The sequence below is a fragment of the Mustelus asterias genome, chromosome 21 (genome assembly GCF_964213995.1).
Source record: "Mustelus asterias chromosome 21, sMusAst1.hap1.1, whole genome shotgun sequence".
NCBI lineage: Eukaryota > Metazoa > Chordata > Chondrichthyes > Carcharhiniformes > Triakidae > Mustelus > Mustelus asterias.
Genome location: NC_135821.1, coordinates 4,830,256 through 4,969,872, shown reverse-complemented (window position 1 = coordinate 4,969,872; position 139,617 = coordinate 4,830,256). Strand labels below are relative to the sequence as shown.

At 45.6% G+C, this 139,617-nt stretch overlaps 13 protein-coding genes and 2 pseudogenes across 13 annotated transcripts; 1 reads left to right on the top strand and 14 right to left on the bottom strand.

Moving 5' to 3' along the window:
* Window positions 1–5,141: 5,141 nt before the first annotated feature.
* Window positions 5,142–14,626, top strand: LOC144508888 (ferritin heavy chain-like). Its single transcript, XM_078237103.1, has 4 exons — window positions 5,142–5,382; window positions 8,404–8,550; window positions 12,640–12,765; window positions 14,474–14,626. The coding sequence occupies exons 1-4, from the start codon at window positions 5,281–5,283 to the stop codon at window positions 14,624–14,626; spliced, it is 528 nt and encodes a 175-aa protein (XP_078093229.1). The 5' UTR covers window positions 5,142–5,280.
* A 10,042-nt stretch (window positions 14,627–24,668) lies between these two features.
* Window positions 24,669–30,032, bottom strand: LOC144509024 (ferritin heavy chain B-like). Its single transcript, XM_078237281.1, has 4 exons — window positions 29,796–30,032; window positions 28,400–28,546; window positions 25,689–25,814; window positions 24,669–24,824 (listed from the first exon to the last, which is right to left on the bottom strand). The coding sequence occupies exons 1-4, from the start codon at window positions 29,895–29,897 to the stop codon at window positions 24,669–24,671; spliced, it is 531 nt and encodes a 176-aa protein (XP_078093407.1). The 5' UTR covers window positions 29,898–30,032.
* A 6,627-nt stretch (window positions 30,033–36,659) lies between these two features.
* On the bottom strand, window positions 36,660–40,524 carry LOC144508887 (ferritin heavy chain A-like). The gene is made up of 4 exons (XM_078237102.1): window positions 40,423–40,524; window positions 39,055–39,201; window positions 38,440–38,565; window positions 36,660–36,815 (listed from the first exon to the last, which is right to left on the bottom strand). The coding sequence occupies exons 1-4, from the start codon at window positions 40,522–40,524 to the stop codon at window positions 36,660–36,662; spliced, it is 531 nt and encodes a 176-aa protein (XP_078093228.1).
* A 5,640-nt stretch (window positions 40,525–46,164) lies between these two features.
* Window positions 46,165–48,885, bottom strand: LOC144509073 (ferritin, heavy subunit-like). Its single transcript, XM_078237383.1, has 4 exons — window positions 48,781–48,885; window positions 47,192–47,338; window positions 46,636–46,761; window positions 46,165–46,311 (listed from the first exon to the last, which is right to left on the bottom strand). Exons 1-4 carry the CDS (start codon window positions 48,880–48,882, stop codon window positions 46,165–46,167), a joined length of 522 nt encoding a protein of 173 aa, XP_078093509.1. The 5' UTR covers window positions 48,883–48,885.
* A 5,360-nt stretch (window positions 48,886–54,245) lies between these two features.
* LOC144509503 (ferritin heavy chain B-like) lies at window positions 54,246–58,674 on the bottom strand. The gene is made up of 4 exons (XM_078238409.1): window positions 58,567–58,674; window positions 57,628–57,774; window positions 56,087–56,212; window positions 54,246–54,392 (listed from the first exon to the last, which is right to left on the bottom strand). The coding sequence occupies exons 1-4, from the start codon at window positions 58,666–58,668 to the stop codon at window positions 54,246–54,248; spliced, it is 522 nt and encodes a 173-aa protein (XP_078094535.1). The 5' UTR covers window positions 58,669–58,674.
* A 4,449-nt stretch (window positions 58,675–63,123) lies between these two features.
* On the bottom strand, window positions 63,124–66,670 carry LOC144509502 (ferritin heavy chain, oocyte isoform-like; annotated as a pseudogene).
* A 3,342-nt stretch (window positions 66,671–70,012) lies between these two features.
* Window positions 70,013–72,232, bottom strand: LOC144508886 (ferritin, heavy subunit-like). The gene is made up of 4 exons (XM_078237101.1): window positions 72,131–72,232; window positions 70,990–71,136; window positions 70,464–70,589; window positions 70,013–70,159 (listed from the first exon to the last, which is right to left on the bottom strand). The coding sequence occupies exons 1-4, from the start codon at window positions 72,230–72,232 to the stop codon at window positions 70,013–70,015; spliced, it is 522 nt and encodes a 173-aa protein (XP_078093227.1).
* Window positions 72,233–80,251: 8,019 nt separating this feature from the next.
* LOC144509501 (ferritin, heavy subunit-like) lies at window positions 80,252–82,425 on the bottom strand. The gene is made up of 4 exons (XM_078238407.1): window positions 82,324–82,425; window positions 81,561–81,707; window positions 80,701–80,826; window positions 80,252–80,398 (listed from the first exon to the last, which is right to left on the bottom strand). The coding sequence occupies exons 1-4, from the start codon at window positions 82,423–82,425 to the stop codon at window positions 80,252–80,254; spliced, it is 522 nt and encodes a 173-aa protein (XP_078094533.1).
* A 7,573-nt stretch (window positions 82,426–89,998) lies between these two features.
* Window positions 89,999–91,920, bottom strand: LOC144508885 (ferritin heavy chain B-like). Its single transcript, XM_078237100.1, has 4 exons — window positions 91,819–91,920; window positions 90,987–91,133; window positions 90,456–90,581; window positions 89,999–90,145 (listed from the first exon to the last, which is right to left on the bottom strand). The coding sequence occupies exons 1-4, from the start codon at window positions 91,918–91,920 to the stop codon at window positions 89,999–90,001; spliced, it is 522 nt and encodes a 173-aa protein (XP_078093226.1).
* A 2,152-nt stretch (window positions 91,921–94,072) lies between these two features.
* Window positions 94,073–96,208, bottom strand: LOC144508884 (ferritin heavy chain B-like). Its single transcript, XM_078237099.1, has 4 exons — window positions 96,098–96,208; window positions 95,240–95,386; window positions 94,539–94,664; window positions 94,073–94,219 (listed from the first exon to the last, which is right to left on the bottom strand). The coding sequence occupies exons 1-4, from the start codon at window positions 96,206–96,208 to the stop codon at window positions 94,073–94,075; spliced, it is 531 nt and encodes a 176-aa protein (XP_078093225.1).
* An 11,452-nt stretch (window positions 96,209–107,660) lies between these two features.
* Window positions 107,661–110,144, bottom strand: LOC144508883 (ferritin heavy chain B-like). Its single transcript, XM_078237098.1, has 4 exons — window positions 110,037–110,144; window positions 108,326–108,472; window positions 108,058–108,183; window positions 107,661–107,807 (listed from the first exon to the last, which is right to left on the bottom strand). The coding sequence occupies exons 1-4, from the start codon at window positions 110,136–110,138 to the stop codon at window positions 107,661–107,663; spliced, it is 522 nt and encodes a 173-aa protein (XP_078093224.1). The 5' UTR covers window positions 110,139–110,144.
* Window positions 110,145–113,970: 3,826 nt separating this feature from the next.
* Window positions 113,971–118,537, bottom strand: LOC144509500 (ferritin heavy chain A-like; annotated as a pseudogene).
* A 2,664-nt stretch (window positions 118,538–121,201) lies between these two features.
* LOC144508882 (ferritin heavy chain, oocyte isoform-like) lies at window positions 121,202–123,823 on the bottom strand. Its single transcript, XM_078237097.1, has 4 exons — window positions 123,716–123,823; window positions 122,197–122,343; window positions 121,670–121,795; window positions 121,202–121,348 (listed from the first exon to the last, which is right to left on the bottom strand). The coding sequence occupies exons 1-4, from the start codon at window positions 123,815–123,817 to the stop codon at window positions 121,202–121,204; spliced, it is 522 nt and encodes a 173-aa protein (XP_078093223.1). The 5' UTR covers window positions 123,818–123,823.
* A 3,427-nt stretch (window positions 123,824–127,250) lies between these two features.
* Window positions 127,251–130,174, bottom strand: LOC144508881 (ferritin, higher subunit-like). Its single transcript, XM_078237095.1, has 4 exons — window positions 130,067–130,174; window positions 128,367–128,513; window positions 127,829–127,954; window positions 127,251–127,397 (listed from the first exon to the last, which is right to left on the bottom strand). Exons 1-4 carry the CDS (start codon window positions 130,166–130,168, stop codon window positions 127,251–127,253), a joined length of 522 nt encoding a protein of 173 aa, XP_078093221.1. The 5' UTR covers window positions 130,169–130,174.
* A 3,675-nt stretch (window positions 130,175–133,849) lies between these two features.
* Window positions 133,850–136,872, bottom strand: LOC144508880 (ferritin, heavy subunit-like). The gene is made up of 4 exons (XM_078237094.1): window positions 136,771–136,872; window positions 134,956–135,102; window positions 134,419–134,544; window positions 133,850–133,996 (listed from the first exon to the last, which is right to left on the bottom strand). The coding sequence occupies exons 1-4, from the start codon at window positions 136,870–136,872 to the stop codon at window positions 133,850–133,852; spliced, it is 522 nt and encodes a 173-aa protein (XP_078093220.1).
* Between the last annotated feature and the right edge of the window lie 2,745 nt (window positions 136,873–139,617).

The window sequence follows — 139,617 nt, the reverse complement described above, 5'->3', positions numbered from 1 at the left end:
ATACACTCTCTTCCGCCTTCTTCCGTCGGGAAAAATGTACAAAAGGCTGAGGTCACGTACCAACCGACTCAAGAACAGCTTCTTCCCTGCTGCTGTCAGATTTTTGAATGGACCTACCCGGCATTCAGTTGATCTTTCTCTATATCCTAGCTATGACTGTAACACTACATTCTGCACTCTCTCCTTTCCTTCTCTATGAACGGTATGCTTTGTCTGTATAGCGCGCAAGAAACAATACTTTTCACTGTATGTTAATACAGGTGACAATAATAAATCAAATCAAAAATCAAAAGATTTCCTTCAGAGAAGGTCGAGAGGAGATTGGATAGAAGTATGAACCATCAGGGATCTGGACAGAGTAGACAGGAAGGAACTCTTCCCATTGGGAGAAGGATCGAGAGCTAGACAGCACAGGTTTAAAGTGACTGGCAAAAGAAGCAACAGAGACACAAGGTAAAATCCACCCGCACAGTGAGTGGTTAGGATTCGGAGTGCATTGCCTGAGAGTGTGGCGGAGGCAGGTTCATAGAATCCCTACAGTGCAGAAGGAGGCCATTTGGCCCATCGAGTTTGCACTGACCACAATCCCACCCAGACCCTATTCCCGTAATCTCAGTTATTTACCCTGCTAATCCCCTGACACTAAGGGGCAATTTAGCATGGCCAATCAACCTAACCTGCACATCTTTGGAGTGTGGGAGGAAACCGGAATACCTGGAGGAAACCCACGCAGACACGGGGAGAACGTGCAAACTCCACACAGACAGTGACCCAAGGCTGGAATTGAACCAGGGTCCCTGGCGCTGTGAGGCAGCAGTGCTAACCATTGTGTCACCGCGCCGCCCAAGGCTTTCCATGAGGAATTTGATCATTACCTGAGAAGGAAAGATTTGCAGGGTTACAGGGGAAAGGTAGGGGAGTAGCAAGAGATGACTGATGTGGAGTGTTTGAGGACACTGGATCTGTACTCGATGGACTTTAGTCGGATATGGGGGGATCTCGTGGAAACTTACAGAACCCTGAAAGGCCTGGATAGAGTGGATGTGGGGAAGATGTTTCCATTAGTCAGAGAGACTCGGATCCGAGGGCACAGCCTCAGAGTAAAGGGGCAATCCTTTGGAGGAATTTCTTCAGCCGGAGGGTGGTGAATCTGTGGAATCTATTGCCACAGAGGAGGCCGGGTCATTGAGTGTCTTTAAGACAGAGATGGATAGGCTCTTGATTGGTAAGAGAATCAAAGATTATGGGGAAAAGGCGGGAGAATGAGGTTGAGAAACTTATCAACTATGATTGAATGGCGGAGCTGACTCGATGGGTCGAATGGCCTAACTTTGCTGCTAAACCTTATGGTCTTATGGTCTAATTGAGACCAATGGGCCAAATGGCCTTCCCCCATACCATGGTGTAACAAAAAACCTGTTCGAGTTAATAGAGGATCTTGATTAGTCTTTGAGTAATGTATTAAAAATTTGAACTCAATTTCAAAAAAAGAATTTACTCAAAATGCATTGTGTTCTGTAGGGTTTTTTTTCTGAGCTTTCCCCTTGCTGTTGCTCTGGTCTCTCCCTAACTCTGCACTGTTCCTGCACCCGTGCTAATAGAATCCTGAGTAATATAGCCAAAACAGAAAGTGGTGATCAAAGTCTACTGGTTGACCACACTTGTGCACCGACCATGCTACCCGACTGAACTAAAACCTCCTACCCTTCCTGGGACCATATCCCTCCATTCCCATCCTAATCATGTATTTTTCAAGACGCCCCTTAAAAGTCACTAACATATCTGCTTCCACTCCCTCCCCCGGCAGCAAGTTCCAGGCACCCACCACCCTCTGTGTAAAAAACCTGCCTCATACATATCCTTTAAACCTTGCCCCTCGTACCTTAAACCTGTGCCCCCTAGTAATTGACTCTTCCACCCTGGGGAAAAAGCTTCTGACTATCCATTCTATCCATGCCCCTCATAATCTTGTAGACTTCTATCGGGTCGCCCCTCAATCTCCGTTGTTCCAGTGAGAACAAACCAAGTTTCTCCAACCTCTCCTCATAGCTAATGCCCTCCACAGCAGGCAACATCTTGGTAAATCTTTTCTGTACCCTCTCCAAAGCTTCCACATCCTTCTGGTAGTGTGGCGACCAGAATTGAACACTATATTCCAAGTGTGGCCTAACTAAGGTTCTATATATAAGGTTCAATGCTACTGGCCAATATTCAAGATGCAGAGAGGTGCCATGAGGCTGATTCTAACCCCTGGAGAGAATCATACAGCGCAGAAGAGGCCCTTCGGCCCATCGAGTCTGGACCGACATTTGAGAAACACCTGATCTCTCACCTAATCCCATTTACCAACACTTGGCCCATAGCCCTGAATGTTATGACATGCCAAGTGCTCATCCAGGTACTTTTTAAAGGATGTGAGGCAACCCACCTCTCCCTCGCGCTAACCTTGATATCCTTCAGGATGATGCGGCTGATTCTGAAACCTCATCAGCTTGGCAGCATGTTCCTGCTCCTCATGTTAGAATGTAACCGGTGACAACTTTGTATTGGATGTAATGTGACCAATGGTAACAAGCTGTAAGGGTCAGCTGACCCTCTAAACCATGGAATCAATGGTGTGATGGTCAGCTGACTCTCTATATATAAGAACCTGTTGGGAATTGTGGGGAGCTTGGAGTGGCCCAGGGCGAGGCCCCAAGTTTGGAGTAATGAAGTTTCTTTATTAAACCCTTTCTTTGATTTATAAGTTGGAGTAAGTTTTGTTATATTTTTATTGTCTGCATTTGAAGAGTTCCTTCCGAGGAAACACCTCAAACGACTGCTCCAGATAAAACCTGGCAAAGTTCCTCAAAGCAACATCATCCCGATCGAAGTAGTAAGATGGAAAACGAGAAGAAGAGCGAGTGGCGGCAGGATACAGAGCACCCTCACTACCCAAGGTGTGCGCCACCCCCACACAGACATACCCCACCCTTCTGTCACCATCGCTGTCGCCTACCGTTCACTACCTAACACGACTGAGAACACCACGGGGACCTCGGCCCATCAATATGCCAGCCCACAACATCTTCCCAGGGCAAATAAAAATGGCAAAGTGTCAGCTGTGCCCTCTTCCTTGAGTCAGAAGGTTATAGGTTATAGGTTAACACACCAACACAGCGGTTAGCACTGCTGCCTCACAGCGCCAGGGACCCGGGTTCGATTCTGACCTCGGGCCATTGTCTGTGTGGAGTTTGCACAATCTCCCCATATCTGCGTGAGTTTCCTCCGGGTGCTCCGGTTTCCTCCCACACTCCAAAGATGTGCAGGTTAGGGTGGATTGGCCGTGCTAAATTGTCCCTTGGTGTCCAAAGATATGTAGGTTAAGAGGGGTAAATATGCGGGGTTACAGGGTAAGCCTGGGTAGGAGATGGTGCATACACGATGGACCAAATGGCCTCCTTCTGCACTGTAGGGATTCTATGATTCCCCTAACTGCAGAAAATTACCTGGCATTAATGTAAAATGCTAGATTAGATCCAGGGGACACAATTTTCAACTGGTAAAAGGAAAATGTTGGACATTTTCATCCACGGAATCAATCTCTTGGAGGAGTCAGAGGGACAAAAACCCCCAAACACCTTTAATTGATGTGGGACAATGGTGGGGAGAGTGGAGTTTCAGATCTTCCTGATCAGTAAAGCAAAGATCTTTGCTATCTGGGATTATCTTCATATGCCAGTGGATGAACATTGGTCAGGTTAGCATATTTCTGTGTCCACTCCTTCGGTGATGGCATTAACTCAGCTGATATAAACTGCTCACTATAGAAACTAGAAGCAGGAATAGGTCATTTGGCCCTTCCAACCTGCTCCGCCATTCATTATGATCATAGCATAGCATCAAATTCAATATCCTGATCACCCCCTTCCCCCACCCATCCCTCGATCCCTTTAGCCCCAAGAGCTATTTCTAATTTCTTCTTGAAATCACACAATGTTTTGGCCCCCGCTGCTTTCTGTGGGAGTGAATTCCACACATTCACCACCCTCTGGGTGAAGAAATTTCTCCTCACCTCAGTCCTAAAAGGTTGACCCCTTATCCTCAAACTGTGACCCCTAGTTCTGGACTCCCCCACCATCAGGAACATTCTTTCTGAATTTTAGAGTCATGCAGGGCAGAAGGAGGCCATTCGGTCCATCAGGTCTACACCGACCATAATCCCATCCAGACCTTATCCCCGTAACCCCATGCATTTACCCTAGCTAGTCCCCCTAACAATAAGGAGCAATTTAGCACGGCCAATCCACCTAACCCGCACATCTTTGCACTGTGGGAGGAAATCGGAGCACCTGGAGGAAACCCACGCAGACACGGGGAGAATGTGCAAACTCCACACAGACAGTGACCCGAGGCTGGAAATTGAACCCGGGTCCATAGTGCTGTGAGGCAGCAGTGCTGTGCCACCGTGGCACCCAATGTCTAATCTACCCTGTCTAAACAAAGAACAAAGAAAATTACAGCACAGGAACAGGCCTTTTGGCCCTCCAAGCCTGCACCGACCATGCTGCTTGTCTGAACTTAAACCCCCTACCCCTTGCAGAGACCATATCGCTCTATTCTCATCCTATTCATGTATTTGTCAAGACGACCCTTAAAAGTCACGATCGTATCTGCTTCCACAACTTCCCCCGGCAGCGAGTTCCAGGCTTCCTCTGTGTAAAAAAAAAACTTGTGGAAAATCCTGTTAGAATTTTATAAATTTCCCCTTTCACTCTTCTAAACTCCAGCGAATATAATCCGAACCGACTTAGTATAACAACATACTTGTTAAGATGACTAACAGAAGATTGCCACACCCAGCATGTTGCTGAGTTCACCAGAATTCATTGTTAGTTGAATAGCTTAAAATAGGAAGAGAAAACTTTGATGCCAAGATGTCCCAGGCAATTAAACATCGGGAGGAGAGCTGGTGGGCAGCCAGGCAGAAGTGTCAATCTTTGCAAAGCCTCACGCCATTCCCCCCCTCCACCCCATCCCACCGCCCCCCCCCCACCGATTCCGCCCTCCTGACGACACCTGAGCCAAAGCAGCTGTCCCATTGGTTGAAAGAGCAGCCACTCACAGTGCTCGCAGTTCGAAGTTCAAGAGAGACGGTAGCTAAGTTGTATAAATTCAGGTGCCCCCTGAGACAGGTTTGCACACTGCTGCCTCTGCAAGGCCTCTCCACAGCAGCTACTCCTTGTCTCCTGTCAGCTCCGAAGACTGCCAAACGCCGATTATTTTTACCCCGCGTTGAGCATGGACCATAACATGCGTCTGAACTACCACAAGGACTGTGAGGGTGCGGTGAATCGCATGATTAACATGGAGCTCTACTCTTCCTACGTCTACCTCTCCATGGTGAGTCCTGCACTCAGAGCAAACCTTCTTAAGCTTGAAACTTGGGATGGCACGGTGGCACAGTGGTTAGCACTGCTGCCTCAAGGACTCAGGTTCGATTCCCAGCCTCAGGTCACTGTCTGTGTGGAGTTTGCACGTTCTCCCGGTGTCTGCGTGGGTTTCCTCCGCTTTCCTCCCACAGTTTAGTTTAGCTTATTTATTTATTGGTGTCACAAGTAGGCTTGCATTAACACTGCAATGAAGTTACTGCGAAAATCCCCCAGTCGCCACACTCCAACGCCGCTGGCTACACTGAGGGAGAATTTAGCACGGCCAATGCATCTAACCAGCACGTCTTTCAGACTGTGGGAGGAACCTGGAACACCCGGAGGAAACCCATGCAGACACGGGGAGAATGTGCAGACTCTGCACCCCACAGTGACCCAAGCTGGGAATCGAACCCGGGTCCCTGGCGCTGTGAGGCAGCAGTGCTAACCACTGTGCCACCATGCTGTGCAAATCTGAAAGACGTGCTGGTTAGGGTGCATTGGCCGTGCTAAATTCTCCCTCAGTGTACCTGAAAAGATGTTGGTGTGTGGCGACTAGGGGATTTTCACAGTAACTTCATTGCAGTGTTAATGTAAGCCTACTTGTGACACTAATAAATAAACTTTAACTTGAATGATGCTCCGTTTCCTCCCACAGTCCGAAAGACGTGCTGGTTAGGGTGCACTGGCCGTGCTAAAATTCTCCCTCAGTGTTACCCGAACAGGCGTCGGAGTGTGGCGACTAGGGGGTTTTGTCAGCTTTGACAAAGGGTCATCTGGACTTGAAACGTCAGCTCTTTTCTTTCCTGACTGATGCTGCAAGACCTGCTGAGATTTTCCAGTATTTAGTCTTTTGGTTTCAGATTCCAGCATCCGCAGTAATTTGCTTTTATTGATCCAGAAACTCAGCTAATGTGTTTATTTATGAATCCGAAAGACGTGCTGGTTAGTTGCATTGGCCGTGCTAAATTCTACCTCAGTGTATCCAAACAGGTGCCGGAGTGTGGCGACTAGAGGATTTTCACAGTAACTTCATTGCAGTGTTAAGTTAAAGTTTATTTATTAGTCACAAGTCAGGCTTACATTAACCCTGCAATGAAGTTACTGCGAAATTCCCCTAGTCGCCACGATCTGGTGCCTTTTCAGGACATTGCACCCTAACCAGCACGTCTTTCAGACTATGGGAGGAAACCGGAGCACCCGGAGGAAACCCACGCAGACACGGGGAGAACGTGCAGACTCCGCACAGACAGTGACCCGAGCCGGGAATCGAACCCAGCTCCCTGGCGCTGTGAAGCAGCAGTGCTAACCACTGTGCCACCCACTTTAGCACTGCTGCCCCTAATGTACTGCTTAATGTACTGTAATGTAATCCACTGCTGACACTTAATGTAAGCCCACTAATAAATGAATTTTAAACTTAATTCATGTGGGTATTTTGAAAAGCTATCTTTTCCCTTAACAGAGTCGGTGATGGCTTGTAGGAAACTTTTGTAATTTTGTCGAGATTAAAGTTTGAGAAATAATTTTTTCCCTCTCCTGTACCTGTGGCGTCTCCAGATACCCGTCATTCAGTGGGTTGAGAAAATCTGGGATTGGTTAAATCTGGGAAGCCGACATCCGAATCATCTTAGATGTTTTTAATGAGCGTAGGCTACATTCTTGGGTATGCCCTTTCACCTTGTGGTAAATGTCTGGGTGCTCCTGTTTAAATTAGCATTTAACGAATGTTATGAGTGTGCTTAATGGTCAAACCTCAATTTTGCAGATCTGAAGTTCTACATCCAAAGAAGTGCACGTTAGGTGGATTGGCCATACTAAATTGCCCCTTAGTGTCCAAAGATGAGCAAGTTAGGGGGATACTAATGGTTAATTTAGCATGGCCAATCCACCTAACCTGCACATCTTGGGACACTAAAGGGCAATTTAGCATGGCCAATCCACCTGTGCTGGTTAGGTGGCTGTGGCCCTGGAGTCACATGTAGGCCAGGCAGGGTAAGGACAGCAGATTTCCTTCCCTAAAGGGGACATTAGTGAACCAGTTGGGGTTTTCCAACAATCGACATTGGATTCAGGGTCATCAGTAGATTTTTAATTCCAGATTGGAATTGGCGGGATTCGAACCCGGGTCCCCAGAACATGAGCTGAGTTTCTGGATTAATAGTCTCCTGATAATACCACTGTACCATTGTGTCCCCATAAACTCAAGTGCAATTAGTGATGAATGGGGGCCTTTTAACTGACACTCATATACCATGATAAAAGATGGATGTTTTACAGCCCCCTGTGTATCTTATTCTGGGAAGCAAATTGTGGTGCCTGGCCCCTTTAAGGGACGATCATCTGAAAGGCTCACATGACCCAGGCTGACCAATCGGGAGCCAAGCTGGGGGCTTCACTCCAACTTGTCTGGACTTGCCCCGGCAGTTAGATCCTAGAGTCATGCCTGGAAGCATTGAATCTACAACGTTATCTTGGGAGGCGATGGCCTAGTGGTATTATCGCTAGACTATTAATCCAGAAACTCAGCTAATGTTCTGGGGACCCAGGTTCGAATCCCGCCACGGCAGATGGTGGAATTTGAATTCAGTGAAAAAAATAATCTGGAATTAAGAATCTACTGATGACCATGAAACCATTGTCGGAAAAAAACCCATCTGGTTCACTAATGTCCCTTTCGGGAAGGAAATCGGCCGTCTTCACCCAGTCTGGCCTCAGTGTGACTTCAGAGTCACAGCAATGTGGTTGACTCTCAACTGTCCTCCAAGGGCAACTAGGGATGGGCAATAAATGGTGGGCCCAGCCAGCGACGCCCATGTCCCACAAATGAATATTTAAAAAACCCTGTAATTATTTGGTATTCGTTGCTAAACGTCCAAGGTTGTTCTCAGCTGGTGTTGTCAAGTTACCTCACAGATCATCTCATTTTGGTAACCCATTGGATTCATTTTCCGGTTAATTATCCCCCCCTCCAACCCTGTCCACTATTCTGCAGTCATATTACTTTGACCGAGGTGATGTTGCCCTGGACAACTTTATGAAGTTCTTCAAGAAGCTGTCAGAAAAGGAACATGAACAAGCGGAGAAGCTGATGAGATTTCAGAACCAACGTGGTGGCCAGATCAACCTGCAAGACATCAAGGTTAGTGCGTAGAAAACAACCGTTTGGAGCATGCTTTCGTTATACGACGAATGTTGTGAACAGAGTCAGCTTGCCGGAAAAAGAGACATGTGGTCGAAGTTTTTCACCTTGCACTCATCAAGACATACCAAATTTCAAAGGGAACAACCACACAAGGAAAGGGTGCTAATTGGTTGGTGATTAGACTCTGGTTAGCCGAGGTGTTGACATGGAGAATGCACCAGGGAACAGTTAAACCCCAGTTGCATTTAAATTTAAAAAGGGCACGTCGACTCCAATTAGTCGAGACGTTGCCATGAAGAATTCACCATTGTCTCCAACCTCGCCAGTGTTTCATCAAAAACGGCACAATGCCTGGACGTATTCTTTCCGTTTGCAGAGGACAGTGCTCTGAATTTAAATATTGCATTTGCTACTGTTGCATCTGTCCTGTTGAGTCCTCGGTGAAAAGCTTTGACAGCACGTCTCTTTTTTCAGCAAATGGCCAAATTCCGCACTACAAAGTGACTCGGAGTCTACTTACTTGTTTTGGTAGAGTTTTCCATTCCGTCCTCTCCCTCCCCCCACAGCAGTTACTTCGGTGATGGGGGCAGATCACTACTGACTGCTGGTGGGAACTTCTGGCCACGCTGAAGTTAGTGGCCATTTGCGTTGCTCACCAGCAGAGCCATAGCAACATAGAAACTAGAAGCAGGAGTAGGCCATTCAGCCCTTCGAGCCTGCTCCGCCATCCATTTTGATCATGGCTGATCATCAAATTCAATATCCTGATTCCCCCCTTCCCCCATATCCCTTGATCCCTTTAGCCCCAAGAGCAATATCTAATTTCTTCTTGAAATCACACAACATTTTGGCCTCAACTACTTTCTGTGATAATGAATTCCACACATTCCCCACCCTCTGGGTGAAGAAACTTCTCCTCACCTCAGTTCTAAAAGGTTTACCCCTTATCCTCAAACTATGACCCCAATTCTGGACTCCCCCACAATTGGGAACATTCTTTCTGAATCTACCCTGGTTAGAATTTTATAAGTTTCTTTGAGATCGCCACACTCTGGCGCCTGTTCAGGTACACTGAGGGAGAATTTAGCAAGGCTAATGCACCTAACCAGGACACCTTTCAGACTGTGGGAGGTAACTGGAGCACCCGGAGGAAACCCACGCAGACACGTGTAGAATGTGCAGACTCCGCACAGGCAGTAACCTGAGCCTGGGATCGAACCCGAGTCCCTGGCATTGTGAGGCAGAATTTCAAGAAGTGTGAATGTAATCCTAACCGACTTAATCTCTCCTCATACGACAGACCTGCCATCCCAGGAATCAGCCTGGTAAACCTTTGCGGCACTCCCTCTATAGCAAGGACATCCTTCCTCAGATAAGCTGCCTAGAAATCAACCGCAGTGGTAGCGGGATGGGGGAGGGGGTGGTGGGGGGGGGAGGTGGGGGGATGTTGCCTTCAGCGGGACTGGAAGATCCCACCAGTGGGGAAGGGCTGGAAAATCCTACCCAAAAGCAAACTGCTTATTAACGCAGCCAGACTCCGGGAGAATTCTTGAACCAACCTGCTCGCTATTCACTACTTAATATCGAATCCAATTGAACAATGATAAGGAATATACCAGAGCAAGATGAAATGCTCTTCTGGGATTAGAATATAAACGTGTTGATACAACAGAAGTCTGCACTGTTTCTGTTTTCCTTTGCCTTACCCTCTGACATGTTTCATCACTGAATTTCCATGTTCCCTCAACTTTCCATTAGACGGGAATTTTGTGGTTTTTGAAATTTTCATTGAATCATAGAATTCCTGCAGTGCAGAAGGAGGACATTCTAATATATCTGGAATTTAGAATCTACTGATGATCAACCATTGCCGATTGTTGGAAAAACCCATCTGGTTCACTAATGTCCTTTAGGGGAGGAAATCTGCCGTCCTTTCCCGGTCTGGCCTACATGTGACTCCAGAGCCACAGCAATGTGGTTGACTCTCAATTGCCCTCCAAGGGCAACTAGGGATGGGCAATAAATGCTGGCCCAGCCAGCGACGCCCATGTGTCATGAATGAATGGAAAAAAATTCAGCCCATCGAGTCTACACCAACCACAATTGCACCCAGGCCCTAAACCTGTAACCCCACACATTTGCCCTGCTAATCCCCCTGACACTAGGATCAATTTAGCATGGCCAATCCACCTAACCCGAACATCTTTGGACTGTGGGAGGAAACCGGAGCACCCGGAGGAAACCCACGCAGACACGGGGAGAATGTGCAAACTCCACGCAGACAGTGACCCAAGCCAGGAATTGAACCTGGGTCTCTGGCACTGTGAGGCAGAAGTGCTAACCACTGTGCCACCGTACTGCCCTCAGTCAATGGATTCAAGAAAGAGATAGATAAATATTGGATCGAAAGTGGGATAAAGGGCTATGGGAAAAAGGCAGGGAAGTGGAGTTAGGATGAGATGGAGATCAGCCATGATCATATAGGATTGAGGATATAGGATTGGAGGATAGCTAATGTTGTCCCGTTATTTAAGAAGGGTTGGAAGGATAACCCGGGTAATTATAGGCCGGTGAGCTTGACGTCCGTGGTAGGGAAGTTGTTGGAGAGGATTCTTAGAGACAGGATGTATGCGCATTTAGAAAGGAATAAACTCATTAACGATAGTCAGCATGGTTTTGTGAGAGGGAGGTCCTGCCTCACTAACCTGGTGGAGTTTTTTGAAGAAGTGACTAGAATGGTTGACGAGGGAAGGGCCGTGGATGTCGTCTATATGGACTTTAGTAAAGCGTTTGACAAAGTCCCTCATGGTAGGTTGGTGCAAAAGGTTGGATCTCATGGGAGAAAGGGGGAGGTGGCTAGATGGGTGGAGAACTGGCTTGGTCACAGAAGACAGAGGGTGGTAGTGGAAGGGTCTTTTTCCGGCTGGATGCCTGTGACTCGTGGTGTTCCACACGGCTCTGTATTGGGACCTCTGCTGTTTGTGATTTATATAAACGATCTGGAAGAAGGTGTAACTGGGGTGATCAGTAAGTTTGCAGACGACACAAAAATGGCTGGACTTGCAGATAGTGAGGAACATTGTCAGAAGCTACAGAAGGATATAGATAGGCTGGAAATTTGGGCAAAGAAATGGCAGATGGAGTTCAACCCAGATAAATGCGAAGTGATGCATTTTGGTAGAACTAACGTCGGGGGGAGCTATACGATAAATGGCAGAACCATAAAGGGTGTAGATACGCAGAGGGACCTGGGTGTGCAAGTCCACAGATCCTTGAAGGTGGCGTCACAGGTGGAGAAGGTAGTGAATAAGGCATATGGCATGCTTGCCTTTATAGGACGGGGCATAGAGTATAAAAGTTGGGGTCTGATGTTGCAGTTGTATAGGACGTTGGTTTGGCCGCATTTGGAATACTGCGCCCAGTTCTGGTCGCCACACTACCAGAAGGATGTGGAGGCTTTAGAGAGAGTGCAGAGGAGGTTTACCAGGATGTTGCCTGGTATGGAAGGGCTTAGTTATAAGGAGAGATTGGGTAAACTGGGGTTGTTCTCACTGGAAAGACGGAGGATGAGGGGTGACCTAATAGAGGTGTATAAAATTATGAAAGGCATAGATAGGGTGAACGGTGGGAAGCTTTTTCCCAGGTCGGTGGTGACGTTCACGAGGGGTCATAGGTTCAAGGTGAAGGGGGGGAAGTTTAACACGGATATCAGAAGGATGTATTTTACACAGAGGGTGGTGGGGGCCTGGAATGCGCTGCCGGGCAAGGTGGTGGAGGCAGACACACTGGGAACGTTTAAGACTTATCTAGACAGCCACATGAACGGAGTGGGAATGGAGGGATACAAAAGAATGGTCGAGTTGGGACCAGGGAGCGGCGCGGGCTTGGAGGGCCGAAGGGCCTGTTCCTGTGCTGTATTGTTCTTTGTCCTTTGTTCTTTGTATAGAATGGGGCTCACCAAGGCCCTGTGTAATTGCAGCAAAACATCCCTGCTTCTGTACTCGAATCCTCTTGATATGAAGGCCATTTGTGCTTCCTTGTACGTATGTCTGACTATCACTAACTGGGCTATACTTCACACTGCAGAGACCAGAGCAAGATGACTGGGACAATGGGCTGCAGGCAATGCAATGTGCTCTACAACTTGAGAAGAACATTAATCAAAGCCTGTTGGAGTTATACAAAGTGTCCAAGGATAGATCTGACCCTCATGTAAGTATTCAGAGAAAAATAAATCTAGGAATGTAGGGTTTTGGGAATTCAACATGCACCATGAGATACATTGGTCGAAAGAGATTTAGATTTATACCTTAAACTGATTTTGATTTGATTTATTATTGTCACATGTATAAGTGTACAGTGAAAAGTATTGTTTCCTGCACGCTGCACAGACGAAGAGAAGGAAACGAGAGAGTGCAGAATGTAGTGTTACAGTCACAGCTAAGGTGTAGAGAAAGATCAACCTAATGCAAGGTAGGTCCATTCAACAATCTGACGGCAGCAGGGAAGAAGCTGTTCTTGAGTTGGTTGGTACGTGACCTCAGACTTTTGTATCTTTTTCCCGACGGAAGCCAGTGGAAAGTGAAGACAGAGTCAATGGATGGGAGGCTGGTTTGAGTGACGGACTGGGCTACATTCACAACTTTTTGTAGTTTCTTGCAGCCTTGGGCGGAGCAGGAGCCATACCAAGCTGTGATACAACCAGAAAGAATGCTTTCTATGGTGCATCTGTAAAAGTTGGTGTGAGTCGTAGCTGAGATGCCAGATTTCCTTAGTCTTTTGAGAAAGTAGAGGCGTTGGTGAGCTTTATAGAGTCATAGAGGTTTACAGCATGGAAACAGGCCCTTCGGCCCAACTTGTCCATGCCGCCCCTTTTTTAACCCCTAAGCTAGTCCCAATTGCCCACGTTTGGCCCATATCCCTCTATACCCATATTATCCATGTAACTGTCTAAATGCTTTTTAAAAGACAAAATTGTACCCGTCTCTAATACTACCTCCGGCAGCTCATTCCAGACACTCACCAGGTTAGGTGGATTGACCATGCTAAATTGCCTCTTAGTGTCCAAAGATGTGTAATTTTAAAGTTTATTTATTCGTGTCACAAGTAGGCCTTCTTGAATCGCTGCAGTCCATGTTCTGTGGGTTGACCCACAATGCCATTAGGGAGGGAATTCCAGGATTTTGACCCAGTGACTGTGAAGGAACAGCCGATATATTTCCAAGTCAGGATGGTGAGTGGCTTGGAGGGGAACTTGCAGGTGGTGGTGTTCCCATTTATCTGCTGCCCTTGTCCTTTTAGATGGACTCAATAGAGTCCTACAGTGCAGAAGGAGGCCATTTGGTCCATCGAGACTGCACTGATGACAATCCCACCCAGACCATATCCCCATAAGCCCATGTATTTACCCTAGCTAGTGCCCCTGACATGAAGAGACAATTTAGCATGGCCAATCCACCTAACAAATAACTACAAAAGGTCGTGAATGCAGCCCAATCCATCACGCAAACCAGCCTTCTATCCATTGACTCTGTTTACACTTCTCGCTGCCTCAGCAAACAGCCAGCATAATTAAGGACCCCACACACTCCGGACATTCTCTCTTCCACCTTCTTCCTTCGGGAAAAAGATACAAAAGCCTGAGGTCGCGTACCAACCGACTCAAGAACAGCTTCTTCCCTGCTGCCATCAGACTTTTGAATGGACCTACCTCGCATTAAGTTGATCTTTCTCTACACTTTGGCTATGACTGTAACACTACATTCTGCACTCTCTCGTTTCCTTCTCTATGAACGGTATGCTTTGTCTGTATAGCGGGCAAAAAACAAGACTTTTCACTGCATGTTAATACATGTGACAATAATAAATCAAATCAAATCAAATCAAATATGTTCTGACCGATGCTTTTGTTTACTTCCAGTTGTGTGAATTCCTGGAGGTGCACTACTTGGAAAAACAAGTCAAGACTATCAAGAAACTTGGGGACCACGTAACCAACTTGCTTCGCCTGGGTTCCCCCCAGAGTGGCACGGCTGAATACCTGTTCAACAAGCACACCTTGGGGGCAGAGTAGAGAATGCAACAGCAATCCTTCACCTCTCACCCTGAACGCAGAGATATCTATTTCTCAACAAGCATTCTCCCATCTCCCCCACCGACCCACCCCCGAATAAATATTGATCAGTTCTAGAATTCTCTATCATTTGATGTCTGTTAGAAAACTTCTCCGTGTTTCCCATAGTTTGTTTTTGCAATTGATGTTGCAGGGTTGTGGAAACGCTCTCATTGGCTAATTTGGCAGCAAGGTCAAAACAAGTCCCGGAATCTGATGGAATGATTAATTGTCACCTATAACACATTAGAAGACGTTTGGCCAACATTTACTGACTGAAAAGAAGTATGAGCAGAAGTAGGTCATAGGGATTCTTGAGCCTGATTCCCATTCATAGAATCCCGACAGTGCAGGAGGAGGCCATTCGGCCCATCGAGTCTGCACCAACTCTCCGATAGAGCATCCAACTCAGGCCCACCTCCTTGCCCTATCCCTGCAACCCCACACATTTACCCTGCTAATCCCCCTACTCTACACACCTTGGGATGCTAAGGGGCAATTTAGCATGGCCAATCCACCTAACCTGCACATCTTTGCACACTAAGGGGAAATTTAGCATGGCCAATCCACCTAACCTGCACATCTTTGCACACTAAGGGGCAATTTAGCATGGCCAATCCACCTAACCCACACATCTTTGGAGTGTGGGAGGAAACTGGAGCACTCGGAGGAAACCCACGCAGACACGGGGAGAATGTGCAAACTCCACACAGACAGTGACCCAAGCCGGGAATCGAACCCGGGTCCCTGGTGTTGTGAGGCAGCAGTGCTAACCACTGTGCCACCGTGCCGCCGGGGGGCAAGTGGGACCTGAAAATCCCACCCTTAGGGCGGAATGGTACCGGCATGTCCGCCCAAGGATCATTTGATCCCACCCGAGGCCAATGGAGAATGCCGTTCTCCGAGCCTCGCCCGCCCCCGGAATCGGGGCAGGCGTGCCAGTAAAATTCCACCCTTAGTGTTCAAGAATGTTGACCTCAGTCTTGAATATACTCAATGATTGAGTTTTGATAGCCTGCAGTTCTGGATAAAATTGGAAGATGTGTACTTGAGATTCCTCACCCACAATGTGACGTGCCGTCCAGGGCATGACTGAGAGCTTCCTTCTCCCAGGTGACTCCCCACCCCGCTTCTGGCCTTCTCTGTCCATATGTGGAACTGCAACATGGAAACAGACCATAAAGTCCTTGTTGGTGTTCACTCCCCCTCCTGCCTTTGCCCAGATGTAGCAAGATATATACGTCTTAAAATCCAGATGTTGAGAACAGCGTAACATTGGGATGTCTTGCCAAGAGAGATCACTCGCCCTGTAACCAGTAATGAGCACTCACTGCCATCAAATGTAATTCAAAGGATTTATCAATAAAACAGACCATGGAAACTTTAGTTGTTGCGTGTTTTATTTTTTGTAAATAAGATCTGTCGCTGTAAACGCTCTGGGCCGAACCTTACCAGCGTCCAGGTCGGCAGGATTTTCCCAACCTGCCGCAGTGAATGCTGGCCACCAAATTCTCCGGCCCCGCCGCAGTGGGAGCGTGGCGTGAACGGCTGGTAAGATCGCGCCCCTTCACTCCATCAGTGACTGGATGGGGTAGAATTTATCCACCTATTTATTTAGCTACATTTATTTATCTGGCTAGGGGCGGCACGGTGGCACAGTGGTTGGCACTGCTGCCTCACAGCGCCAGGGATCTGGGTTCAATTCCAACCTCGGGTCACTGTCTGTGTGGAGTTTGCACGTTCTCCCCATGTCTGCGTGGGTTTCCTCCGGGTGCTCCGGTTTCCTCCCATAGTCCAAAAGATGTGCGGGTTAGGTGGATTGGCCGTGCTAAATTGCCTCTTAATGTCCAAAGATGTGTAGGTTAGGTGGATTGGCCATGGCTAAATTGCCTCTTAATGTCCAAAGATGTGTAGGTTAGGTGGATTGGCCATGCTAAATTGCCTCTTAATGTCCAAAGATGTGTAGGTTAGGTGGATTGGCCATGGCTAAATTGCCTCTTAATGTCCAAAGATGTGTAGGTTAGGTGGATTGGCCATGGCTAAATTGCCTCTTAATGTCCAAAGATGTGCAGGTTAGGTGGATTGGCCATGGCTAAATTGCCTCTTAATGTCCAAAGATGTGTAGGTTAGGTGGATTGGCCATGGCTAAATTGCCTCTTAATGTCCAAAGATGTGTAGGTTAGGTGGATTGGCCATGCTAAATTGCCTCTTAGTGTCCAAAGGTGTGTAATTTTAAAGTTTATTTATTAGTGTCACAAGTAGGCTTACATTAACACTGCAATGAAGTTACTGCGAAAATCCACTAGTCGCCACACTCCGGCGCCTGTTCGGGTACACTGAGGGAGAATTTAGCATGCACCTAACCAGCACGTCTTTCAGAATGTGGGAGGAAACCGGAGCACCTGGAGGAAACCAATGCAGACACGGGGGGGGGTGGAGGGAGAACATGCAGACTCCCCGTGGGGAGTGACCCAAGCCGGGTATCAAACTCGGGGTCCCTGGCATTATGAGGCAGCAGTGCTAACGACTGTGCCATCCCGTTAGAGGGGATGGCCATGATGAATTAGCCCTTAGTGTCAGGAGGATTAGCAGGGTAAATAGGTAGGATTACGGGGATAGGGCTTGGGTGGGATTGTTGTTGGTGCAGGCTCGATGGGCCAAATGGCCATCTTCTGAACTGTAGGGATTCTATGATTATCCGGTCTTGTCTGTGACAGGACCCGAGAACAGAAACTTTGGTTTTCCAGCCAAAATTCCATTCACTTTCAGTTACTCCGGAAAATTCCATGTGCAAACGAGGATGGAAGATTTTGACATTAATTCCACACCAGCCATCTACCTTGGTCACTTATTTTACTTCATTCATCTCTTCTTAAGATGCAACAAATTTGCCCAACGAGAACAGAGAATTGGTCTCACTGACATTTAGAATTACACGCTTAGAGGAGCCAATGGCCTAGTGGTATTATCGCTCGACAATTAATCTGGAAACTCAGCTAATGTTCCCGGGGACCTGGGTTCAAACCCCGCCATGGCTAGATGGTGGAATTGGAATTCAATAAAAAATATCTGGTATTAGGGATCTACTGATGACAATTGTTGGGGAAAAACCCTTCATTTGATTTATTATCGTCATATGTATTAGTATACAGTGAGAAGTATTGTATCTTGCGCGCTATACAGCCAAAGCATACTGTTCATAGAGAAGGAAATGAGAGAGTACAGAATGTAGTGTTACAGTCATAGCTAGGGTGTAGAGGAAGATCAACTTAATGCAAGGTAAATCCATTCAAAAGTCTGACAGCAGTAGGGAAGAAGCTGTTCTTGAGTCGGTTGGTAAACCCATCTGGTTCACTAATGTCCTTTAGAGAAGGAAATCTGCCGTCCTTACCTGGTCTGGCCTACATGTGACTCCAGAGCCACAGCAATGTGGTTGACTCTCAACTGCCCTCTGAAAAGTCCTAGCAAGCCACTCAGTTGACTCAAGTAAGTGGCTCACCACCACCTTCTCAAGGGCAACTAGGGTTGGGCAATAAATGCTCGCCCTGCCCGTGTCCAACGAATAAAAAAAAGCCCTGAAAGTACTCTGAAAAAGGGTCATCCAGACTCGAAACATTGGCTCTGTTTCTCTCTCCACAGGTGCCAGGGTTCGATTCCGGCCTTGGGTCACTATTTGTGTGGAGTCTGCACGTTCTCCCCCTGCCTGCGTGGGTTTCTTCCGGCTGCTCCGGTTTCCACCCACAGTCCAAAGATGTGTAGGTTAGATGGATTGGCCATGCTAAATTGACCCTTAGTGTCAAAGGGTTTAGCAGTGTAAATATGCTGGTCATGGGGGATAGGGTCGGATGCAGGCTCGATGGGCTGAAAGGCCTCTTTCTGCATTGTAGGGATACGGTTATAGAAAAAAGGGGGATGTTCAACTCTGTACATACAATAATGTTGACCATGAAACTGTAGGATTGTCATCAAAACTCACCTGGTTCACAAACGGGTAGGAAATCTGAAATTCTTACCAGGTCTGGCCTACATGTCACTCCAGAGCTATGGCACGGTGGCACAGTGGTTAGCTCACAGCACCCGGGACCGATTCCAGCCTCGGGACACTGTATGTGCAGAGTCTGCACGTTCTCCCTGTATCTATGTGGGTTTCCTTGGGTGCTCCGCTTTCCTCCCACACTCCAAAGGTGTGCGGGTTAGGTGGATTGGCCATGCTAACTTGTCCCTCAGTGTTCCAAGGTGTGTAGGTTGGATGGATTAACCATGGTAAATATGTGAAGGAACGGGGATAGGGCCTGGGTGGGATTGTTGTCAGTGCAGGCTCAATGGGCCAAGTGGCCTCCTTCTGCACTGTTGGGATCCTATGATCACTGTCCTGTGTCAGCTACCCCTGATATTCCTCCAACGCTGCAGGAAATTCACTTTGGCAATGCTAAATTGCCATTAATGACCCAAGATGTGTAGATTCGACGAATCAGCAGGGTACATACATAGGGTTACAGGGATAGGGCGGAGGAGAGGGCCTGGGTAAGATACTCTGTCAGACTTGATGGGCCGAATGGCCTCATTCTGCACTGTGGAGATTCTATGATAACTATCATGAATTGTCGTAAAAACCCATCTGGTTCATAAATACCCTTTATAGGAAGGATATCTGCCACTCTTACTTGATTTTCAGACACACAGCAATCTTTTTTTATTAATTCGTGGGACATGGGCGTCGCTGGTTGGCCAGCATTTATTGCCCATCCCTAGTTGCCCTTGGACGGTAGTTGAGAGTCAACCACATTGCTGTGGCTCTGGAGTCACATGTAGGCCAGACCGCCAGACCGGGTAAGGACAGCAGATTTCCTTCCCTAAAGGACATTCGTGAACCAGATGGGTTTTTCGGACAATTGACAATGGTTTTATGGTCATCAGTAGATTCTTAATTTCAGATATATTTTATTGAATTCAAATTCCACCATCTGCCGTGGCGGGATTCGAACCTGGGTCCCCAGAATATTAGCTGAGTTTCTGGATTAATAGTCTAGCAATAATACCAGTAGGCCATCGCCTCCCCAATTTGGTGACTGTAGTCTTGGGGGGGATAATGTTCAAGATGAATAAAGATCAAACTGTCATGTTGGAAATACCAATGTTAGTTCCAATGCAATGCGTTCCAAATATCCGGCACATTAAGATACCTTAGAACAGAACTGGCTACACCCTCCAATCATCAAGCCTTAAGGGTAGATTAAGAACAAAAAACTCTTGGTGAAAACTCAACCATCAGAGGCGCAGAGATAATTGATTTAACATCCACTGGGCCACGGCTGTGACAGCTCCTTACAGGTGGGGAGCAATCAACCATCTGAATTCGTAAGAGCTTTGGAAAATTGACTCCGCTAAGATAAATGAAAATGGATCTCAGCAGAAACCAACCGTTAATAAATAAAACTAACAAGAATTTCAGCAATTAGGCCTCAGTTGAATTACTGTATCTGAGCCTGGACTCCAGGAAGGATGTCAAGGCCTTGGCGAGGGAACAGGAGGAGGTTTATCAGGATGGAAGCAGAAGTGAGGGGCTTCAGTTACGTGGACAGACTGGAGATGATGTTCTCCTTGAAGAAAAGAAGGTTGAAGGCAGATTTAATCGAGACATTCAAAGTTACAAAGGATTTTGAACGAGTAACAATTTGCATTGACAGGCGTTGGTAATTAGAATTGATCAGATTTAAGAGAATTGCTGTTAGAACTCATGGTGAGGAGATTTCTTTACACGGTGAGTTGTTGTGATCATAGCATCCCGACAGTTCAGAAGGAGGCCATTCGGCACAACGAGTCTGCACCGACTCTCCGCAAGAGCATTCCACCCAGGCTCATCCACTTCCCTATCCTCGTAACCCCACACATATATCCCACTAATCTCCCTAACCTACATATCTTTGGACACTAAAGGGCAATTTAGCATGGCCAATCCACCTAACCTACACATCCTTGGCCACTAAGGGGCAATTGAGCTTGGCCAATCCATCTAACCTGCACATCTGTGGACACTAAGGGGCAATTTAGCATGGCCAATCCGCCTAACCCGCACATCCTTGGACTGTGGGAGGAAACCGGAGCCCCGGAGGAAACCTACCCAGACACAGGGAGAACGTGCAGACTCCACACAGTGACCCAAACCGGGAATCGAACCCAGGTCTCTGACGCTGTGAGGCAGTAGTGCTCACCTCTGTGCCGTCCCCTGCCACAGCAGATGGTGGAATTTGAATTCAATAAAAGAAATATCTGGAATTAAGAATCTACTGATGACCATGAAACCATTGTCGATTGTCGTAAAAACCCATCTGGTTCACTCATGTTCTTTAGGGAAGGAAATCTGCCGTTCTTACCCAGTCTGGCCTACATGTGACTCCAGAGCCACAGCAATGTGGTTGACTCTCAACTGCCCTCGGGCAACTAGGAATGGGCAATAAATTTTGGCCAGCCAGCGGCGCCCATGTCCCACAGATGAAGAAGAAGAAAGTCTATCCCAAATGCTTATTTCCCTCTGCAAAACAATCAGAAAATGAAGAAACAAATGGAGAGAGGAAAATATGTCAAGAAAAAAAAGGGAGAGAGGCGTGGGGCAGTGTATTAATGGACAAACTACTTACGCAGAATTCGTAAACTAACTCCTGTATCACCTGGCATTCCGCCCCCTCCTCCCCACAGATAGCCTTTCACATTCCTGAAGTAAATGGAGTTGCCATCTGCTTGTCAAATCAATCACCCTTCAACCGTGGTGAAGAGCCCTTTTGTGAATTAAGTTTACGATTTGTAGGTCGGGTATTGGAGGGTGTAACCAGTTTTTGATCCAAGCTTGAAAACATCAGACAAGTTTTTGCGGACCCACTCATTGTAACACCAGCCTTAGGCAACAGGTTATGTGGTACACGAAGGTGCACTTCCAAGCGCAAATAAGTCGGAGAAGATTGCTCATTTTGGCAAAGGCACGGTTGCTGAGGTATCTCGATATTAGTTCTGGTCAAGTCTCAGACAGAAGCTGGAGCATGTATACTTGGATGACCCCACAGACTACTGGCACATTTGTACAGTGTCTTTTCTTTGGCCAATGCCACCAATGGCTGGCCAAAGTCAAAGTGTTGTCCAGTGCAACATGGTCAAAGCAAATTTAGCAAAATGGATAATACAAGGGCAGATCATTTATCTGAAACACTGGATGAGTCTCATTGCTAACAAAAAGTCCCCAGGATCATTAGACAACACAGTGGTTAGCACTGCTGCCTCTTAGCACCAGGGACCCGGGTTCAATTCTGGCCTTGGGTAACCATCTGTGCAGACTCTTCTCCCCCGTGTCTGCGTCGGTTTCCTCCCACAGCCCAAAGATTATGCAGGTTAGGTGGATTGGTCCCTTAGCATCAAGGGGATTAGCAGGGGTTACAGGGATAGGGCCTGGGTGGGATTGTTGCCACTGCAGGCTTGATGGGCCGAATGACCTCCTTCTGCACTGCAAGGATTCGATCACTCCCCTGTGTCAGTTATGCCTGATATACCTCCATCGCTGCAGGAAATTCACTTTAAGCACCCGTGTCAAATAAACGGCCATGTATAAATCTACAAGATTATGAGGGACATGGACAGAGTGGCTAGTCAGAAGCTTTTTCCCCAGGGTGGGAGAGTGAGTTACTAAGGGACATAAGTTTATGGTGTGAGGGGCAAGGTTTAAAGGAGATGTACAAGGCAAGTTTTATTATACAGAGGGTGGTGGGTGCCTGGAACTCACTGCCAGGGGAGGTAGTGGAAGCAGATACGATAATGACTTTTAAGGGACATCTTGACAAGTACATGAATAGGATGGGAATAGAGGGATATGGTCCCCGGAAGGGTAGGGAGTTTTAGTTCAGTCGGGCAGCATGGTCGGTGCAGGCTTGGAGGGCCAGTTCCTGTGCTGTAATTTTTGTATGTACAGCCTGAGTGATGTAACCCAAGGTAGGCCTCATGACCTTGGAACTTTGAGCTCAAGTGGCTATTCCAGAGATAATTGAGTGCACAATGATAGGTGTTTGAGTAAATGGCTGCTGCAACAAAGTACAAATTTCATAGTTGCAATAATGTCAAAGTTGCATAATTTCAAAGCACAAACTTTCTTTACAGCCAAGCTGTTTAAGATTACATTGACTGGTAAATGTCCTCCATCCATTCTAGTTTATTATACATTAATAAAAACTTAATCTTAAGAGCTTAACAATTCAGCCTGTCACTGTAGGAGTGGCCAGCAATTGCACAGAGGTCAAATCAAATCCATTATTTGTCAAAAGCTTAAAAAAATTCTAATTAGGCAGCAGCTGTAGAAATCTTGATAAATGGAATGGAAAGGTTACTCAGAGCTAAAACAAGATATGTTCAAGATTAAACTTCCTTAACTGGTTAAAGGGAACCACCACTTTGGAGTTGCCCCCAAGTTAAATTTGTTTATTTAGTTGGACACGAAAAGATGTCCTTAACTAGTTAACAAAGATTCCCATTGCAGACAAGTTAAATACCAGATATGATTTTTTTTTAAATGTAGTAAAATCTATTTAGAATGGATTTAACTAAACCAACTGGAGTTCCCAAAAGAATCTCTAACCCTTGAAGCTTTACTTGAAGGGTACAGACCAAATGGACATGGGGATGTCAATTTGATCTGTACCCATAGACCTTTGTGCCTTCATTCTGCTTGAGCTGCACTTGGTTGAAGATAGTTGATCTGGCTCTGTAGCCCTATATCTCTGGTGTTCTTGGTCTTAAGACATGGGTGTCACCAGCAAGGCCACTCCAAAGATTGTGTGGGTTAGGTTGATTAGCCATACTAAATTGCCAGGGGGATAGGGCCTGGGTGGGATTGTGGTCAGTGGAGACACGATGGGCCAAATGGCCTCCTTCTGCACTGTTGGGATTCTATGACAGGGGCCTTAAATTAAAATAGAATCCTATGGTGCAGAAGGAGGCCATTTGGCCCATTGAGTCTCCACCAACCACAATCCCACCCAGGCCTTACCCCCATGTATTTACCCTAGCTGGTACCCCTGACACCAAGAGCAATTTAGCATGGCCAATCAACCGATAGACCTTAGGACATGTATAGCCACAGAAGAATGGACCAAGACATTTGATGGGGAGTGTGGGGGGGGGGGGGGGGGGGGGGCTTCAAATTCAACCATTTCATGAAAATCTAGTCTCAGCAATGGGAAATATGAAAGTGATTGGTCTAAAATCCAACTGGTTCAATAATGCCCTTTAGGAATCTGGTGTCCAATCCAATCTTGACCTTTTGTTAGAGGAAAATGTGGGCATCTGGAATTGAAATGTCAGCTTCTCTCCTTAGATGCTGCCAGACCTGCTGAGATATTCCAGCATTTTCTCTTTTGGTTTGCCTTGTCCACATGTGACTCTAGATCCACAGCAATGTGGTTGACTCTTGACATTGTCCCAGTAAGCCACTCATTTAACAGCTTCCTCCCTACTGCCAGACTTTTAAATGGCCCTACATTGCACTGTGATCTTTCTCTACATCCTAGCTATGTAACACCACATTCTGCACTCTTCCCCTTCTCCATGTACAGTATGTGTTGTCTGTATAGCATGCAAGAAACAATACTTTTAACTATACCAATAATAAATCAAAACCAAAGCAATTAGGGATGGCCAAATCATGGAATCCTATAGTATGGAGGCCATTCAGCCCATTGAGTTAGTACCAACCACAATCCCATCCAGGCCATATTCTTGTAGCCCCACACATTTACCCTGCTAATCCTACAGAAGTTAGAAGACTTCTTCAAAGTGGTTGGAATGTGGAACCCACTAGCACATGGAGACCAAGTCATGTAATGCCCAAGTGTTATAAACTTGACTAAATTGATTGAAATCATGTTCAATTGCTTTTATTTTGCATCTAGTGGCAGTTACAAGCATCTCCAGCAACATGTTAGCTCGGAGCCATTTTGTTTTACAAGACAAAATTAGAGTGGCATATTCAGTCACTCTCCCCCAGGGTGAGCCTGTCAAACAGGTACTCTCCCATGCCATTCTCAGGGGCTCCCAGTCCCTTCAGGTTGGCGATGTGATCTCCAAGCTTCTTGATCATCTTCACTTGTTCATCCAAGTAGTGAGTCTCCAGGAAGTCACAAAGCTGGGAAAACAAAGAACTATGAGCCTTGGAAATAGGGTTGCAAATGACGAGATAACATCCAAAAGTGGGAGGGTTGCTTCTTGCTACATTGGTGTCTTTTATTCAGTCAACAACTTCACAAAGTAATATTGAATAAATTTTCCACAGAGGTTTGCCAATGCTTGGCACACCATTATACTCATGGTCAGTAGTATTTAATGGCCCATCAAGTAGTGACAGCACTCAAAGTGAACTGATGAGAGCTATTGATGGTTTGACATTTTCTGGTTGTATCACAGCTTGGTATGGCTCCTGCTCCAACCCAGACGGCAAGAAACTACAAAGGGTTGTGAAAGTAGCCCAGTCCACCATGCAAACTAGCCTCCCATCCATCGACTCCATCTACACTTCCCGCTGCCTTGGAAAAGCAGCCAGCATAAATCACTTTCTATGCCTTTTAGCTTTGACAAAGGGTCATCGGGATTTGAAATGTCAGCTCTTCTCTCCTTAGACCTGCTAAGATTTTCCAGCATTTTCTCTTTTGGTAGCATCAAGGACCCCACACTTCCACCAGAAAAAAGACAAGTCTGAGGTCATGTACCAACCGATTCAAGAATAGCTTCTTCCCTGCTGCCAGACTTTTGAATGGACCTACCTCACATCAAGTTGATCTTTCTCTGCACCCTAGCTATAACTAACACTACATTCTGCACTCTTTCCCGTATGTTCTGAGCAGAATGCTTTGTGTAGTGCACGAGAAACAATACTTTACTGTATCCCAAAACATGTGACAACCATCATTTTGATGAAGGTTGTAAGGGTATATTAGTCACCTTGCTGCAATCAGGAAATTGCATCATGCCAGTCAAAGAATCAAACACTTACATGAGGGTCAGTGTTCCCAGAGGAGAGTTTGTGCAGATCCAGCAGACTCTGGTTCACATTCTTCTCCATCTGCAGAGCTCTCTGCATGACCTCCAGACCATTGCTCCACTCATCCTGCTCTGGCTTCTGAAAGAGAAAAGCGTTGTGGAAAGAAATTCTACCTCAAAACCATAGGAAGTGAAGTCTGCAACAGCTTCCAGTGTTCTGGCCCAGAGCAATGATGTCAATACAAGGAAGAGATTATTCCATATTAATGATTACATTAGGGGCAACTTCACAAACACCATCTCAAAACGAATCTCACCTCCCACCATCTCCAAGTGTGTGGGTCAAACGTGACAATGAGAAGATGGGATGTCAAAACACTTATTCACTCATTGGACATGGGTGTTACTGGCTAAGGCACTAATTGCCCACAAGATGGTGGCAGTGAGGGAGCTTCTTGAACTGCAGTCTACATAGTGAAGGTACATTGTGCTGTTAGGGATGGAATTTGACCCAGTAATTGTAAAGGAACAGCAATACATTTCCATCAAACCCTACAGTGCAGAAAGAAACCAGCCTCCCATCCATTGACTCCATCTACACTACCTGTTGCCTCAGGAAAGCAACCAGCACAATTATGGACCCCACGCACCCTGGGCACTCTTCCACTGGAGAAAAAGATACAGAAGTCTGAGGTCACATACCAACTGACTCAAGAACAGCTTCTTCCCTGCTGCCATTAGACTTTTGAATGGACTTGCCTTGCATCAAGTTGATCTTTCTCTACACCCTCACTATGACTAACACTACATTCTGCACCCTCTCCTTCTCTATGAAGAGTATGCTTTGTCTGTATAGTGCGCAAGAAACAATACTTTTCACCATGTTAAATACAGGTGGTAATAAATCAAAAGAAAGAGGCCATTCAGCCCATCAAGTGTGCACCATCCCCGATCCCTTTCCATTATCCCTCTAACCCCATGCATTTCTCCCTAACCTACACAGCTTGGGACATGAAGGGGCAATTTGTTATGACCAATCCACATCTAGTGTGGGAGGAAACCCACATGGACAATCACTGAGCCAGAAGCAAACCTGGCCCCTGGCACGGAGGTAGCTGCACTAACCACTGTGCTGCCAAGTCAGGATGGCGAGTGGTTTGGAACGGAAGTTCCAGCTGCTTGTTTTTCCTAAATGGATATGCTGGGGAGTTTGGAAAGCTGCTCTCCAAGGAGCTGGTGAGTTCTTAGTGCTAGTTTTTTTAAAAAAACTCATTTGTCAGACATTGGTGTCACTGGCTGGCCAGCATTTATTGCCCATCCCTAGTTGCCCTTGAACTGAGTGGCTTGCTAGGCCATTTCAAGAGGGCAGCTGAGTGTACCACATTGCTGTGGCTTTGGATTCACATGTAGGCCAGACCAGGCAAGGACAGCAGATTTCCTTCCCTAAAAGGACATTAGTGAACCAGATAGGATCAGTTTGCAGTCGGGAATGGGTTAATGAACTTTGTCACACTTAAGCATTAAGACCCGAACTCTGATTTTGTTGAGAACACTGCAGAGTCCATGTTTTTGTCAGAGTTCGGTGTTTTTCATGTCTGTGCCAGATAAAAGGAACAGCTATTCCTCTGTCTCCATTTGTTATCAAGAAATGCGATTAACCCAGCTCAAAATAAGCTAAACAGTCTCCATTTTTATGTACCTTTGTTTAACACGATGGAGTTGACATGTATGCCTTCTGTCTTTGTATAACCATAGATTCATATATATATATACTCATCATACGTTATTCATCTTATCCTGATATAAAGTATTATACAAACCTGTATGTAGATTAGTTAACTTGTTTGTGCAAAACCGGTGATGTTGTTTCAAGGATATAAATGACGAACAATCGTGGCCTTGGAGATCGAACAAACTACGCAGAGGAAGATACTGCTAATACATCAAGAATCTCACCATGAACAATGACAGACATCTTAGAGAATTGCAATGTAATGAGGGCAGGGCCCGGGACATATATAAACTCTGTTCTTACTGGTGTTCGATGAGAAGGCCTGGGTCCACTGTTAGGAACCTCACTTCTCCCACAATTGTGAAAATAAACACTGCATTTTGAACCACTAATAGTGTCAGAGGTTTTTTACCTACAACAAGTTGATATATACTGCTGCCAACCAATCAAGGAGGCTATTTTCTCCTGGATATGGAGAAGCTTCTTGTGTTATTAGAGCAGCACTCCAGGAAGGTTGGGCGTTTCTCCTTGATGTTCCTTTTAGATGGTGGACAGCCTTTTGGGAGTCAGGAGGTGTTAGGAATCCTAGCCTCTGACCTGCTCTTGTAGGTTTTGGTCAGTTCCTGATCAATGGTCATCCTCAATATTGACAATAGGATATTCTGTAATGTTATACCATTGGATATCAAGGGATGATGGTAAGATTCTCTCTCGCTGCAGATGATCATTTCCTGGCATGAATGTGCCTTGCCACAAGTCTGGGTGTTGTTCAGGTCTTGCTGCATTTGGGTCTGGACTGCTCGAGTACCTGAGGAGTCACAAATAGGAAATATCCCACTCATGACATTAATGATTGAAGGGTGGTCATTGATGGAGCAGTTAAAGAACTCCTGATGGACTCTTTTGCAGAGAGATTGGAAAAGTACAAGCTTTCTCCCAATCCCAAATCACCAACACTAAGCAGTACAAGTCAAGGGAGGTTAAGAGCATACCTTGACATCCTCCAGGATGACTCTGCCTCCACGCTTATTCTGTAATTCCATCAGTTTCTCAGCGTGTTCCCATTCCTCATGTGACTGCTCCTTGAAGAACTCAGCAAAGTGACTCAGGGCAACATCATCCCGGTCAAAGTAACAGAACTGAGGAGAGAATAGAAGTTAGCCCAGGATAAAAATCATCCACAACGCCAAATAATCCCCATGGCAAAGTAGATACAGAGTAAAAAGTCTCACAAGACCAGGTTAAAGTCCAACAGGTTTATTTGGTAGCCAATAACATAAGCTTTCGGAGCGCTGCTCCTTCGTTAGATAGAGTGGAAATGTGCTCTCAAACAGGGCACAGGACAAAATCAAGTTACAGAATACAGATTAGAATGAGAATCCCTAAAGCCAGCCAGGTCTTAAAGGTACAGACATTGTGGGTGGAGGGAGCATTAAACACAGGTTAAAGAGATGTGTATTGTCTCCAGACAGAACAGCTGGTGAGATTCTGCAAGCCCAGGAGGCAAGCTGTGGGGGTTACTGATAATGTGACATAAATCCAACATCCCGGTTGAGGCCGTCCTCATGTGTGGGAACTTGGCTATCAGTTTCTGCTCAGCGACTCTGCGCTGTCGTGTGTCGTGGAGGCCGCCTTGGAGAACGCTTACCTGAAGATCAGAGGCTGAATGCCAGTGACTGCTGAAGTGCTCCCCCACAGGAAGAGTGTACCTGACAAATCTTCTAAAAATGACTATTCCTTTCATAGTAGAAACATTATGTTGCATATGCAACAGCTAACATGACCAATTTAGTCAATTGGCAACTGAACCAGACAGTTAAGGTTTCCTCTTAATGGAAAGCAAAATGACTACTGACTCCAGATTCAAGTTTGATGAATAGTGTCATAGTATGCTTACATTAACACTGCAATGAAGTTACTGTGAAATTCCCCTAATCACCACACTAGCACCTGTTCAGGTACACCGAGGGAAGAATTTAGCACAGCCTAACCATCACATCTTTCAGATTGAGGAAACTAGAGCACCCGGAGGAAACCCACAGTCACAGGGAGAATGTGCAAACTCCACACAGACAGTGACCCAAGCCAGGAATCAAACCAGATCCCTGGGGCGTGAGGCAGCAGTGCTAATCACTGTGCCACCCTATCCTAAACTAATTCTCTAGTTAAGCTATCCAGTATTATTAATTGTAATCACAAGGCAGTTCTAAAAGTGACAAGAATTTGAATAAACCTCCATTCAAACCCATACCCTTACAAGCAGCAAGAGGCAGCACAAGAACTCATTGGAGGTACAAATACACAAGGCAACTAGGAAGTATCTACACTTCCAAAGTTATGGGTAGCTCATGAGATAAAAGGCACTCAGACAAAGTGAAAACTACATACCATGGAGAGATAAACATAGGAGGAATAGAGCTCCAGGTTGATCTGCTTGTTAACAGCATCCTCACAGTCCTTGTGGTCGTTCTGACACACTTGGGAAGCCATTTTACTGTCTATTGGGTGTTTGAATAATCAAGACAGTCGCCCAGGTAGACCTAATCACTCTAACTATTTATTGTGATAGTGAGAACCGACACATTTATACACGTGGACCAGTGAGCATTTGCATAACAGATAAGAGTGATAGTTATTGGTAGCCAATCAAATAACTAACAGCCAAACTTCTTGGCCAACCAAATAAACGAGCTCAAATGAACAAGGGGACAAATTAAAAGGGGCTGCTTCCAAAAGGAGGGGAAATCTTTTCTTCCCCAACCAAATAAACAAAATCAAATAAACCCAGGGACAACTCAAAAGAAACAGCTCCCTAAAAGGAGGGAACCACCAATCTTTTAGGCAAACCAAGTGAACTGTCTCAAATTAACTCAGGGATAAATTAAAAGGGGCAGCTCCCAAAAAGGAGGGGACATCTTTTCGTGTTCCAGCCAAATAAACAAAATAAATTAACTTAGGGACAACTCAAAAGGGGCAGCTCCCTAAAAGGAGGGGAACCGCCCAAAACAAAAGACAAAACGGAAAGGAAACTTAAAACATCAAATTAAAATGTGATTAAAGGGGTCAATAATGCACCCCAGTCCCTGTGGTGCCCAGTGGGCACGGCAGGCGTTGACAGTGCCCTCGGACACCCCATGCTCCCTCTCCAGTCACACCCGGCCACGAATATAGCCGTGGTAGATGGGCAGACAGTCAGGTTGGACGACCCCCTCAGCCAACCGCTGCCTGGACCCTGTAGGTGGCAAGCTTTGCCAGGCCCAGGCGCAGGTTCACGAGGAGGTCCTCGTCCTTCCCCCCTCTCCCCTCCGCACCGGGTGTCCGTAGGTCAGGAACGTGCGGCTGAAGAGCAAACAAAACATCAACAGTAGGTTTTTGAGGAAACTAAAAAGGGAATGTAGCCTATAACATTGAACATAGACATGGCTACTGACACACCTCGAGCAAACAATCCACAAATGTGTGAGTTAATGAATTGAGCAGGTGGGTGAGCCAATCTGAACTTTGAAAGTTACTTTATCTGATTACTGATTAACAAGCTCTCTTCAAAAATGTTTTGTTTAAATTCTCTTAAACTTAATAGTTACATATTTTTGCTTGCAAAGCAGTGACTGGAGGAATCACAGAATGCTACGGTGCAGAAGAGGCCCTTCGGTCCATCGAGTCTGCACCGACGCATGAACTGCCCTGATCTGCCCACCTAATCCCATCTGCCAGCACTTGGCCCATAGCCCTGAATGTTATGACGTGCCAAGTACTCATCCAGGTACATTTTAAAGGATGTGAGTCATCCCGCCTCCACCACCCTCCCAGGCAGCGCATTCCAGACCCTCACCACCCTCTGGGTAAAAAGCCTTTTCCTCAAATCCCCTCTGAACCTCCCACCCCTCACTTTTAACTTGTGTCTCCTGTTAACTGACCCTTCAACTAAAGGGAACAGCTGCTCCCTATCCAACTTGGCTGAATTTGTGAGAAAACTAGAGATTTGTTTTCTTATTTGAGGTGATTGAGGCTTCAGCAATTTCCAGAGATTAGGAGCTCCGGGGCTTGTCTTCATTTTCAGGGAAGGGGGAATTCTATTTTGAATTTGACTCTAAGATAGTGTTGAGAGGATGAAGGTGGTCGAGTATACTTTTCATTCAAGGTACATTTAAGCGGTGTTAATCCAGTATCTGTTTGTCATTGGGTTGGATCTACAGTATGTGAATGGGTGGAGATGGTGGTCTAGTGGGAACATCACTGTGGTTCAGGGTGATGTTCTGGGGTCAGAGGTTGAAAGGCCACCATAACACCTGGTGTGATTTACTTACTAACATTTGGAATGGTTAAGAAATAAAAAAATAGATAGAATTAAGAAAGTCCACCAAGGCCTCCATCTCCTCAGAAGACAAAGGAAATTCAGCATGTCCACTACGACTCTCACCAATGTCTACAGATGCGACATAGAAAGTATCCTTTCCGGATATATCACAGCTTAGAATCATAGAATCGAATCCCTACAGTGCAGAAGGAGGACATTCGGCCCATCGAGTCAGCACCGATCACAATCCCACATAGGCCCTATTCCCATAACTCCACGTATTTACCCTGCTAGTCCCCCTGACACTAAGGGGCAATTTAGCATGGCCAATAAACCTAACCCACAAATCTTTGGACTACGGGAGGAAACCGAGCACCCGGAGAAAACCCACGCAGACACGGGGCCAATGTACAAACTCCACACAGACAGTGACCCGAGGCCGGAATTGAACCCGGGTCCCTGGTGCTGTGAGGCAGCAATGCTAACCACTGTGCCACCATGCCGCCCGAGTTTGGTATGGCTCCTGCTCTGACCAAGACCGCAAGAAGCTACAAAAGGTTCTGAACGAAGCCCAGTCCATCATGCAAACAAGCCTCCCATCTGTTGACTCTGTCTACACTTCCCACTGCCTCGGAAAAGCAGCCAGCATAATTAAGGACCCCTCGCACCCCGTCAGGAAAAAGGTACAAAAGTCTGAGATCATGTACTAACCAACTCAAGAACAGCTTCTTCCCTGCTGCCATCAGACTTTTGAAGGGACCTACCTCTCATTAAGTTGATCTGTCTCTACACCCTAGCTATGACTGTTACACTACATTCTGCACTCTCTTCTTTCCTTCTCTTTGAATGGTATGCTTTGTCTGTATAGCGCGCAAGAAACAATACTTTTCACTGTATCCCAATACATGTGACAATAATAAATCAAATCAAAATTCTAAAGTTAGTGTTGTGTTAGTGTTTCTAAATCTATGGTTGTGTGTTTATTCACCTAATTAGCCCCCCTATATGAGGCCCATCAAATCTGCACTGACAATAACTACACTAAAGTCGTGCTAATCCCACTTTCCTGCCCTTGTCCCATATCCTTGAATGTTATGATATTTCAAGTGCTCATCCAAATGTTTTTTAGAGTTTGTAAGGTTTCCGACCTCCATTACCTTCCCAAGCAGCGCATTGCAGATTCCCACCATGGCTGCCATGGTGTGTCGGTGATGGTGTGGAAGTTATAATGTTCAGATTGAAGTTTCATAGTTTGGAAGTTAAATTGTGCGGAAGTTAAAGTGTTCAAATTAAATAATCTCTGTACAGTAGTGAAAAATGTTTACTGACCTTCAAAGGGAGTCAGTCTCTGCTATTTCTTCACAGGCCCCCTTAACATTTTCCTTTTTCGGCCTTCACCAGAGGGTGAACAAGACCAGATTTTTTCCATAACAAATACCAAAGGCGAGATATGGGGATATGCTATGCAAATGAAGGATTAGCAGAAGTCAATTTTTTATCGAATGAAAAAGGGCGAAAGGCTGGAATTTAATTGGCAAATATGTATGTCAGTGAAAGATGTGAAAAATCTCTTGTTCCTGATTTGCTATAATTGACTATAACTGCTGAGCTGTTTCTCTGTAACCTCAGAACCGCTCCGGTCATTCCGTGTTGGCCGTGGAGAGTTCTCCTTGTGCACAAGTAATTAAAGACCTTGCATTGGATGCACGGTGGCCAGCGCTGTTTGTGAAAGGAGTTGACTGAGTGCCTTTAGATTGCTGTTACCCAAGAGAACTCTAACAATGGAGGGAGTGAATGTTTGTAGATGTGGTGCCAATCAAACATCCTGCTTTGTCCTGGATGGTGTCGAGCTTCTTGAGTGTTGTTGGAGCCGCACCCATCCAGGCAAGTGGGGAGTATTCCATCACACTCCTGACTTGTGCCTCGGGGATTGTGGACAAGATTTGGGGAGTCAGGAGGTGAGTTCCGCGTTGCAGAATTCCCAGCCTCTGACCTGGGATTATGATTGAACGCATCTAAATCAGATTCCTGCCTAAAAATGTCCTGAGAAAGTAGAGGCGTTGGTGGGCTTTCTTAACTTTAGCGTTGGCGTGGAGGGACCAGGACAGGTTGTTGGTGATCTGGACACTTAGAAACTTGAAGCTCTCGTCCATTTCCACTTCATCACCATTGATTTAGACAGGGGCATATCCTCCATTATATAATTATTCTGTGATAAGAGCATCATTAGCAAGGCCACCATCTGTTGGCCTCTCCTACTTTGGCCTTGAAGATGCTGGTGAGCCATATTCATGCCCTGCTGGACTACATGTAGAGAAGGTCCGTGCTCTTGCAGCCACAGTAGTTACCTGACTGATGCAGTTCAGTTTCGGGTTAACAGTAGCCTCCAGGGTGTTAATAGTGGGGGACTCAGCGATAGTAATGCCTTTGAATGTCAAGGGGGGGATGGTTAGATATTCTCTTGTTGGGTAATTGATGGGAATTTATGGTAAACCTGAATCATCTGCTCATGGCCTTATAGCAGGAGGTATGGCGAAAGGAGTGAGATAAATGTGAAAGCAAGAATGTTCATTTATATAGCGCCTTTCACAATCTCCTAGCTTGGCAAAGTGGGATATAAGCCGGAATTTTAATGGCATGCCCTCCCTGATTCCGGGGGCGGGCGAGGCTCGGAGAACGGCATTCTCCATTGGCCCCGGGCACGATCGTATGAACCTCAGGTGGACGTGCCGGTAAAATTCCACCCAGTGTCTCCCATTCCAAATCCTTGATTTATCTTTTTTATGGAAAACTGGCTGCGGTTCTAATCTCTGTCATTTTATTGCCTAAAACCCCAAGAGCAACTCTCTACCCACTTTGTGTTCTAAATAATTGATTTGAATTGATTTATTGTCACATCTATTGGAATGCAGTGAAAAATATTGTTTCTTGCGCTCAATACAGACAAAGCATACCGTTCAGAGATTACACAGGGGAGAAGGAAAGGAGAGAATGCAGAATGTAGTGTTACAGTCATAGCTAGGGTGTAGAGAAAGATCAACATAATGTGAGTTAGGTCCATTCAAAAGTCTGACAGCAGCAGGGAAGAAGCTGTTCTTGAGCTGGTTGGTGCATGGCCTCAGATTTTTGTATGTTTTTCCCAACGGAAAAAGATGGAAGAGAGAATGTCCAGGGTGCCTAGGGTCCTTGATTATGCTGGCTGCTTTTCTGAGGCAGCAGGAAGTGTAGACGGTGTCAATGGATGGGAGGCTGGTTTGCATGATGGACTGGGCTACATTCACAACCCTTTATAGTTCCTTGCAGTCTTGGTCAGAGCAGGAGCCAAGCTGTGATGTAACTGGAAAGGATGCTTTACATGGGCAGCATGGGTGGCACAGTGGTTAACACTGCTGCCTCACAGCGCCAGGGACCTGGGTTCAATTTCCGGCTTGGGTCACTTTGTGTGGAGTTTGCATGTTCTCCCCATGTCTGTGTGGGTTTCCTCCGGGTGCTCCAGCTTCCTCCCACAGTCCAAATATTTGTGGGTTAGGTGCATTGGCTATGCTAAATTGCTCCTTAGTGTCCTGGAATGTGTAGATCAGAGGTGTAAATATGTGGGGTTATGGGGATAGGGCCTGGGTGGGATTGTGGTTGGTGCAGACTTGATGGGCCGAATGGCCTCCTTCTGCACTGTAGGGATTGTGTGTGGTGTTAATGTAAGCCTACTTGGGACAGTACCTCGATTTGAGTTTAAACTCACACAAGCCATCATAGGATTGGAACCCATGACTCCAAAGCATTAACAAGAGTAGGGATTGCTTGATCAGTGAAATTATATATAGAGAAATACAATGCCATCTTATCCGTTGATGTGCGTACTGGTGACAATATCTCATGCTCCACTGACCACATTGTAATAAGCCTCTCGGTCAGATAGATTCAGACTATTGAACACTTTGGACCCAGACATTTGGTACACAGAAGGAATGTATCTTGCTGATAAAAATGGGTAAGGGAGGCAACACAAGGAGTCTATGATGGCAATAGATAGGTTCAGAGTGTGGGGAAATATGTATACAAACATAGAATGAATTAAGAGCAGGACATGTATATTGTGGACTTGTGGCAGAAATAGGAAAGCAGCTTACTGTTTAGATGGCAAGAGATTGCCAAACTCTGGTGCAGGTGATGTGGGTGTCTATGAATCTTGAAGTTAGCATCTTGCTGTTTACTGGAAAGGGAATAGAATAAGTGCGCAGTTTGGGTCTATCAAGGTTGGAAATTTGAGTCCATGGGATATTTCACTTGGCTTGTTCCTTTGATGAAGGGGCTGGTTTCAGAGTGGAACCCAAGACCTGTGGGAGTTTAGAAGAGGCAGTCTTAGTGAGACACAAGATCCCTGAAAAATCAGGATTGGATCCGGGGAAGATCCACTTTGTGAAGACTAGAAGGAATGGTTTTAGAATCTGGTGGATATGAAGCCCAGACAAGCTGCTGGAGCAAATGTATATATCCACCCAGGAAAACAATAGTATTGTACATTATTCACAAGGTAGCACTTTATGAGCCCAGGTTTATTCCAGCCAGAAGCAGGGACAATCCAACAGCCATAAGGTATCACAACCTCAGATTCAGGAGTAGTCCATTTGTTGTGCTAATCAGTTTAGAAAAAGGCTGCACTGAAATGTTAAAAAAGGTCTTTCCACTTTCATAACAGGAGCAATGTTAAATATTGCAAAAAGAGAATGAATGTCTTCACTGGAATAATAACCATGTTGGATGGTTAGCTAGCACAACTGAGTCACTGTCACACGAGCACAGACCCAAATAAGTTAGAACATTAGAGGTTCAATTCAATATTTTATTTTACACAGCTGTGATGACAATTGCTGCAATTGGTTACCATTAAAGTGAAAAAAAAAATCAAAGCACTCGAGATGACTTGATAGATACAGGCTGTAGGATCTGCAGTAAATTCAGTCACTCTCTCCCAGGGTGAGCCTGTCAAACAGGTACTCTCCCATGCCATTCTCAGGGGCTCCCAGTCTCTTCAGGTTGGTGATGTGATCTCCAAGCTTCTTGATCATCTTCACTTGTTCATCCAAGTAGTGAGTCTCCAGGACGTCACACAGCTGCAAGTAGGATAGTAAAAAATTTACCTCTGGAGATAAATTGAATCAGCCTCCTTGCAACTCGTCCAAGATCCTGAGGCAGCTAGTATCAGCACCCCAAAAAGATTTGATTTGAGGGTGTTGATCCCTGGGGGTAATGCTAGAATTGATAAATTAGACCCTTCAGTTTAAAAATCATAACTTTGGTACCCCAATTTCAATTTGCTTTATGCACTGGCATCAAATATCACAATTAGGTCACATCAAATTCTCACTTGCCCAAAATAGGTCTTTGGCTTACTGATACCCCTGCCAGAGGGCCCTATATGCTCCAATACTTCAGGGGATGTGTAATCCAGGTCAATTTCAATCACTGCAACACTGAGGGAGAGCAGCATTGTCAGGGGATCTCTTCTGTTTAGTCACATCTCCCACAGGTGCATGGTACAACTTCAGATAGGAGTATTCCAGCTAAATTATCTAGAGCCAACTGATTAGAACAAGTTATGATTTACCAACCATCTTTACAGAGAATCAGAATGTTATAGCACAGGAGGCCATTCAGCCCATCATGCCTGCACCAACTGAGCAATGTCTTCCCCTTGTATTGGTTTCTATCATCAGGCCTCAATTGAACTGGTCTTCACCACACTGCCAAACCATTTGATAAATAGAAAGGTTCACCACATTTGCTCTTGTGAATCTCTGTACCCAGGCAGAAAATGCTGGAAAATCTCAGCAGGTCTGGCAGCATCTGCAAGGAGAGAAAAGAGCTGATGTTGCGAGTCCAGGTGACCCTTTGTCAAAGCCAATGCTTTGACAAAGGGTTATCAGGACTCGAAACATCAGCTCTTCTCTCCTTACAGATGCTGCCAGACCTGCTGAGATTTTCCAGCATTCTCTCTTTTGGTTTCAGATTCCAGCATCTGCAATAATTTGCTTTTTAAGAAACCATCCACACCCTTTTGTTCTGGATCCTTTCACAAGTTGGAACAGTTTATTTTTCCCCCTGCAACCACCACCACCCCCCCCCCCCCCGCCCCCGCCCCCCACCCCCAAAATCTACTGTCCAGCACCCCACCTTCCCATGATTTTGAACATCTCCATCAAGTCTTCTCCTAGCCTTCTCAAGGAAAGCAGTCCCATCTCAACAGTTTCCCATTCCTGCAACCAACCAATCTTGTTATCCTCTTCTGCACTTGCATCCTTCCTTAGGATGTGGGTTTCACTGGCTGGGCCATCCTCAATTGCCCTTGAACCTGGTGACTTGCTAGGCCATTTCAAAGGGCGGTTAAGAGTCAACCACATTGCTGTGGGTCTGGAGTCACATGTAGGCCAGACCAGCAGATTTCCTTCCCCAAAAAGGACATTAGTGAACCAGATGGGTTTTTGCAACATGTCATTAGACAATTAATTCCAGAAGTTTAACTGAATTCAAAATTTTACCCTCAGCCATAAAGGGTCAGTGTCAAATCCAGGATCTCACCACCTTCTCCACATACACTATTTCTGCTGAGGTCTAACTGATGTCTTGTATGACTCCAACTGGATTAAATATTGAATTGGCTGGAGTCACAACTTTACATGTCAGGCTCTGGGACATCAGGGTCAAGAAAGCTCCTTCAAATGGAATTGCGAAACTTACATGAGGCTCAGTGTTCCCAGAGGAGAGTTTGTGCAGATCCAGCAGACTCTGGTTCACATTCTTCTCCATCTGCAGAGCTCTCTGCATGGCCTCCAGACCATTGCCCCACTCATCCTGCTCTGGCTTCTGGGGCAGGAAAGAAATCCCATCAGTAAATAGGGTTAGTGGATTAACAAGAATTAGTTACTCCAGTTTACTAACACACCCAAATGGATGATATTTGGATTTTATTCACAACACAGCTTTAGGGTGGAGAATTCAAAAGTGCTCCTGATAATTTTGCCAAGGACAGTAACACTTCTTGTCTTAGGTGCACCCCCCCTCTACAAGCTGACTTTGTAGTGATAGCTCCAATTGCTGGATTAATCCATCCCTGTATCACCTACCAGCTATGGCTCTTCAAGAGCTCATTAGAGTCTAGTTTTAGCATTGCAACCATCCCCATTACTACATTTGATCTGTTGGTGGCCCCAATTTTGCTGGTTTAAACACAATGACTAATTCCATGCACTAAATTAACCAGAACTTTCCGATGTTTCATTCATGCAATGTTTATTAATCCTCAAGACAAAGGTCAGGCCAAACAAGGCCTGCTGATTAAAAAACTAATCCAACCTTGACATCCTCCAGGATGAGTCTGCCTCCACGTTTATTCTGGAATTCTATCAGTTTCTCAGCGTGTTCCCGTTCCTCATGTGACTGCTCCTTGAAGAACTCAGCAAAGTGACTCAGGGCAACATCATCCCGGTCAAAGTAACAGAACTGTGGGTAGAGAAAAGGAAAAAAATAAAGTCTGGTAGATCAGAATCCCAATGCAGGAGATCATTCAGCCCATCAAGTCTGCACTGACCACAATCCCACCCAGGCCCTATCTCCATAACCCCATGCATTCACCCTACCCATCCACTGATAATTGAAAAAGTACCAAAATATTGATAAATTATTCAATACCTTGCTTTAGAGCAATGGCACAGAAGAGGGTTATTTGACCCATCCGGACTGCACCAGCTCTCCCTAAACAGGCATCGACTTGAGCACCACTCCCCTGTACAGGGGTTTCCACTCAAGTAATCTAATGCCCTCTTGAATGGCTCAATTGAACCTTCCAGGCAGAACATTCTGGAGCCAAACCACTCAATACATCACATTTTCTTCTTCACTTCAAACCTGTGCCCTCTAATTCAATCTTTTTTACAAACAGGAATATTTTCTCCCCGTCTACTCTGTCCAGCTCCCTTATGATTTGGGAGCATCTCCATCAAAGCTTCTTCTCTTTTCAAGAAAAGCAGTCCCAATCCACTCTTGCAACTGAAGATTCTCATCCCCAAAACTATTCTTGTAAACCTTTTTCACACTCTGATGATTATGTTCACAAGGGAATTGGGGCTCAAGGAAAGTTCTTACAAATCAATTTGCCTCACTGGATTATACTGAAACACTAAGAGTTAAACAAGGGCACATCACTATTAGAAGATATGCATGAACGAGGAGCAATATTTCTATCAAACTGCACTGGAGTTTTCAGATGGAAGTGTTAGAAGATAACTGTTCCCTTTCAGACATTTAACATTTGTCCCTGTTCAGGGATCCAGCCTCAAATTGGAGGAAGACTCAGACAAGATTAGGCATTTCATTCAACTAGAATTGAGAAAATTGGTTAGAACTAATGCTTGACTAATTTACTGAATTAGACTTAACTGTTTTTTGTCTCCAATTAGACAGCACTAACCAGGTTTATGAATCTTTAGTTACAAGCTTACAAAAGCCAAGAGCTGGTTTCTGGGTGAACACCTCAGATTAACTACAACAGAAGGAATAATCCATTGAATGAGGTCTACCAAAAGTGAGTGATCACAGGATGAAGTCCAGGGAGAGATAGAGACAGACTGAAGCCAATTCGTTCATCTGGATAAAAAATTAGCTGAGAGTATAATGATATTTTGAATTTCAATTTTGAAATAGGATCACAAAAAAAAACCTCACCATGGAGAGGTAAACATAGGAGGAATAGAGTTCCAGGTTGATCTGCTTGTTAACAGCATCCTCACAGTCCTTGTGGTAGTTCTGACACACTTGGGACATCATCTTCACTATTACTGCCAACTACAAAGTTCTAGAACTGACCCTTTCTAACACAAGCTCTTGTATTTATACCACTGGGACATCCTGCATTCAAACTAGGAATGACATCACCAATGATGATTGACAATCCCTGATAGCCAATCAGGAATTTGCCATGAATCCAGGCACCAATGAGGCAGAGAGGGTGGGGTGTAATACCCAGAGCCAATCAAAGCTCTGGAATGCAGTAGGACTTGGATTGTATGATTGGAATGTAGGAACAGGAGGAGGCCATTCAGCCCCTCAAGCCAATTATATCACAGCTGCTCTGAATGTTAATGCCATTTGTCCACCTTGGTTCCAGATGTCTTCATCCCCTTACCGAACAAAACCCAACAAGCTCAGCTTTGAAATGTTTCTTTCCCCCCAATGTTTTAGGGAGAGAGTGTCTAGATTTCCACTTTGCTTTTTGTGAGGAAATTATTCCTAGCATCATCCTTAAAATGGCCACGGTCTAGTCTTAAAATTAAGGCCCTGTTCCAGAGGATATCGTTTCCGTCTATCGAATCAAACCCATTTATCATCTTCCATTTCTCTACGATAATCATCCCTTATTCTTCTTCACACAAGGGAATGCAAGACAACTCTGTTCAAACTCTCCCCATGATTGAACCCTTTTAGACCTGGCAACATTGTTCAATCTGTGCTACATTCACTCTGAGGCCAACAGATAAGAACTAAACACTGTACTCCCACTACGATTTATCCTGTACTTTACAACTGCAGCAGCACATCCTCCCCTTTATATTCCCGCTCTCATGGGATGAAGACTAAAATTCTATTTGCCTTTTCAATTCTTTTTTGTTGCTGTCCACTAGATTTTAGTAGTTTCTGTAGATGAATCCTTAATCCCGCTGCTCCTCATTCCTACATGGACCCCAACTCCCTTTCTTCCCCATAATTCCGAGCTCAACATTTAGCAAACGTGATCTTTTTGGGATGAAAGTGGGTGACCTCACACTGAACTCTGTCTCGCACTGTTATTCCCAATTACTTTAACAATGTCCCCTCCACCTCCTCCTCCCAGCTATGGGATTTGCTGTGTCACCCTACCTAATGCCATCAACAGATTGGAATTGTTGGCCCTCTATTCCTTTCAGAGAACACACCCATTAGCCGTCCTCTCTGTCTCCTACATCCTATCCAAATTCCAACGATGTCTAAAGGCTGAATCCAATTCTCCAAATATTCTCTAGAACCTGATGTAATTATGATCAAAAAGCAGGACAGCAAAGGAACAGGCCCTTCGGCCCACCAAGTCTGCGCCGACACAGGCAAAGGTCTAAATACCTTTTGCCGCTATGCAGTCCCTATCTCTCTATTCCCTGCCTATACCTGTACCTGATAAGATGCCTTTAGAACCATAGAAAATTACAGCTCAGAAACAGGCCTTTTGGCCCTTCTTGTCTGTGCCGAACCATTTTATGCCTAGTCCCACTGACCTGCACTTGGACCATGTCCCTCCACACCCCTCTCATCCATGAACCTGTCCAAGTTTTTCTTAAATGTTAAAAGTGACCCCGCATTTGCCATTTTATCCGGCAGCTCATTCCACACTCCCACCACTCTCTGCGTGAAGAAGCCCCCCCTAATATTCCCTTTAAACTTTTCTCCTTTCACCCTTAACCCATGCCCTCTGGTTTTTTTCTCCCCTAGCCTCAGTGGAAAAAGCCTGCTTGCATTCACTCTATCTATACCCATCAAAATCTTATACACCTCTATCAAATCTCCCCTCAATCTTCTACGCTCCAGGGAATAAAGTCCCAACCTATTCAATCTCTCTCTGTAACTCAGCTTCTCAAGTCCCGGCAACATCCTTGTGAACCTTCTCTGCACTCTTTCAACCTTATTTACATCCTTCCTGTAACTAGGTGACCAAAACTGTACACAATACTCTAAATTCGGCCTCACTAATGCCTTATATAACCTTACCATAACACTCCAATTTTTATACTCAATACTCCAACTTATAAAGGCCAATGTACCAAAGGCACTCTTTACGACCCTATCCTTTTATTCTATCTGTTTCAACCACCTCTTCAGGCCACTCATTCCAGGCATTTACCATTCTGTGTAAAAAACTTGTCTCACATCACCTTTAAACTTGTCTCACATCACCTTTAAACTTTTCCCTCTCCTATTTATTGACTACAGGTCAGCCTTCGTTATTCCCACTAAAACTCATCTCCAAACTCCCTGGCCTGGAGCTTTGCTTCTCACTCTGACTGGATACTTGGCTTCCGAACTCTCAGACCACAGTCAGTAAGGATAGGCAACAACACCTCCTCCACGATCATCCTCAACACCGGTGCCCCACAAGGCTGTGTTCTCAGCTCCCTACTATACTCCTTATACACCTATGACTGTGCGGGCAAATTCCCCTCCAACTTGATTTTCAAGTTTGCTGATGTCGCCACCATAGTGGGTCAGAGCTCAAACAACGACAAGACGGAGAACAGGAATGAGATAGAGAATCTGGTGAAGTGAACTCAAACGGGGAGTTTGAGCCCTCAAAAGGGCAAAAAGAGGTCACGAGATGTTCTTGGCAGGCAGGATTAAGGAGAATCCTAAGGCATTCTATTCATACGTTAGGAACAAAAGAGTTGTCAGGGAGAAAATCGGACCTCTCAGGGACAAAGGAGGGGAATTATGCTTAGAACCCAAGGGAATAGGGGAGATCCTAAATGAATACTTTGCATCGGTATTCACGAAGGAGAGGGGCGTGTTAACCGGGAGTGTCTCGGAGGGAGGTGTTGACCCGTTAGAGAAAATCTCCATTACAAGAGAGGAAGTGTTAGGTTTTTTAGGGAACATTAAAACTGACAAAGCCCCAGGGCCTGATGGCATCTATCCTCGACTGCTCAGGGAGATGAGAGATGAAATTGCTGGGCCTCTGACGGAAATCTTTGTCGCTTCTTTGGACACGGGTGAGGTCCCTGAGGATTGGAGGATAGCGAATGTGGTCCCGTTGTTTAAGAAGGGTAGCAGGGATAACCAGACAGCATGGTTTTGTAAGAGGGCGGCCGTGCCTTACAAATTTGGTGGAGTTTTTTGAGGAAGTGACAAAAACGGTTGATGAAGGAAGGGCCGTGGATGTCGTCTATATGGATTTCAGTAAGGCATTTGACAAAGTCCCACATGGCAGGTTGGTTAAGAAGGTTAAGGCTCATGGGATACAAGGAGAAGTGGCTAGATGGGTGGAGAACTGGCTTGGCCATAGGAGACAGAGGGTAGTGGTCGAAGGGTCTTTTTCCGGCTGGAGGTCTGTGACCAGTGGTGTTCCGCAGGGCTCTGTACTGGGACCTCTGCTATTTGTGATATATATAAATGATTTGGAAGGTGTAACTGGTGTAATCAGCAAGTTTGCGGATGACACGAAGATGGCTGGACTTGCGGATAGCGAAGAGCATTGTCGGGCAATACAGCAGGATATAGATAGGCTGGAAAATTGGGCGGAGAGGTGGTAGATGGAGTTTAATCCGGATAAATGCGAAGTGATGCATTTTGGAAGAAATAATGTAGGGAGGAGTTATACAATAAATGGCAGAGTCATCAGGAGTATAGAAACACAGAGGGACCTAGGTGTGCAAGTCCACAAATCCTTGAAGGTGGCAACACAGGTGGAGAAGGTGGTGAAGGCATATGGTATGCTTGCCTTTATAGGACAGGGTATAGAGTATAAAAGCTGGAGTCTGATGATGCAGCTGTATAGAACGCTGGTTAGGCCACATTTGGAGTACTGCGTCCAGTTCTGGTCGCCGCACTACCAGAAGGACGTGGAGGCGTTAGAGAGAGTGCAGAGAAGGTTTACCAGGATGTTGCCTGGTATGGAGGGTCTTAGCTATGAGGAGAGATTGGGTAGACTGGGGTTGTTCTCCTTGGAAAGACGGAGAATGAGGGGAGATCTAATAGAGGTGTACAAGATTATGAAGGGTATAGATAGGGTGAACAGTGGGAAGCTTTTTCCCAGGTCGGAGGTGACGATCACGAGGGGTCACGGGCTCAAGGTGAGAGGGGCGAAGTATAACTCCGATATCAGAGGGATGTTTTTTGTTTTTTTTTTTTTTTTACACAGAGGGTGGTGGGGGCCTGGAATGCGCTGCCAAGTAGGGTGGTGGAGGCAGGCACGCTGACATCGTTTAAGACTTACCTGGATAGTCACATGAGCAGCCTGGGAATGGAGGGATACAAACGATTGGTCTAGTTGGACCAAGGAGCGGCACAGGCTTGGAGGGCCGAAGGGCCTGTTTCCTGTGCTGTACTGTTCTTTGTTCTTTGTCTTTGTCGATGCGACAACAATAATCTCTTTCTCAATGTCAATAGAACAATGGAAATAGTTATTGACTTCAGGAAGTATAATGGAGAACATGCCCCTGTCTACATCAACAGGGATAAGTGGAAATGGTCAAGAACTTCAAGTTACACCCAGGTCACCAACAACCTGCCCCTCCATGCCAACACTATAGTTAAGAAAGCCCACCAACACACTACTTTCTCAGGAGGCTATGGAAATTTGGCATGTCTGTTACGACACAGATGCACCAGAGAAAGCATCCTTTCTGGTTGTGTCACAGCTTGGCATAGCTCCTGCCCTGTTCAAGGCTGCAAAAAAACTACAAAGGGTTATGAACGAAGCCCAGTCCATCACACAAACCAGCCTCCCATCCACTGACTCAGTCTACACTTCCCACTGCCTCAGAACAGCAGCCAGCATAATCAAGGACTCCATACACACTTTTCCACCAGGAAAAGCAAAAGTCGGAGGTCACATACCAACTGACGCAAGAACAGTGTCTTTCCTGCCACCATCAGACTTTTGGATGGCAGAATCTCATTAAGCTTATCTTTCACTATATCCTAGCTATGATTAACACTACATTCTGCATCTTCTTGTCCTTGTAGACCTTCCCTCCTGACAGATCCCAGTCTGGGAGTAGTAGTTCAATGCCATTCCCACTCCTTCTTAACATCGTACCTGGAGTTGCTGGAACCCCCTCCCCCAGGGAAGGAAACTACTGACCAACCTCTAAAGATGTGAGATGCCAGTAACTTGACCTAGATTTGCTTCAGGATAAGGAATTTACAAGAAATGTCAAGTTCTAAACAAAAATTAGATTGAAAGCTAAGAATATTTTGCGAACATGGGCTCATAGTAACCTCACAGGACAAGTAATCCATGGGCTAAGATAATGGTTTGGCAATGTGGTTCAAATCCCGAGAGTAGCTAGTGGAATTTAAACTTAATGAATCTAGAATTGAAAATCTGGGCTTAGTATTGGTGACAATGTTGTTAAAAATGCACTCATTCAGGGAAGGAAATCGACCATCCTGACCCAGTCTGGCCTACACGTGATTCCAACCCACAGCAATGTGATTGACACTTAACTATCCTCTAAAAAAAATGGCCAAGCAGCTAAAGGCCACTTAAGGATGGTGACCAAATCCTGGCCTTGCCAGTGGCATCACAAGAATAAAGAATTAAAGTTAGCGAGTGAGTTATGCAGAGAGAACAGTTCCATAATAAATACTGTTCTTTATTTCCATAGAAAGCAGAACAGGATTTTATTTCTATAAACAATTGAAACAAGGATTCCAGAATCCCAGTCAGTTGAGGGTGAGCCTGTCAAACAGGTACTCTCCCATGCCATTCTCAGGGGCTCCCAGTCTCTTCAGGTTGGTGATGTGATCCCCAAGCTTCTTGATCATCTTCACTTGTTCATCCAAGTAGTGAGTCTCCAGGAAGTCACAAAGCTGGAAGGGAAAGACAGAGAGAAAGTAATGTTATTGGCAATGATCTTTCCTGGATGAGAATCTTGGGCACTGGGGAGGGTGACAAAGTTCTGCATCTGGGTGAAGAGGGCAATTCTGGCTCAATATGCCCAGAGAGCAAGTCAATTCCATTAAACTGGGAGTGAACAAGTGCCTCAGGGAACAGAGGTCTCAATATCCAGATGCTCTGGGAACCGTTCAGTAATTCAGATCTACAGTGTTTCTATTTACAGCAGAACCCATCTACAGTCCACATGTGTGAAACCCCAAGTGAAGGACAGATTCCAATATCAACATCCAACTTACATGAGGGTCGGTGTTCCCAGAGGAGAGTTTGTGCAGATCCAGCAGACTCTGGTTCACATTCTTCTCCATCTGCAGAGCGCTCTGCATGGCCTCCAGACCATTGCTCCACTCATCCTGCCCTGGCTTCTGGAAGAGGGGAAGATGTCTAGTTAGTGCTATTGCAGAGTGCAAAGCCAAAGCAGTTATGCTTAGAGAACTAGGTTAGGACCAACAGTATGTTAACTTACACATCTGGAGGGAGCATGGGGTTAAATTATTAAGAAATGACATTGAAGATCATTACTGGACACATCAGTCAGTGCATTGGCTAAAAGTAGCAGAGATATAGAAACTCCATTAACCATGCTCCTCAAATTGAGAAGTGATTTCCTCTCCACATTTCTCTAGTCCAGGGTGATCAAAGCCACACTGACTAATCCCTTTCTATTCTCAATTCAACACTAGCAATTTTAGTCACTTCAGATACTCTGAACCCAAAGGTTCAGTAGCAAGTCATTTAAAAATCCACGAAGGAACTTCCTTAAGCAAAATACATTGCGTCAAAGACAAATCCAACCTTGACATCCTCCAGGATGACTCTGCCTCCACGTTTATTCTGGAATTCCATCAGTTTCTCAGCGTGTTCCCGTTCCTCATGTGACTGCTCCTTGAAGAACTCAGCAAAGTGACTCAGGGCAACATCATCCCGGTCAAAGTAAGTGGACTGCAGGGAGAGAAATGGAAAGGGAGAGTCAGAAGTAGACTCCGATCTCAGCCATTGGCAGCTCAAATCAAATAGCAGCAACAGCGACCATTTTACCCATTGACTTCACAATGAAACGCCTTTCAATTAAAGGGATTTAAATTTTGTTTCTACACAAATTCAATAGCAAGACATCCATTTCTATCCTCTCCTACTACAGGGAAGCCCAATAAACAACCTTACACTTCAGATCACTGGACTATGAAAAGGACCCAGTCTTATAATATCCCTAAGGTGAAGAGGCCATTCAGCCCATCTGGGGTGGCACAGTGGTTAGCACTGCTGCCTCACAGCACCAGGGCATTTATTTTTCATCCCAGGTGTTTTCCTAGACCTTTTCAGTATCAATCTCATTGCCCTGGGGTCACAAGGTTGGCACATTTCCTTCCTTAACAGGCATTAGTGAACTAGATGGTTTTTTTTTTTTACAGCTATCATTTTCTGTTGTTACCATTGGACCTTTTAATGCCATATTTTTTGTGGAATTCAAATTTCACCATTTGCCGTGGTGGGATTCGAACCTGGGGTCCTCAGAGATTACCCTGGGTCTACTGAATTACCAGCTCAGTGACAATACCACTATGCCGCCACCTCTCCATCCAGGTTCAATTCCCAGCTTGGGAATTGCATGGAGTTTGCACGGTCAAAGATATGCTAGTTAGCTGCATTAGCCATGCTAAATTCTCCCTCAGTGTGTGCCCAAAGAGGCACTGGAGCATGGCAAATATGGAATTTTCACAGTAACTGCAGTGTTAATGCAAGCCAACTTATGACACTGAAACAAACAAAAACTTAAAGTCTGCACAAACTCAGAACATCTTACCCAGGCCCCTCCCAATAACCCCACATTTACCATGGCTAACCCATCTAATCTACACATCCCAGGACAATTTACCATGTCCAATCCAACTAATCTGCACATCCATTGGAGTGTGGGAGGAAGCAGGAATATCCAGATGAAACCAACATAGACACAGGGATAACATATCAACTCCACACAGAGTCACCCAAGGCAAGAGTCAAACTTGGGTCTCTGGCATTGAGAGACCACCAGAATCCATCACAACCAGGGTTACTCATTTAGAAAAACAGGAGGGATTGGACTCTCAATCCCCCAATTGAGTATAATTGCTGCCATTGCAATTGGGATAATTTGACCAGATTCAGGCACTAAGATAAATCCTCTATCAGAAGCTTCATGGAGACCTGGCATTAGTTTCTGGTCTGAACACTGCAGAATGGGCTCAGGTTATTCTAGAGCACAGAGCAGTCTGTGAAGTCCATCAACAAAAGCCCATCTGGGGCATTCACTGGGAGGAACTACACTAAAACCAACTCACTGACCCAGAGAAATTCTACCTGCCCACAACACAACCAAATCACTAACCCCACACAAAACTCACCATGGAGAGGTAAACATAGGAGGAATAGAGCTCCAGGTTGATCTGCTTGTTAACAGCATCCTCACAGTCCTTGTAGTAGTTCTGACACACTTGGGAAGCCATCTTCACTATTACTACAACCTAGAAAGTTCTAGAACTGACCCTTTCTAACACAAGCTCTTGTATTTATACCACTGGGACATCCTGCATTCAAACTGGGAATGACATCACCAATGATGATTGACAATCCCTGACAACCAATCAGGAATCTGCCATCGATCCGGGCACCAATAAAGGTGAGGAGGTGGAGTGTGATCCCCAGGGCCAATCAGAGCTTTGGAATGCTGGCAGATTTGGATTGGATGATTGCAATGTAGGAACAGGAGGAGGCCACTCAGCCCCTCAAGCCAATTATATCACAGCTTCTCTGAATGTTAATGCCATTTGTCCACCTTGGTTCTAGATGTCTTCATCCCCTTACCTAACAAAACCTAAAAAGTCCACTCACTTGATGAAGGTGCAGCGCTCCGAATGCTTGTAATACCAAATAAACCTGTTGGACTTTAACCTGGTGTTGTGAGACTTCTTACTGTGCCCACCCCAATCCAACGCCGGCATCTCCACATCCAAAGCTAAAACATTCAGGTTTGAAATGTTTCTATCCTTCCAATGTTTTAGGGAGAGAGTGTCTGGATTTCCACTTTGATTTTCATGAGGAAATTAGTCCGAGCATCATCCTTAAAATGGCCACGGTCTAGTCTTAATATTAAGCCGCTGTTCCAGAGGAAATCGTTTCTCTCTGTCTATCGAATCAAACCCATTTATCATCTTCCATTTCTCAAACAATGATGAGATAGAGTACAGGAATGAGATAGAGAATCTGGTGAACTGGTGCGGCAACAATAATCTCTCCCTCAATGTCAACAAAACGAAGGAGATTGTCATCAACTTCAGGAAGCGTAAAGGAGAACATGCCCCTGTCGACATCAATGGGGACGAAGTAGAAAGGGTTGAGAGCTTCAAGTTTTTAGGTGTCCAGTTCACTAACAACCTGTCCTGGTCCCCCCATGCCCACACTATAGTTAAGAAAGCCCACCAACGCCTCTACTTTCTCAGAAGACTAAGGAAATTTGGCATGTCAGCTACGACTCTCACCAACTTTTACAGATGCACCATAGAAAGCATTCTGGTTGTATCACAGGTTGGTATGGCTCCTGCTCTGCCCAAGACAACAAGGAACTACAAAAGGTCGTGAATGTAGCCCAATCCATCGTGCAAACCAACCTCCCATCCACTGACTCTGTCTACATTTCCCGCTGCCTCGGCAAAGCAGCCAGCATAATTAAGGACCCCTTGCACCCCGGACATTCTCTCTTCCACCTTCTTCCGTCGGGAAAAAGATACAGAAGTCTGAGGTCACGCACCAGCTGACTCAAGAACAGCTTCTTCCCTGCTGCTGTCAAGACTTTTGAATGGACTTACCTTGCATTAAGTTGATATTTCTCTACACCCTAGCTATGACTGTAACACTACATTCTGCATCCTCTCCTTTCCTTCTCTATGAACGGTAAGCTTTGTCTGTATAGCGTGCAAGAAACAATACTTTTCACTGTATGCTAATACACGTGACAATAATAAATCAAATCAAAACAAATGATAATCATCCCTTACTCTTCTTCACACAAGGGAATGCAAGACAACTCTGTTCAAACTCTCCTCATGATTGAACCCTTTTAGACCTGGCAACATTGTTCAATCTGTGCTGCATTCATTCTGAGGCCAACAGATAAGAACTGAACATTGTACTCCCACTGAGATTTATCCTGTACTTTACAACTGTAGCAGCGCATCCTCCCCTTTATATTCCAGCTCTCATGGGATGAAGACTAAAATTCTATTTGCCTTTTCAATTCTTTGTCATTGCTGTCCACTAGATTTTAATAGTTTCTGTAGATGAATCCTTAATCCGCTGCTCCTCATTTCTACATGGACCCCAACTCCCTCTCTTCCCGCACAGTTCCTAGCTCCTCAACATTTAGCAGATATGATCTTTTTGGGATGAAAGTGGGTGACCTCACACTGAACTCTGTCTAGTACTGTTATTCCCAATCATTTTAACAATGCCCTCCTCAACTTCCCTCTCCACAGTGTGGTGAACCATAGTTGGTTACCACTATGAGTGCTGAGCCATGGATGGCCAGCACTATGGGTGTTTGTAGATATGTTACTGTTGTCACTGTTGGGGTTAGGGTTGGGCTGTTCTACCTGTTGATATTGTTCTGTGGTACAGTCCAGTTGGCTCCGCCTACCTGGGGAAGTATAAAGGTCACTGCACTGCCTGGTGACCCTTTAGTCTGGGATTGTATTGTATATAGTATGCTCCATTCTTGTTAGTAATAAAAGCCTTTATTTCCCGGGTACAATCTAGCCTCCCAAGTGATTTAATCGCGCATCACACAGGAAATCCCTGGGAAGAATTAAGTTACAGACGGACCTGGGCATACACAGTTTCCTGAACGTGGCAACACAAATGGATAAGGTGGTCAAGAAGGCGTACGGCATGCTTGCTTTCATCGGTTGGGGCATAGAGTATAAAAATTGGCAAGTCATGTTGCAGCTGTATAGGACTTTAGTTTGGCCACATTTGGAATATTGTGTACAGATCTGGTTGCCCCACTACCAGAAGGATATGGAGACTTTAGTGAGGGTACAGAAAATGTTGACCGGGATGTTGACTGGTTTGGAGGGTATTTAGTATGAGGAGAGATTGGACAAACATGGTTTGTTTTCACTTGAATATTGGAGACTGAGAGGTGACCTGATAAGGTTTTTCCCAGGGTAGAAATGTCAATTACTAGGGGATGTGGGTTGAAGGTAAAAGTTTAAAGGAGATGTGAGAGGCAAGTTTTTTTTACACAGAGTGGGGTGAGTGCCTGGAATGAGCTGCTAGAGCAGGTGGTAGAAGCAGATACAATGGCAACGTTTAAGGGGCATTGTGACAGATATATGAATAGGCAGGGAATAGAGGGATATGGACCACGTGGAGGCAAAAGGTCTTTAGTTTAGAAAGACACCTTGTGTTGGCGCAGGCGTGGAGGGCCGAAGGGGCTCTTCCTGTTCTGCACTGTTCTTTGTTTGATGGTATTTGCAGTGCCACCCATCCTAATGCCTATTCCATTCTCGATGTCATTTATAAAGATAATGAAGAGGAGGCGGCTGTACAGATCCCAGGGGATTTGACTAGGCCCTTCCTGCCAACGGGATGCACATCCATTAGCCCTCCTCTCCGTCCCCTACATCCAAACCAAATCCCAGCAATGTCTAATGGCTGAATCCAATTCTCCAAATATTCTCTAGAACTTTCCCCATAATGTCATCATGAACAAAGAACAGTACAGCACAGGAACAGGCCCTTCGGCCCATCAAACATGCATTGATACATGATACCTTTCTAAACTAAAGACCTTTTGTCTCCACGCGGTCCGTATCCCTCTATTCCTGCCTATTCATGTATCTGTGAAGATGCCTCTTAAACGTTGCTATTGTATCTGCTTCTACCACCTCCTCTGGCAGCTCATTCCAGGCACTTACCACCCTCTGTGTAAAAAACGTGCCTCTCACATCTCAAACATTCTCCCCTTTGCCTTAAACCTACGTCCCCGAGTAATTGACATTTCTACCCGGGGAAAAAGACTCCGACCATAGTTGGTTTCTTTGACTTTCCTCAAACTGAATTGGATCATTTTCTCACAAACAAAGCTTCACAATCTCTCTCGGATTGATGAGTTTACAAATGGAAAAGTAGATCGTGTACAACACAATCCGTGTTAACTAGTTTGTCAGAGAAGCTCTCAGGGGAAGGTCTGAAACACACCCACAACACAAACTGTCAATGCTGACCCCAAGAGATTGAAAGAGATGGAGCGAGATCAGAATCTGCTGTGAAGGTGGAAAGCAGCAAGGAGCTGGGAAATGACGTGTTCCCCATTGTGGAGTTTCAAACACAACTCTTCATTGAACCGTGCTGTGGAGTTCTAACCCCATCAGACTCAAACTGCACAATCCAGTGATTGCCCCTTCAGCAAATCAAGTTCAGAGACTGGATTGAGGGGAAAGATTTCACATCTTGAATGTAGAAATGTTGTCTCGCTGATTCAGGTATTTGCTCACCCAGGAGTGAGAAACATCTCAATTAGTGAAGGGCAAACTGCAACTCAACAAATGGCAACCTGCCTGAAAGATAAATGGTTCACAGCATTGCCCCCTTCCCCAGAAACACCCAGCAAGTGGCTTGGAACAGTCTATATGAAACCTGAATTGTACATCTTCCCTCCTGACACATCCCAGTCTGGAGCCCATACTCTGCCCACAGTAACCAGCGATGCACTAATTCAACACCATTCCCAGTTTCTAATGTTCCCACTGCTTCCTGCCATTTCCCCAGTAGATGCTGGAAACCCCCTTTTGCAGCAAGAATTGTGAATGGCAGTTCCAGAAATTCCTTACCAACCTCTCCAAGTAGATTGGAGATAATAGTAACCCATACTGAACAAATGTTGAATCAACTCCAGAAAGTTGGGAAACAAGGGGTGTAAAACAAATGTAGAAGATGCCATTTTATTCAACCCTACAACTTGGAATCTTAAGTGAACTGGGATTCAGTGGTGCGGCAGTGACTTCACAGGATGAGCAATCCACAGGCTTGGCTAATGCTCCAGGGACACGGGTTCAAATCCCACAACAGGTGGCAGAATTTAATTTTGAATAAATCTGGTATTGAAAAGTTGATGTCAGTAATGGTAGCCATATTTTTATGTAAAGTCATCAGGATGGTGATGGCCTAGTGGTAATAATACAAAAACTCTGCTAAATGTTCCAGGGGGCCGGGTTTGAATCCCACCACAGACTGTGGAATTTGCATTGTGAAAAAAAAACTGACTGATGACCATGAAACCATTGTCAGTGGTCAGAAAAACTCATCTGGTTTACTGATGCCCTTGATGACAGGAAATCTGCTGTCTTTACCCAGTCTGGCATGTGTGACTCCAGGACCACAGCAATGTGGTTGACTCAACTGCCCTCTGAAATGGTCTAGCAAGCCCCTCAGTTCAAGGGCAACCAGGAATGGGCAGTAAATGCTGGCCAACCAGGAAGACCCATGATCAAAGAAAACTCTGGTTCCTTTATGTCTTTCAGGGAAGAATATCTGTCATCCTTACCTGGTCTGGCTGACATTTAACTCCAAACCCACAGAAGTGTGGTTGACTCAACTACCTTCCAAAATGGCCCAGCAAACTCAGTTCAAGCACAATTAGGGATGTGTACAAATCCTGGTCTTGTCAGTGACATATCCCAAGGAATAAAAGTTAACTACTGAATTATGCAGAGAGAACAGTTCCATGATAAATACTGTATTTTATTTCCATAGAAAGCAGAACAGGATTTTATTTGTATACACAATTGAAACAAGGATTCCAGAATCCCAGTCAGTTGAGGGTGAGCCTGTCAAACAGGTACTCTCCCATGCCATTCTCAGGGGCTCCCAGTCTCTTCAGGTTGGTGATGTGATCTCCAAGCTTCTTGATCATCTTCACTTGTTCATCCAAGTAGTGAGTCTCCAGGAAGTCACAAAGCTGGAAAGGAAAGACAGGAGAAATTAATGTTATTGGCAATGATCTTTCCTGGATGAGAATCTTTGTCAGAGGCTACAGAAGGATATAGATAGACTGGAAATTTGGGCAAAGAAATGGCAGATGGAGTTCAATCCAGATAAATGTGAAGTGATGCATTTTGGTAGAACTAATGTAGGGGGAGCTACATGATAAATGTTAGAACCATAAAGGGTGTAGATACGCAGAGGGACCTGGGTGTGCAAGTCCACAGATCCTTGAAGGTGACGTCACAGGTGGAGAAGGTAGTGAATTAAGGCATATGACATGCTTGCCTTTATAGGATGGGGCATAGAGTATAAAAGTTGAGGGTCTGATGTTGCAGTTGTATAGAACGTTGGTTCAGCCGCATTTGGAGTACTGTGCCCAGTTCTGGTCACCACACTACCAGAAGGACATGGAGGCTTTAGAGAGAGTGCAGAGGAGGTTTACCAGGATGTTACCTGGTCTGGAGGCGATTGGGTAAACTGGGGTTGTTCTCACTGGAAAGACAGAGGATGAGGGGTGACCTAACAGAGGTGTATAAAATTATGAAAGGCATAGATAGGGTGAACGGTGGGAAGCTTTTGCCCAGATCAGTGTTATGTTCACAAGGGGTCATAGGTTCAAGGTGAGGGGGGTGGGGGAGGTTTAACATGGATATCAGAAGGACGTATTTTACACAGGGTGGTGGGGGCCTGGAATGCACTGCTGGGCAAGGTGGTGGAGGTGGACACACTGGGAACGTTTAAGACTTATATAGATAGCCACATGAATGGAGGGATACAAAAGAATGGTCTAGTTTGGACCAGGGAGCGGCACGAGCTTGGAGGGCCAAAGGGCCTGTTCCTGTGCTGTATTGTTCTTTGTTTGGCACTGGGGAGGGTGACAAAGTTCTGCATCTGGGTGAAGAGGGCAATTCTGGCTCAATATGTCCAGTGAGCAAGTCAATTCCATTAAACTGGGCGTGAACGAGTGCCTCAGGGAACAGAGAAGTCTCAAGATCCAGATGCCCTGGGAAAAGTTCAGTAATGTGGAGATGCCAGTGTTGGACTGGGGTCAAGAGGAAGATGTTTAACACCAGGTTAAAGTCCAACAGGTTTATTTGGTAGCAAATGCCACTAGCTTTCGGAGCGTTGCCCCTTAGTCAGGTGGAGTGGAGATCTGTTCACAAACAGGGCATACAGAGACACAAACTCAATTTACAGAATAACGATTGGAATGCAGTCTTCACAGATAATCAAGTCTTAAAAAAAGGTACAAACAGAGTGGAGAGAGCATTAAGCACAGGTTAAAGAGATGTGTATTGTCTCCAGCCAGGACAGCCAGTGAGATTCTGCAAGTCCAGGCAAGCTGTGGGGACTACAGATAGTGTGACATGAACCCAAGGTCCCGGTTGAGGCTGTCCTCATGTGTGCGGAACTTGGCTATCAGTTTCTGCTCAGCGACTCGCTGTTGTGTGTTCTGAAAGCCACCTTGGAGAATGCTTAGTGAAGATCAGAGGCAGAATGCCCATGACCGCTGATGTGCACCCCAACAGGAAGAGAACAGTCTTGCCTGGTGACTGTCGAGCAGTTCAGTAATCCAGATTCAGTGTCTCTATTTACACCAGAAGCCATCTACAGTCTGCACATGTGAAACCCCAAGTGAAGGACAGATTCCAATAACATCCAACTTACATGAGGGTCGGTGTTCCCAGAGGAGAGTTTGTGCAGATCCAGCAGACTCTGGTTCACATTCTTCTCCACCTGCAGAGCTCTCTGCATGGCCTCCAGACCATTGCTCCACTCATCCTGCTCTGGCTTCTGAAAGGGGACAAAGTAGGTTGTCCTCTTTTTAGGTCAAACCAAACCAAGTAAACAAACTCAGATTAAATCAGGACAAAGTAAAAGGGGCAGCTCCCCAAAAAGGAGGGGGAACAGCCCGAACAGAAACCAAAGTACAAAGGAAACTTTAAAACATCAAATTAAAATGTGATTATTAGGGTCAATAATGCACCCCAACCCCTGCGGTGCCCAGCGGGCGCTGAAAGCGTCAACCTCGCCCGTGGACACCGCATGCTCCCTCTCCAGGGACACCTGGCCGCAAACGTAGCCGCGGTAGAGGGGAAGACAGTCAGGATGGACGGCCCCCTCGATCGCCCGCTGCCTGGACCGGTAAATGGCGCGTTTTGCCAGGCCAAGGAGCAGGTTCACGAGGAGGTCACCATCCCGACCCTCCCCTCACCGGGTGTCCGTAGATCAGGAGCGTGGGACTGAAGTGCAGACAAAACATCAACAAAAAGGTTCTTCAGGAAAACATAAAGGGAGTGCAGCCTAAGACACACAACATAGACATGGTCCACGGACTCCACAAGGCCGCAGAAAGGGCAGTCTTCGGAGCCCGTGAACCAGTGAATCCTACAGTTGTGCGGAACTGCTGCATGCATCACCCTCCACCCCAGGTCCCTGACGTAATTGGGGGAGATCCCTCCGTAGAGGGACCTCCAGCGGGGACCTCCGCCGCCCGGCGGCAACAAGGCCCGCCAAGGTGTATCCGGGCGACAGGCGAGGAGGCGGTAGTGGAAGGTGTGCAGCAGCAGCCCGCACAGGAAACGCCTCCGCGCGGTAGAAAAAGGCACGGAGGGCATTTCCGCGAGGCGGCTCAGGCTGTGGGGCACCTCACCCAGGGAGGGGGGCTGAGGCTTTGGGCCAATGTGGAATTCCGCCCGAACAGGGGAACGCTCGGGCGGGATCCCACCGCACACCTGCGCCGTCTCAAGTTTGCGTGCAGTTTCGGGGCCGAGCACGACCGTCCCAAGGTCTAGGATGGCTTTGGTCGCGCGCCGGACGGTCGTCCCCACGCGCTCAGCCAGCACACGGGGACTCATCCAGCCCTCAGTACCATGGGATGTTACATTGGAAACCATGACATCAGTCCCTCAATTGAAGGTGACAGAGTAAGAATCAAAGCCCATTTTCTCAAATTATTTCAATCGAAATCTCCTCTACATCAGAGTCACAGCTTGAAGTCATTAGTTTACAGCCCAGAACCCTATTTATTGATGCTTTAGCCACTCACTCAGGGTGATCCAGAGATCAAAGCCACACCAACTCATCATGCACCCATTCTCAGGTCAACACGAGGCATTTTTAATCATTGCAGACAGTAGGAACCAAATGATGCAGTGGGAAAATAAACTACAATAGAAAAATAAGGTGACGTCAAGACAGAATCCAACCTTGACATCCTCCAGGATGACTCTGCCTCCACGTTTATTCTGGAATTCCATCAGTTTCTCAGCGTGTTCCCGTTCCTCATGTGACTGCTCCTTGAAGAACTCAGCAAAGTGACTCAGGGCAACATCATCCCGGTCAAAGTAAGCAGACTGCAGGGAGATAAATGGAAAGGGAGAGTCAGAATTAGATGCAGATCTCAGCCATGGGCAGCTCAAAGCAAATAGCAGCAACAGCAACCATTTCACCCATTGACTTCACAATGAAACTCCTTTCATTTAAGGGATGTAAATTTTAACATCCCATTTCCATTCTCGTCCCACAAGGCCTAATAATTAATAGTTCAAACGAGGAAAGGATTCAGTCCTATGGAATCCCTACAGTGCAGGAGACCATTCAGCCCCATCAGGTATGCAACACAAATTTACCCTGGCCCTTTCTCCCACCCACATCACTACAGCCAAGCCATCTAACCCACACATCTTTGGATACTAAAGGGGCAATCTAGCATGGCCAATGTACCTAAACTACACATTTTTGGAATATGGGAGAAAACCCACACAGACAAGAACATACAGACTCAACAGGCCCGAATCAAACTTGGATCCATGCATTGTGAAGCCACTAGAATCCAACACAGGGGTTACTCATTTAGAAAATGGGAGGGATTGGGCTTTCAATCCCCCAATTGATTATACTTGCTGCCATTGCAATTGGGATAATTTGACCAGATTCAGGCAACGAGATGAATCCTCTGTTGGAAGCTACATTCCTGGCATGAGTTTCTGGTCAAAACACTGCAGAATGGGCTCAAGTTATTCTAGAGCACAGAGCAGTCTGTGAAGCCCATCAACAAAAGCCCCTCTGGGGCATTCACTGGGAGGAACTACACTTAAACCAACTCACTGACCCAGAGAAAATCACTAACCCCACACAAAGCTCACCATGGAGAGGTAAACATAGGAGGAATAGAGCTCCAGGTTGATCTGCTTGTTAACAGCATCCTCACAGTCCTTGTGGTAGTTCTGACGCACTTGGGAAGCCATCTCACTGAGGATAAGAGTCACACAACAACAAGCTGACCTCTGCCCTCACAAGCTCTTGTATTTATACCACTGGGACATCCTGCATTCAAACTGGGAATGACATCACCAACAGTGATTAACAATCCCTGACAACCAATCAGGAATCCCTTCCGATACCAACCAAGTAAACGAACTCAAATTAACTTAGGGACAAAGTAAAAGGGGCAGCTCCCCAAAAGGAAGGGGGGAACAGCCCGAACCAAAAACAAAGTCGAAAGGAAACTTAAAACGTCAAACCAAAAGGTGATTGTTGGGGTCGATAATACACCCCAGCCCCTGCGGCGCCCAGCGGTCGCGGAAGGCGTCAACCGCGCCCGTGGACACCGCATGCTCCCTCTCCAGAGACACCTGACAACCAATCAGGAATCTGCCATCTATCCATGAACAAGGGAGAGGGGGGTGGAGTTTGATCCCCAGAACCAATCAGAGCTTTGGAATGCTGGCAGATTTGGATTGTATGATTGCAATGTAGGAACAGGAGGAGGCCATTCAGCCCCTCTAGCCAATTATATCACAGCTGCTCTGAATGTTAATGCCATTTGTCCACCTTGGTTCCAGATGTCTTCATCCCCTTACCGAACAAAACCCAACAAGCTCAGCTTTGAAATGTTTCTTTCCTCCCAATGTTTTAGGGAGAGAGTGTCTAGATTTCCACTTTGCTTTTTGTGAGGAAATTATTCCGAGCATCATCCTTAAAATGGCCACGGTCTCGTCTTAAGATTTAGCTGCTGTTCCAGAGGAAATCCTTTCTCTCCGTCTATTCTCAACACATTAGAAACACCTGAACTCCCACCTAACCCCATCTGCCAGCACTTGGCCCATAGTCCTGAATGTTATGATGTGCCAAGTGCTCATCCAGGTACTTTTTAAAGGATGTGAGGCAACCCGCCCCCACCACCCTCCCAGGCAACGCATTCCAGACCCTCACCACCCTCTGGGTAAAACCGTTTCTCCTCAATTCCCCTAAACCTCCTGCCCCTCACCTTGAACCTATGTCCCCTCGTGACTGACCCTTCAACTCCCACTGAGATTTATCCTGTACTTTACAACTGGAGCAGCACATCCTCCCCTTTATATTCCAACCCTCATGGGATGGAAACTAAAATTCTATTTGCTTTTTCAATTGTTTGTTGTTGCTGTCGACTAGATTTTAATAGTTTCTGTAGATGAATCCTTAATCCCGCTGCTCCTCATTCCTACATGGACCCCAACTCCCTCTCTTCCTGCACACTTCCTCGCTCCTCAACAATTAACAAACACTAACCTTTTTTTGGGATGAAAATGGGTGACCTCACATTGAACTCTGTCTAGTACTGTTGTTCCCAATCATTTTAACAATGCCCTCCTCAATTTCTCTCTCCCAGGCAGACCCCTTAGAAGCGGTATCATACAGAGGGATCTGAGCGTACAGGTCCACAGTTCCCTGAAAGTGGCAACACAAATGGATAAGGTGGTCAAGAAGGCGTATGCCATGCTTGCTTTCATCAATTGGGGCATAGAGTATAAAAATTGGCAAGTCATGTTGCAGCTGTATAGGACTTTAGTTCGTCCACATTTGGAATATTGTGTACATTTCTGGTTGCCTCACTGCCAGAAGGATATGGAGGCTTTGGAGAGGGTACAGAAAAAGTTTACCAGTATGTTGCCAGATTTGGAGGGTATTAGCTATGAGGGGAGATTGGACAAACTTGGTTTGTTTTCACTTGAGCGTCAGAGGCTGATGGGTGACCTGATGGAAGTTTATAAAATTATGAGAGGCCTGGATAGAATGGACAGTTGGACTCTATTCCCAGGGTAGAAATGTCAATTACTAGGGGATGTGGGTTGAAGACAAAAGGAGGAAAGTTTAAAGGAGATGTGAGAGGCAATTTATTTACACAGAGGTTGGTAAGTGCCTGGAATGAGTTGCAAGAGGGGGTGGTAGAAGCAGATACAATAGCAATGTTTAAGAGGCATCGTGACAGATACATGAATGAGCAGCGAATAGAGGGATACAGACCGTGTGGAGACAAATGGTCTTTAGTTTAGAAAGGCATCTTGGGTCGGCGCAGGCTTGGAGTGCCGAAGGGCCTCCTCCTGTTCTGTTCTTTCTTTGATGGTATTTGCAGTGCCACCCACCCTAATGCCTATTCCATTCTCTATGTCTTTTATAGAGATAATAAAGAGAGGAGGCCCCTGTACAGATCCCAGAGGATTTGACTAGGCCCTTCCTCCCAACGGGATGCACACCCATTAGCCCTCCTCTCCATCCCCTACATCCAAACCAAATTCCAGCAATGTCTAAAGGCTGAATCCAATCCTCCAAATATTCTCCAGGACCTTCCCCGCAATATCATCATGAACAAAGCACAGGAACAGGCCTTTCAGCCCATCAAACATGCATTGATACATGACACTTTTCTAAACTAAAGACCTTTTGTCTCCACGCGGTCCGTATCCCTCTATCCCTGCCTATTCATGTATCTGTCAAGATGCCTCTTAAACGTTGCTATTGTATCTGCTTCTACCACCTCCTCTGGCAGCTCATTCCAGGCACTTACCACCCTCTGTGTAAAAAACGTGCCTCTCACATCTCCTTTAAACATTCTCCCCTTTGCCTTAAACCTACGTCCCCGAGTAATTGACATTTCTACCCGGGGAAAAAGACTCCGACCATGGTTGGTTTCTTTGACTTTCCTCAAACCGAATGGGATAATTTTCTCACAAACAAAGTTTCACAATCTCTCTCAGATTGATGAGTTTACAAATGGAAAGGTCACCGTGTAGATCGCGTACAACACAATCCGTGTTAACTAGTTTGTCAGAGAGGCTCTCGGGAGTGGGGAGGGTCTGAAACACACCCACAACACAAACTGTCAATGCTGACCCCAAGAGATTGAAAGAGACGGAGCGAGATCAGAATCTGCTGTGAAGGTGGAAAGCAGCAAGGAGCTGGGAAATGACGTGTTCCCCATTGCGGAGTTTCAAACACAACTCTTCATTGAACCGTGCTGTGGAGTTCTAACCCCATCAGACACAAACTGCACAATCCAGTGATTGCCCCTTCAGCAAATCAAGTTCAGAGACTGGATTGAGGGGAAAGATTTCACATCTTGAATGTAGAAATGTTGTCTCGCTGATTCAGGTATTTGCTCACCCAGGAGTGAGAAACATCTCAATTAGTGAAGGGCAAACTGCAACTCAACAAATGGCAACCTGCCGGAAAGATAAATGGTTCACAGCATTGCCCCCTTCCCCAGAAACACCCAGCAAGTGGCTTGGAACAGTCCGTATGAAACCTCAATTGTACATCTTCCCTCCTGACACATCCCAGTCTGGAGCCCATACTCTGCCCACAGTAACAAGCGATGCACTAATTCAACACCATTCCCGGTTTCTAATGTTCCCACTGCTTCCTGCCATTTCCCCTGTATATGCTGGAAACCCCCTTTTGCAACAGGAGTTGTGAATGGCAGTTCCAGAAATTCCTTACCAGCCTCTCCATGAAGATTGGAGATAATAGTAACCTATCCTGAACAAATGTTGAATCAACTTCAGGAAGTTGGGAACAAGTGGTACCAAAGAAACATAGAAGATGCCATTTTATTTAACCCAACAACTAAGAATCTTCAGTGAACCAGGAGTCACGGTGGGGTGGCAACAACTTCACAGGACGAGCAATCCATGGGTTAGGCTAATGCTCCAGGGACATGGGTTCAAATCCCACAACAGGGGGTAGAATTTAATCTGGAATTGAAAAGTTGATGTCAGTAATAGTGAGCTGATGGCCTAGTGGTGTTAACATTAGACTATTTAATCCAGACACTCAGCTAAATGTCTGGGGAGCCAGGTTTGAATCCCACCATGGGAGATGGTGGAATTTGCATTCAGTACAAATTTGGAATTAAGAGTCTACTGATGACCATCAAACCATTGTCAGAAAAACAGATCTGGTTTACTAATGTCCTTGATGGAAGGAAATCTGCTGTCTTTACCCAGCCTGGCATGTGGCTCCAGAACCACAGCAATGGGGTTGACTCAACTGCCCTCCGAGTGGTCTAGCAAGCCCCTCAGTTCAAGGGCAATCAGGAATGGGCAGTAAATGCTGGCCAGCCAGCAAGACCCATGAACAAAGAAAACTCTGGTTCCTTTGTCAGGGAAGAATATCCGTCATCCTTACCTGGTCTGGCAAACCCACAGAAGTGTGGTTGACTCAACTACCTTCCAAAATGGCCCAGCAAACTCAGTTCAAGCACAATTAGGGATGTGTACAACTCCTGGTCTTGTCAGTGACATATCCCAAGGAATACATTAAAGTTAGTTCCTGAATTATTCAGAGCTACCAGTTCCATGATAAATACTGTATTTTATTTCCATAGAAAGCAGAACAGGATTTTATTTTTGTACACAATTGAAACAAGGATTCCAGAATCCCAGTCAGTTGAGGGTGAGCCTGTCAAACAGGTACTCTGCCATGCCATTCTCAGGGGCTCCCAGTCTCTTCAGGTTGGTGATGTGATCTCCAAGCTTCTTGATCATCTTCACTTGTTCATCCAAGTAGTGAGTCTCCAGGAAGTCACACAGCTGGAAGGGAAAGACAGGAGAGAAATTAATGATGTTATTGGCAATGGATGAGAATCTTTGGCACTGGGGAGGGTGACAAAGTTCTGTATCTGGGTGAAGAGGGCAATTCTGGCTCAAAATGCCCAGAGAGCAAGACAATTCCATTAAACTGGGAGTGAACGAGTGCCTCAGGGAGCAGAGGTCTCAAGATCCAGATGCTCTGGGAACAGTTCAGTAATCCAGATCTACAGGGCTTTTGCTGTAAATAGAAACAATCTACAGTCTGCACGTGTGAAACCCCAAGTGAAGGACAGATTCCAATATCAACATCCAACTTACATGAGGGTCAGTGTTCCCAGAGGAGAGTTTGTGCAGATCCAGCAGACTCTGGTTCACATTCTTCTCCATCTGCAGAGCTCTCTGCATGGCCTCCAGACCATTGCTCCACTCATCCTGCTCTGGCTTCTGGAAGGGGGACAAAAAAGGTCTCGTTAGTGCCCTGGGATGTTACATTGGAAACCATTACATCTGTCCATCAACTGAAGGTGACAGAGGTAGAATCAAAGCCCAATTGAAAGCACATTCCCTACACCAGAGTCAATCAGCACAATTTTAAGCCATCAGTTTACAGCCCAGAAACCCATTTCCTTTGAGCCTCCACATTTATGGATCCTTTAGCCACTTGCTCAGGATGATCCAAAGATCAAAGCCACACTAACTCATCATGCAGCCATTCTCAGGTCAACAACACTAGGCAGTTTTAAAAAAAAAAATGGCAGACAGTGGAACCGAAAGGATGCGGTGAGAAAATAAACCATTTAAGTTGAATCGAAAAATAAGGTGGCATCAGGGTGACAGAATCCAACCTTGACATCCTCCAGGATGAGTCTGCCTCCACGTTTATTCTGGAATTCCATCAGTTTCTCAGCGTGTTCCCGTTCCTCATGTGACTGCTCCTTGAAGAACTCAGCAAAGTGACTCAGGGCAACATCATCCTGGTCAAAGTAAGAGGACTGTGGGTAAAGAGTCAGAGCAGAGATTATCCATGGGCCACTTGGAATTTAGAACAAGCATCACAGGTCATTTCCTTACTCAAGGTGTAGACAGAGTCAATGGATGGGAGGCTGGTTTGTGTGATGGATTGGGCTACATTCATGACCTTTTGTAGTTCCTTGCAGTCTTGGGCAGAGCAGGAGCCATAACAAGCTGTGATACAACCAGAAAGAATGCTTTCTATGGTGCATCAAGTTTAGAAAGAGTTGTGTGGGCTTTCTTAACTATATATAGTGAGGGGGGGTGTGAGCAAGAAGAGAAACCAGGACAGGTTGATGGTGATCTGGACACCTAAGGGCTCAAGTTTAGTTTCAACCATCAGCCCATGTTTAATGCAACAGTGGGACATTCTTTCATTTTCCCCCACCATGGAGATTTTAGAAATCAATGCTCACCTCCAAACTCCATGGCCTGGGCCTCAGCACCTCCCTCTGCGACTGGATCCTGAATTTCCGAACCCACAGACCACAATCAGCAAGGATAGGCAACAGCACCTCCCCCACAATCATCCTCAACACCAGTGCCCCACAAGGCTGTGTTCTCAGCCCCTTACTGTACTAGAGATACCCATGACTGTGGCCAAATTCCTCTCCAATTCAATTTTCAAGTTTGCCCTCTTTTTAGGTCAAACCAAAAAAACAAACTCAGATTAAATCAGGACAAAGTAAAAGGGGCAGCTCCCCAAAAAGGAGGGGGAACAGCCCGAACAGAAATCAAAGTACAAAGGAAACTTAAAAACATCAAATTAAAATGTGATTATTAAGGTCAATAATGCACCCCAACCCCTGCGGTGCCCAGCGGGCGCAGAAGGCGTCAACCACGCCTGTGGACACCGCATGCTCCCTCTCCAGGGACACCTGGCCGCAAACGTAGCCACGGTAGAGGGGCAGACAGTCAGGATGGACGGCCCCCTCGATCGCCTGCTGCCTGGACCGGTAAATGGCACGTTTCGCCAGGCCCAGGAGCAGGTTCACGAGGAGGTCGCCATCCCGATGACAACACCACTGTAGTGGGTCACATCTCAAACAACGAGACAGAGTACAGGAATGAGAGAATCTGGTGCGGCAACAATAATCTCTCCCTCGATGACAATCTGTTTTGTTGACATCAACTTCAGGAAGCGTAAAGGAGAACATGCCCCTGTCCACATCAATGGGGACGAAGTAGAAAGGGTCAAGACCTTCAGGTTTTTAGGTGTCCAGATCACCATCAACCTGTCCTGGTTTCTCTTCTTGCCTCTCCTCTCTCCCCCCCCCCCACTCCCTCACTATATATAGTGAAGAAAGCCCACACAACTCTTTCTCAGACGAGGGAAATTTGGCATGTCAGTTACAATTCAGCAACTTTTACAGATGCACCATAGAAAGCATTCTTTCTGGTTGTATCACAGCTTGGTGTGGCTCCTGCTCTGCCCAAGACTGCAAGGAATTACAAAAGGTCACGAATGTAGCCCAATCCATCACACAAACCAGCCTCCCATCCATTGACTGTCTACACCTCCCACTAATTCAGAAAAGCAGCCAGCATAATCAAGGACAACAAACCCCAGAAAAAAAGTCTGAAGTTATGTACCAACCAACTCAAGAACAGCTTCTTCCCTGCTGCTGTCAGACTTACTTTGCATCAAGTTGATCTTTCTCTACACCCTAGCTATGACCAACACTACATTCTACACTCTCTCCTTGAAGATGTTTTGTCTGTATAGCACAGAGGAAACAATACTTTTCATTGTGCACTAATACATGTGACAATAATAAATCAAATTAAGTAGAAAAACTTCAATTTAATCCAATTCATTGCTCCTGGAATGATTTCACCTTGAGGAAAGGAAAGTTCAACACAACAGGATTTACCCATTTAGAATGGCAGAGGGAGGAGAACATTCATAAGTGGTCACCCAATTAGATTACTTCCATCCAAGTTGGATAATTTGATTAGATTCATGCAGCTCATGAACCCTCCAAGGAGGGAGATTCAGGCTTGCCCAGTCCACTCTGCACATGGGCCAAGTAAGAGTTTAATGAAAAATGAATCTTCTGTTGGAAACTTCATGGAACCTGCTTCAGATGGAAACTCTTCAGAATCAGGTCGAGTTATTACAGACAGGGAGCAGTCTGGTAACAAGATCTTGTCCCTCAATAACATTTATCAGCAAGAACTATTTAAAGCCAAATTCATTGGCAAAGATATTACACCTGCTCAGAGCACAACCAGACCATTATTTTAAATCTAAACCAAAAACAAAAATCACAAAGCTCACCATGGAGAGGTAAACATAGGAGGACTAGAGCTCCAGGTTGATCTGCTTGTTAACAGCATCCTCACAGTCCTTGTGATAGTTCTGGCACACTTGGGAAGCCATCTTCACTATTATTACCACCTAGAAAGTTCTAGAACTAACCCTTCCTAACACAAGCTCTTGTATTTATACCACTGGGACATCCTGCATCCAAACCAGCAATGACAACACCAATACTGATTGACAATCTCTGACAGCCAATCAGGAATTGGCCATGAATCCAGGCACCAATGAGGGAGAGGGGGTGGAGTGTGTGATACCCAGAGCCAATCAGAGCTCTGGAATGCAGGCAGGTTTGGTTGATTATTCTATGATGAGAATAGAGGAAGAGGAGGAGGCCATTCAGCCCCTCAAACCTGTTCCATCAGTCAATTACATTATGGCAAATGTGCATCTTATTCATCCACTTTGGTTCCATATGTCTTCATCCCCTTACCCAACAAAAACACAACGAGCTCAGATTTGAAATGTTTCGTTGTTCCCAATGTTTTAGGGAGGGATTGTCGAGATTTCCACTTTCCGGTTTGTGAAGAAATGCTTCTTTGCGTCAGTCTTAAATGGCCAAGATTTAATAAGATTATAGCGACTGCTCCAAAGGAAATATTTTCTCTTTATCTACTTTGTCCAATAATAAATTCTTATTTTTTTTTTTAACTACTCACACTGTCCTCATGATTTAACCCCTTCAGCCCTGGTATCATTCTGGTATTTTGAGCTGTCCCTCCACAGCCAATATATCAGAACGGAATGTTCTAGATGTTCTCTAACTCGCAACTGGAGCAGAGCCTTCACTTCTTGATATTTCTTGAGATGAAGACAAAAATTCTATTAGTCGTTTCCATTTGTTTTTGTGACAGCCCATTCGATTTTAGTGGCTTCTGTCGATGAATTGTAAATCTCACTTCTCCTTATTCCTACATGGACCCCAAACCCCTCTCTTCCTCCACAGATTTTTTTGATTCATTCGTGGGACATGGGTATCGCTGGCTGGGCCAGCATTTATTGCCCATCCCAAGTTACGGGCGGCACGGTAGCACAGTGGTTAGCACTGCTGCTTCACAGCTCCAGGGACCTGGGTTCGATTCCCAGCTTGGGTCACTGTCTGTGTGGAGTTTGCACATTCTCCTCGTGTCTGCGTGGGTTTCCTCCGGGTGCTCCGGTTTCCTCCCACAGTCCAAAGATGTGCGAGTTAGGTTGATTGGCCATGCTAAAATTGCCCCTTAGTGTCCTGGGATGCGTAGATTAGAGGGATTAGCGGGTAAATATGTAGGGATATAAGGGGAGGGCCTAGATGGGATTGTGGTCGGTGCAGACTCGATGGGCCGAATGGCCTCTTTCTGTACTGTAGGGTTTCTATGATTCTTTCTATGATTCTTACCCTTGAACTGAGTGTCTCGCCCGGCCATTTCAGAGGGCAGTTGAGAGTCAAGCACATTGCTGTGGCTCTGGAGTCACATGTAGGACAGACCGAGTAAGGACGGCAGATTTCCTTCCCTCAAGGGCATTAGTGAACCAGACGGGTTCCGAGCTCCTCAACATTTAGCAAACATTCGGATTCATCTTTCTCGATTCAAAGTCAACAGCCTCACACTTTCTCTATTTGAACTTTTTTTGACACTGTTTTTCACCCTTGCTTTATCAATGTCTGCTGCAGCTTCTCTCCCATTGGTGCTTTTTACTGTTCCACCCACCCCTGTGCCAATCCCAGGGGAGATGACCAGACCCACCTTGCCAATTGGAGTCAGCGCCCATTCTCCCTACTCCGTCTTCGAGACCCAACCCATTCCCAACAATGTCCAAAGGCTGCATCCAATTTTCCTAATAATCCATTCTGTGGGGCTTTGCCACTGATGTCATTGTGATTGCTTTCTTTGACTTTCCTCACACTGAATCCGATAGCGTTCTCTCAGGGTCAGAGTTCACAATATAATCAGCATCGAGTTTGCAAATGGAAGTTGAGCGCAATTCGATCCCCGTTAATAAATTCATTGAAGAAACTGTTGAGGGTAAAGGCAGGGGATTTGGTTCAAAACACGTCCACACTGAACTCTCACACTATTGACCCCAAATGATTGAAAGAGACTGAGGCGTGTCAGACAGGTCAGATGAGTGAACCTGGCGAATGGGATATAAAGCATGAAAATGCGAAGTGATGTACTTTGGTAGGAAGAATAAAGGAGCTGAGTATTATTTAAATGGGGAAAGACTGCAGAAAGCTCCAGCAGAGGGATTTGGGGATTATCGTGCATAAATCACAAAAAGCTCGCATGCAAGTTCAGCAGGTAATAGGGAAGGTAAACGGAACGTTGGCCTTTATTTCAAAGAGAGTGGAATATAAAAATAGGGATGTTTTGCTAAAACTCTACAAAACACCTGGGATACTGTGAACAATTTTGGTCTCCTTATCTAAAGAAAGATATACTGGCATTGGAAGTAGTACAGAGAAGGTTCACTAAATTTGAGATTCACTGGGGCAGCATGGTGGCATTGTGGTTAGCATTGCTGCCTCTCAGTGCCAGGGACCCAGGTTCGATTCTAAGCTTGGGTCACTGCCTGTGTGGAGCTTGCACATTCTCCCCGTGTCTGTGTGGGTTTACTCCGGGTGCTCTGGTTTCCTCCCACTGTCCAAAGATGTGCAGGTTAGGTGGATTGGCAATGATAAATTGCCCCTGAGTGTCAGGGGGACTAACTAGGATAAATGCATGAGGTTTTGGGTTAGGGCCTGGATGGGATCGTGGTCGGTGCAGACCCGATGGGTCAAATGGCCTCCTTCTGCACTGTAGGGTTTCTATGATTGATCCCAGCTATGGAGGTATTTTCTCATGAGGAGAGGTTGAGTAGGCTTGGGGTCTATACTCACTGGAGTTTAGAAGAATGAGAGGTGACCTTACTGAGACATGGCAGATTCTCAGGGGATTTCAGAGAGTAGATGCTGATTGTTTCCCCTTGTGGGAGAGTCTAGGACCCAAGGACTCAGAATAAATGGGTGACCCCTTAAGACAAATGAGAAGGAATATCTTCTCATCGGGTAGTGAATCTGTGGAATTCTTTACCACTAATGTTGGGTCAATATCTTCAAGGCTGAGATTTTTAATTGGCAAAATGAATTGAGGGTGAAGATTAGACAGGAAAGTGGAATGGAGGAATATCATATCAGCCATCTTATTGGCTGGCAGAGCAGACTTGATGGGCCCTTTCTGCTCATCCAACTGACTTTATTGGGGCGGGTCTTGGGCTTTAATCACAGTCTGTACAGCATCTGCACAGGTTTCCTCTGGGTGTTCTGGTTCCCTCCCACAGTCCAAAAGATGTGCTGGTTAGGGTGGAAAATAATGAAATCAGCTACAGAATTACAGAGACAATGTTTTATTTTCAAATGCAACAAAATTGATATTCCCATTAGAAACCCAGTCAGTTCAGAGTGAGCCTGTCAAACAGGTACTCTCCCATGCCATTCTCAGGGGCTCCCAGTCTCTTCAGGTTGGTGATGTGATCTCCAAGCTTCTTGATCATCTTCACTTGTCCATCCAAGTAGTGAGTCTCCAGGAAGTCACACAGCTGGAAAGGAAAGACAGGAGAGAAATTAGTGAATATTAACTCAAACATGGAAGATCTTTCCTAGGTGAAAGTTACCCTCATCTTGCACTGGGTGGATGGAGAAAGTATGACATGTGGATAATTCTAGATTATGTGCACAAGTAGCAAGTCACAATTCCATTAAACTGGGAGCGAGTGCCTCAAGAAACAGATCTCAGAATCCAAAAGCCTTGTGAACCAGTGACAGATCCAAGGCATGGCTGGTCTCTGCAACTCCAAAAGCTCAGACTGCAACTGCGAAGGGCAGATTCCAATATCAACTTACATGAGGGTCGGTGTTCCCAGAGGAGAGTTTGTGCAGATCCAGCAGACTCTGGTTCACATTCTTCTCCATCTGCAGAGCTCTCTGCATGGCCTCCAGACCATTGCCCCACTCATCCTGCTCTGGCTTCTGAAAGAGGGGCAAAAATAGATCTTGTTAGTGCCATGGATGTTACCTTCCATCACTTTGTTGATGGACTGATGGATCAAGAATCAAAACCCATTTTGCAAATTACTTGATCCATAGAGAGCTACATTGTTTGCTGATAGTTTAACCAGTTCTTGTTTGAGCCATCAGTTTACAGCACAGAACCCCCCCCCATTTCTTTTGAGCCTCCACATTTATTGATCCTTTCGCCACTAGCCCTGGTTGATCCATAGATCAAAGCCACACCAACTCATGCACCCATTCTCAGGTCAATACGAGGCAGTTTTAATCATGGCAGACAGTCAGAACCAAATGATGCTGTGGGAAAATAAAATCAACAATTTACAAAATACAAGGTGACATCAAGATGACAGAATCCAACCTTGACATCCTCCAGGATGAGTCTGCCTCCACGTTTATTCTGGAATGCCATCAGTTTCTCAGCGTGTTCCCATTCCTCATGTGACTGCTCCTTGAAGAACTCAGCAAAGTGACTCAGGGCAACATCATCCCGGTCAAAGTAACGGAACTGCAGGGAGAGAGTCAGATCAGATCATCCATGGGACACTTGGAATTTAGAATAACCACAGATCATTTGCTTACTCAAATGGGCTTAAGTTTAGCTTCAAACACAAGGCCATGTTTAACGGGCGGCACGGTAGCACAGTGGTTAGCACTGCTGCTTCACAGCTCCAGGGTCCCAGGTTTGATTCCCGGCTCGGGTCACTGTCTGTGTGGAGTTTGCACATTCTCCTCGTGTCTGCGTGGGTTTCCTCCAGGTGCTCCGGTTTCCTCCCACAGTCCAAAGATGTGCGGGTTAGGTTGATTGGCCAGGTTAAAAATTGTCCCTTAGAGTCCTGAGATGCGTAGGTTAGAGGGATTAGTGGGTAAATTTGTGGGATTGTGGTCGGTGCAGACTCGATGGGCCGAATGGCCTCCTTCTGCACTGTAGGGTTTCTATGATTCTATGTAACAGTGGGACATTCCTTCTCCCCCACCATAGAGATTTTTAAAAAAAAATCAATGCTTAAAGTAGAAAAACTTCAATTCATTGCTCATGGAATGATTTAACCTTGGGGGAAGGAAACTTCAGAACAGGATTTACCCACTTATGAATGTTCTCCTCCCTCTGCCATTCTAAGTGGTCACCCAATTAAATTCCTTCCATCCAAGTTGGATAATTTGACCAGATTCATACACCTCATGAATCCTCTATTCCCCAATAAAAGGTGAATCCACCAAGGGGATTGGAGGCCCAGTCCACTCTGCACATTGGCTTTGTTGCATGAAAGCTAATCCTCTGTTGGAAACTTCATGGAGCCTGTTTCAGATGGAAACTCTTTAGAATCAGGTCAAGTTATTACAGACAGGGAGCAGTCTGTTAACAAGATCTTGTCCCTCAATAACATTTATCAGCAACAACTATCATTCAAAGCCAAATTCATTGACAAAGATATCGCACCTGCTCAGAGCACAACCAGACCATTATTTTAAATTTAAACCCAATAATCACAAAACCTCACCATGGAGAGGTAAACATAGGAGGAATAGAGCTCCAGGTTGATCTGCTTGTTAACAGCATCCTCACAGTCCTTATGGTAGTTCTGACACACTTGGGAAGCCATCTCACTGAGGATAAGGGTCACACAACAACAAGCTGACCTCTACCCTCACAAGCTCTTGTATTTATACCACTGGGACATCCTGCAGTCAAACTGGGAATGACATCACCAATGATGATTGACAATCTCTGATAGCCAATCAGGACTCTGCCATCAGTCCAAACACCAATGAGGGAGTGGAGTGCAATACCCAGAACCAATCAGAATGCAGGCAGGTTTGGTTGATTATTCTATGATGAGAATAGAGGAAGTGGAGGAGGCCATTCAGCCCCTCAAACCTGTTCCATCATTCAATTATATTATGGCGAATGTGCATCTTATTCATCCACTTTAGTTCCATATGTCTTCATCCCCTTACCTAACAAAACCCAACAAGCTCAGCTTTGAAATGTTTAGTTGTTCCCAATGTTTTAGGGAGAGATTGTCTAGATTTCCACTTTCCAGTTTGTGAAGAAATGCTTCTTAGTGTCAGTCTTAAATGGCCAAGATTTAATAAGATTATAGCGACTGTTCCAAAGGAAATAGTTTCTCTCTATCTACTTTGTCCAATCCTCAATTATAATAAATTCTTATTTTTTTATTTTTTAACTACATACACTGTCCTCATGATTTAACCCCTTCAGCCCTGGTATCATTCTGGTGACAGCTCATTATATTTTAGTGGCTTCTGTCGATGAATTGTAAATCTCACTTCTCCTTATTCCTACATGGACTCCAAACCCCTCTCTTCCTCCACAGATTTTTTTGATTCATTCGTGGGACATGGGCATCGCTGGCTGGGCCGGCATTTATTGCCCATCCCAAGTTACCCTTGAACTGAGTGTCTCGCTCAGCCATTTCAGAGGGCAGTTGAGAGTCAACCACATTGCTGTGGCTCTGGAGTCACATGTAGGTCAGACCGGGTAAGGACGGCAGATTTCCTTCCCTAAAGGGCATTAGTGAATCAGACGGGTTCCGAGCTCCTCAACATTTAGCAAACATTCGGATTCATCTTTCTTGATTCAGAGTCAATGACCTCACACTTCCTCTCTTTGAACTTTTTTTGACACTGTTTTTCACCCTTGCTTTATCAATGTCTGCTGCAGCTTCTCTTTCCCATTGGTGCTTTTTACTGTGCCACCCACCCCAGTGCCATCAGCAGATTTGAATATATGGCTCTCTATTCGCTTATCTATGTCATTTATAAAGACAAGAAATGTGGAGGACCCTGTGCCAATCCCAGGGGAGATGACCAGACCCATCCTGCCAATTGGACTGAGCGCCCATTCTCCGTCTTCTAGACCCAACCCAATCCCAACAATATCCAAAGGCTGCATCCAATTTTCCTAATAATCCATTCTGTGGAGCTTTGCCAGTGATGTCATTGTGATTGGTTTCTTTGTCTTTCCTCACACTGAATCTGATAGCGTTCTCTCAGGGTCAGAGTTCACAATATAATCGGCATCGAGTTTGCAAATGGAAGTGGAGCTCAATTGGATCCCCGTTAATAAATTAATTGCAGTAACTTCAATATCCTGGCAGGAAGGTTGGCTAAAGCTACTGTGGAGACTTTAAACTCGAAAGGTTGGGGGGAGGGAATCGTGATGAGATGACTGAGAGTGAGGAGGTTAGCCTGCAAATAGAGAAAGATTGTAGACAGTGCAAGAGGGCGAATAGACGGGTGATGGAGAAGGGGAGAGCTCAGACCAAAGGTTTGAGATGTGTCTACTTTAACTCCAGGAGTGTAGTGAATAAAGTGGATGAGCTTAGAGTGTGGATCGATGCTTGGAAGTGTGATGTGGTGGCCATTACGGAGACTTGGGGACAGGGACAGGACGGATACTTCAGGTGCCGGGTTTCAGATGTTTCAGAAAGGACAGAAAGGGAGGCAAAAGAGTGGGGGGAGTGGCACTGCTGATCAGGGATAGTGTCACAGTTGTAGAGAAGGTGGAAGCCGTGGAGGGATTGTCTACGGAGTCTCTGTGAGTGGAAGTTCGGAGCGGGAAGGGGTCGATAACTTTGCTGGGTGTTTTCTACAGGCCACCCAATAGTAACAGGGATGTTGAGGAGCAGATAGGGAAACAGATCCTGGAGAGATGTAGTAATAACAGGGTTGTCGTGATGGGAGACTTTAATTTCCCAAACATCGATTGGAATATCCCTTGGGTAAGGGGTTTGGATGGGGAGGAGTTTGTTAGGTGTGTTCAGGAGGGTTTCCTGACACAGCATGTGGATAAGCCTACAAGAGGAGAGGCTGTACTCGATCTGGTGCTGGCTAATGAGCCTGGACAGGTGTCGGATCTCTCAGTGGGGGAGCATCTTGGGGATAGTGATCATAACTCTATCTCCTTTACGCTGGCATTGGAAAGAGATAGGATCAGGCAAGCTAGGAAAGTGTTTATCTGGAGTAAGGGGAAATATGAAGCCATCAGGCAGGAGATTAGAGGCGTAAATTGGAAGGAGGCATTCTCGAGGAAAAGTACCGAAGTAAGGTGGCAGTTTTTCAAGGAATGTTTGTCTGGAGTTCTGCATGACAACGTTCCGATGAGACAGGGAGGTTTTGGCAGGTTACGGGAACCATGGTGCATGAAAGCCGTGCTGAACCTAGTCAAAAAGAAAAGGAAAGCGTACAAAAGGTTCAGAGAGCTAGGCGATGATAGGGATCTAGATGACTATACGGCTTGTAGGAAGGGACTTAAGAAAGAAATTAGGAGAGCCAGAAGGGGTCACGAGAAGGCCTTGGCACGTAAGATTAAGGAGAACCCTAAGGCGTTCTATAAATATATGAAGAGTAAAAGGATGAGATGTGAAGGAATAGGACCTATAAAATGTGAAGGTGAGAAAGTCTGTACAGAACCGGAAGAAATAGCAGAGGTGCTTAATGAATATTTTACCTCGGTATTCATGGTGGAAAAAGACCTGGGTGGTTGTACTACAGGATTGAGGCGGACTGAAAAGATTGAGTATGTAGACATTAAGAAAGAGGATGTGTTGGAAATTTTGAATAGCATCAAGATAGATAAGTCGCTGGGACCAGATGGGATGTACCCCAGGTTACTGTGGGAGGCGAGGGAAGAGATTGCAGAGCCTTTGGCGATGATCTTTGCATCGTCGATGGAGACGGGAGAGGTTCTGGAGGATTGCGGATGTGGTTCCGATATTCAAGAAAGGGAACAGGGATAGCCCAGGAAATTACCGACTGGTGAGTCTAACCTCAGTGGTTGTAAGTTGATGGAGAAGATCCTGAGGGACAGGATTTATGAACATTTAGAGACGTTTAGTATGCTCATAAGTAGTCAGCACGGCTTTATCAAAGGCAAATCGTGCCTTACAAGCCTGGTGGAGTTCTTTGAAAATGTGACTAAACACATTGACAAAGGAAAAGTGGTAGATGTGGTTTACATGGACTTCAGCAAGGCATTCAATAAGGTCCCCCATGCAAGACTTCTCGAGAAAGTGAGAGGGCATGGGATCCAAGGGGCTGTTGCCTTGTGGATCCAGAACTGGCTTGCCTGCAGAAGGCAGAGAGTGGTCTTTTTCTGAATGGAGGTCGGTCACCAGTGGAGTGCCCCAGGGATCTGTTCTGGGACCCTTGCTGTTTGTCATTTTCATAAATGACCTGGATGAGGAAGTGGAGGGATGGGTTGGTAAGTTTGCCGACGACATGAAGGTTGGTGGTATTGTGGATAGGTTGGAGGGATGTCAGAAGCTGCAGCGTGACACAGATAGGATGCAAGACTGGGCGGAAAAGTGGCAGATGGACTTCAACCCGGATAAAGTGTAGTGGTCCATTTTGGCAGATCCAATGGGATGAAGGAGACGTTAAGCAAATCAGAGTGGATAAATCCCCAGGACCGGACAGGGTATTCCCACGGACCTTGAGGGAAGCTAGTGTTGAACTTGCAGGGGCCCTGGCAGACATATTTAAAATGTCAGTATTCACGGGGGAGGTGCCGGATGATTGGAGGGTGGCTCATGTTGTTCCGTTGTTTAAAAAAGGTTCCAAAAGAAATCCGGGAAATTATCGGCCAGTAAGTTTGACGTCGGTGGTGGGCAAGTTATTGGAAGGTGTGATACGGGATAGGATCTACAAATATTTGGATAGACAGGGACTTATTAGGGAGAGTCAGCATGGCTTTGTGCGTGGTAGGTTATGTTTGACCAATCTATTAGAGTTTTTCAAGGAGGTTACCAGGAAAGTGGATGAAGGGAAGGTGGTGGATGTTGTCTACCTGGATTTCAGCAAGGCCTTTGACAAGGTCCCTCATGGGAGGTTAGTTAGGAAGGTTCAGTCGCTAGGTATACATGGGGAGGTAGTAAATTGGATAAGACACTGGCTCAATGGAAGAAGCCAGAGAGTGGTTGTGGAGGATTGCTTCTCTGAGTGGAGGCCTGTGACTAGTGGTGTGCCGCAGGGATCGGTGTTGGGTCCATTGTTGTTTGTCATCTATATCAATGATCTGGATGATAATGTGGTCAATTGGATCAGCAAGTTTGCTGATGATACAAAGATTGGAGGTGTAGTGGACAGTGAGGAAGGTTTTCAAAGCTTGCAGAGGGATTTGGACCAAATAGAAAAATGGGCTGAAAAATGGCAAATGGAATTTAACGCAGACAAGTGTGAGATATTGCACTTTGGAAGGACAAATCAAAGTAGAACGTACAGGGTAAATGGTAGGACTCTGAAGAGTGCAGTTGAACAGAGGGATCTGGGAATACAGGTACAGAATTCCCTAAAAGTGACGTCACAGGTGGATAGGGTCGTAAAGAGTGCCTTTGGTACATTGGCCTTTATAAATCGGAGTATCGAGTATAAAAGTTGGAGTGTTATGGTAAGGTTATATAAGGCATTGGTGAGGCCGAATTTGGAGTATTGTGTACAGTTTTGGTCACCTAGTTACAGGAAGGATGTAAATAAGATTGAAAGAGTGCAGAGAAGGTTCACAAGGATGTTGCCGGGACAGAGAGAGATTGAATAGGTTGGGACTTTATTCCCTGGAGCGTAGAAGATTGAGGGGAGATTTGATAGAGGTGTATAAGATTTTGATGGGTATAGATAGAGTGAATGCAAGCAGGCTTTTTCCGCTGAGGCTAGGGGAGAAAAAAACCAGAGGGCATGGGTTAAGGGTGAAAGGAGAAAAGTTTAAAGGGAATATTAGGGGGGGCTTCTTCACGCAGAGAGTGGTGGGAGTGTGGGGAATGAGCTGCCGGATAAAGTGGTAAATGCGGGGTCACTTTTAACATTTAAGAAAAACTTGGACGGGTTCATGGATGAGCGGGGTGTGGAGGGATATGGTCCAAGTGCAGGTCAGTGGGACTAGGCATAAAATGGTTCGGCACAGACAAGAAGGGCCAAAAGGCCTGTTTCTGAGCTGTAATTTTCTGTGGTTCTATGGTTCTAAGGAGTATAATATCAAGGGTAAGACTCTTAGCAGTATAGAGGATCAGAAGGACCTTGGGGTCCGGGTCCATAGGACTCTTAAATCGGCCTCGCAGGTAGAGGAGGTGGTTAAGAAGGCGTATGGTGTGCTGGCCTTCATCAATCGAGGGATTGAGTTTAGGAGTCGGGAGATAATGATGCAGCTATATAAGACCCTCGTCAGACCCCACTTGGAGTACTGTGCTCAGTTCTGGTCGCCTCATTACAGGAGGAATGTGGAAATTATTGAAAGGGTGCAGAGGAGATTTACAAGGATGTTGCCTGGATTGGTTGGCATGCCTTATGAGGATAGGTTGAGGGAGCTCGGTCTTTTCTCCTTGGAGAGATGAAGGATGAGAGGTGACCTGATAGGTGTACAAGATGTTGAGAGGTATCGATCGGGTGGATTCTCGGAGGCTTTTTCCCAGGGCTGAAATGGCTGCTATGAGAGGACACAGGTTTAAGGTGCTGGGGAGTAGGTACAGAGGAGATGTCAGGGGTAAGTATTTCACTCAGAGGGTGGTGGGTGAGTGGAATCGGCTGCCGTCAGTGGTGGTGGAGGCAAACCCGATAGGGTCTTTTAAGAGACTTCTGGATGAGTACATGGGACTTAATAGGATTGAGCGTTATAGGTAAGCCTATATATAAGCCTCGGTAGGTAGGAACATGACCGGCGCAACTTGTGGGCCGAAGGGCCTGTTTGTGCTGTATTTTTTTCTATGTTCTATGTTCTAAACTGTTGAGGGTAAAGGCAGGAGATTTGGTTCAAAACATGTCCACACTGAATGCACACACTATTGACCACAAATGATTGAGACTGAGGCGTGTCAGACAGGTTTGATGAGTGAACCTGGCGAATGGGATTTAAAGTAGGAAAATGTGAAGTGATCGACATTGTTAGGAAGAATAAAGGAGCTGAGTATTATTTAAATGGGGAAAGACTGCAGAAAGCTCCAGCAGAGGGATTTGGGGATTATCGTGTATAAATCACAAAAAACGAGCATCTAAGTTCAGCAGGTAACAGGTAAACGGATCATTGGCCTTTATTTCAAAGAGAGTGGAATATAAAAATAGGGATGTTTTGCTAAAACTCTACAAAACACCTGGGATACTGTGAACAATTTTGGTCTCCTTATCTAAAGAAAGATATACTGGCATTGGAGGTAGTACAGAGAAGGTTCACTAAATTCGAGATTCACTGGGGCAGCATGGTGGCATTGTGGTTAGCGTTGCTGCCTCTCAGTGCCAGGGACCCAGGTTCGATTCTAAGCTTGGGTCACTGCCTGTGTGGAGCTTGCACATTCTCCCCGTGTCTGTGTGGGTTTACTCCGGGTGCTCTGGTTTCCTCCCACTGTCCAAAGATGTGCAGGTTAGGTGGATTGGCCATGATAAATTGCCCCTTAGTGTCAGGGGGACTAACTAGGATAAATGCATGAGGTTTTGGGTTAGGGCCTGGATGGGATCGTGGTCGGTGCAGACCCGATGGGTCAAATGGCCTCCTTCTGCACTGTAGGGTTTCTATGATTGATCCCAGCTATGGAGGCATTTTCTCATGAGAGGTTGAGTAGGTTTGGGGTTTATACTCACTGGAGTTTAGAAGAATGAGAGGTGACCTTACTGAGACATGTCAGATTCTCAGGGGATTTCAGAGAGTAGATGCTGATTGTTTCCCCTTGTGGGAGAGTCTAGGACCAGAGGACTCAGAATAAATAGGTGACCCCTTAAGACACATGAAAAGAAATATCTTCTCATCGGGTAGTGAATCTGTGGAATTCTTTACGACTAATGTTGGGTCAATGTCTTCAAGGCTGAGATTTGTAATTGGCAAAATGAATTGAGGGTGACGATTAGGCAGGAAAGTGATGGAGGAATATCATATCAGCCATCTTATTGGCTGGCAGAGCAGACTTGATGGGCCAAATGGCCTATTTCTGCTCATCCAACTGACTTTATTGGGGTGGTGCTTGGGCTTTAATCAGTCTATACAGCACAGGTTTCCTCTGGGTGCTCCAGTTCCCTCCCACAGTCCAATAGATGTGCTGGTTAGGGTGCATTGGCTGTGCTAAATTCTCCCTATGGGAATTTTCACAGTAACTTCACTGCAGTATTAATACAAGCCTACTTTTGACTTCAGCTTCAAACATGATTGAGAGGAAAGAAGTCACTCCTTTGAAAGTAGAAGATTTGGGCAAGCTAATTCTGTATTCAGTCAGTCCCTCAAGGTTAAGCAATGTGAACCTGCTGCTCAATAGTTACCATCAGCAATATGGGGGTTAAGAGACAGTCCTGTATAGGATATCAGAATTAGGGATGTCTTCCTTTCTTGACAGATGTGAGTCTGAAGCAGAGATTCACCACACTGGAAAAGATTTGACATTGTATTCAATATAATGCCACAGTAGCATGGCATTCCACCCACATTGCATTAGAAATGCAGTTTCAGAAATCCCCCATGTTTCTGAATCAGTGTAATGGTCCTGGGCAGGAATTGGATCACGTTTCGGAAGCTGGATTGGGATTTAAAGGAATCAAATATTGCAAAATAATGAAATCAGCTACAGAGTTAGAGACAAAATGTTTTATTTTCAAATGCAACAAAACTGGGGTTCTAATGGAAATATCAGTCAGTTGAGGGTGAGCCTGTCAAACAGGTACTCTCCCATACCCTTCTCAGGGGCTCCCAGTCTCTTCAGGTTGATGATGTGATCTCCAAGCTTCTTGATCATCTTCACTTGTTCATCCAAGTAGTGAGTCTCCAGGAAGTCACACAGCTGGAAAGGAAAGACAGGAGAGAAATTTGTGACTATTAACTCAAACATGGAAGATCTTTCCCCAGGTGAACGTGACCCTCTTCTTGCACTGGGTAGATGGAGAAAGTATGACATGCGGATAATTCTAGATTATGTGCACAAGTAGCAAGTCACAATTCCATTAAACTGTTTCTTGAGGCACTCACTCCCAGAATTCAAAAGTCATGGGAACCAGTGACAGATCCAAGGCATGGCTGGTCTCTGCAACTCCAAAAGCTCAGACTGCAACCGTGAAGGGCAGATTCCAATAACATCCAACTTACATGAGGGTCAGTGTTCCCAGAGGAGAGTTGGTGCAGATCCAGCAGACTCTGGTTCACATTCTTCTCCATCTGCAGAGCTCTCTGCATGGCCTCCAGACCATTGCTCCACTCATCCTGCCCTGGCTTCTGAAAGGGGACAAAATAGATTCTGTTAGGTCATATCCATGGCACTTTCAGTTGATGGACTGATGCAAGTGATGGATCAAGAATCAAAACCCATTTTGCAAATTACTTGGCGGCACGGTAGCACAGTGGTTAGCACTGCTGCTCCACAGCTCCAGGGTCCTGGGTTCGATTCCTGGCTCGGGTCACTGTCTGTGTGGAGTTTGCACATTCTCCTTGTGTCTGCGTGGGTTTCCTCCGGGTGCTCCGGTTTCCTCCCACAGTCCAAAGATGTGCGGGTTAGGTTGATTGGCCAGGTTAAAAATTGCCCCTTAGACTCCGGAGATGCGTAGGTTAGAGGGATTAGCGGGTAAAATATGTGGGGGTAGGGCCTGGGTGGAATTGTGGTCGGTGCAGACTCGATGGGCCGAATGGCCTCCTTCTGCACTGTAGGGATTCTATGATTCTATGATTCATAGAGAGCTACATTGTTTGCTGATAGTTTAACCAGTTCTTGTTTGAGCCATCAGTTTACAGCACAGAACCCCCATTTCTTTTGAGCCTCCACATTTATTGATCCTTTAGCCACTAGCCCTGGTTGATCCATAGATCAAAGCCACACCAAATCATGCACCCATTCTCAGGTCAACACCAAGCAGTTTTAATCATGGCAGACAGTCAGAACCAAATGATGCTGTGGGAAAATAAACTAAACTATTTACAAAATACAAGGTGGCATCAAGATAACAGAATCCAACCTTGACATCCTCCAGGATGACTCTGCCTCCACGTTTATTCTGGAAAACCATCAGTTTCTCAGCATGTTCCCGTTCCTCATGTGACTGCTCCTTGAAGAACTCAGCAAAGTGACTCAGGGCAACATCATCCCGGTCAAAGTAACAGAACTGCAGGGAGAGAGTCAGAGCAGATCATTCATGGGCTACTTGGAATTTAGAATAACCACAGATCATTTGCTTACTCAAAATGGGCTTAAGTTTAGCTTCAAACACGAGGCCATGTTTAATGCAACAGTGGGACATTCCTTCTCCCCCACCATGGAGATTTTTTTAGCCTTGGGGGAATAAATGTTCAGCACAACAGATTTTACCCATTTAGAATGATAGAGGGAGGACATTCATAAGTGGTCACCCAATTAAATTACTCCCATCCAAGTTGGATAATTTGACCAGATTCATTCACCTCATGAATCCTCTATTCCCAATAATGATGAAGCCACCAAGGGGATTGGAGGCCCAGTCCACTCTGCACATTGGCTTTGTGACATTAAAGTTAATCCTCTGTTGGAAATTTCATGGAGCCTGTTTCAAATGGAAACTCTTCAGAATCAGGTCAAGTTATTGCAGACAGGGAGCAGTCTGTTAACAAGATCTTGTCCCTCAATAACATTTATCAGCAACAACTATCATTTAAAGCCAAATTCATTGGCAAAGATATTGCACCTGCTCAGAGCACAACCAGACCATTATTTTAAATTTAAACCCAATAATCACAAAAGCTCACCATGGAGAGGTAAACATAGGAGGAATAGAGCTCCAGGTTGATCTGCTTGTTAACAGCATCCTCACAGTCCTTGTGGTAGTTCTGACACACTTGGGAAGCCATCTCACTGAGGATAAGAGTCACACAACAACAAGCTGACCTCTACCCTCACAAGCTCTTGTATTTATACCACTGGGACATCCTGCATTCAAACTGGGAATGACATCACCAATGATGCTTGACAATCTCTGATAGCCAATCAGGAATTAGCCATCAATCCAGGTACCAATGAGGGGGTGGAGTGCAATACCCAGAACCAATCAGAGCTCTGGAATGCAGGCAGGTTTGGTTGATTATTCTATGATGAGAATAGAGGAAGAGGAGGAGGCCATTCAGCCCCTCAAACCTGTTCCATCAGTCAATTACATTATGGCGAATGTGCATCTTATTCATCCACTTTGGTTCCATATGTCTTCATCCCCTTACCTAACAAAACCCAACAAGCTCAGCTTTGAAATGTTTAGTTGTTCCCAATGTTTTAGGAAGGGTTTGTCTAGATTTCCACGTTCCGGTTTGTGAAGAAAAGCTTCTTAGTGTCAGTCTTAAATGGCCAACATTTAATAAGATTATAGCGACTGCTCCAAAGGAAATAGTTTCTCTCTATCTATTTTGTCCAATGCTCAATTATAATAAATTCTTATTTTTTTTTACGTTTTAAGGACTGCACAACTCATTTCCATAAACTGTCCTCATGGTTTAACCCCTTCAGCCCTGGTATCATTCTGGTGAATTTGAGCTGTCCCTCCACAGCCAATATATCAGAAAGGAATGTTCTAGATGTTCTCTAACTCGCAACTGGAGCAGAGCTTTCACTCATTAATATTCCTTGAGGTGAAGACTAAAATTCCATTAGTCATAGAATCCCTACAGTGCAGAAGGAGGCCATTCAGTCCATCGAGTTTGTACCGACCATAATACCACCCAGGCCATATATCCACAACCCCACACATTTACCCTGCTAATCACCTTTGAAGTAGCATCAATTTAGCATAACCAATCAACCTAATCTGCACATCTTTGGACTGTGGGAGGAAACCGGAGCACCCAGAGGAAACCCACGCAGACACGGGGAGAACGTGCAAACTCCACGCAGACAGTGGCCCAAGCTGGGAATCGAACCCAGGCCCCTGGTGCTGTGAGGCAGCAGTGCTAACCACTGTGCCACCGTGCTGTCCATAGTCATTTCAATTCGTTTTTGTGACAGCCCATTAGATTTTAGTGGCTTCAGTCGATGAATTTTAAATCTCACTGCTCTTTATTCCTACATGAACCCCAAACCCCTCTCTTTCCAAACAGCTTTTTTGTATTCACTAATGGGACATGTGCGTCGCTGGCTGGGCCAGCATTTATTGCCCAATCCTACTTACCCTTGAACTGAGTGTCTCGCCCGGCCATTTCAGAGGGCAGTTGAGAGTCAACCACATTGCTGTGGCTCTGGAGTCACATGTAGGCCAGACCGGGTAAGGACGGCAGATTTCCTTCCCTAAAGAACATTAGTGAACCAGACGGGTTCTGAGCTGCTCAACATTTAGCAAACATTCGGATTCATCTTTCTTGATTCAGAGTCAATGACCTCACACTTCCTCACATTGAACTTTTTTTGACACTGTTTTTCACCCTTGCTTTATCAATGTCTGCTGCAGCTTCTCTCTCCCATTGGTGCTTTTTACTGTGCCACCCACCCCAGTGCCATCAGCAGATTTGAATATATGGCTCTTTATTCGCTTATCTATGTCATTTATAAAGACAATGAAATGTGGAGGACCCTGTGCCAATCCCGGGGAAGATGACCAGACCCACCCAGCCAATTGGACTGAGCGCCCATTCTCCCTACTCCATCTTCGAGACCCGACCCATTCCCAACAATGTCCAAAGGCTGCATCCAATTTTCCTAATAATCCATTCTGTGGGGCTTTGCCAGTGATGTCATTGTGATTGGTTTCTTTGTCTTTCCTCACACTGAATCCGATAGCGTTCTCTCAGGGTCAGAGTTCACAATATAATCAGCATCGAGTTTACAAATGGAAGTGGAGCACAATTGGATCCCCGTTAAAAAATTCATTGAAGAAACTGTTGAGGGTAAAGGCAGGGGATTTGGTTCAAAACACGTCCACACTGTACTCTCACACTATTGACGCCAAATGATTGAAAGAGACTGAGGCGTGTCAGACAGGTCAGATGAGTGAACCTGGCGAATGGGATATAAAGCAGGAAAATGTGAAGTGAGGCACTTTGGTAGGAAGAATAAAGGAGCTGAGTATTATTTAAATGGGGAAAGACTGCAGAAAGCTCCAGCAGAGGGATTTGGGGGCCCTCGTGCATAAAATCACTAAAAGCTAGCCTGCAAGTTCAGCAGGTAACAGGGAAGGTAAATGGAACATTGGCCTTTATTTCAAAGGGAATAGAGTGTAAAAACAGGGATTTCTTGCTAAAGATCTACAAAATACCTGGGATACTGTGAACAGTTTTGATCTCCTTATCTAAAGCATGTAGATATTAAGAAAGAGGATGTGTTGGAGCTTTTGAAAAGCATCAAGTTAGATAAGTCGCCGGGACCGGATGAGATGTACCCCAGGCTACTGTGGGAGGTGAGGGAGGAGGTTGCTGAGCCTCTGGCGATGATCTTTGCATCATCAATGGAGACGGGAGAGGTTCCGGAGGATTGGAGGATTGCGGATGTTGTTCCTTTATTTAAGAAAGGGAGTAGAGATAGCCCTGGAAATTATAGACTAGTGAGTCTAACCTCAGTGGTTGGTAAATTGATGGAAAAGATCCTGAGAGGCAGGATTTATGAACATTTGGAGAGGTATAATATGATTAAGAATAGTCAGATGGCTTTGTCAAAGGCAGATCATGCCTTACGAGCCTGGTTGAATTTTTTGAGGATGTGACTAAAACACATTGATGAAGAAAAAGCAGTAGATGTAGTGTATATGGACTTCAGCAAGGCATTTGATAAGGTGCCCCATGCAAGGCTTATTGAGAAAGTGAGGGGGCATGGGATCCAAGGGGACATTGCTTTGTGGATCCAGAAGTGGCTTGCCCACAGAAGGCAAAGAGTGGTTATAGATGGGTCATATTCTGAATGGAGGTCGGTCACCAGTGGAGTGCCCCAGGGATCTGTTCTGGGACCCTTACTCTTTGTGATCTTTATAAATGACCTGGATGAGGAAGTGGAGGGATGGGTTGGTAAGTTTGCTGATGACACAAAGGTTGGAGGTGTTGTGGATAGTGTGGAGGGATGTCAGAAGTTGCAGCGAGACATTGATAGGATGCAAGAGTGGGCGGAGAAGTGGCAGATGGAGTTCAACCCAGATAAGTGTGAGGTGGTTCATTTTGGCAGGTCAAATAGGATGGCGGAATATAATATTAATGGTAGGACTCTTGGCAGAGTGGAAGATCAGAAGGATCTTGAGGTCCGAGTTCATAGGACGCTCAAAGCAGCTGTGCAGGTTGAGGCTGTGGTTAAGAAGGCGTTATGGTGTACTGGCCTTCATCAATCGAGGAATTGAGTTTAGGAGTCGTGAGATAATGTTGCAGCTTTATAGGACCCTGGTCAGACCCCACTTGGAGTACTGTGCTCAGTTCTGGTCGCCTCATTACAGGAAGGATGTGGAAGCCATAGAAAGGGTGCAGAGGAGATTTACAAGGATGTTGCCTGGGTTGGGGGGCATGCCTTATGAGCATAGGTTGAGTGAGCTCGGCCTTTTCTCCTTGGAGAGACGAAGGATGAGGGGTGACCTGATAGAGGTGTATAAGATGTTGAGAGGTATTGATCGAGTGGACAGTCAGAGGCTTTTTCCTAGGGCTGAAATGGTTGCCACAAGAGGACACAGGTTTAAGGTGCTGGGGAGTAGGTACAGAGGAGATGTCAGGGGTAAGTTTTTCACTCAGAGGGTGGTGTATGTGTGGAATGGGCTGCCAGCAACGGTGGTGGAGGCGGATTCAATAGGGTCTTTTAAGAGACTTTTAGATAAGTACATGGAACTTAGTAAGATAGAGGGTTTTTTAGGTGAGCCTAGTAATCACTAAGGTAGGGACATGTTCGGCACAACTTTGTGGGCTGAAGGGCCTGTATTGTGCTGTTTTTTTTCTATGTTCTAAAAATATACTGTCATTGGAGGCAGTCCAGAGAAGGTTCACTAGATTGATCCTGGGTATGGAGGCATTTTCTCATGAGGAGAGTTTGAGCTGCACTCACTGCAGTTTAGAAGAGTGAGAGATGACCTTATTGAGCCACATCGTATTCTCTGGGGGTTTGACAGGGTAGATGCTGAGGTTGTTTCTCTTTGTGGGTGAGTCTGGGACTGGAGGACATAATCTCAAAATAAATGGGTGTCCTCTTTAGAACATAGAACATAGAAAAGCTACAGCACAAACAGGCCCTTCGGCCCACAAGTTGCGCCGAACAATTTCCTTACCTTCTAGGCTCATCTATAACCCTCTATCTTACTAACCTCCATGAACCTATCCAAAAGTCTCTTAAAAGACTCAATTGAATCCGCTTCCACCACCACTACCAGCAGCCAATTCCATGCACCCATCACCCTCTGAGTGAAAAACTTACCCCTAACATCTCCTCCATACCTACTCCCCAGCACCCTAAACCTGTGGCCTCTCGTGACAACCATTTCAGCCCTGGTAACAGCCTCTGAGAATCCACTCTATCATTACCTCTCAACATCTTATACACCTTTATCAGGTCACCTCTCATCCTTCGCCTCTCCGAGGAGAATAGACCCAGCTCTCTCAACCTATCCTCATAAGGCATACCACTTAATCCCAGCAACATCTTCGTAAATCTCCTCTGCACCCGTTCTATGGCTTCCACATCCTTTCTGTAATGAGGCGACCAGAACTGGGCACAGTACTCCAGGTGGGGTCTGACCAGGGTCCTATACAACTGCAGCGTTATCTCCCGATTTCTAAACTCAATTCCTCTATTGATGAAGGCCAGTATTCCATACGCCTTCTTAACCACAGCCTCCACCTGCGACGCTGCTTTGAGCGTCCTATAAACCCGGACCCCAAGATCCCTCTGTTCTTCTACACTGCCAAGCGTCTTACCCTTAATATTATATTCTTCCATCCTATTCGACCTGCCAAAATGAACCACCACACACTTATCTGGGTTGAAGTCCATCTGCCACTTCTCCGCCCAGTCTTGCATCTTATCTATGTCTCATTGCAACTGCTGACATCCCTCTACACTATCCACAACACCTCCAACCTTTGTGTCATCAGCAAACTTGCCAACCCATCCTTCCACTTCCTCATCCTGGTCATTTATAAAAATCACAAAGAGCAAGGGTCCCAGAACAGATCCCTGGGGCACCCCACTGGTGACTGACCTCCGCTCTGAAAAAGACCCATCTACAACCACTCTTTGCCTTCTGTGGGCAAGCCAGTTCTGAATCCACAAAGCAACGTCCCCTTGTATCCCATGCCCCTTCACTTTCTTCATAAGCCTTGCATGGGGCACCTTATCAAACGCCTTACTGAAATCCATATAAACCACATCTACCGCTCTTCCCCCATCTAAGTGTCTAGTCACATCTTCAAAAAACTCAATCAGACTCGTAAGGCATGATCTGCCTCAGACAAAGCCGTGCTGGCTACTTCTGATCATACTATTCCTTTCCAAATGTTCATAAATCCTGCCTCTCAGGATCTTCTCCATCAACTTACCTACCACTGAGGTTAGACTCACCGGTCTATAATTTGCTGGGCTATCTCTTCTCCCTTTCTTGAATAACGGAACCACATCCGCCACTCTCCAATCCTCCGGAACCTCTCCCGTCTCCATTGACGATGCAAAGATCATTGCCAGAGGATCAGCAATCTCTTCCCTCGCCTCCCACAGTAACCTGGGGTACATCCCATCCGATCCCAGCGATTTATCTAACTTGATGCTTTTCAACAGCTCCAACACATCCTCTTTCCTAATGTCCACATGCTCAATCTTCTCAGTCCACTGCAAGTCTGCACTGCAACTATCAAGATCCTTTTCCACTGTGAATACTGAAGCAAAGTATTCATTGAGTACCTCTGCTATTTCAACCGGTTCAATACAGACTTTCCCACTATCACATTTGATAGGTCCTACTCCTTCACATCATATCCCCTTGCTCTTCACATACTTGTAGAATGCCTTGGGGTTTTCCTTTATCCTGTCTGCCAAGGCCTTCTTATGTCCCCTCCTGGCTCTTCTAATTTCCCTCTTTAGTTCCTTCCTACTAGTCGTATACTCTTCTAGATTTCTTCCTGATCCTTGATTAATTATTCTTGGTTCCTGTCGCTGTGCCTCAATTGGTTGTTCTTGGCTCCTGTCGCTGTGCCTCGATAGGTTGTTCTTGGCTCTTCCCTGAGCTTTAATTGACCATTCTTGGACCCTCAGTGGTTGGCTGTCCAATGATGGGATAGGGAGGGGCTTAGCATCAATAAAGGCAGCTGGGAGACTGCCTGCCCACATATCATTTCTTCCTATTTTGAGGTATAGGGAAACATTAGATAAGGAATATCTTCTCGGAGGGTAGTGAATCTGTGGAATTCTTCACCACAGATGTTGGGTCAGTATATTCAAGGCTGCGATTTTTAATTAGCAAAGGAATTGAGGGTGAAGATTAGGCAGGAAAGTGGAATAGAGGAATATCATGTTACCTTGTTGAATGGCAGAGCAGACGTGATGGGCCAAACGGCCTATTTCTGCTCATCCCTTTTTAATGAGGAGCAAAATACCAATAAATGAGTTTGGAAAATGAAACTCAGCAATGGGACATATTCAAAAAGAACTCGTCACTAAAGCACAAATGGAGATTTAATCCCAATGTGAATTGCAAAAAGAAATCGTGTTTTATGGTTAGCACTGCTGCCCTCACAGCACCAGGGACTTGGGTTTGATTCCCAGCTCAGGCCACTGTGGAGTTTGCACATTCTCGCCGTGTCGGCATGGGTTTCCTCCAGGTGCTCTTGCTCCCTCCAACAGTCCGAAAGACGTGCTGGTTAGGGTGCATTGGCCAAGCTAAATTCTCCCTCAGTGTACCCGAACAGGCACTGGAGTATGGCGACGAGGGAATTTTCCACAGTAACTTCATTGCAGTGTTAAATGTAAGCCTACTTGTGACTTCAGCTTCAGGCATGATTGGGAGGACAGAATTCACTTCTTTGAAGTGGAACGTTTTGGCTAGCTAATTCTGTATTCATTCACCCAACCAAGATTAAGCAATGCAAACCTGCTGCTCTATCGTTATCCTAACAATATGGTGAGGGGGTTAGAGACACTCCTGCACAGGATATTGGAATTAGGAATGCCTTCCTTCCTTGACAGATGAGTCTGAAGCAGAGATTCAGCACACTGGAAGAGGGTTGACGTTGAATTCCATACAACGCCACAACACCATGGCATTTCACCCACAGGTGAGGGGAACCACACTGCATTAGAAATGCACACTTTCAGAAGTAGCCCCCATGTTTCTGAATCAGTGTAATTGTCTTGGAATTGGATCAAGTTTAGGAAGCTGGATCAGGATTTAAAGAAATCAAATGTTGAAAAATAATGAAATCAGCTACAGAATTATACAGACAAAGTGTTTTATTTCCAAATGCAGCAAAGCTGACATTTCCATTAAAATCCCAGTCAGTTGAGGGTGAGCCTGTCAAACAGGTACTCTCCCATGCCATTCTCAGGGGCTCCCAGTCTCTTCAGGTTGGTGATGTGATCTCCAAGCTTCTTGATCATCTTCACTTGTTCATCCAAGTAGTGAGTCTCCAGGAAGTCACACAGCTGGAAAGGAAAGACAGGAGAGAAATTAGTGACTATTAACTCAAACATGGAAGATCTTTTCCAGGAGAGTGTTACCCTCAAGTTGCACTAGGTGGATGGGGAAAATATTACAAGTGGGTAATTCTGGTTAGAGTGCACAAGTAGCAAGTCACAATTCCATCAAACTGGGAGCGAGTGCCTCAAGTAACAGAAGTTTCAGACGCCAAAAGCCTTGGGAACCATTCAGTGACACAGATCCTAGGTATGGATGACATCAGCTTATAGACTCAACAACTGCAACTGTGAAGGGCAGATTCCAATATCAACTTACATGAGGGTCGGTGTTCCCAGAGGAGAGTTTGTGCAGATCCAGCAGACTCTGGTTCACATTCTTCTCCATCTGCAGAGCGCTCTGCATTGTCTCCAGACCATTGCTCCACTCATCCTGCTCTGGCTTCTGGAAGGGGACGAAGTAGGTTAGTGCCATGGGATGTTACCTTGGAAACCATTACATCAGTTCAGCAACTGAAAGTGAGGAGCAAGAATCAAAGCCCATTTTGCAAATTATTTCCTCCATAGAAAGCTACATTAGTGTCATCTGAACCAATCAGACAGTTTAAGCCATTAGCTTACAGCACATAACCCTATTTTTTCTGAGCCTCCACATTTATTGATCCTTTAGCCACTCGCTCCAGGTGATCCAAAGATCAAAACTCCACCAACTCATCATGCACCCATTCTCAGTTCAATACTAGACAGTTTTAATCATGGCCGACAGTAGGACCCCAAAGACGTTGTCAGAAAATAAGCTTGAATAGAAGTTGGATAAAAATAAGGTGGCATCAAGAGGACAGAATCCAACCTTGACATCCTCCAGGATGACTCTGCCTCCACGTTTATTCTGGAATTCCATCAGTTTCTCAGCGTGTTCCCGTTCCTCATGTGACTGCTCCTTGAAGAACTCAGCAAAGTGACTCAGGGCAACATCATCCCGGTCAAAGTAACAGAACTGCAGGGAGAGAGTCAGAGCAGATCATTCATGGGCTACTTGGAATTTAGAATAACCACAGATCATTTGCTTACTCGAATGGGCTTAAGTTTAGCTTCAAACACGAGGCCATGTTTAATGTAACAGTGGGACATTCCTTCTCCCCCACCATAGAGATTTAAAAAAAAAAAAATCAATGCTTAAAGTGGAAAAAATTCAATTTAATCCAATTCATTGCTCATGGAATGATTTAGCCTTGGGGGAGGGAAAGTTCAGCACAACAGGATTTACCCATTTAGAATGGTAGAGGGAGGACATTCATAAGTGGTCACCCAATTAAATTACTTCCATCCAAGTTGGATAATTTGACCAGATTCATGCACCTCACGAATCCTCTGTTCCCCAATAAAGGGGAATCCTCCAAGGGGATTGGAGGCCCAGTCCACTCTGCACATTGGCTTTGTGACACTAAAGTTAATCCTCTGTTGGAAACTTTATGGAGCCAGTTTCAGATGGAAACTCTTCAGAATCAGGTCACGTTATTACAGACAGGGAGCAGACTGTTAACAAGATCTTGTCCCTCAATAACATTTATCAGCAAGAACTATCATTCAAAGCCAAATTCATTGACAAAGATATTGCACCTGCTCAGAGCACAACCAGACCATTATTTTAAATCTAAACCCCAATAATCACAAAACCTCACCATGGAGAGGTAAACATAGGAGGAATAGAGCTCCAGGTTGATCTGCTTGTTAACAGCATCCTCACAGTCCTTGTGGTAGTTCTGACACACTTGGGAAGCCATCTTCGCAACTACTGCTCACTCTCACCTAGAAAGTTCTAGAACTGCCCCTTCCTGACACAAGCTCTTGTATTTATACATCCTGCATTCAAACCAGCAATGACAACACCAATACTGATTGACAATCTCTGACAGCCAATCAGGAATTGGCCGTGAATCCAGGTACCAATGAGGTAGAGGGGGTGGAGTGTGTGCTCCCCAGAGCCAATCAGAGCTCTGGAATGCAGGCAGGTTTGGTTGATTATTCTATGATGAGAATAGAGGAAGAGGAGGAGGCCATTCAGCCCCTCAAACCTGTTCCATCAGTCAATTACATTATGGCGAATGTGCATCTTATTTGTCCACTTTGGTTCCATATGTCTTCATCCCCTTACCTAACAAAACCCAACAAGCTCAGCTTTGAAATGTTTAGTTGTTCCCAATGTTTTAGGGAGGGTTTGTCCAGATTTCCACTTTCCGGTTTGTGAAGAAAAGCTTCTTCGGGTCAGTCTTAAATGACCAACATTTAATCAGATTATAGCGACTGTTCCAAAGGAAATAGTTTCTCTCTATCTACTTTGTCCAATGCCCAGTTATAATAAATTCTTTTTTTTTTTACGTTTTCAGGACTGCACAACTCATTTCCATAAACTGTCCTCATGGTTTAACCCCTTCAGCCCTGGTATCATTCTGGTGAATTCAAGCTGTCTCTTCACAGCCAATATATCAGGAAGGAATGTTCTAGATGTTCTCTAACTCGCAACTGGGGCAGAACCTTCACTCCTTGATATTCCTTGAGATGAAGACTAAAATTCTATTAGTCAAAGAATCATAGAATCCCTACAGTGCAGAAGGAGGCCATTCGGCCCATCGAGTCTGCACCGACCATAATCCCACCCAGGCCATATTTCCGTAACCCCACACATTTACCCTGCTAATTCCCTTGAAACTAGTGTCAATTTAGCATGGCCAATCAACCTAACCTGCACATCTTTGGAATGTGGGAGGAAACCGGAGCACCCGGAGGAAATTCATGCAGACATGGGGAAGAACGTGCAGACTCCACACAGTGACCCAAGCCAGGAATCGAACCCTGCTGTGAGGCAGCAGTGCTAACCACTGTGCCACCATGCCATCCATAGTCATTTCCATTAATTTTATGTGACAGCCCATTATAGTTTATTGGCTTCTGTCGATGAATTGTAAATCTCAGCTCTTTATTCCTACATGGACCCCAAACCCCTCTCTTCCTCCACAGCATTTCTTTTAAAATTCACTTGTGGGACATGGGCATCACTAGCTGGGCCAGCATTTATTGCTCAGCCCTAGTTGCCCTTGAACAGAATGTCTTACTCAGCCATTTCAGAGGGGCAGTTGAGAGTCAACCACATTGCTGTGGCTCTGCAGTCACATGTAGGCCAGGCTGGGTAAGGATGGCAGATTTCCTTCCCTAAAGGGACATCAGTGACCCAGACAGGTTCTGAGCTTCTCAACATTTAGCAAGCATTCGGATTCATCTTTCTCAATTCAGAGTCAACAACCTCACACTGAACTTCTTTTGACACTGTTTTTCATCCTTGCTTTATCAAAGTCTGCTGCAGCTTCTCTCCCATTGGCACTTTTTACTGTGCCACCCACCCTAATGCCATCAGCAGATTTGAATATATGGCTCTCCATTCACTTATCTATAAGATTGATAAAGAAAATGACATGAGGAATGTGTGCCAACCCCAGGGGAGATAACCAGACCCACCCTGCCAATTGGAGTGAGCGTCCATTCTCCCTACTCCATCTTCGAGACCCAACCCATTCCCAATAATATCCAAAGGCTGCATCCAATTTCCCTAATAATCCATTATGTGGAGCTTTGCCAATGATGTCATTGTGATTGCTTTCTTTGACTTTCCTCACACTGAATCTGATAGCGTTCTCTCAGGGTCAGAGTTCACAATATAATCAGCATCGAGTTTGCAAATGGAAGTGGAGCACAATTAGATCCCAGTTAATAAATTCATTGAAGAAACAGGTGTAATGGTCCTGGGAAGGAATTGAATCAGGTTTAGGAAGCTGGATGGGGTTATAAATGTTGCAAAATAATGAAGTCAGCTACAGAATTAGAGACAAAACGTTTTTATTTCCAAATGCAGCAAAACTAATATTTCCATTAGAATCCCAGTCAGTTGAGGGTGAGCCTGTCAAACAGGTACTCTCTCATGCCATTCTCAGGGGCTCCCAGTCTCTTCAGGTTGGTGATGTGATCTCCAAGCTTCTTGATCATCTTCACTTGTTCATCCAAGTAGTGAGTCTCCAGGAAGTCACACAGCTGGAAAGGAAAGACAGGAGAGAAATTAGTGAATATTAACTCAAAACATGGAAGATCTTTCCCAGGAGTGAGTTACCCTCAAGTTGCACTGGGTGAATGGGGAAAATATTACAAGTGGGTAATTCTGGTTAATGTGCACAAGTAGCAAGTCACAATTCAATTAAACTGGGAGAGAGTGCCTCAAGAAACAAAGGTCTGAATCCAAAAGCCTTGGGAACCATTCAGTGACTAGATGCAAGGCATGGATGGCCTCTGCTTAGACTCAGCAACTGAAATCTCAGACTGCAACTGTGAAGGGCAGGTTCCAATATCAACTCACATGAGGGTCGGTGTTCCCAGAGGAGAGTTTGTGCAGATCCAGCAGACTCTGGTTCACATTCTTCTCCATCTGCAGAGCTCTCTGCATGGCCTCCAGACCATTGCTCCACTCATCCTGCTCTGGCTTCTGAAAGGGAAGAGGATGTTAGTGCTTTTGCAAGGAAGTCTAAGGGATGTTTGAACTTGAAAAGCAACAGCAAAAATGAGTCTGTGCAGCTCAAGGACACCATGTTGGAGCAATTATTGGGATGACTGGAGACCATTGGACACAATCAGGTTGCTGGTTACTCTGCATTTTGCCGAGAGAACTCCATTAACATTTCCAATTTGGAATTGTTTAAAGCTAATTTTGCCCATCTGTGTTTACGGCTTCAGTGCACTCCTGTTCCCTATGCAAGCAGCACAAAGTGAGGGTCTACATGTAAAAACCCTGAATATCCAGATTTAATCCTCTTGTCCACTCGATCAGGTAATCCAAAAATCAATTTATCCTCTATCAGTCCTCCCTTACACCAGCAATTTCAGTCATTAGTCTCAGTGGATTGAGAACTGAACAGCAAGTATCTAATTAATCTAAACTACATCGCAAGACTGGTCTTGAAATTTAATTTTTACTCTTTGTATCTTGGGAGCCTGCAAGCTCACTTCATTGTATTTGTGAATTATACAATGATTCAACTTTATACTCAAATTAAATCCAACCTTGACATCCTCCAGGATGACTCTGCCTCCACGTTTATTCTGGAATTCCATCAGTTTCTCAGCGTGTTCCCGTTCCTCATGTGACTGCTCCTTGAAGAACTCAGCAAAGTGACTCAGGGCAACATCATCCCGGTCAAAGTAAGAGAACTGCAGGGAGAGACAAAAGGGGAGAGTCAGGTTTGACCCAGATTCCATCCATGGTCAAAATGTCCACTCTCCCATTCTCTACCTCATACATTCCCCTTTAAATGAAAAGCAATTAATGAATATTGGCTTGAAACCTCCCCCACCCCACCATTTTTCCTGAAAGCCCCCCCCCCATGCTGAGCTCAGCAGAATAGGAAGAGACAACAGTAAGAAAGCCAATCCCTTTCAGCACTGAATTAAGCTCACGTCCGTGGACAATCTAGTCCCCCACCCCTTCCCCGAAAGAGGATTAGGTGATGGAAGATATTTGCCCCTCTTCCAAATGTACTGAAAATATTCCTGCTTCATGTGGAAAGGATTCAGCTTCAAGTAACAGGCTTTACTCATTTAGAAAGCTGAAAAGCAGCCACAATCAAGTCAATGTCTCACTCACTAGCCACTCAATTCAGTTTCACTGCTCCCATCCCAGTTGGGAAAGGTTTATACATTTGAAGATGGAGCCTCCACTAGAACCTCAGATCTAAACACTACAGAAGACACAACCATTACAAATCACAACACTGATCCCTGTTTTGGGGCCCCCACAGTATTTAACCCAGGGAGGGCAGCAGGGATACATCCCAAAGCCAATTCATTGACAGGAAGAAATTCTACCCACTCAGAAGGCAATGAAGCAACAGGCTTAATTTCAAAATAGGGCCCCAAACATACAAAACTCATCATGGAGAGGTAAACATAGGAGGAATAGAGCTCCAGGTTAATCTGCTTGTTAACAGCATCCTCACAGTCCTTGTGGTAGTTCTGACACACTTGGGAAGCCATTGTACTCTCACTGGACGATAACTCAAACAAGCTGACCTGCTTGGCCACAAGCTTTTGTATTTATACCACTGGGACATCCTGCATTCAAACTGGGAATGACATCACCAACGGTGATTGACAACCCCTGATAGCCAATCAGAAATCTTCCATCAATCCAGGCACCAATCATGGTGGGGTGTAATCTCGCAAGCCAATCAGAGCGGTGGATTACAGGCAGGTGTGGATGACTCAGAGCATCAGGACAGGAGGAGGCCAATCAGCCCCTCAAGCCTATCCCACCATTCATTTAGATCATGTCTGGTCTCATTTCAACTCTATTGACTCACCTATCCCATCATGCCCTTGCCTAACAAACAGCTAACGTCCATGCCAACATTTAGGGTGAGCAAGGCCCAGGATTGCAGCAGCTTCTATGTGAAGATGTGCTTCTTACCATCACCCCATAACAGGCCAGCTCTCATTGTGAGATCAAACTGTCTCTGCCCTGGACTTCCCCGGCCAAGGAAATCACTTCCCTCCCTCTACCCCATGAATGGCCCTCAATAGCTCAATGACAATCGCCCCTTATTCCATTCTATTCCCGATGGGATGCGAGATGATCCTAGCATTCTGCTCACGCTGCCGGGCTCCCGCTACAAGGTCAGATTATTGGGGTGGGTGGGGAGACGGTCACAATGTCGGTAAGGTCACCCGACTTTCAATCCAGGGGCCCTGAAGCTGAAGCTCAACACGGATTGAAATCCCACCCAGGCAGCCGGTGGGATTTAGAAATTCAATTAATTCACAAAAATCTGGATTTGAAAGCTGATCTCAGTAATGGAGTTTTTAAAATATTTATTTATTATTGTCACAAGTAGGCTTACATTAACACCACAATGAAGTTACTGTGAAAATCCCCTAGTCGCCACACTCCAGTGCCTATTTGGGTACACTGAGGGAGATTTTAGCATGGCCAATCCACCTAACCAGCACGTCTTTCAGACTGTGGGAGGAAACCGGAGCACCCGGAGGAAACCCACGCAGACATGGGGAGAACGTGCAAACTCCACACAGACAGTGACCCAAGCCGGGATTCGAACTTGGATCCCTCGCTCTGTGAGGTAGCAGTGCTAACCACTGTGCCAACGTGCTGCCATACAGAATCCCTTCAGTGCAGAAGGAGGCCATTCAGCCCATCAAGTCTGCATCGACCCTCCAAAAGAGCACTTTATCCAGGCCCACTCTCCCCCACTATCCCTGCTTACTGATCATGGCCAATCACCTAAGCTGCACATTTTGGGAAACGAAGGGGCAATTAGCACGGTCAATCCACCTAACCTGCACATCTTTGGAGTGTGGGAGGAAACCAGAACACCAGGAAGAAATTCACACAGACACAGGGAGAATATGCAAACTCCACACAGACAGTGACCCAAGCCAGGAATCGAACCCGGGTCCCTGCACTGTGAGGCAGCAGTGCTAACCACTGTGCCACCGTGCCAATGGTGACCATGGAACTATCACAGATTGTGGTAAAAATCCCATCTGGTTCGCTAATGTCCCCTTCAGGGAAGGAAATCTGCCGTCCTTACCCAGTCTGGCCTACATGTGACTCCAGAGCCACAGGGATTGATCGTTAACTGCTCTCTGAAATGGCCGAGCGAGACACTCAATTCAGGGGCAGTTAGTGATGGGGAATAAATGCGGGCCCAGCCAGCGGCTCCCACACCCCCTGAGAGAATAACAAGAAACTGAACCCACTGCTCCAGATGTGGGTTTGAAATATTCTTTCACAAGGACGTGGGCGTCGCTGGCGAGGTCCAGTGTTTATTGCCCGTCCCCAATTGCCCTCGAGGTGGTGGTGGGTGAGCTGCCTTCCTGAACCCGCTGCTGTCCCTGTGATGTAGGTCCACCTGTCGTGTTGAGGGAATTCCAGGAATTTTTCCCCAGCGACAGTGAAGGAACGGTGATGTCACCCCAAATCAGGATGGAACTATCAGCTCAAACTCACTTTCCACAATGAGAGACAAAGACCCATCCCTTTATATTCCAGCCGCACTGAGGTGAAGACTCCAATTCTCGGAGCATTTTCTATTTATTCGTGCGCCAGTCCCCTAGTTTTGAATAATTTCTGTCGAGAAACCCCATAATGTCCCCGCTCTCCTTCAGTTCCTTCCGCTTCATTGAGCAAACACAGCTTCAATGCTGACATTGCAAGTTGAGTTCTGAAGAGTCACATTGGACTCGAAATAAAGAACAAAGAACAATACAGCACAGGAACAGGCCCTTCGGCCCTCCAAGCCCGCGCTGCTCACTGGTCCAAACTAGACCATTCTTTTGTATCCCTCCATTCCCACTCCGTTCATATGGCTATCTAGGTAAGTCTTAATCGTTCCCAGTGTGTCCGCCTCCACCACCTTGCCTGGCAGCGCATTCCAGGCCCCCACCACCCTCTGTGTAAAATATGTCCTTCTGATATATGTGTTAAACCTCCCCCCCTTCACCTTGAACCTATGACCCCTCGTGAACGTCACCACCGACCTGGGGAAAAGCTTCCCACCATTCACCCTATCTATGCCTTTCATAATTTTATACACCTCTATTAAGTCTCCCCTCATCCTCCGTCTTTCCAGGGAGAACAACCCCAGTTTACCCAATCTCTACTCATAACTAAGCCCCTCCATACCAGGCAACATTCTGGTAAACCTCCTCTGTACTCTCTCCAAACCCTCCACGTCCTTCTGGTAGTGTGGCGACCAGAACTGGACGCAGTATTCCAAATGCGGCCGAACCAACATTCTATACATCTGCAACATCAGACCCCAACTTTTATACTCTATGCCCCGTCCTATAAAGGCAAGCATGCCATATGCCTTCTTCACCACCTTCTCCACCTGTGACGTCACCTTCAAGGATCTGTGGACTTGCACACCCAGGTCCCTCTGCGTATCTACACCCTTTATGGTTCTGCCATTTATCGTATAGCTCCTCCCTACATTATTTCTACCAAAATGCATCACTTCGCATTTATCAGGATTGAACTCCATCTGCCATTTCTTTGCCCAAATTTCCAGCCTATCTATATCCTTCTGTAGCCTCTGACAATGAACCATAGAACCATAGAAAATTACAGCTCAGAAACAGGCCTTTTGGCCCCTCTTGTCTGTGCCGAACCATTTTATGCCTAGTCCCACTGACCTGCACTTGGACCATATCCCTCCACACCCCTCTCATCCATGAACCCATCCAAGTTTTTCTTAAATGTTAAAAGTGACCCCGCATTTACCACTTTATCCGGCAGCTCATTCCACACTCCCACCACTCTCTGCGTGAAGAAGCCCCCCCTAATATTCCCTTTAAACTTTTCTCCTTTCACCCTTAACCCATGCCCTCTGGTTTTTTTCTCCCCTAGCCTCAGTGGAAAAAGCCTGCTTGCATTCACTCTATCTATACCCATCAAAATCTTATACACCTCTATCAAATCTCCCCTCAATCTTCTACGCTCCAGGGAATAAAGTCCCAACCTATTCAATCTCTCTCTGTAACTCAGCTTCTCAAGTCCCGGCAACATCCTTGTGAACCTTCTCTGCACTCTTTCAATCTTATTTACATCCTTCCTGTAACTAGGTGACCAAAACTGTACACAATACTCCAAATTCGGCCTCACCAATGCTTTATATAACCTTGATGTGGATATGCCGGCGTTGGACTGGGGTAAACACAGTAAGAAGTTTAACAACACCAGGTTAAAGTCCAACAGGTTTATTTGGTAGCAAAAGCCACACAAGCTTTCGAAGCTCTAAGCCCCTTCTTCAGGTGAGTGGGAATTCTGTTCACAAACAGAACTTATAAAGACACAGACTCAATTTACATGAATAATGGTTGGAATGCGAATACTTACAACTAATCCAGTCTTTAAGAAACAAAACAATGGGAGTGGAGAGAGCATCAAGACAGGCTAAAAAGATGTGTATTGTCTCCAGACAAGACAGCCAGTGAAACTCTGCAGGTCCACGCAACTGTGGGAGTTACAAATAGTGTGACATAAACCCAATATCCCGGTTGAGGCCGTCCTTGTGTGTGCGGAACTTGGCTATCAGTTTCTGCTCAGCGACTCTGCGCTGTCGTGTGTCGCGAAGGCCGCCTTGGAGAACGCTTACCCGAATATCAGAGGCCGAATGCCCGTGACCGCTGAAGTGCTCCCCAACAGGAAGAGAACAGTCTTGCCTGGTGATTGTCGAGATTATATAACCTTACCATAACACTCCAACTTTTATACTCGATACTCCGATTTATAAAGGCCAATGTACCAAAGGCACTCTTTACGACCCTATCCACCTGTGACGTCACTTTTAGGGAATTCTGTACCTGTATTCCCAGATCCCTCTGTTCAACTGCACTCTTCAGAGTCCTACCATTTACCCTGTACGTTCTTCTTTGGTTTGTCCTTCCAAAGTGCAATATCTCACACTTGTCTGCGTTAAATTCCATTTGCCATTTTTCAGCCCATTTTTCTATTTGGTCCAAATCCCTCTGCAAGCTTTGAAAACCTTCCTCACTGTCCACTACACCTCCAATCTTTGTATCATCAGCAAACTTGCTGATCCAATTGACCACATTATCATCCAGATCATTGATATAGATGACAAACAACAATGGACCCAACACCGATCCCTGCGGCACACCACTAGTCACAGGCCTCCACTCAGAGAAGCAATCCTCCACAACCACTCTCTGGCTTCTTCCATTGAGCCAGTGTCTTATCCAATTTACTACCTCCCCATGTATACCTAGCGACTGAACCTTCCTAACTAACCTCTCATGAGGGACCTTGTCAAAGGCCTTGCTGAAATCCAGGTAGACAACATCCACCGCCTTCCCTTCATCCACTTTCCTGGTAACCTCCTCGAAAAACTCTAATAGATTGGCCAAACATGACCTACCACGCACAAAGCCATGTTGACTCTCCCTAATAAGTCCCTGTCTATCCAAATATTTGTAGATCCTATCCCTTATCACACCTCACTATCTGCAAGTCCTGTCAATTTTGTGTCGTCTGCAAACTTACTGATCACCCCAGTTACACCTTCTTCCAGGTCGTTTATATAAATCACAAACAGCAGAGGTCCCAATACAGAGCCCTGCGGAACACCACTAGTCACAGGCCTCCAGCCGGAAAAAGACCCTTCCACTACCACCCTCTGTCTTCTGTGACCAAGCCAGTTCTCCACCCATCTAGCCACCTCCCCCTTTATCCCATGAGATCCAACCTTTTTCACCAGCCTACCATGAGGGACTTTGTCAAACGGAGCAGCCTTGGATAGATTCCATCAGGCCCTGGGGATTTGTCAGTCTTTATATTCTCTAACAAACCTAACACTTCCTCCCTTGTAATGGAGATTTTCTCCAACGGTTCAACACTCCCCTCCGAGACACTCCCAGTCAACACATCCCTCTCCTTTGTGAATACCGACGCAAAGTATTCATTTAGGATCTCCCCTACTTCTTTGGGCTCCAAGCATATTTCCCCACTTTTGTCCCTGAACGTTAACTCTGTTCCTCTCTCCACAGACGCTGTCAGACCTGCTGAACTTTTCCAGCTTTTCCTGTTTCTATTTCAGATTTCCAGCAGCTGTAGTATTTTACTTTCTTGGTTTCGGCACGGTGGCACAATGGTTAATACTGCTGCCTCGCAACGCCAGGGACCCGGGTTCGATTCCCGGCTTGGGTCATTGTCTGTGCGGATCCCCATGCACGTTCTTCTTGTGTCTGCGTGGGTTTCCTCCGGGAGCTCCGGTTTCCTCCCACAGTCCGAAAATGTGCAGGTCAAGTGAATTGGCCGTGCTAAATTCTCCCTCAGTGTTCCCGAACAGGCACCGGAGTGTGGCAACTAGGGGATTTTCACGGTAACTTCATTGCAGTGTGAATGTAGGCCGACTTTGACTAATAAATAAACTTTTAACTTTACTTCAAAGTGGACAGTCTCACTCTGATCTCTCTGCCAGCTTTGTCCCTGAATCTTTCGATGACCCTTTTGCTCCTCTGTATACTATTAGGGACCTGGGTTTGATTCCTGGCTTGGGTCACTGTCAGTGCGGAGTCTGCACGTTCTCCCCGTGTCTACGTGGGTTTCCTCCGGGTGCTCCGGTTTCCTCCCACAGTCCAAAGATGTGCAGGTTAGGTGGATTGGCCGTGCTAAATTGCCCCTTAGTGTCAGGGGGATTAGCTAGGGTAAATGCATGGGGTCATCGGGATAGGGTCTGGGTGGGATTGTGGTTGGTGCAGACTCAATGGGCCAAATGGCCTCCTTAGGCACTGTCGGGATTCTATGATCCCTGGAAGATGACATCTTGTCAATTGGAGGAATGCACACCCCAACTCCTTTATCCTAATAAAATTCTCCAATCATCTCTCAAATCTGATAGTGTGTGGAACTTGGTCATAAATAGATATTCCCTCACACTGATATTTATTGGTAGAAAGCTTCACAAAATTCTACATTCTTGTCTCAAGATTTCCTTCTTTTTCCCTTATAATTGCGTGGAGCTCAGGAATAAGGCAATTATGATTTTGTTGTAACCTTTCCTCAAACGGCCATCTATTCGGAGTTATACCTTCACAACATAACCAAGTTGGATTATTTCAAACTTTGTGGAAACCAGGAGAAATAACAATGGCCTCCTTCCCTGCAACTCTTGAAGAAAATGAAATCAATGATGCAGCCTCCAATGAACCAGAGTTCAGAGAATGCCAACCCTCATCGGTTTAGATGGAAGACATCTTCTGAATTGTACAGTGTGGTCTAGATGAATTGGAGAGGAAAAGCTTTGTCACAGTTCAGTGGAGATGTGTCGAGCATCGATAGGAAGCAAATACTGCCCCAAGGTGAGGAGCAAGTGAGTGAACACATCAATTCAAAGCCCTGCCCCCATTTCTAATCTGCCACAGATTCTGGACATTTCACTTGTAGCTGTTAGAAACTTTACAGCACAATGACAGCTGTAGAAATGTCACTTTCAGAAAACCCCTAAATCTGCTGAATTAGGTAGCACAGGGGGTTAGCACTGCTGCCTTGTAGCACCAGGAACCTGGGTTCAATTGCCACCTTGGGTGACTATTTGTGGAGAGTTTCCATGTTCACCTTGTGGCTGCATGGTTTTCCTCCCATAATCTAAAGATATGGGGGTTAGGTGGATTGGCTATGCTAAATTGCCCTTTAGTACCAGGAGATCAGTAGGGTAAATACATGGGGTTACAGGGATAGGGCCACTCAGATTGTGGTTAGTATAGACTTGATGGGCCAAATGGCCTCCTCCTTCACTGCAGGGATCCTATGGTTTTAAAGTACAATGAATCACATTTCAGAAGTAGGATTGGTGTTAGCTAGGAATTTTACACAAGGATTCATTGTGGAATGGTTTTATTTCCATACAGAGAAAGCAGAATTTACATTTTAATTCAGTTTACAAGAGGAGCAATGGTTCCAGAATCCCAGTCAGTTGAGGGTGAGCCTGTCAAACAGGTACTCTCCCATGCCATTCTCAGGGGCTCCCAGTCTCTTCAGGTTGGTGATGTGATCTCCAAGCTTCTTGATCATCTTCACTTGTTCATCCAAGTAGTGAGTCTCCAGGAAGTCACACAGCTGGAAAGGAGAGACATTAGTGACCATTAACTCAAATATGGAAGATCTTTCCCAGGAGAGAGTTACTCAGTGGATGGCAAAAGTATTACAAGTGGGTAATTCTGGTTAGTGTGTACAAGTAGCAAGTCACAATTCCATTAAACTGGAAGGGAGTGCCTCAGGAAATAGAGGTCTCTGGTTCCCAAGGCTTTTGGATTCTTTCAGTGATGCAGATCCAAGGTTTGGATGGCCTCTACTTATAGACTCAGCAACTGTGAAAGCTCAGACTGCAACCATGAAGGGCAGATTCCAATACCAACTTACATGAGGGTCAGTGTTCCCAGAAGAGAGTTTGTGCGGATCCAGCAGACTCTGGTTCACATTCTTCTCCATCTGCTTGTTAACAGCATCCTTGTGGTAGCTCTGATGCACTTGGGAAGCCATTTTGTACTCTCACTAGACGATAACTCAAACAAGCTGACCTGTTTGGCCACAAGCTTTTGTATTTATACCACTGGGACATCCTGCATTCAAACTGGCAATGACATCACCAATGGTGATTGACAATCCCTGACTGCCAATCAGGAATCTGCCATCAATCAAGGCACCAATCATGGTGGGGTGTGATATCCCAAGCCAATCAGAGCGGTGGAATACAGGCAGGTGTGGATGACTCAGAGGATCAGGAAAGGAGGAGGCCAATCAGCCCCTCAAGCCTATCCCACCATTCCTTTAGATCATGTCTGGTCTCATTACAACACTATTGACTCACCTATCCCATCATGCCCTTGCCTAACAAACAGCTAAAGTCCATGCCAACATTTAGGGTGAGCAAGGCCCAGGATTGCAGCAGCTTCTATGTGAAGATGTGCTTCTTACCATCACCCCATAACAGGCCAGCTCACATTGTGAGATCAAACTGTCTCTGCCCTGGACTTCCCCGGCCAAGGAAATCACTTCCCTCCCTCTACCCCATGAATGGCCCTCAATAGCTCAATGACAATCGCCCCTTATTCCATTCTATTCCTGATGGGATGCGAGATGATTCTAGCATTCTGCTCACGCTGCCGGGCTCCCGCTACAAGGTCAGATTATTGGGGTGGGTGGGGAGATGGTCACAATGTCGGTAAGGTCACCCGACTTTCAATCCAGGGGCCCTGAAGCTGAAGCTCAACACGGATTGAAATCCCACCCAGGCAGCCGGTGGAATTTAGAAATTCCATTAATTCACAAAAATCTGGATTTGAAAGCTGATCTCAGTAATGGATTTTTAAAAATGTTTATTTATTAGCGTCACAGGTAGGCTTACATTAACACCGCAATGAAGTTACTGTGAAAATCCCCCAGTCGCCACACTCCGGCGCCTGTTCGGGTACACAGAGGGAGAATTTAGCACGCCCAATGCACCCTAACCAACACGTCTTTTGGACTGTGGGAGGAAACCAGAGCACCCGGAGGAAACCCACGCAGACACGGGTCGAATGTGCAAACTCCGCCCAAGACAGGAATTGAACCCAGGTCCCTGGCACTGTGAGGCAGCAGCGCTAACCACTGTGCTTCCGTGCCATGGTAAGAATGGAACTATCTCCAATTGGGGTAAAAATCTACCTGGTTCACTCATGTCCCCTTTCGGGAAGGAAATCTGCCATCCTTACCTGGTCTGGCCTACATGTGACTCCAGAGCCACAGTGGTTGATCGTTAACTGCTCTCTGAAATGGCCGAGCGAGACACTCAATTCAGGGGCAGTTAGTGATGGGGAATAAATGCGGGCCCAGCCAGCGGCTCCCACACCCCCTGAGAGAATAACAAGAAACTGAACCCACTGCTCCAGATGTGGGTTTGAAATATTCTTTCACAAGGACGTGGGCGTCGCTGGCGAGGTCCAGTGTTTATTGCCCGTCCCCAATTGCCCTCGAGGTGGTGGTGGGTGAGCCGCCTTCCTGAACCCGCTGCTGTCCCTGTGATGTAGGTCCACCTGTCGTGTTGAGGGAATTCCAGGAATTTTTCCCCAGCGACAGTGAAGGAACGGTGATGTCACCCCAAATCAGGGTGGAACTATCAGCTCAAACTCACTTTCCACAACGAGAGACAAAGATCCATCCCTTTATATTCCAGCCGCACTGAGGTGAAGACTCCAATTCTAGGAGCATTTTCCATTCACTTGTGCGCCAGTCCCCTAGTTTTGAATAATTTCTGTTGCAAAACCCCATAATGTCCTCGCTCTCCTTCAGTTCCTTCCGCTTCATTGAGCAAACACAGCTTCAATGCTGACATTGCAAGTTGAGTTCTGAAGAGTCACATTGGACTCGAAATGTTAACTCTGTTTCTCTCTCCACAGACGCTGTCAGACCTGCTGAGCTTTTCCAGCATTTCCTGTTTCTATTTCAGATTTCCAGCAGCTGCAGTATTTTACTTTCTTGGTCCAAAGTGGACAACCTCACTCTGAACTCTCTGCCAGCTTTGCACCTGGATCCATCAATGTCCCTTTTGCTTCTCTGTACACTATTTACTGTGGCACCTAACTGTCATTGCTATTTCTTCATCTAGGTTCTGATTGGGATGAAAAGCTCAGGCCTCCTGTCCTGATCCCTGGGAGATGATATCTTGTCAATAGGAGGAATACACACACTGATTCCCTCTATCCTCCCAAAATCCCCTAATCCTGTCTAAAAATTTCATTCATTTCCCTTGATATTGTGTGGAACTTAGCCAATAACGCAATTGAATTTTTTAACAAAAGAATTCCTCAAACTAACATCCATTTGGAGTTTGATAATCAAGTTGATTTTAAACTATATGGGAAGGGGACATTACAATGGCCTCCTCTCTCGCCAGCTCCACTAGCAAATCTTGTGGATTCAAGGAATATAAATCAATGATCCAACCTCGAATGACACCGAGCTAAAGTCCAACAGGTGATTTGGTATCATGAGCTTTCGGAGCGCTGCTCCTTCATCAGGTGAGTGATAAAGGAGCAGTGCTCCAAAAGCTCGTGATACCAAATAAACCTGTTGCACTTTAACCTGGTGTTGAGAGACTTCTTACTGTGCCCACCCCAGTCCAACACCGACATTGCCACATCATGGCCAGCCTCTAATGAACTAGAGTTGAGAGAATGTCAACCCTCATTGACTTAAATAGAAGACACATTCCAAATTGTACATTTTAGTCTAAATGAACTCAAGGGAAAGTGAAAGGTTTGTCACAATTTTGTGTTGCCATAGATAGGAAGCAAATATTGGCTCACGGTGAGGAACAAATGAGTAAACGCACCAATTCAGTGTCCTCTCCCCCATTTCTAATCTTCCACAAATTCCAGCAGCTTCAGGTGAAACAACAAGAAACCTCCTCTGCAGCACAACAGTTGCAGAAAAGTCACTTTCAGAAATTGCCTCCAAGCTGCAGAATTGGATAGCAGAGCTGTTAGTTCTGAAACCTTACAGTACCAGGGACCTGGGTTCAATTCCCAGCTTGGGTGACCATCTGTGCGGAGTTACAACATTCACCTTGTGTGGGTTTCCTCCCACAGATGTGCAGGTTAGGGGGAATTGGCCATGGTAAATTGCCCCTTAGTGTCAGGGGATCAGTAGGGTAAATACATGGGTTACAGAGATAGCGCCACTTGGATTGTGGTATTGTAGACTTGATGGGCCAAATGGCCTCCTATGATTTTAAAGTCAGCAAACCACACTGGCGAAGCAATGAATCATGTTTCAGAAGCAGGATTGGTGTTAGACAGCAAGGAATTTTACACAAGTATTCATTGTGGAATGGTTTTATTTCCAGACAGAGAAAGCAGAATTTACATTTCAATTCTGTTCACAGGAGGAGCAATGGTTCTAGAATCCCAGTCAGTTCAGGGTGAGCCTGTCAAACAGGTACTCTCCCATGCCATTCTCAGGGGCTCCCAGTCTCTTCAGGTTGGTGATGTGATCTCCAAGCTTCTTGATCATCTTCACTTGTTCATCCAAGTAGTGAGTCTCCAGGAAGTCACACAGCTGGAAAGGAAAGACAGGAGAAATTAGTGAATATTAACTCAAACATTAATGAAAGATCTTTCCCCAGGAGAGAGTTACCCCCATCTTGCACTTGGTGGATGGGGGAAGTATAACATGTGGTTAATGTGCACAAGTAACAATTCCATTAAATTGGGAGCAAGTGTCTCAAGAAACAGGTCTCAGACTCAAAAAGCCTTGGGAACCACTTAGCCTCTACAACTGTGAAGGGCAGATTCCAATACCAACTCACATGAGGGTCGGTGTTCCCAGAGGAGAGTTTGTGCAGATCCAGCAGACTCTGGTTCACATTCTTCTCCATCTGCAGAGCTCTCTGCATGGCCTCCAGACCATTGCTCCACTCATCCTGCTCTGGCTTCTGGAAGAGGGGAAAGAGACAGTTCATTCACAAGAGTCAAAATACATGAGTGGGAATCATAACCAGAATTTAAGATATCAATGCACAATAATAACTGTATTAAACCATATTTCAGTCAAAGGCAATATTCATTAAATCCAACCTTGACATCCTCCAGGATGACTCTGCCTCCACGTTTATTCTGGAATTCCATCAGTTTCTCAGCGTGTTCCCGTTCCTCATGTGACTGCTCCTTGAAGAACTCAGCAAAGTGACTCAGGGCAACATCATCCCAGTCAAAGTAAGAGGACTGCAGGGAGAGACACAAGTGGGTCAGATCAGACAGAGATGTCACCAAACTCTTAATACAGCAGTGTTGGGGAAGATTGTTCAACCTCAATACCTAGACTTTAATTAAAGGATGGGACAGTTTTTAATGAAAGGTTTTGTTAGAGAATCTTTGGAATTCTCTGCCCAGAGGGCTGTGTTGCCCCATCATGGATGACATTGGAGGCTGGGATAGGCAGATCTTTGCTCTTACGCATTTGAGGGATGATGGGAGCAGGGAGGAAAATGGTGTCAAAGACCAGATCCACCATGATCCTATTGGATGGCGTAACAGCTTGATGGGCCCTGGCCAGAGTTCTTAGAACTTGCTTTCAGCAAAATCCAGGAGCAATAATGCTTCTTAGATTGAAATTCAGTTCGAAATCTGATTAAACAAAAAGAATGAAGTTCAATGCCCCATCCCCATCCCATTGGAGTGACATTAATTATGTAAAAAAGATTCTTCAAGTTCAGTCATTTAAACATTTGAAATACTCAGGCAATAGTTCCCATCAGGATTAACTCACTTAGGGAAGAGGATAAACTGACCATAACTAATTAGCTAATGTTCCATTAACCAGTCACCCAATTGCATTTATTTGCTTCCCTGATTGGGGAAGGTCTATACATCTCCACAAGGAACTACAAAAGATCATGAATGTAGCCCAGTCCATCACACAAAGCAGCCTCCCATCCATTGACTCTATCTACACTTCCCACTGCCTTAGAAAAGCAACCAGCATAATTAAGGACCCCACACACCCCAGACATTCTCTCTTCCACCTTAATTTATTATTAGGAAAGAGATGGAAAAGTCTGAGGTCACATACCAACTGACACAAGAACAGCTTCTTCCCTGCTGCCATCAGACCTTTGAATGGACCTACCGTGCATTAAGTTGATCTTTCTCTACACCCTAGCTATGACTAACACTACATTCTGCACTCTCCTTTCCTTCTGTATAAAGACAGAAGAAACAATACTTTTCACTGTATGTTAATGTGACTATAATAAATCAAAGTAATCATTCCACTAGAAACTTCTAGTTTTAGATCTAAAAAAACTCCAAACTAGACAGTAATTCTAAAACAGGAACAAACTCCTGGGGAGTGTTGACTCTATTCAGTCTGGGGAGGGGAAAAAAGCCATATAGAATCCTACAGTACAGAGGGAGGCGATTCAGCCCCATCAAATCTGCACCAACACAATGCCACCCAGGCTCTATCCCCATTTACCCAAGTTAGTCCCCGACACTAAGGGGCAATTTAGCATGATCAATCCACCTAACCCATACATCTGTGGAAGGAACCTGGAGCACCTAGAGGAAACCTATATAGATACAAGTAGAACATGCAGACGCCACACAGACATTGATCCAAGCTGAGAATCAAACCCAGGTCCCAGGCACTAGGAGGCAGTAGTGCTAATCACTGAGACCTTAAATATTTAAAGCCAACTCATCAACCTAGAGAAATTCTACCTGCTCACAATGCAACACAGTCACCGTGTTAAACTGAAACTAGGACTCCCAGAAATGGAAAGCTCACCATGGAGAGGTAAACATAGGAGGAATAGAGCTCCAGGTTGATCTGCTTGTTAACAGCATCCTCACAGTCCTTGTGGTAGTTCTGACACACTTGGGAAACCATCTCACTGAGGATAAGAGTCACACAACAACAAGCTGACCTCTGCCCTCACAAGCTCTTGTATTTATACCACTGGGACATCCTGCATTCAAAATGGGAATGACATCACCAATGATGATTGACAACCCCTGACAGCCAATCAGGAATCCAGGCACCAATGAATATTCTTAAGGCAGTGCTGGGTAGATTCTTTGTAAGTGAGGGTGTGATAGGTATCAGGGGTCAAAGGAATGTAGATTTGAGGTTGCTAAGAGGTCAACCATGATCCTTTCAAATGATGGAGCAGGCTCGAGGGGCTGAATGGCCTTCACCTGCTCCTTGTCCGTCTGTTTATATGGCAGCTACAAAAGCAAACTTAAAAAGGCTGATAGAATTTTATTCTTCATCTGAAGCGAGTTGGAAAAGAGGTTCTGAAACAGCTGTATAAAAAGCAGCTTAGCCCACATCTGCAACATTGTGATCAGTTTGGATAAATTCACTTTGGAGAGAATGCAGAACAGATTCACCAGAACAATATCAATGTTTTTGACAAACCAAATAAATTAATTCAGATTAGCAAGGGGATAAATTAAAAGGGGCAGCTCCCAAAAAGGAAGGGATCTGCCCAAACCAAAAGACAAAGTGGAAAGGAAACTTAAATCATCAAATTAAAATGTGATTAAAGGGGTCAATAATGCACCCCAGCCCCTGCTGTGCCCAGCGGGCACGGAAGGTGTTGACAATGCCCTCGGACACCGCATGCTCCCTCTCCAGTCACACCCGGTCACGAATATAGCCGCAGTAGATGGGCAGACAGTTGGGTTGGACGGCCGCCTCGGTCGCCCGCTGTCTGGACCCTGTCGGTGCCATGCCTTGCCAGGCCCAGGAGCAGGTTCACGAGGAGGTCTTCCTCCTTCCCCATCCCCCTCCACACCGGGTGTCCGTAGATCAGGAGCGTGGGGCTGAAGAGCAAACAAAATATCAACAGAAGGTTGTGGGGTGTGATACCCAGAGCCAATCAGAGCTGTGGAAGACAGGAGGGTGAGGATGATTATTCAGTGATTGGGACATTCAAACCGCCACATCATTTAATGCTTTTAGCGCCGGTATCGTTCCGGGCACTCTGCGGAGGGATCCTCCCCCACTATCTTGGGAATCTGGGCTGGAGGGTGATGCAGACAGCAGTCCCGTACAACAGAAGGGTTCACAGACTCCCAAGCAACCTTCCCTTTTTGCAACCTTGTCGAGCCCGTGGACCATGTCTACGTTCAATGTGATAGGCTGCACACCCTCTCTATTTTCCTCACAAACCTTCTGTTGATGTTTTGTTTGCTCTTCAGCCCCACGCTCCTGATCTACGGGCACCCGGTGCGGAGGGGGGCGGGGAAGGAGGAGGACCTCCTCGTGAACCTGCTCCTGGGCCTGGCAAACCTTGCCACCGACAGGGTCCAGACAGTGGGCGACTGAGGCGGCCGTCCAACCCAACTGTCTGCCCATCTACCATGGCTATATTCGTGATCGGGCGTGACTGGAGAGGGAGCATGCGGAGTCCGAGGGCATTGTCAACACCTTCCGTGCCCGCTGGGCACCGCAGGGGCTGGGGTGCATTATTGACCCCTTTAGTCACATTTTAATTTGATGATTTAAGTTTCCTTTCCACTTTGTCTTTTGGTTTGGGCAGATCCCTTCCTTTTTGGGAGCTGCCCCTTTTAATTTATCCCCTTGCTAATCTGAATTAATTTATTTGGTTTGTCAAAAACATTGATATCGTTCTGGTGAATCTGTTCTGCATTCTCTCCAAAGTGAATTTATCCAAACTGATCACAATGTTGCAGGTGTGGTCTAAGCTGCTTTTTATACAGCTGTTTCAGAATCTCTCTTCCAACTCGCTTCAGATGAAGAATAAAATTCTATTAGACTTTTTAAGTTTGCTTTTGTAGCTGCCATATAAACAGACGGACAAGGAGCAGGTGAAGACCATTCAGCCCCTCGAGCCTGCTCCATCATTTGATAAGATCATGGTTGACCTCTTAGTAACCTCAAAGCTGCATCCCGTTGACCCCTGATAACCTAACACACCCTCGCTTACAAAGAATCTACCCAGCACTGCCTTAAGAATATTCAACGATTCTGCTTTCACCATCTTTTTAGGAAGAGTTTAGTCCACTACCTTTTAGTAATTTCTTTACAGTTGCAGTGTTGACACAATATTATGTTTTTTTTCATTCATTTGTGGCACATGGGTGTCGCTGGCTGGCCAGCATTTATTGCCCTTCCCTAGTTGAGAGTCAACCACATTGCTGTGGCTCTGGAGTCACATGTAGGCCAGACCAGGTAAGGACGGCAGATTTCCTTCCCTAAAGGGACATTAGTGAAACAGATGGGTTTTTCCAACAATCAACAATGGTTTCATGGTCATCAGTAGATTCTTAATTCCAGATTTTTGCCTTGAATTCAAATTCCACCATCTGCCATGGTGGGATTCGAACCCGGATCCCCAGAACATTAGCTGAGTTTCTGGATTAATAGTCTAGCGATAATACCACTAGGCCATCGCCTCCCCTTGGAGATAGATTGGAAGAGGCTGACCAGCACCAGACAAAGCCACAGGGAATCTACAAACCAACTGACAAGTTGGGGGGAATGTAAAATGGATTTGTAATGAGTGTCAGACAGAACGCTATTGCTCAGTCAGTGTGAAGTGTGATGTGGAGTTTCATCCCCAAATTTGAGAACTGGAGACACCAGCGTTTTTCCCCTTTTAATCAGAAAACTGAGTCTACTCTTTTTAAAAACATACTGCTGGGTGGGATGTGTCTGCTTCCTCGCATGGCCAGTATTTGTTGGCCATGGCTCGCTGGGCCATTTCAGAGGGTGGTTAAGAGTCAGCCACACGGCTGTGGGTCTGGAGTCACATGTCAGCCAGACTGGGTACAAATGGCTGTCGGGAAGATTTTAATCACAAAATGATTTATCTTCAAGGATGAAGAAAAAGTCTGGAAGAATTGGTGTTTTTAAAGACATTGTTTCTGAAAGAATCAATGCAGGATTCTAGAACTGGATTTTCCCTCTGCTTTGAAGAGAGATGGAGTGACTGCTTCATGAGGAAGCCCGTGGTCGTTCATAGTCTGCAACTGGAAGTGACTACACCTTGCTCCAGAGTTCTCTCCACACTGAAGTGGAGCATTCTGGAATGTTTCTCCAGGCCATCTGTAAAAGCAATGCAGGATTTATTGATTCTATCACAGGTCAGCACAGAGAGACCCACCCTTGGTAACCCAGACTCCATTTTAAAGGATTCCACCATCCATTAAATCCTACAAATGGAGAAGGTCATTCAGCCCATTGTGTTTCCCCAATGCCAACAATAGCACTCAGGGCCCTTGCTCCACATTTACATTGGGCAATCCCCCAACCTGCACATCTTGCTGTCGAACCCTGACTTTTGCCTTTATCTACAACCAGGTTGTTGAATTTGTCAAAGGAAACCTGGGTAAAGTTTTGTATCCTGGGTAACAGCAGTGAAGAGGAACACTTGTGACCAACTGCACACTCCCTTCCTGATTGTTGCGAGTTTCTTCTCTACTAAAAAGGAGATTGTCCCTGTTAGTCCAGAACAGCAGGACTCTTTTGTAGAGAAGTGAGCAGATTACAGTTACAGAAATTCTTTGCATGCTGAACAGGACGAGAGCAAACCAGGAGAGAAATGTTTGAACCCAGATACTGAATTACACTAAAGAAAAGAAAAATTCAGTCCAACAATAAATATTTTTATTTCCAAATACAGCAACAGCTCAGAACAGGAAATGGAGCACAAAAAACAGTCAGAATTGGATCAAACTTCACTCCCATCCAATCAGTTGAGGGTGAGCCTGTCAAACAGGTACTCTCCCATGCCATTCTCAGGGGCTCCCAGTCTCTTCAGGTTGGTGATGTGATCGCCAAGCTTCTTGATCATCTTCACTTGTTCATCCAAGTAGTGAGTCTCCAGGAAGTCACACAGCTGGAAAGGAAAGACAGGAGAAATTAGTGACTATTAACTCAAACATGGAAGATCTTGTCCAGGTGAGAGTTACCCTCATCTTGCACTGGGTGGATGGGGAAAGTATTACAAGTGGGCGATTCTGGTTAGTGCGTACAGGTAGCAAGTCACAATTACATTAAACCGGGAGAGAGTGACTCGGGAAGCAGGTCTCAGACTCCAGAACCCTTGGGAAGCATTCAGCAATGCGGATCCAAGGTTCGGATGGTCTGTGCCTATAGACTCAGCAACTGAGACAGCTCAGACTGCAACTGTGAAGGGCGGATTACGCACGCACACACAAATCTATGGTTATTGTCAACTCCATCATGTTAAACAAAGGTACATGAAAATGGAGACTGTTTAGCTTATTTCAAGCTGGGTTAATCACATTTCTGAATAACAGTGGAGACAGCAAAAAATAGCTGTTCCTCTTATCTGGGCAAGAAGTCTCACAACACCAGGTTAAAGTCCAACAGGTTTATTCTACCAAATAAACCTGTTGGACTTTAACCTGGTGTTGTGAGACTTCTTACTGTGCTTACCCCAGTCCAACGCCGGCATCTCCACATCATGGCCTCTTATCTGGTACAGACATGAAAAACACCGAACTCTGACAAAAACATGAACTCTGCAGTGTTCTCAACAAAATCACAGAGTTCAGGTCTTAATGCTCAAGTGTGACAAAGTTCATTAACCCATTCCCGACTTCAGATATTACCTTGGAAACCATTACATCAGTTCAGCAACTAAAGGTGACAGAGTTAGAATCAAAGCCCATTCTCTCAAATTATTTCAATTGAAAGCACATTCTCTGCACCAGAGCCAATCACCACAAACTAAGCCAGTTTACAGCCCAGAACCCCATTTGTTGTTGCGTTAGCCACTCATTCAGGGTGATCCAAAGGTCAAAGCCACACCAACTCATCATGCACCCGTTCTCAGGTCAACACTAGGCAGTAGGAACCCAAGGATGCTCTGGGAAAAATGAACTAAACTATTTAAGAAAATTAAGGTGGCATCAAGAGGACAGAATCCAACCTTGACATCCTCCAGGATGAGTCTGCCTCCACGTTTATTCTAGAATTCCATCAGTTTCTCAGCATGTTCCCATTCCTCATGCGACTGCTCCTTGAAGAACTCAGCAAAGTGACTCAGGGCAACATCATCCCGGTCAAAGAAAGAGGACTGCAGGGAGAGACAAAAGGGGAGAGTCAAGTTTGACCCAAGGGAAAAAACAACAGCAGCGTCACAGTCGATAACTCATACTTTTTGACTTCAATAGCTGGCCTTTAAGGGACTGAGTATTTCCTCGAAAGCCAAATATCAATGTTTTTCCTCAGTATGTTGACAGTCCATCCCTGGAAAACCCAAAGAGCAATAATGCTTTCTGGTTGAATGTTAAGTTTCAACATGGGAGAAATTGAGGGAGTATAGCAAAGGCTTACCAGCCCGATTCCTGGGATAGAATATCTGTCATGAGACCAAGTCAGTTAGGATTAGATTCAGAGTTATGAGGGGGATCTCATAGAAACAAAATTCTAACAGGGTAGATTCAGAAAGAAGGTGCCAAATGATGCAAGAGTCCAGAGCTAGAGGGTCATAGTTTGAGGATAAGGGGAAAACCTTTTAGGACTGAGATGAGGAGAAATTTCTTCACCCAGAGGGTGGTGAATGTGTGGAATTCACTACCACAGAAAGTAGTGAAGGCCAAAACGTTGTGAATACTTGGGGTGAAAGGAATCAAGGGATATGGGGCAGGGCATAGAACATAGAACATAGAACATTACAGCGCAGAACAGGCCCTTCGGCCCACGATGTTGCACCGACCAGTTAAAAAAAAAACTGTGACCCTCCAACCTAAACCAATTTCTTTTCGTCCATGAACCTATCTACGGATCTCTTAAACGCCCCCAAACTAGGCGCATTTACTACTGATGCTGGCAGGGCATTCCAATCCCTCACCACCCTCTGGGTAAAGAACCTACCCCTGACATCGGTTCTATAACTACCCCCCCTCAATTTAAAGCCATGCCCCCTCGTGCTGGATTTCTCCATCAGAGGAAAAAGGCTATCACTATCCACCCTATCTAAACCTCTAATCATCTTATATGTTTCAATAAGATCCCCTCTTAGCCGCCGCCTTTCCAGCGAAAACAATCCCAAATCCCTCAGCCTCTCCTCATAGGATCTCCCCTCCATACCAGGCAACATCCTGGTAAACCTCCTCTGCACCCTCTCCAAAGCCTCCACATCCTTCCTGTAATGTGGGGACCAGAACTGCACACAGTACTCCAAGTGCGGCCGCACCAGAGTTGTGTACAGTTGCAACATAACGCTACGACTCCTAAATTCAATCCCCCTACCAATAAACGCCAAGACACCATATGCCTTCTTAACAACCTTATCTACTTGATTCCCAACTTTCAGGGATCTATGCACACATACACCTAGATCCCTCTGCTCCTCCACACTATTCAAAGTCCTCCCGTTAGCCCTATACTCAACACATCTGTTATTCCTACCAAAGTGAATTACCTCACACTTCTCCGCATTAAACTCCATCCGCCACCTCTCGGCCCAACTTTGCAACCTGTCTAAGTCTTCCTGCAAACTACGACACCCTTCCTCACTGTCTACCACACCACCGACTTTGGTGTCATCAGCAAATTTGCTAATCCACCCAACTATACCCTCATCCAGATCATTAATAAATATTACAAACAGCAGTGGCCCCAAAACAGATCCCTGAGGTACACCACTTGTAACCGCACTCCATGATGAATATTTACTATCAACCACCACCCTCTGTTTCCTATCCGCTAGCCAATTCCTGATCCAATTTCCTAGATCACCCCCAATCCCATACATCTGCATTTTCTGCAGAAGCCTACCATGGTGAACCTTATCAAACGCCTTACTAAAATCCATATATACCACGTCCACTGCCTTGCCCCCATCCACCTCCTTGGTCACTTTCTCAAAAAACTCAATAAGGTTAGTAAGGCACGACCTACCTGCCACAAAACCATGCTGACTATCACCTATCAATTCATTACTCTCCAAATAACTATAAATCCTATCCCTTATAATTTTTTCCAACATCTTGCCGACAACAGAAGTGAGACTCACCGGTCTATAATTCCCGGGGAAGTCTCTGTTCCCCTTCTTAAACAATGGGACAACATTCGCTAACCTCCAATCTTCTGGTACTATACCAGAGGCCAACGACGACCTGAAGATCAGAGCCAGAGGCTCTGCAATCACTTCTCTTGCCTCCCAGAGAATCCTTGGATAAATCCCATCCGGACCAGGGGATTTATCTATTTTCAGACCCTCCAGAATATCCTGCACATCCTCCTTATCAACTGTAATACTGTCTATTCTACTCCCTTGCAACCCAGTGTCCTCCTCAGCTATATTCATGTCCCCTTGCGTGAACACCGAAGAGAATCGGGATATCAAGTTTGATCTTCAACCAGGATCAAAATGGCCCTACTTTTATTTTCTATGTTTCTCCTCTCTCTCTCCCATGCCAAAGGTCAGATGTCAAAGAAAAAAAATGCTTCAAATCAGTCACTTAAATGTTTTAGAAAGGAAAGAGTTCAGCACATCAGGATTTACTCATTTAAAGAAAGAGGATAAACTGACCACAGCTAATGTTTCACTAACCAGTCACCCAATTACATTTAATTGCTCCCTCTGATTGGGGAAGGTTGCATAGGTCTGTGCATCACCAATATAATCCTTCTACTGCAAAACTCATGGAACCATTGAATCCCTACAATGCAGAAGGACACCATTCAGCCCATCAAATCTGCACCAACCACAATCCCACCCAGGCCCTATTCCCCAAACTTGATGCATTTACCCTAGGTAGACCCACTGAATTGAAAGGGCAATTTAGCATGGCCACTCCTCCTAGCCCACACATCTTCAGATTGCAGGAGGAAACCCACAAACACGGACAACGTGCAAACTTCACACAAAGTGACCCAAGCCAAGAATTGAACATAGGTCCCTGGCACTGTGAGGCAGCAGTGCTAATCATTGTGCCACTATGTCACCCAGTTTGCATTGACTGATCTTGTAACCCAGAGTTACTTTTAGATTTAAAACAACTCCAAACTGGACACAGCAATTCTAAAACAGTTCCTGCTGGGAGTGTTGACTCTATTCAGTCTGGGGGAGGGAGATATCTAAAACCAACTCATCAACCAAGAGACATTCTACCTGCTCACAATGCAACACAGTCACCGTGTTAAACTGAAACTAGGACTCCCAGAAATGGAAAGCTCACCATGGAGAGGTAAACATAGGAGGAATAGAGCTCCAGGTTGATCTGCTTGTTAACAGCATCCTCACAGTCCTGGTGGTAGTTCTGACGCACTTGGGAAGCCATCTCACTGAGGATAAGAGTCACACAACAACAAGCTGACCTTTACCCTCACAAGCTCTTGTATTTATACCACTGGGACATCCTGCATTCAAACTGGGAATGACAGCACCAATGATGATTGACAATCCCTGACAACCAATCAGGACTCTGTTGTGAATCCAGGCACCAATGAATCAATGAGGGGGGGGGTGGGGTGTGATACCCAGAGCCAATCAGAGCTGTTGAAGACAGGCGGATAAGGATGATTATTCTGTGTTTGGGACATTCAACCCCTCGAGTGTTTTCTCCCATTCTGGACTGAATTTTAACTCGATTCACCCGCCTTGGTTCCATTTACCTTCAGCCCTTCCAGAACAACAATCGAAGCTTGGAAATGTTCAAATGATCCCTAACATTTTGGGAGAGAGTTCCAGATTCCCAGCATGCTTTGTGCGAATAATTGCCTCCTATTTTCCCCCCTGAACAAGCTGGTTCTAAACTTAACCTCGTGACCCCGTCCCACCAGGGGAAATGGTTTCTCTCTCTCCACCCTCTCAAATCCAATCATCATCTTCAACACCTCCATTAGAACCTTCCCTTCATTTTCTGGACGGCAGGGATTGCAAGACCAGTCAATGCAAACGGTCCTCGTCATTTAACCCTTTCAGCGCTGGTATCGTTCTGGTGAATCTGTTCTGCATCCTCTCTACAGTGAATTGATCCAAACTGGACTCAATGTTCCAGATGTTGTCTAAGGTAGTCTTTATACAGCTGTTTCAGAACCTCTACCCCTCTCTCTTCCAGCTCCCTTGAGATGAAGAATAATATTCTATTATGTTTTTAAAATTTGCTTTGTAGCTGTCATTTGAACAAGGAGCAGGAACAGGCCATTCAGCCCCTCGAACCTGCTCCACAATCTGCCGTGGTGGGATTCGAACCTGGATCCCCAGAACATTAGCTGAGTTTCTGGATTAATAGTCTGGTGATAATACCACTAGGCCATCGCCTCCGCTTGGAGATAGATTGGAAGAAGCTGACCAGCACCAGACAAAGCCACAGGGAATCTACAAACCAACTGACAAGTTGGGGAATGGAAAATGGGTTTGTGATGAGTATCAGACAGAACGCTATTGCTCAGTCAGTGTGAAGTGGAGTTTTATCCCCAAATTTCAGAGCTGGAAACACCAGCGTTTTTCCCCTTTATCAGAAAACTTTGAGTCCACTCTTTTATTTACATTATTCTTTGGTGGGATGTGGTTGTTCCTCACAAGGCCAGTATTTTGTTGGCCATGGATCGCTGGGCCATTTCAGAGGGTGGGTAAGAGTCAGCCACACGGCTGTGGGTCTGGAGTCACGTGTCAGCCAGACTGGGTACAATTGGCTGTCGGGAAGACTTTAATCACAGAAAATGATTCATCTTCAAGGACTAATTTGATTCGATTTATTTTCACACGTATTGGGATAGAGTGAAAAGTATTGTTTATTGCACGCTACACAGACAAAGCATACTGTTCATAGAGAAGGAAAGAGAGTCTGGAAGAATTGGTGTTTTTAAAGACATTGTTCAATGCAGGACTGACTGCTATTCCAGGAAAAACATCTTTTTACACAGGTAACAAAGCAGTTGTGAAAGGAAACGGGATTCCTCCTGAGCTTGATGGGTGGTCATGAGCTCAGTGTATTTTCCTTAGCTTTGAGGAGAGATGAAGCCACTGCTTCGGAGGACAACTTGGATCTCCAAGCTTCAGAAGAACTTGGGTCTTTTTTGCAGTCCACAGCTGGAAGTGAATACAGCCTGCTCTACACACTGAAGTGCCAGACCATCTGTAAAGTAATGCAGGATTCATTGATTCTTTCACAGTTCAGCCTTGTGAAACCTATGCTGTGTAACCCAGACTCCATCAGCCATTCAATCCTACAATGCAGAGAAGCCATTTACCTGTTGTGTTTGCACAAGTGCTGAGAATATCTATCAAGGCCCTCTCTCTATATAACCCCACACTTACCATGGCCACTCCCCCTAACCTGCACATCTTGCTGTTGAACCCTGTCTTTTAACCTAAGTTATTGCCTTTCACACACAAATGTCAGGGGGACATATTTTACACAGAGGGTGGTGGAGGCCTGGAATGCACTGCCAAGCAAGGTGATTGAGGTGGATACGCTGGGATTGTTTAAGACCTATCTAAATAACCACATGAACAGACTAGGAATAGAGGGATACAAACAAATGGTCTAGTTGGACACATGAGCGGGGCAGACATGGAGGGCCGAAGGGCCTGTTCCTGTATTGTTCACCCAGATTGTTCATTAAGTTTGTCAAAGGAAATTTGACAAGTCTTGTATTCTGGGTAACAACAGTGAAAATGAACACTTGTGACCAACTGCACACTCCCTTTGATTGTTGTATTTCCTTCTCTAAACGACATCTTCCCCATTATTCCACAACTTCAGCAGGACTCTCCTTTGCTGGGGAAGTGAGCAGATTACAGTTACAGAAATCCTTCACATGCTGAAAACCCACAAGAGGTGAGTGAATCAAGAGAAATCGTGAAGCCCAGCGACTGAACTCCACTAAAGGACAAGGGAAAAAAAAAATTCGGTCCTTTTTTTATTTCCAAAGACAGCAACAGCTCAGGAAAGGGAGCACAAAAAAGTCAGAATGGGATCAAACTTCATTCCCAAGACTCAGTTGAGGGTGAGCCTGTCAAACAGGTACTCTCCCATGCCATTCTCAGGGGCTCCCAGTCTCTTCAGGTTGGTGATGTGATCTCCAAGCTTCTTGATCATCTTCACTTGTTCATCCAAGTAGTGAGTCTCCAGGAAGTCACACAGCTGGAAAGGAAAGACAGGAGAAAATTAGTGAGTTCTATTATCCAGATGAAGTATTCCCTCCCCCACCAGATGGAAGATGTAATACACAATTCTGCTTCTACCTAAAGTGGCAGGTCACAATTCCATTAAACTGGGAGTGAATGGATCAGGAAACATTGCTGCCTCAGAATGGATCTGTTTAGTGATCGGTTCAGTGTAGGTGACCTTTGCAGAACAAATCCACAAGTGGGAAACACAAAGCAATGGAATTCTGTCATGGGGGGAGTTGTAGATTCCAATATCATCTCAACACCACTGTGGAAAACCCACTACACAACTTACATGAGGGTCGGTGTTCCCAGAGGAGAGTTTGTGCAGATCCAGCAGACTCTGGTTCACATTCTTCTCCATCTGCAGAGCTCTCTGCATTGTCTCCAGACCATTGCTCCACTCATCCTGCTCTGGCTTCTGGAAGAGGGGAAAAAGCTTCATTATTCTATTGGGGAGGGGGAAGGTGACAATTTAGTAGCAATTAGTCCATAGAGCAGCATGCTGAGTATTAGAAACACTGGGATGACATTGGAGACCATTACTGGACAAAGATCAGCTCATTAACTCTGCTAGTTAGTTAGAACATTCCCAATTTGTCCAAATGCCTCAGAACAGGAATTTACCCATCAATGTTTATAGCTTCAGCCCACATTCACCACCAAATGATCATTCATTTGGTCAGCTGGTCAAAAGATCCACATCACACCAACTTGTCATGTACCCATCCTAACTTTGCACCAACATTAGAAATGAGAAGGAACTTGTTCAGAAATCTAAATTGCATCTTAGAAGATTCTCCCAAGAGAAAAAGATCCAACCTTGACATCCTCCAGGATGAGTCTGCCTCCACGTTTATTCTGGAATTCCATCAGTTTCTCAGCGTGTTCCCGTTCCTCATGTGACTGCTCCTTGAAGAACTCAGCAAAGTGACTCAGGGCAACATCATCCCGGTCAAAGTAAGAGGACTGCAGGGAGAGATAAATGGAAGAGTCAGGTTTGACCCAGATGTCACAGTCACTTCACTGTAGATAACATATTTTTTGACCTCAATAGTTGGCCTTTAAGGGACTGAGTATTTCCTAGAATGCCAAATATCAATGTTTCTCATTATGTTGACAGCCCAGCCCTGGAAAACCCAAGAGCAATAATGCTTTTTGGATTGTTCTGTCAACATGGAGAAATTAGAAGGAGTACAGCAGAGGTTTACCAGGCTGATCCCTGGAGTGGCAGACCTGTCATACAAGGAGGGACCAAGTCATTATAATATTATACTCACGAGCTGAGAGAGAGGGGATCTCAAGTGTATCAAATTAACAGGATTAGACAGGGTAGATTCTGAAAGAAGTTGCCAATAATGTGCTGCCCAGAACTAGGGGGTGATAGTTTGAAGATAAAGGGTAGACCTTCTAGGAAGGAGGGGAGGAGAAACTTCTTCACCCAGAGAGAGTGGTGGATGTGTGGAATTCACCACCACAGAGTGTAGTTGAGGCCAAAACATTGTGATTTGAAGAAGAAATTAGATATAGCTCTTGGGGCTAAGGGTAGGGAAGGTGGGATCATGATATTGAATATGATGATCTTGTAAAATTGAAGAGGCGGCCAAAATATGGAGAGATTTGAAGAAATTAGTACTTGAAGCTAATAGGATGTTGAGTGGGTTGGGGCAGGATCAGGGTATGATGAGGATTAGCCATGATCAAATTAATGGCTGAACAGCCAGTTTTGAGTCTTCCTTTCACTCCCAGTCTAAATGGACTCAATTATAGAAAAGGGAAAAATCCTCCAATCAGTAACTTGTGCTGAACTCTTGCCAACCTGAAGTGTAGCTCATCAGGATTTACTCACTGGGGGAAGAACAGAAACTGAGTAAAAGGTAGTTAGCTAATATTTCACCAACCAGTCACCCAACTACATTTAATTGCTTCCCTCTAATTGGAGGGGTTGAGGCCTATGTACCAGAAATATAGGCTAGAATTTTACCAGCCCATCCACCACAGGAATTGGATCAGGCAAAGGGCAGAGCATGGGAAGGTCCATTGGCCTCAGGCAGAATTTTACAGTTTCAGGACAAGCAAGGACATTAAATCCCATCCATGATCTTCCTACTGGAAACCTCATGGAACCCTAGAGTTAGTTTTAGATCTAAAAAACACCAAGCAGGACACAGCAATTCTAAAACAGGAACAAGCTCCTGTTGGGAGTGTTGACTCTATTCAGTCTGGGGGAGGGAGATATCTAAAACCCAACTCATCAACCTAGAGAAATTCTACCTGCTCACAATGCAACACAGTCACCGTGTTAAACTGAAACTAGGACTCCCAGAAATGTAAAGCTCACCATGGAGAGGTAAACATAGGAGGAATAGAGCTCCAGGTTGATCTGCTTGTTAACAGCATCCTCACAGTCCTTGTGGTAGTTCTGACACACTTGGGAAGCCATCTCACTGAGGATAAGAGTCACACAACAACAAGCTGACCTCTGCCCTCACAAGCTCTTGTATTTATACCACTGGGACATCCTGCATTCAAACTGGGAATGACATCACCAATGATGAATGGCAATCCCTGACAGCCAATCAGGAATCCAGGCACCAATGAATCAATAAGAGGGGGTGGGGTGTGATACCCAGAGCCAATCGGAGCTGTGGAAGACAGGAGGGTGAGGATGATGATTCAGTAATTGGGACATTCAAATTGTCCATATCATTTAATCCTTTTAGCGCCGATATCGTTCTGATCCCTCTGCGGAGGGATCCTCCCCCACTATCTTGGGGACCTGGGGTGGAGGGTGGTACATACAGTAGTCCCATACAACAGAAGGTTAAATGGGTTCAGGGACTCCCAAGCGACCGTTCCTTTTTGCAACCTTGTCGAGTCCGTGGACCATGTCTACGTTCAATGTGATAGGCTGCACACCCTTTCTGTTTTCCTCACAAACCTTCTGTTGATGTTTTGTTTGCTCTTCAGCCCCACGCTCCTGATCCACGGACACCCGGTGTGGAGGGGGATGGGGAAGGAGGAAGACCACCTTGTGAACCTGCTCCTGGGCCTGGCAAGGCATGGCACCGACAGGTTCCAGGCAGCGGGTGACCGAGGAGATCGTCCGACCTGACTCTCTGCCCCTCTACCACGGCTATATTCGTGGCCGGGTGTGACTGGAGAGGGACCATGCGGTGCCCGGGGGCACTGTCAACACCTTCCGTGCCCGCTGGGCACCGCAGGGGCTGGGGTGCATTATCGAATCCTTTAATTACATTTTGATTTGATGATTTAAATTTCCTTTCCGCTTTGTTTTTTGTTTTGGACGGTTCCCCTCCTTTTTGGGAGCTGCCCCTTTTAATTTATCCCTGAGTTAGTTTGAGTTAGTTTATTTGGTTTGTCAAAAAGATTGATATCGTTCTGGTGAATCTGTTCTGCATTCTCTCCAAAGTGAATTTACGCAAACTGATCACAATGTTGCCGATGTGGGCTAAGCTGCTTTTTATACAGCTGTTTCAGAACCTCTGCCCCTCTCTCTTCCAACTCCCTTGAGATGAAGAATAAAATTCTATTCGCCTTTTTAAGTTTGCTTTTGTAGCTGCCATATAAAGAGATGGACAAGGAGCAGGAGTAGGCCATTCAGCCCCTCGAGCCTGCTCCATCATTTAATAAGATCATGGTTGACCTCTTAGTAACCTCAAAGCTGCATGACATTGACCCCTAATAACCTATCACACCCTCGCTTACAAAGAATCTACCAAGAATCTACCCAGCACTGCCTTAAGAATATTCAACGACTCTGCTCCCAGCACCTTTTTAGGAAGAGAGTTCCAAAGACTTTTCAGTCCACTACTTTTTAGTAATTTCTTTAGTCACAGTGTCGACCACAATATTATGTTATTTTTCATTCATTGATGGGACATGGGTGTCGCTGGTTGGCCAGCATTTATTGTCCATCCCTAGTTGCCCGAGGGCAGTTGAGAGTCAACCACATTGCTGTGGTTCTGGAATCACATGTAGGCCAGACCGGGTAAGGACAGCAGATTTCCTTCCCGAAAGGACATTAGTGAACCAGATGGGTTTTTCCGACAATGGTTTCATGGTCATCAGTAGATTCTTAATTCCAGATTTTTTATTGGATTCAAATTCCACCATCTGCCGTGGTGGGATTCGAACCCAGGTCCCCAAAACATTAGCTAAATTTCTGGATTAATAATCTCGCGATAATGCCACTAGGCCATTGCCTCCACTTGGAGATAGATTGGAAGAGGCTGACCAGCAGCAGACAAAGCCACAGGAATCTACAAACCAACTGACAAGTTGGGGGAATGTAAAAGGGATTTGTGATGAGAAAATAGTTCCTCTTTCATTCATTTGATCAGCTGATCTAAAGATCCAAGGCACACCAACTTGTCTTGTACCCATGCTCACTTTGCTTCCCGCCGACCCCTGATAACCTATCACACCCTCGCTTACAAAGAATCTACCTTAAGAATATTCAACGATTCTGCTTCCAGCACCTTTTTAGGAAGAGAGTTCCAAAGACTTTTTAGTCCACTACTTTTTAGTAATTTCTTTACAACCCCAGCATTGACCACAATATTATGTTTTTTTCATTCATTGGACATGGGCATGGCAGGATTCAAATCCAGGTCCCCAGAACATTAGCTGAGTTTCTGAATTAATAATCTAGCAATAATCCCATGAGGCCATTGCCTCCACTTGGAGATAGATTGGAAGAGGCTGACCAGCACCAGACAAAGCCACAGGGAATCTACAAACCAACTGACAAGTTGGGGGAATGTAAAATGGATTTGTGATGAGCATCAGACAGAACGCTATTGCTCAGTCAGTGTGAAGTGTGATGTGGAGTTTTATCCTCACATTTCAAAGCTGGAAACATCAGCGCTTTTCCCCTTTATTGGAAAACTTTGTGTCCACTCTTAAAAATGTACTGCTTGGTGGGATGTGGTTGTTTCTCACAAGGCCAGTATTTGTTGGCCATGGCTCGCTGGGCCATTTCCGAGGGTGGTTAAGAGTCAGCCACACGGCTGTGGGGCTGGAGTCACGTCAGCCAGACTGGATACAAATGGCTGTCAGGAAGATTAATCAAAATGATTTATCTCCCAGAACTAAGAACAGGTTGGAAGAAGTGGTGTTTTTAAATACATTGATCCTTTAAGAAACAATGCAGGACTCTAGAACTGGATTTTCCTTCTGCTATGAGAAGAGATGGAGTGACTGCTTTAGAGGAAGCCAGTGGTCTTCCACAGGCCACAGCTGGAAGTGACTACATCCTGCTCCAGAGTTGCTCTACACACTGAAGTGGAACATTCTTGAATGTTCCTCCAGGCCATCTCTGAAGCAATGCAGGATTCATTGATTGTCAGCACAGAGAGACCCACTGTGGATAACCCAGACTCCAGCATCCATCGAATCCTTCACTGTGGAAGGAGACCATTCAGCCCACTGTGGCAGCATTGGTGCTAACAATGTCGCTCAAGGCATTGCCCCATAACCCCACACATTTACCATGTCCAATCCCCTCCAACCTGCACATCGTGCTGTTGAATCCTGACTTTTGCCTTTCTATCCAGCCAGATTGACAAACTGAGTTAACAAAGGAAACCTGGGTAAAGTCTTGTATTCTGGGTAACAGCAGTGAAGATGAATACTACACACTCCCTGATCGTTGCATTTTCCTTTACATGCTGAACAAGAGGTGACTGAATCAGGAGAGAAATCTTTGAGCCCAGCTACTGAATTACATGAAAGAACAAGAGAAAAAGAAAAACAGTCCAACAATAAATATTTTTATTTCCAAATATACAACAGCTCAGAACAGGAAGTCAAGCACAAGTGGTCAGAATTGGATCAAACTTCATTCCCAAGACTCAGTTGAGGGTGAGCCTGTCAAACAGGTACTCTCCCATGCCATTCTCAGGGGCTCCCAGTCTCTTCAGGTTGGTGATGTGATCGCCAAGCTTCTTGATCATCTTCACTTGTTCATCCAAGTAGAGAGTGTCCAGGAAGTCACACAGCTAGGAACAGGAAGACAGAAATCAGTGAGTTCTATTATCCAGATGAAGTATCCCTTCTCCCACCATCTGCACATCTTGTAATGCCAAGGGGCATTTTAGCATGGCCAATCCACCTAACCCACACACCTTGGAACTGTGGGAGGAAACCCATGAGGCAGCAGTGTTAACTTCTGCCACATTACATGGGTAATGTGTAGATTTGACCAGAATTACCCAGTGGCAAGTCACAATTCCATTAAACTGGGAGTGAATGGATCAGGAAACATTGCTGCCTCAGAATGGATCTGTTTAGTGATCAGGTTCAGTGTAGGTGACCTTTGCAGAACAAACCCCCAAGGGGGAAAACACAAAGCGATGGAATTCTGTCACAGCGGGTATTGTAGATTCCAATATCATCTCAACACCACTGGAAAACCCATTACACAACTTACATGAGGGTCAGTGTTCCCAGAGGAGAGTTTGTGCAGATCCAGCAGACTCTGGGTCACATTCTTCTCCATCTGCAGAGCGCTCTGCATGGCCTCCAGACCATTGCTCCACTCATCCTGCTCTGGCTTCTGAAAGAGGGGGGAAAAGCTTAATTATTCTGTTGGGGAGGGGAAGGTGACAATTAGTCCATGGAGCAGCATGCTGAGTATTAGAATCACTGGGATGACATTGGAGACCATTTCTGGACAAAGATCAGCTAATTGGGGATGTTTTAACTAAAGTTCTTCAGAAAGGAATTTACTCAATGTTTATAACTTTGCCCCAGATTCACCACCAGTTGCCTGTGTCAGCACCAGAGTCTGTGTTAATAGACCAGAAAATAGTTCCTCTTCCAATCATTTGATCAGCTGATCTAAAATCCACATCACACCAACTTGTCATGTACCCATCCTCACTTTGCACCAACATTAGAAATGAGAAGAAACTTGTTCAGAAATCTAAATTGCATCTTAGAAGATTCTCCCAAGAGAAAGATCCAACCTTGACATCCTCCAGGATGACTCTGCCTCCACGTTTATTCTGGAATTCCATCAGTTTCTCAGCGTGTTCCCGTTCCTCATGTGACTGCTCCTTGAAGAACTCAGCAAAGTGACTCAGGGCAACATCATCCCGGTCAAAGTAACAGAACTGCAGGGAGAGACAAGGGAGAGTCAGGTTTGACCCAAGAAAAAAAACAGCAGCTTGACAGTCGATCACTCATCCTTTTTGACCTCAATAGCTGGCCTTTAATTAAGGGACTGAGTATTTCCTAGAATGTCAAATAATGTTTTTCCTCATTATGTTGACAGTCCATCCCTGGAAAACCCAAGAGCAATCATGCTTTTTGAATTGTTTCATCAACATGGAGAAATTAGAAGGAGTACAGCAGAGGTTTACCAGAATGGCAGGTCTGTGATACCAGGAGAAGCCAAGTCATTTATTATACTCATTGGAGTAGAGAGAGAGGATCTCAAATGTATAAAATTCCAACAGGATTAGAGAGGGTAGATTCAGAAAGAACTTGCCAATGTGCTGCCCAGAACTAGGGGTGATATTTTGAAGATAAGGGATAGACCTTCTAGGAAGGAAGAAAGGAGAAATTTCACCCAGAGGGTGGTGAATGTGTGAAATGTACAGAAAGTAGTTGGGGCCAAAACATTGAGAGATTTGAAGAAATTAGATATAGCTCTTGGTGCTAAGGGTAGGGAAGGTGGGATCAGGATATTGAATTTGATAATCTTGTAAAATCAAGATGAGGCCAAAATATTGAGAGATTAATACTTGAAGCTCATAGGATGTTGTGGGTTGGGGCAGGATCAGGATATTATGAGCCATGATCAAAAGTGAGTGACAGAACAGGCTCAAAGGGCTGAATGGCCTGCTTCTAGTTTCTCCTTTCACTCCCACTGATGGAAAAGAAAATCGTTCAGTCAGTGACTAGAGCAACATTTCAGGCAGGAGTTCAGCACATCAGGATTTACTCACTGAGGGAAGAGGATAAACTGAGCAGTTAGTTAGCTAATATTTCACCAACCAGCCACCCAATTACATTTAATTGCTTCCCCCTAATTGGGAAGGTTGAGTAGGTCCATGGAACACCCACCACAGGAATTGGAGCAGCCAAAGGGCAGAGCATGGGAAGGTCCATTGGCCTCAGGCAGGATTTTACAGTTTCAGGACAAGCAAGGACATTAAATCCCATCCATGACCTTTCTACTGGAAACCTCAGGGAACCCAGGATAAAAGCAAATTACTGCAGATGCTGGAATCTGAAACTAAAAGGTGAAAAGCTGGACAATCTCAGCAGATCTGGCAGCACCTGTAAAGGAGAGAAAAGAACTGACGTCGAGTCCAGATGACCCTTTGTCTAAAGCTCAACATTTCATCAGTTTTGATGAAGGATCATCTGGACTCAAAACATCAACTCCTCTCCTTACAGATGCTGCCTGACCTGTTCAGATTTTCCAGCATTTTCTCTTTTGGCCAGGAACCCTGGAGTTAGTTTTAGAGCCAAACTCCAAACTGGACACAGCAATTCTAAAACAGGAACAAGCTCCTGTTGGGAGTGTTGACTCTATTCAGTCTGGGGGAGGGAGATATCTAAAACCAACTCATCAACCTAGAGACATTCTACCTGCTCACAATGCAACACAGTCACCGTGTTAAACTGAAACTAGGACTCCCAGAAATGTAAAGCTCACCATGGAGAGGTAAACATAGGAGGAATAGAGCTCCAGGTTGATCTGCTTGTTAACAGCATCCTCACAGTCTTTGTGGTAGTTCTGACGCACTTGGGAAGCCATCTCACTGAGGATAAGAGTCACACAACAACAAGCTGACCTTCCCCCTCACAAGCTCTTGTATTTATACCACTGGGACATCCTGCATTCAAACTGGGAATGACATCACCAATGATGATTGACAACCCCTGACAGCCAATCAGGAATCCAGGCACCAATGAATCAATGAGAGGGGCTGGGGCATGATACCCAGAGCTAATCAGAGCTGTGGAAGACAGGAGGGTGAGGATGATTATTCAGTGATTGGGACATGGAGGGCTGAAGGAGTGAAGTCCCCCTACCCGCTGCTGCTGCCCCCAACACCGGCATCCCCCCCCCTTCCTCCTGACTGGGGCACCGGCCCTCAGTGCCCTGTCCCTCGTCCTCCCTCCTGCTCCTCCATCCTCCTCTCTCCCTCTTGAACTCCCGGGAGAGAGCACCTGAACCCCCACCCTCCCTCATTCCCTCTCTGACCCCATCCTGACACCTGGGCAGAGAGGCCCCTTACCCATCCCTCCCTACAACCCAACCCCTTTCCCCCCACACCCCACGGACAAAAAAAAACTGTTCACATCATTGAATCCTTCTAGCGCCGGTATCGTTCTGGTCCCTCTGCGGAGGCGTCCTCTCCCACTATCTTGGGGACCTGGGGTGGAGGGTGATGCATACAGCAGTCCAGCACAACAGAAGGTTAAATTGGTTCCCAGATTCCCAAGCGACCTTCCCTTTTCGCAACCTTGTCGAGTCCGTGGACCATGTCTACGTTCAATGTGATAGGCTGCACACCCTTTCTATTTTCCTCACAAACTTTCTGTTGATGTTTTGTTTGCTCTTCAGCCCCACGCTCCTGATCTACGGACACCCGGTGTGGAGAGGGGTGGGGAAGGAGGAGGACCTCCTCGTGAACCTGTGGGCCTGGCAAAGCTTGCCACCTACAGGGTCCAGGCAGCGAGTGACCGAGGGGGTCGTCTGACCCGACTGTCTGCCCATTTACCCCGGCTATATTCGTGGCCGGGTGTGACTGGGGAGTGAGCATGCGGTGTCCGAGGGCAGTGTCAACACCTTCCGTGCCCGCTGGGCACCGCAAGTGCTGGGGTGCATTATTGACCCCTTTAACCACATTTTGATTTGATGATTTAAGTTTCCTTTCCACTCTGTCTTTTGTTTCTGGCAGTTCCCCTCCTTTTTGGGAGCTGCCCCTTTTAATTTATCCCTGAGTTAGTTTGAGTTAGTTTATTTGGTTTGTCAAAAAGATTGATATCGTTCTGGTGAATCTGTTCTGCATTCTCTCCAAAGTGAATTTACGCAAACTGATCACAATGTTGCCGATGTGGTCTAAGCTGCTTTTTATACAGCTGTTTCAGAACCTCTGCCCCTCTCTCTTCCAACTCCCTTGAGATGAAGAATAAAATTCTATCAGCCTTTTTAAGTTTGCTTTTGTAGCTGCCATATAAAGAGATGGACAAGGAGCAGGAGTAGGCCATTCAGCCCCTCGAGCCTGCTCCATCATTTAATAAGATCATGGTTGACCTCTTAGTAACCTCAAATCTGCATCCTATTGACCCCTGATAACCTATCATACCCTCACTTACAAAGAATCTACCAAGAATCTACCCAGCACTGCCTTAAGAATATTCAAAGACTCTGCTCCCAGCACCTTTTTAGGAAGAGAGTTCCAAAGACTTTTCAGTCCACTACTTTTTAGTAATTTCTTTAGTCACAGTGTCGACCACAATATTATGTTATTTTTCATTCATTGATGGGACATGGGTGTCGCTGGTTGGCCAGCATTTATTGTCCATCCCTAGTTGCCCGAGGGCAGTTGAGAGTCAACCACATTGCTGTGGCTCTGGAGTCACATGTAGGCCAGACCGGGTAAGGACGGCAGATTTCCTTCCCTAAAGGACATTAGTGAACCAGATGGGTTTTTCCGACAATGGTTTCATCGTCATCAGTAGATTCTTAATTCCAGATTTTTTATTGGATTCAAATTGCACCATCTGCCGTGGTGGGATTCGAACCCAGGTCCCCAAAACATTAGCTAAGTTTCTGGATTAATAGTCTGGTGATAATACCACTAGGCCATTGCCTCGACTTGGAGGTAGATTGGAAGAGGCTGACCAGCAGCAGACAAAGCCACAGGGAATCTACAAACCAACTGACAAGTTGGGGGAATGTAAAATGGGTTTGAGATGAGAAAATAGTTCTTCTTTCACTCATTTGATCAGCTGATCCAAAGAACACCAACTTGTCTTGTACCCATCCTCACTTTGCTTCCCGCCAACCCCTGATAACCTATCACACCCTCGCTTACAAAGAATCTACCCAGCACTACCTTAAGAATATTCAACGATTCTGCTTCCACCACCTTTTTAGGAAGAGAGTTCCAAAGACTTTTTAAGTCCACTACTTTTTAGTAATTTCTTTACAGTCCCAGCATTGACCACAATATTATGTTTTTTTCATTCATTCGTGGGACATGGGCGTGGCGGGATTCAAACCCAGGTCCCCAGAACATTAGCTGAGTTTCTGGATTAATGATCTAGGGATAATACCACTCGGCCATCACCTCCCCTTGGAGGTAGATTGGAAGAAGCTGACCAGCACCAGACAAAGCCAGGGAATCTACAAACCAACTGACAAGTTGGGGGAAATGTAAAATGGATTTGAGATGAGTATCAGACAGAACGCTATTGCTCAGTCAGTGTGAAGTGTGATGTGGAGTTTTATCCCCACATTTCAGAACTGGAAACACCAGCGCTTTTCCCCCTTTATCAGAAAACTTTGTGTCCACTCTTTCTAAAAATGTACTGCTTGGTGGGATGCGGTTGTTTCTTGCAAGGCCAGTATTTGTTGGTCATGGCTCACTGGGCCATTTCTGGGGGTGGTTAAGAGTCAGCCACACCGCTGTGGGTCGGGTATCACATCAGCCGGACTGGGTACAAATGGCTGTCAGGAAGATTAATCAAAATGATTTATCTTCCAGAACTGGAAGAAGTGGTGTTTTTAAAGACATTGTTTCTTAAAGGATCAATGCAGGACTCTAGAACTGGATTTTCCTTCTGCTTTGAGGAGAGATGGAGTGACTGCTTCCAAGGAAGCCAGCAGTCTGCCACAGCTGGAAGTGACTTCATCCTGCTCCAAAGTTGCTCTACACACTGAAGTGGAACATTCTAGAATGCTTCAGCAATGTTTCTGGAGGAACAATGCAGGATTCATTGATTCTTTCACAGGTCAGCACAGACAGAGCCACCCTGTATAACCCAGACTCCATTGAATCCTTCAATGTAGAAGGAGACCATTCAGCCCACTGTTTGCATGCACCAATGCCACTCAAGGCATTGCCCCATAACCCCACACATTTACCATGTCCAATCCCCTCCAACCTGCACATCTTGCTGTTGAATCCTGACTTTTGCCTTTCTATCCAGCCAGATTGACAAACTGAGTGAACAAAGCAAACCTGGTTAAAGTCTTGTATTCTGGGTAACAGCAGTGAAGATGAATACTACACACGCCCTGATCGTTGCATTTTCCTTTGCAAGACAAGAGGTGAGTGAATCAAGAGAGAAATATTTGAACCCAGCTACTGAATTACAGTAAAGGACAAGAAAAATCAGTCCAACAATAAATATTTTTATTTCCAAATACAGCAACAGCTCAGAACAGGACTGTTAGAGCTGGATCAAACTTCATTCTCATGACTCAGTTGAGGGTGAGCCTGTCAAACAGGTACTCTCCCATGCCATTCTCAGGGGCTCCCAGTCTCTTCAGGTTGGTGATGTGATCCCCAAGCTTCTTGATCATCCTCACTTGTTCATCCAAGTAGTGAGTCTCCAGGAAGTCAAAAAGCTAGAAAGGAAAGACAGATCAATGAATTCTATTATCCAGATGAAGTATCCCTCCTCCACCATCTGCACATCTTGGGATGCCAAGGGGCAATTTAGCATGGCCAAGCCACCTAACCCACATCTTTGAACTGTGGGAGGAAACCCATGAGGCAGTGCCAACCTCTGCCACGTTACATGGGCAATGTGTAGATTTAACCTGAGTCACCCACATTGTGACAAATCACAATTCCATTAAACTGGGAGTGAATAGATCAGGAAACATTGCTGCCTCAATGTATCTGTTTAGTGATCAGGTTCAGTGTAGGTGACCTTTGCAGAACAAACCCACAAGTGGGAAACACAAAGCAATGGAATTCTGTCACAGCGGGAATTGTAGATTCCAATATCTCAACACCACTGTGGAAAACCCATTACACAACTTACATGAGGGTCGGTGTTCCCAGAGGAGAGTTTGTGCAGATCCAGCAGACTCTGGTTCACATTCTTCTCCATCTGCAGAGCTCTCTGCATGGCCTCCAGACCATTGCTCCACTCATCCTGCTCTGGCTTCTGAAAGAGGGGAAAAAGCTTCATTATTCCATGTGGAGTGGATGGTGACAATTAGTCCATGGAGCAGCATGCTGAGTATTAGAATCACTGGGATGACATTGGAGACCATTTCTGGACAAAGATCAGCTAATTGGGGATGTTTTAACTAAAGTTCTTCAGAAAGGAATTTACTCAATGTTTATAACTTTGCCCCAGATTCACCACCAGTTGCCTGTGTCAGCACCAGAGTCTGTGTTAATAGACCAGAAAATAGTTCCTCTTCCAATCATTTGATCAGCTGATCTAAAGATCCACATCACACCAACTTGTCATGTACCCATCCTCACTTTGCACCAACATTAGAAATGAGAAGAAACTTGTTCAGAAATCTAAATTGCATCTTAGAAGATTCTCCCAAGAGAAAGATCCAACCTTGACATCCTCCAGGATGAGTCTGCCGCCACGTTTATTCTGGAATTCTATCAGTTTCTCAGCGTGTTCCCGTTCCTCATGTGACTGCTCCTTGAAGAACTCAGCAAAGTGACTCAGGGCAACATCATCCCGGTCAAAGGAACAGAACTGCAGGGAGAGACAAGGGAGAGTCGGTTTGACCCAAGAAAAAAAAAAGCAGCTTGACAGTCGATAGCTCATCCTTTTTGAACTCAATAGCTGGCCTTTAATTAAGGGACTGAGTATTTCCTCAAAATCCAAATAATGTTTTTCCTCATCATGTTGACAGTCAATCCCTGGAAAACACAAGAGCAATAATGTTTTTTGAATTGTTTCATCAACATGGAGAAATTAGCAGGAGTACAGCAGAGGTTTACCAGACTGATCCCTGGAATGGCAGGTCAGTGATACAAGGAGAGGCCAAGTCATTTATTATACTCACTGGAGTTGAGAGAGAAAAAAAAAGGATTTCAAATGTGTAACATTCCAACAGGATTAGACAGGGTAGATTCAGAAAGAAATTGCCAATGGTGTTGCCCAGAACTAGGGGGTCATAGTTTGAAGATAAGGGGTAGACCTTCTAGGAAGGCAGCAAGGAGAAATTTCTTCACCCAGAGTGGAGAATGTGTGGAATTCACTACCACAGACTCATCGAGGCCAAAACAGTGTGATTTCAAGAAGTAGTTAGATATAGCTCTTGGGGTTTAGGGTGGGGAAGATGGGATCAGGATATTGAATTTGATGATCTTGTAAAATTGAAGAGGAGGCCAAAATATGGAGAGATTTGAAGAAATTAGTACTTGAAGCTAATAGGATGTCAGTTGGGGCAGGATCAGGATATTATGATCATCAGCTATGATCAAAAATGAGTGGCAGAACAAGCTCAAAGGGCTGAATGGCCTGCTTCTAGTTTCTACTTTCACTCCCACTCTAATGGTCTAATATCAATTATGGGATAGGGAAAATCCTTCAATCAGTAACTTGAGCAACATTTCAGGTAGGGAAGAGTTCAGATCAGGATTTACTCACTGAGGGTAAAGGATAAACTGAGTACAGCTAGTTAGCTAATATTTCACCAACCAGCCACCCAATTACATTTAATTGCTTCCCTCTAATTTGGGGGGGGGGGGAGAGAAGGGGAAAGGGGAGGAGATAAGGAGGTCTATGTATCCAAAATGTAGGCCAGAATTTTACCAGCCCATCCATCACAGGAATTGGAGCAGGCAAAGGGCAGAGCATGGGAAGGTCCATTGGCCTCAAGCAGGATTTTACAGTTTCAGGACAAGCAAGGACATTAAATCCCATCCATGATCTTTCTACTGGAAATCTCATGGAACTCTGGATAAAAGCAAATTACTGCAGATGCTGGAATCTGAAACCAAAAGACAAAATGCTGGAAAATCTCAGGTCTGGCAGCATCAGTAAGGAGAAAAGGGCTGATATGGAGTCCAGATGACTGTCAAAGCTCAACATTTCATCAGCTTTGACAAAGGGTCATCTGGATTCAAAACATCAGCTCTTTTCTCTCCTTACAGATGCTGCCTGGCCTCCTGAGATTTTCCAGCATTTTCTCTTTTGGCCGGGAAACCTGGAGTTAGTTTTCGAGCCAAACTCCAAACTGGACACAGCAATTCTAAAACAGGAACAAGCTCCTGTTGGGAGTGTTGACTCTATTCAGTCTGGGGGAGGGAGATATCTAAAACCAACTCATCAACCTAGAGAAATTCTACCTGCTCACAATGCAACACAGTCACTGTGTTAAACTGAAACTAGGACTCCCAGAAATGTAAAGCTCACCATGGAGAGGTAAACATAGGAGGAATAGAGCTCCAGGTTGATCTGCTTGTTAACAGCATCCTCACAGTCCTTGTGGTAGTTCTGACGCACTTGGGACGGCATCTCACCGAGGATAAGAGTCACACAACAACAAGCTGACCTTCCCTCTCACAAGCTCTTGTATTTATACCACTGGGACATCCTGCATTCAAACTGGGAATGACATCACCAATGATGATTGACAGCCCCTGACAGCCAATCAGGAATCCAGGCACCAATGAATCAATGAGAGGGGGTGGGGTGTGATACCCAGAGCCAATCAGAGCTGTGGAAGGCAAGAGGGTGAGGATGATTATTCAGTGATTGGGACATTCAAACTGCCCACATCATTTGATCCTTTTAGTGCTGGTATCGTTCTGGTCCCTCTGCGGAGGGATCCTCCCCCACTATCTTGGGGACCTGTGGTGGAGGGTGGTGCATACAGCAGTCCTGCACAACAGAAGGTTAAATTGGTTCCCAGACTCCCAAGCAACCTTCCCTTTTTGCAACCTTGTGGAGTCCGTGGACCATGTCTACGTTCAATGTGATAGGCTGCACTCCCTTTTTAGTTTCCTCACAAACCTTCTGTTGATGTTTTGTTTGCTCTTCAGCCCCACGCTCCTGATCTACGGACACCCGGTGCGGAGGGGAGTGGGGAAGGAGGAGGACCTCCTCGTGAACCTGCTCCTGGATCTGGTAAAGCTTGCCACCTACAGGGTCCAGGCAGCGAGTGACCGAGGTGGACGTCCAACCCGACTGTCTGCCCATCTACCCTGGCTATATTCACGGCTGGGTATGACTGGAGAGGGAGCATGCGGTGCCCGGGGGCACTGTCAACACCTTCCATGCCCGCTGGGCAGCGCAGGGGCTGGGGCGCATTATTGACCCCTTTAATCACATTTTGATTTGATGATTTAAGTTTCCTTTCCACTTTGTCTTTTGTTTTGGGCGGTTCCCCTCCTTTTTGGGAGCTGCCCCTTTTAATTTATCCTGAGTTCGTTTGAGTTAGTTTATTTGGTTTGTCAAAAAGATTGATTTCATAGAATCATAGAATCCCTACAGTGCAGAAGGAGGCCATTCGGCCCATCGAGTCTGCACCGATCACAATCCCACCCAGGCCCTACCCCCATATCCCTACATATTTACCCACTAATCCACGCATCCCGGGACACTAAGGGGCAATTTTTAAGCATAGCCAATCAACCTAACCCGCACATCTTTGGACTGTGGGAGGAAACCGGAGCACCCGGAGGAAACCCACGCAGACACGAGGAGAATGTGCAAACTCCGCACAGACAGTGACCCAAGCCGGGAATCGAACCCAGGTCCCTGGAGCTGTGAAGCAGCAGTGCTAACCACTGTGCTACCGTGCCGCCTAAAGTGCAATTAATCATCCCGAACTTGTTCACTGGTGAATCTGTTCTGCATTCTCTCCAAAGTGAATTTATCCAAACTGATCACAATGTTGCAGATGTGGGCTAAGCTGCTTTTTATGCAGCTGTTTCAGAATCTCTCTTCCAACTCGCTTGAGATGAAGAATAAAATTCTATCAGCCTTTTTAAGTTTGCTTTTGTAGCTGCCATATAAACAGACGGACAAGGAGCAGGTGAAGGCCATTCAGCCCCTCGAGCCTGCTCCATCATTTGATAAGATCATGGTTGACCTCTTCGTAACCTCAAATCTGCATCCCGTTGATAACTGATAACTGATCACACCCTCACTTAAAAAGAATCTACCAAGAATCTATCCACCACTGCCTTAAAAATATTCAATGACTCTGCTTCCACCATCTTTTTAGGAAGAGAGTTCCAAAGTCTTTTTAGTCCACAACTTTTTAGTAATTTCTTTACAGTTGCAGTGTTGACCACAATATTATGGGTTTTTTTCATTCATTTGTGGCACATGGGTGTCGCTGGCTGGCCAGCATTTATTGCCCTTCCTAGTTGAGAGTCAACCATGTTGCTGTGTCTCTGGAATCACATGTAGGCCAGACCAGGTAAGGACAGCAGATTTCCTTCCCTAATGGGACATTAGTGAAACAGATGGGTTTTTCTGACAATTGACAATGGTTTCATGGTCATCAGTAGATTCTTAATTCCAGATTTTTTTTATTGAATTCAAATTCCACCATCTGTTGTGGTGGGATTCGAACCCGGGTCCCCAGAACATTAGCGGAGTTTCTGGATTAATAGTCTAGCGATAATACCACTAGGCCATCACCTCCCCTTGGAGGTAGATTGGAAGAGGCTGACCAGCACCAGACAAAACCACAGGGAATCTACAAACCAACTGACAAGTTGGGGGAAATGTAAAATGGATTTGTGATGAGTATCAGACAGAACGCTATTGCTCAGTCAGTGTGAAGTGTGATGTGGAGTTTAATCCACAAATCTCAGAGCTGGAAACACCAGCATTTTTCTCCTTTATTGGAAAACTTTGAGTCTATCTTTTATTTAAACGCATTCTTTGGTGGGATGTGTCTGTTTCTCGCAAGGCCAGTATTTGTTGGCCATGGCTCGCTGGGCCATTTCCGAGGGTTGTTTAGAGTCAGTCACACTGCTGTGGGGTCTGGAGTCACATGTCAGCCAGACTGGGTACAAATGGCTGGCGGGAAAATCTTGATCACAGAAAATGATTCATCTTCAAGGACTAAGAACAGTCATTGTTTCTTAAAGGATCAATGCAGGACTCTGGAACTGTTTTAAAAGTGGATTTTCCTTCTGCTTTGAGGAGAGATAGAGTGACTGCTTCTGAGGAAGCCAGTGGTTTTTCACAGTCCACAGCTAGAAGTGACTACATCCTGCTCCACTGTTGCTCTACACACTGCAG

Excerpts from the sequence above, each read along its gene's own strand:
- LOC144508888 (XM_078237103.1), top strand. The coding sequence starts at position 5,281 with ATGGACCATAACATGCGTCTGAACTACCACAAGGACTGTGAGGGTGCG. Across the intron at positions 5,383-8,403 it reads CCTACGTCTACCTCTCCATG|TCATATTACTTTGACCGAGG; the intron begins GTGAGTCCTGCA and ends ACTATTCTGCAG. Across the intron at positions 8,551-12,639 it reads TCAACCTGCAAGACATCAAG|AGACCAGAGCAAGATGACTG; the intron begins GTTAGTGCGTAG and ends TTCACACTGCAG.
- LOC144509024 (XM_078237281.1), bottom strand. The coding sequence starts at position 29,897 with ATGGCTTCCCAAGTGTGTCAGAACGACCACAAGGACTGTGAGGATGCT. Across the intron at positions 28,547-29,795 it reads CCTATGTTTATCTCTCCATG|TTCTGTTACTTTGACCGGGA; the intron begins GTATGTAGTTTT and ends TTCTCTCCTCAG. Across the intron at positions 25,815-28,399 it reads TCATCCTGGAGGATGTCAAG|AAGCCAGAGCAGGATGAGTG; the intron begins GTATGCTCTTAA and ends TTTCTCTTTCAG.
- LOC144508887 (XM_078237102.1), bottom strand. The coding sequence starts at position 40,524 with ATGATGTCCCAAGTGTGTCAGAACTACCACAAGGACTGTGAGGATGCT. Across the intron at positions 38,566-39,054 it reads TCATCCTGGAGGATGTCAAG|AAGCCAGAGCAGGATGAGTG; the intron begins GTTGGATTAGTT and ends TTCCTGCCCCAG. Across the intron at positions 36,816-38,439 it reads CTGGGAACACTGAGCCTCAT|CTGTGTGACGTCCTGGAGAC; the intron begins GTAAGTTTCGCA and ends TCCTACTTGCAG.
- LOC144509073 (XM_078237383.1), bottom strand. The coding sequence starts at position 48,882 with ATGGCTTCCCAAGTGTGTCAGAACTACTACAAGGACTGTGAGGATGCT. Across the intron at positions 47,339-48,780 it reads CCTATGTTTACCTCTCCATG|TCCACTTACTTTGACCGGGA; the intron begins GTGAGTTTTGTG and ends CTCTCCCTGCAG. Across the intron at positions 46,762-47,191 it reads TCATCCTGGAGGATGTCAAG|AAGCCAGGGCAGGATGAGTG; the intron begins GTTGGATTTGTC and ends CCCCTCTTCCAG.
- LOC144509503 (XM_078238409.1), bottom strand. The coding sequence starts at position 58,668 with ATGGCTTCCCAAGTGCGTCAGAACTACCACAAGGACTGTGAGGATGCT. Across the intron at positions 56,213-57,627 it reads TCATCCTGGAGGATGTCAAG|AAGCCAGAGCAGGATGAGTG; the intron begins GTTGGATTCTGT and ends GTCCCCTTTCAG. Across the intron at positions 54,393-56,086 it reads CTGGGAACACCGACCCTCAT|CTTTGTGACTTCCTGGAGAC; the intron begins GTAAGTTGGATG and ends TTTCCTTTCCAG.
- LOC144508886 (XM_078237101.1), bottom strand. The coding sequence starts at position 72,232 with ATGGCTTCCCAAGTGTGTCAGAACTACCATAAGGACTGTGAGGATGCT. Across the intron at positions 70,590-70,989 it reads TCATCCTGGAGGATGTCAAG|AAGCCAGAGCAGGATGAGTG; the intron begins GTTGGATTCTGT and ends CCCCTCTTTCAG. Across the intron at positions 70,160-70,463 it reads CTGGGAACACCGACCCTCAT|CTGTGTGACTTCCTGGAGAC; the intron begins GTAAGTTGATAT and ends TTTCCTTTCCAG.
- LOC144509501 (XM_078238407.1), bottom strand. The coding sequence starts at position 82,425 with ATGGCTTCCCAAGTGTGTCAGAACTACCACAAGGACTGTGAGGATGCT. Across the intron at positions 80,827-81,560 it reads TCATCCTGGAGGATGTCAAG|AAGCCAGGGCAGGATGAGTG; the intron begins GTTGGATTCTGT and ends GTCCCCTTTCAG. Across the intron at positions 80,399-80,700 it reads CTGGGAACACTGACCCTCAT|CTGTGTGACTTCCTGGAGAC; the intron begins GTAAGTTGGATG and ends TTTCCTTTCCAG.
- LOC144508885 (XM_078237100.1), bottom strand. The coding sequence starts at position 91,920 with ATGGCTTCCCAAGTGTGTCAGAACTACCACAAGGACTGTGAGGATGCT. Across the intron at positions 90,582-90,986 it reads TCATCCTGGAGGATGTCAAG|AAGCCAGAGCAGGATGAGTG; the intron begins GTTGGATTCTGT and ends GTCCCCTTCCAG. Across the intron at positions 90,146-90,455 it reads CTGGGAACACCGACCCTCAT|CTGTGTGACTTCCTGGAGAC; the intron begins GTAAGTTGATAT and ends TTTCCTTTCCAG.
- LOC144508884 (XM_078237099.1), bottom strand. The coding sequence starts at position 96,208 with ATGGCTTCCCAAGTGTGTCAGAACTACCACAAGGACTGTGAGGATGCT. Across the intron at positions 95,387-96,097 it reads ACCTCTCCATGATGAGTTTT|TTCTCTTACTTTGACCGGGA; the intron begins GTATGTTTGGGG and ends CTCTCCCTGCAG. Across the intron at positions 94,665-95,239 it reads TCATCCTGGAGGATGTCAAG|AAGCCAGAGCAGGATGAGTG; the intron begins GTTGGATTTAAT and ends CTTCCCTTTCAG.
- LOC144508883 (XM_078237098.1), bottom strand. The coding sequence starts at position 110,138 with ATGGTTTCCCAAGTGTGTCAGAACTACCACAAGGACTGTGAGGATGCT. Across the intron at positions 108,473-110,036 it reads CCTATGTTTACCTCTCCATG|TCCTCTTACTTTGACTGGGA; the intron begins GTGAGCTTTCCA and ends CTCTCCCTGCAG. Across the intron at positions 108,184-108,325 it reads TCATCCTGGAGGATGTCAAG|AAGCCAGAGCAGGATGAGTG; the intron begins GTTGGATTTAAT and ends CCCCTCTTCCAG.
- LOC144508882 (XM_078237097.1), bottom strand. The coding sequence starts at position 123,817 with ATGGCTTCCCAAGTGTGTCAGAACTACCACAAGGACTGTGAGGATGCT. Across the intron at positions 121,796-122,196 it reads TCATCCTGGAGGATGTCAAG|AAGCCAGAGCAGGATGAGTG; the intron begins GTTGGATCTTTT and ends CCCCTCTTCCAG. Across the intron at positions 121,349-121,669 it reads CTGGGAACACCGACCCTCAT|CTGTGTGACTTCCTGGAGAC; the intron begins GTAAGTTGTGTA and ends TTTCCTTTCCAG.
- LOC144508881 (XM_078237095.1), bottom strand. The coding sequence starts at position 130,168 with ATGGCTTCCCAAGTGCGTCAGAACTACCACAAAGACTGTGAGGATGCT. Across the intron at positions 128,514-130,066 it reads CCTATGTTTACCTCTCCATG|TTCTGTTACTTTGACCGGGA; the intron begins GTGAGCTTTACA and ends CTCTCCCTGCAG. Across the intron at positions 127,955-128,366 it reads TCATCCTGGAGGATGTCAAG|AAGCCAGAGCAGGATGAGTG; the intron begins GTTGGATCTTTC and ends CCCCTCTTTCAG.
- LOC144508880 (XM_078237094.1), bottom strand. The coding sequence starts at position 136,872 with ATGCCGTCCCAAGTGCGTCAGAACTACCACAAGGACTGTGAGGATGCT. Across the intron at positions 135,103-136,770 it reads CCTATGTTTACCTCTCCATG|TTCTGTTCCTTTGACCGGGA; the intron begins GTGAGCTTTACA and ends CTCTCCCTGCAG. Across the intron at positions 133,997-134,418 it reads CTGGGAACACCGACCCTCAT|CTTTTTGACTTCCTGGAGAC; the intron begins GTAAGTTGTGTA and ends TTTCCTTTCTAG.